Raw genomic sequence first — 110443 nt, forward strand, 5'->3', positions numbered from 1 at the left:
ATAAATAGGTTAACTAATTTCCCCGAGTGGGTATCGAACCCGTAACTATGGTGAAAAGGCCTTTACTTATAAAATAAGGCTTACGTTTTTCTTTTATTAAACCACGGCGGACTCTATATTGCGAATATATATTTTTAAAAGCTCAAGAGTTTTTTTTATTGAACACATAAATCTCACGCTAACACAATCAGAAATTCTGGTTCTTCAGGACTTCAGGTCTTCTCATGTGGCACCAAAAAAATCATTCCAATTATAATAAATAATTATAATAAATACGAACAGACGGAAATTAACTTATCAGTTTACCATATGGGAAAGTAACAGCGGCCTATTTTAAATATGGGTGATCTAGATTATAATATTAATAATACATTCTATTGGAATGTTGACAATTATAAACATATTAATCGACCTCCATTATATATTCCTATTGAAGTTCTAACGATACTATTAATTATTCTATATTCTATAGGTATATTAAAACTGTAAATCTCTTGTTATGCTGAGTGACTAATAATTGCGCGGCGTAGAACTCTGTAATTTGGTATGTGCATGTGGGCAGTGCATTGGCGTACCTAGCCTATATATTTTTTGCCTTTGACCTTACTTTCGAGTTTTTGTGTAACGTTGTTTTTCTTTTCAGGATAGCTAGATTTTTTCTTGGTAAAATTTCTAGGGTGGGCCAGACAATACTGAGGCTGGCATGGACTCTGCCCACACTATTCCTACGCCCATGAGGAAGAGAGAATCTAGAAAAAAGTCCCGAAATTTCAACGGGAACGGGAAAAAATGATGATATACACTAGGCATTTTATGACAAAAAATAATGAAAAATTATAAGGTGATAGGTATTTCATCAATTTTTATTTCAAATCTATATTGAAACTAAGGAACGAAAGTTTAAAGTGATTTAAGTAGTATGAATTATAAAGTAATACACTGAAGAAGAAAAAAATAATCTTTATTCTATTTCCATTAAAAATATTTTTTTTTGGAACTGATTGTTTTTTCATGGCAAAATAGAGCTCCTATTTTGTCATATCTATAGAGAACTAGGGATTGCACTTTAAAGTAACGCGGTGAAGTGATTGAGCCTGGAAAATACATATGTTTTTTTATATAATAAAACTCTTCTGTTACCGACAACCACTACTGTACTAAGTTGATTTTTTTTATTTTGGTTGGTCAGGGAGTGTAGAGGAACACTAAGAGACGATTTCCTGAAATTTCTATGGGAACGGAAATAAATGGGAGTTTTCACATTAAAAGCTCACTAAGAAACTTGCCGACGACGTCTAGTATTTGATATAATTTAAATAATCGAATACGTGACATCAATTCGAACATTATATAGAAGCTGGTGTCCAATCTTAAATTAAAAAAAAAACAAAAAAAAAAGTGAAAAAACGATAATCACAGGTTAATTACCTCGATAATGAATCCTAGATTTCCATTCTATTTCATTAAATCTAAATACAAGCAAAAACAAAGGAAGTTAGTTGTGTAGTGAAAGTGTTTACGGGCGCGGCCTTCAGTTTATCAATTATGTCTATTCTGTTACCCTTTTTAAGTATTTTGCTAGTTGATAAGCTAGTACGGCGTAGTTGAGATGCGCTTGAATGAACACGGTATTTTTTTATGCTTCACGCTGTATCCCGCACACAGCAGGGTAGACAGAGGAAATTTAGTGTTAAGATACACTGATCCCCCATTTTTCCAGAATTCAAGAATGAATATTACATATATTATTTCCTCAAGTTGGAATCGAACCCACAACCAGTCGAGCTTATAATCACACACTTGTACCCCTACGCCACGACTTGTCTCAACTTTTAGTTAGTAAAAGCTACTGGTTTTTTATTGAAAAAGCGGTAAAATATTCCGCCCCTTTCATGTCTGAATAAATAAAGATGGCGACAGTCTGTGTTGCAAGGCCACAGGAAATTTTAAGAAATACAAAATATCTATAACAACCTTGGCAATTCGAATTCAAATTGTTTTTATTCGATAATAATAAATTAGAAATAAAACTAGTCGGTCATTTCCTGTATTTTTTCAAAATATATATTAATTTTCAATGTCGTTCGATTTATCACTTGACACAATTAAGTACAATGCTATAAAAACAAATTTAGCACTAATAAATATAATAATAGTCAAATATTTATAAACAATTTTTAATTTTAAAATTCTTATTTATATTATTTTAAAGCTAACTAATATATATATATTTTGATATTTTTTTGTTATAATATATTTAATTCTAGACTTATAATATGAGAAGTTCAGATTTTTTACTAGAATACAAGTGAATGGACCTTATTCTTAATTCAATCGTATCCTTGACCTTGCTATCGTTATCTAAGGTCATGCCAATATTTTTTTTATTAGCACATAGCAGAGTAGGCATTACATTATTAATGATTCATTCCCCCGAGCGGAGATCGAACCCACAAACATCGCGGTACAGTCACACAAACATTCTTGCAAATTTCTATACTTAGACAGCTATAGTTCAGTCGTTAGTCTTCCCTTATTACGCGCGAATAGTAGCAGTGAGAGCCTACTGTTAGTGGTCTGTTAGAGCGGGTTCAAATCCTCGCAATATACAAAGATATAGTAAGATTGCGAAATTTTTCGTCTTATAAAAAAACGTAAATTTAATTATAGTATAGCTGTTTCTATTTTAGCTTCATCCTATATCCAGCATATAGCAAGGTAGGCTCATAACAAAGGGAACCTGGGAACCTAGTGTTAAAACCCTTCGTTCCCTATTCAGACAATTCCGTTCACCCCGTGCCCTATTCAGACAATTCCGTTCACCCCGTACCCTATTCAGACATCCCAGAGGACACTCGGAGGAATGAAATCGCTCTGGTAACAAGACAATGTGCGGCGTTGAAGTTTACCGACGAACGGCAATTTAAAATTCTTTTTAATGGAAAAACTCAAAACGAGAGCAGTCACGTCATCAAACTAGTATTTATTAAAATATTAAAAAAATATGTAAATACAAGACATCGTCCGTGGCATTTATTGAACTATCTAATAATAAAAAATTGTAAAATTACTACAAATTAATTTATAAATATCTACAATAATATAATTGAAGTTTTTATACAAATATGTTATAGATACATAAATTACATTTATTAGAACACCTTTAATGGCTAATTGGTGTAGGAAGTTGGTATTTCCGATTGTTATTAGAATGACCTTTTATAATTGACAAACAATCGCAATAAATATATGACAATGATCAGTCCACTTTAGGTTCCGGGTTCCGTTCCCGGTTGTGTGAAAGGTATCTATCTATCTATCTTTATTTACGCCATCGCGAAGGAGCGTTTGGCTATAAGCGTGGTAGTTGTTAGTTCTATTTCCCTTGAGGGAATATTTTACTTAAGCAAGGTAAACTGTGGCGTCGAGGTCATTCGCGGCGCATAGTGCACAAAGTGACTGTAAAATCGACTGATTGTGGGTCCGATTCCCAGTCGGAGATGAGATATTTATTAAAATATATATTTCCATTTCTAGGTCTCTGATGTCGAGGCTAAAGTACGGCGTTGAGTTCCGCCACTTAACACACAGTTTCGCCAAAATTCAGTAACTAAGTGGTAACTAAGTTCCCTCCTATCCTGCTGTGTGCAGGATAAAGCGTGAAGCTGATTGAAGTTATTTTTTTATTTTCACGGGATTTCAACTCGCTATTCCCTCAAGTTTTAAAAGACTGGGGGTCTTTCCATTTGCCACTAAAGCTTCTAAAATCCGGTAACAGGTATGTTACCTATGTAAGCTATTCTTGGTATTTTTATCATAGTAATTGATATATCCATAATAGAATTGAAATGACAGAACATGAAACAATTACAATTATATATCCTGAATGAAATTCTTTGTCGTTCAATGAATTGTAAACGCGATGGTTGTGGTTCGATTCCCAATCGGGGGATCTATTCTTTGGTCAGATAAAGAGACTAAACGAGGCCTGCTACGCAACGTGAAAATCAGGTAGAGAGTGAAGGAAGGTCTTAGCACGAAGTTTTCACTGCCTATCCTGCTATGTGCGGGATACAGCGGGTAACTAAAAAAAAATACTTATGTTCTCTTTATGAAGTTAGTGTTAATATTAAAGCAACAAAACAACAAAAATTTACAACAACATATATATATATTATGTTAACTTTGCAAGTTATAGAGTTATATTAGAGTAAGGAAAGTTCGTTAAAATTTTCCGTTCATAAAATATACGAAGAAACCGCAATTGGCCTTGATTTCAACGAATTGCACAATAATTTTTTTTAGCTTCACACTGCCATTTTCCACTTTTCACCTTTAAGTAGCGGAACTTAACGCCGCGCTCTCCCTTATTATTAGAGCGATGAAATAAAACTATTTAATAGAGTGGGAATCGATCCCAGAATCTGTCATGTTTACAATTGTGCTTGACACTTGCACTTCTGCGTCACGACGGCTAAGTTGAAGTTCGTTCACCATTTTTTGCTTAATAGTAAAACGATTAATTTCATACTTTTTGCTGGGCCAACGCTATAGAAATTATTAAACACACTATGAGAAAAATTTAACTTTTATGTTTTTTTAGTTCTTACAGTTAAAATTTTGTCAGCGGATTGAGCTTAAAAGTTTAAATCTTTTTTTAATTTTCCGCTTCGCTTAGAACGCCTAGTATCTATATAGGTAGATTAACGTGGATGTGGGTTCAATTCCCAGTCGTGTAAATGAAATATTTAATATTTTCATGTAATAACAGATTCAAACTAAATACGGCTTTGAGTTCTGTCACTCAACACGCAATGCCTCCGGTATTTGGTTAAGTGCGTTTTAATGAAAATGGAGAGTTCTAAAACTAGGTTCCCTCTGGCTAACTATGTGCGGGATACAGCGTGTGATAAAAAAAATTAAAAGTTATTTAGCAAATAAACATAAAAACTCTATCATCTATATATATAAAAGGACTTGTCCTCACTGACTGAGGTAAGACGCACGCACAGCCGTAACCGCTGGGTGTGGAAACGTGAAATTTGGACAGATGTTTACTTTCGTAATCTGGACATCCACTAAGAAAGGATTTTGAAAAATTTCAACCCTAAAGGGGCGAAATAGGGGTTGAAAGTTTGTATGGAAAAAAAATTAAATCAGCACCGATTTTTATAAAATTTGAAATTTAGATTTTTAAAAGTATTTAATTGAACACGTGTTTCATCGTTTTCTAGAATTCTCCCCCTAAGGGTGCAAATAAGGGGTTGAAAGTTTGTATATTTTTTTTTTAAATCGGCACCAATTTTTATAAAATTTGAAATTCAGACTCTTAAAAGTATTTAATTGAATACATGTTTCATAGTTTTCTAGAATTCTTCCCCTAAAGGTGCAAATAAAGGGTTGAAAGTATGTATGGAAAAATCTTTAAATCGCCACTGATTTTTATAAAATTTGAAATTTAGTCTCTTAAAAATATTTCAATGAACACGTTTCGTGGTTTATTAGAATTCACATCTAAATAAGTAAGCGAAGCTGCGCGCGTCCGCTAGTTAAACATAAATGACAGATAGATTGGAGGAACCTTTTTTCACAGTTTATAAGAAAAAAGGTTCCTTACAATATATATTTTTTTAATTTAGATGTATTCAATTCCTTTGAGAATTTACTAGTCGTGTAAATACGTGACAACCGACTACCGACTTCCGGGATACAGATTTTCTATACAATATAACAACAATAAATAAATCTATCTAGATATTTTGCGACGTAAATTAATTTATTTATTTAAGACTATCAAGAAGACTGTTTTTAGCCGACTTTGTCAGAAGGAGAGTAATGTTTTCGAGTGTATGTATGTATATTCATTTCGTTGAAACGTACAAATACCGTAAAACACTATGAAAAACAAAGTTCTGTTGGCGAAAAAATGTTGGTATTTTGGCTAGTTGTAGATAATTTACTACTCTCAATATATTATGTTCCTAATCTATGTTTGTTTCTACAGAACCCATCATGTGCGAGTCGGACTCACACTTGGCCACTTTTTTGTTTTACCTGCTCCTTTCTGTTTACCGAATATTAAAAAAATAATAGGTTCACAGAATTTTTTTCTACTATAGATTCCATTTTTATAAAAATAATAAGATTCGCGTGTCTAACAAACTAACTATCGATTATAGCGGCCGTCACCCACCAAGTACTTGGATATCTTGTTAATAACCCTATGAATAATTAAATAGCAATATAGAGGCAAATTACTATTATTAAGAAATAAAGTTAATAAAATATTTTTCTTTATTAGTTAAAGTTAAATATAATTTTGACATCAAATGAGGCTTTAGGTCATTTTTATTTACATTATTCCTAGTAGTTTTGGTACCTGACAAAGGTAGTAATTATAACGTAATTTAATATTATAATTATTTATTATTTTATATTTGATTTCAAGACAAAAGTAATAATTGTCGACAGTGCAAATAAAAAGTCGCCACCCTTCGTTCCCATGTTTCGAGGCATTGTGTGTTGAGTGGCGGAACTCAACGCCGCGAAATGAAAAAAGGCGTAGTGAAAAAATGAAAATATTAAGAAATAATAATTTCTTCCCACGAGTGGGGATAGGACCCACAACCGTGGCGTTACAGTCGCTCCCTTATGCCTGCGCCACTACGGCTTCAGGAATCTATCTTTTTTTTTACGGAAAAAGGACACGGCAAACGAGCATTCGGATCACCAGACGATGATCACCGCAGCCAACGACTCCGTGCAGCGCCAGAGGAGCTACAGGCTACTCCTATTTCACATTGTGGGCGGAAATGCATGTTATTCTTCTATATGTTTCTAGAACTTAGCGATACTTCCAAGTCGGAAAGCTAAAGCTATAAATAATATTAACTGCGTAGTTCTCAGCAAATTAAAATATATGAGCTAGCCTCGATCATTCATTTATTTCAATTTGTAATGGTGTAGAGTAAAATAATGGTTTATTTTAAAAACAAAAGTCTATGGTTGTGGCTTCGAATGTCTTCAGAATCCAGTGGAAATTGGAAAACGGAGTGTCGGAGACACTAGATTCTCTCTGCCTAACCTGCCGTGTGCTGAATACAGCGTAACGCTAAGAAAATAGTATAGTTTAATTATTTTATTAATAGTATAATTTTGAAAGTAAGTATAGCAACTATTTTTCTCGGGGCCAATATTATATACGTCATAGTAGTGGGATCGTCCCCTGCCGATAAAACAATAAAGTTTCATATAAATCCGTTCAGTAGTTTTGGCGTAACAGTGGTACAAACATCCATTTATAATACAAGTAGGATGTTACAAGTTCTATTCCAGATCTAGTATAATTTTCCATTACACATTTTTTTATAAACAATGTAATTTAAGCAACAATTACACTTCAATAGTTATTAATAAAGGTAGTTTGCTTCGTCATTGCAATCAATGGCGCATTTTTTCTAAGTCCAACCACTGGAAGGAAACGATATAAGCGAGTAATTTTAATTGTTATGTTGGTACTGGAATGTACCTACGTTTTCCACTTGTTTTGTAGATATAATTAAAACTGCATAAATCGGTTATAATTATAGGAAAAAAGCAGCTTCTTATTTCTTACCACATACCAGGTAAGGCAAAGGGAACCTAATAAATTTTCGAGATATTGCTGATTGAATGGAGGGATTCAATGCCCCGCTTCATCTACCAGAATGATAAAATGTTAATCAAGTAAATACGTATGGCATAGTGTTCAGAGCATTTCGACGGTTTTAAAGTGGGGCAAAGTGGGTTCAAATCCCGTTAAGTTATTTTTTATACGATTTCTAAATAAGTATTCTTTCTTTTCTAAGCGTGGAATAACACTTTAAAATGTTAAAAATATTTAATAAGTAGCATTCTCTCGTGCCAAACGATAATTCTAAGTTCAAATCAAAAATCAAATCTACAGAGATGCTTACAACATAAATAAGTTGCAACTTGTCAAGCTTGTCAAGCTACATCAACATTCTTACACCCCTACAAGCTAGTAGCTTGACAAGCTTGGGTTCGTTCTGAACCCAGTGTCAAACATTTCATTCTTCACTTTTCGCCAAATTTTTCGAGACATGGTGGTGGCTTTCTCCGCGCTTTGTTTTGTTTCTCGATAGATGAAACGAAACTACACTACACCCTCAACCTCAAAAGTATATATGTTCATAAATAACTATTAATTTATGCACATTTCTTGCACAATATTGAAATAAAAAAATATATAAAATATCTTTAAGTACATTTACTCGGACTTGAAGTACTGAAAACCTTCGTGGTATGTAAGATCTACATCACAGTTAGTAGCCGACGCGCAGCTACCACCGGCGCACGCGCAACCTAGTAAATTAAAATTTAGAGGTTGTTGAAACAATGTACTACTATTATTAGTTGAAATTTTAATAAGAATTTTAAGAAGATACGTATGACATTTGAATTTGCCGCGCTTTTTGGTAAAATTTAGTTGTCAAGTGTTTTTTTTTATTTGGTGTGTTGTGAATAGCAGTCTAAGGGTGAGTTTTATTATTAAGTTTATAATTAAGTTAATAATTATAGTTTTTATTTTTTATTTTCTATATGCAGTTATGGTTTTTCTTTGACATTAAAATGATTTTTTTTTTGATAACTGAACACCTACTTTTTAATTAAAAATGCGGATATTAAAATTTTACTTCATTTAAATCTGTCGTGGTGCAACGGCATATCGTCTGACTTCTTTACTCTGGATCCTAGAGGAACTCGTAGCGCGGCGTTGAGTTTCTCCATTCAACACATAAAGCCTCCAATAATTGGCGGAAAGTGGGGAACAACTACTAGGTTCCCTCTGCCTACCCTGCTGTGTGCGGGATACAGCGTGAAGCTGATTTATTTATTTGATTTTATTTAAGTATAAGCCTATTCATTACCTCAACCCTTTTCAACCTATTTTCTATATATTTTGTTACGGTACATATATTATTAGATGACAATGAAATTCTCTAAAAAAAAAAAATTAACTCGAAAGCTTTAAGTGCAAACAGCACAATTAATCAAATTTCGAGTGGGGATGGAACCCACAACCAGTCACGTTTACAATCAAACCGTGCCCTTGCGCTACTTTACTGGCATCAAACTTTTTAACTTTCATATGTACATTTTTCCAAAAGAAAGAAAAATACTTTTTTTTAAGACGTGAAATTTAAAGAATTATGGAAATCATTCAAGGGGCTTTCTAACACGTGTTGGGATCAAACCCCGCTACGACAAAATTTTTGTATGTTCTAAAAAGATAAATACATTACTGCTTTAGAAAGAATATTATTATAGTATTTTTTTTATCTAGAAACAAGTTAAAAGATTTAATCAAAAATTGAGCTTTTTTGGCCATATTAGCTTTTTATATGTTTTTTACGTATTAACACGAAAAAGCGAATTCTATCCTTTTTGTATAAATTTAATGTCGTATTAAAATTATTATTATTAATATGACATTAAATTTAAATTATATTTAATATATTAATATTATTATATTTAATATAACATTAGAAAATATTCTGCCACAGTAAGTGGACTCGATCCTCGATCACATTTCCTAGAATAGATTAAGTCCACAGTTTCTACCAAGAAATTTGATGGATCCATCACGTCAATTGCACCAGCTATCATTATTACAGTATAAAGAAATAACTATAATATGTGGTAATATATATTGTGACATAATTATAAGAAAAAACAAGGAAAATAGCGTTAACTAATCAATATTTAATAATTATTTTTTAAATTAATGAATAACTAATTAAAATAATTAAAGTTTTTATATTATAATTATATGTTGTATTAATATTAGTTTCTTTTTAAATTTATTTTTAATTTTCTGCTAACAACTATTTATGTTCCTAATCAAGTGCAGGTAATGCTAATATGACATAGTGGCTGTGGGTTCGTTACCCACTCTAGGGAATGAGTTATTTTCATTGAATGAAACATGTCGTTTGATTTACCCCTCTTTATTAAGACTCTAGGGGTGACTTTTGAACCCCTAAAAAGCTGAACTTAATTTATAATGCCTAGAATCGACCTGCATTCAAAACTGTTATTTTTTATTTTGTCGCTTAATTCGTGCTTACATAATATAATCTATTTCTCTCTCGTTTCGCTATTCAAAACTTAGTCTTGAATTCGGGCGGAAAGTGGAATGTTAAGACATTCCACTTTAACTTTTTCTCATTTTACCCAGAATACAGAATAATATCAGAACAAACACTCATACAATGTTTCAAATTAAAGATTTTATTGATTATTTTCATCGAAGCATACAAAATAGAATTCGTTACCATTTAGTTCTCGGTACTACCACTGAGCCATAATGGTGTTTATTGTATAGATATGGCCTTACTTGTAAACAAGTTGGATTCGTCAAGTCCTTGATTTTGTCATTGCACTGTCATCGTGAATTTGCCACTTCATTTTGTAATTGAAAATTTTATTACTAAAGTTAACCATTAATAGGTTTTTATATAGTCTTTTTATAGAGTATTAACTTACTTTATTTAAGTTCTTATATAACTATGTTTAAACGTAAGTACTATTATATTAATATTGTTGCTACATATTTGGGATTCTTTATGGGAATATTGAGTATAAAATGGCTGAACTCAGCACCGCTGTATAGGCTATTTATAAAATACTAGCGGCCTGCAGCCAGCCAGCCAGTTTTGCCAGCTTAAAGTTATTTTTTTATTGTAGCTATTTTTTGATAATAAAATAGTAACTGATCGATTTCTATACATGACAGATATGTATGTGCCTACATGAAAAAAAATGTTATTAGGGCCAATATCATAGATCCCAAAACAAAGATTTTTTTTATCTGTTTGTGTGTTAGTCTGTGGTTTGTGCACGCTAATCTCAGAAATAGCTTAACCGATTCAAATCCAGTAGTGAATATTGTGTCCTGGCAAGCTTATATAAACATTTATTGTCTGTATTATTTCAATCCGTTCATAAAAAAGTTATATCGACGTAAAGTATTTTGTTAATTACTGTAAAATAATTATTCTATTGAATTTTGAATTTGTATTCGCCTTGTGTAGTTCAAGCGGGTGAAGCCGCGAGGTAGGTTGTAAATGTTTCCATAATATATTTTCTATCACACGACTCAAGCAGAAATTATTCAGCCACATGTACAAGGGCATAAAACTTAAATTACTGCTGGCTGAACGGCGGTGAACATTTGCTTCAGTGGAGACTAAAAAAAAACAAAATCTAGTCATGTGTATAAAAAAGACCTTGGCGGTAAAAGTTGTTAAAAATAGGTTTTTTTTTAATATTTAAATTTTATTATTTTAAAGAATTCGAGATATTTTTTTATAATGATAATAGATTAATTCATTATACTTTTTTTTTCAATATAAACATTTCGTCGACGCCGTTGTCAGCCAAATTTTCGAAACAGCATGTTAAGTGGAGAAATTTAACACTACGTCTACCATGCGGGTAAATGAAGATAAATTAAGTATAACCATTCCCTGAATGGAGATGTCCCTGCGCCTACGCCCTCTTGAAAAATTCAGTCACTGTTTTAAAAACGTAACAATGACTGTCTGCTCTGTAATGATATTTTCGACCCTGAACTTCGATACTGGTCTTGCAAGTGAAAGGATTGGACAACATTATGCAATAAAGTAAAGAAATTTAAACTTTTAGAGTTTAACTTTTATTTTGTAAGGACATTTTGTATTTAGTGTTTTTCAACATTTGTAAGGACCTTTCCTTGTATTTAGTGTTTTTCAACACTGTCTTCTTCTCAACGCCGCGTTTTGCCTCGTTACCAAAGGGAGGTAATAAAGATACTAAATATGTCATTACCCCGAGTGGGTATCGAACCCAAGACGTACCATCACGTTAACAACTATATGCTTGTGCCTCTGCGCCTGTACACGACGGCCTATACAAAGATTAGATTTCTTAAAACCAATAGGATGTTCTAGAAGCTAAGCCGGGTAATGTTAAAATGATATAATTAATTAGTTATTTTATTTAATAATTATTTAATTTAATTTTAATTTAGTATTATGTATATTGCATATATCTATCCGGCAGTCTCAGTTTGTTACGGATATTGACCCGTACTGCACGTTGGGCAAACCACCTCTCACCTTTTCAATGTCATACATAATATTTATGAAGAAAAAACTAAAGCCAGCAGCTATTTCCGGTTTCTGAAGAAATTGGCATGGCTGGTTATTAGGGAAAAAAGGATATGGAGAATTAAAATTAAATTAAATCACCTTCACCAGAGCGAAGAAATGAAAATATAAATTTAAATAAATATTACAATGATGAAAATTAATATTGATAGATATATATCTTTTTTTTAAATTACTTTATTATTATAATATTGTTTACTTCTATTCTATTCTTATATTGCTAGCGAGGTAATTGCTCATTGTCGTAGCTTTTTTGCTCATTTTACTACTTTAATTATGATAAAATAAATTTAAAATTGTAATAAAATGATTTATTTTTAGTATGATTACGTTGGAATTAAAATAAAATCTGCATTTATATACAAAACCTCTCCGTAACTGAGTGACTGCCAGACAACTCACTAACTATACCGATATAGTTAAAATTAAAGACAAAGAAGTAGGTAAAAAAGTGTAGGGGAACCCTGAAACTACTTATTTATAAAAAAACAAATAAAAGTCGTAAAGAGGAAAAATATAGAGAGATCCTAGTTTCCGTTTTATAGTCGAATTTAAAAAAATCAATGTTTCTTAACAAAAGAAAGTAAGTAAAAATAATATTCTTTGTAATACTTATGCGAAGTATAAAATAATATATTATATGAATAAATAATATAATAAACCTTGTTTTAGTCAATTTGCAAATGCTAATTATAAACAGGAATATTGACCTTAAATTTACACGGAAATAGGTAATACTACGAGAAGTTGCTTATATTAACTAATAAAATATTTTAACTGACTTCTACAAAAGGAGGTTTATTGTTATATTAATTGAAACCTATATTGAAACAAATTGTTCATTTATAGCATTCATAGAAAAACAAAAATACAAACAAATTAATAAGCTAACTAAAATGAAAAATAACTTTACTTAAAGTAATATAGTGTGTTGCTTCCAGAATTCGGTGGAAAGTGGGGAATGGCGTTTTAACACTACTTCTCTGCCTACCCTGCTGTGTGCGAGATATAGCGTGAAGCTGATTTATTATGTATAATATTTGTTTCTCGCGTATCCCGTCCTTAATTGAGTTCACACGTTTATTTAGGCCTACACATACTAAAACCTAGGTGGTCGCGTGTTCTGTGTATTTTAAGAGATGTGTAATTAGTTGTTAAAACGCACGCGATATCGTCGATTCTTATATTCGTTAAAGATCAATCTAAAATATATTGTTAATTTGAGGCTAGTCGTGGCGTATAGGCAGAAGTGCGTGACTGTAAACACGACTGGTTGTGGGTTCGATTCCCACTCGAGGAAATGAATTCACATTTTCATGCATTGCATGTTGACTGGCGGAACTCAACGCCGCCGTTTACTTCAATACCAGAGCGAAGAAGGCCTCGATACATTATTTTTACATATAAGTTTCTGGAAAAATATGGTATAATTGAATGAAACCGACAAATCTGTAGCTCGAATATAGGAAATAATCTCATATGGTCCACGATCTTTGATTTTCACGTGAAGAAAACTACAGATCACCATGCATGTGGTCTATAGTTTTCTTCATTCGTACTCCCATGATAGCATGATAGGCAGGTAACGTCAAAACACTCTGTCCTTCATTATGCGACGTAAATCGAGACACTACGAGTTGACGGTCCTCATCGCTGTGCTTTGTCTCGCAAGAAGAAAAGGAAACAATTATAATATAATCGTTATTTTCGTTCTCTCTGACTGCCTCGTTATTCGATACAGCGTGAAGCTAGTTTAGTTTATAGTTTTATAATCATTATCTTAGAAAATTGTTATCATTAACTTAGAAAATTTATCATTACCTCAGAAAATAACTTTAATATAATCATTCTTCAATTAGACTTCGAACCGACAACCATCGTGTTAACAGCCGGACCCTCCTACTGTGCACTATATCCTTTTTTAATGCGGAATTAAAATAAATCTCGACATACTAATATGTGGGTAGATATATTAAAAGTTATTTATTTCAATAGAATTTGACTCGTGACTACTGCTTGCGGAAATTACGACAATTACAATGTCATTGTTAAGATCTTATTGATTGATAAGTAAGCCGTTTACACGTTTTCTAATGACAACTTTAATGGATTGCTCATGTTCTTTTCTGTAGGATAGTGGGTTGAAATCCTGAGGTAGTTCTTTGATATATTGTGCAGGGTATCATAGGTTTTGGGTTCGATCCCCACTCGAAGAAATGAAATATTTATTTAAATGATTCAATAATTTCTTCACGCTGGTGTCTAGGCAAAGCGCGGTGTTGAGTTCCACCACTCAACACTCAATGCCTCCAGAATTCGGCGGTACCTGGGGAACGGAGTGTCTTAACACTAGGTTCCCTCTGCCTACCCTGCTGTGTGCGGGATAAAGCGGGAAACTAAAAAAACATACAATAAATCTAGCATAAAATCAAACCTGTAACCTTCACTACAAATAACATAATACATACACTAGTTAATGGTCAATGTTAAGGGAGATGTGTAATCAGTATACTGCAGCAATCAGACACTGGGCGCGAAGGCTTGGAGACGACCTTGGCCCAGTTGGTGTCTAATATAATAACGGCTATTGTCTGTCTGTGCTACTAGATAATGCGTAAAAAATATTGTTCTGTAATTTCTATTTTTTATTTATTTATTTGTAAGTTCGAGTTCTACTTGTAACTTGTTAGCGCAGTGTTGTCGGCACAAACGTGCGACTGTTAACACCTCAGGTTGTGAGTTCAATTTCAACTCCTAGGGAAGGATTTAAGTCCAGGCTCTCTAGGCCTAGTCCAGCTTTGCTTAGATTTGTTTGCATGAACGTTTTTTTCAAGGTACATATTTACTCTAAAAAAAATTTTTGAGTTACACACATACACTTGCGAAAATTAATTTTTTCAATGTTTTCATTAAGAAACGGGAATATTAAATATAGTTTCCCCTAAATGGGAATCGAATTCACAATCGTCGTGCCTCGTACCCCTGCGCCAAGACGCGACGGCTTTAATCGGTAAAAGCTATTTATTTTATAATATAAATGCAAATAACACAATGCAACTTCCACTAAGAAAGTAGATATCTTAATAATCAAAAGTCCATTTTGAATTTTAAAAAGAGGCGGTGACAATGAGAGGTTGTATTTCATACAAAAATATATATTTGAATAATGCTATGTACTTTCTTTTCATTTAAGAAAATAATAATAATATTGAGGCACAGTTTGTGGCTTTAAGGGCGGAGGTTGTGGCTTCGATTCTCGTTTGGGGATTTTTTTTATTTATTTCGTCGTATTGGAAACGGGACAGAGTGCGGTGATGGCGATGCCGTTACTCGTCACACAATGATTCGAAAATTATACGATACAAAAATTTCACAAAAATAAACGAAGTAACTTTTAGCACTAACATATTTTGGTTTACAGAGCTAAATGTAGGACACGCGCAAAGATAAAAAAATCATAAAACGATATTTCAAAATATTGTTCTTTTACGCTATAACCTGGGTAGACGGAGGGAATAAAGTATTAATACACGCGTAAGGATCGCCCCACGCGTCGTTAATTTTTCTCTTTATTTTTTTTGTTTTTTTTGTTAGCTGTGCACATAACGGCGCAGGCAAAAGGTACCTGGGCACCTAATATTAAGAACCTTCCATCCACACTTTCCACCGAATTCTTGAGGCATTGAATATTGAGTGGCGGAATTCAACAAGGAAATGAAAATATAAAATTTCCCTGAGTGAGAATAGAACTAACAACCGCATTGACAGTCGCATACTTGTGCCCCAGCGCCAGGAGGGCCTCTTAACTAATTGTATTTTTCATATATTATATACTTTTGGTTTATAATCTACATTCTATAGATTCATAATTGTATTCAAATTCAGTTTAAATATATAACAAAGTAATACGTTCTCCTTGGACTTTGAAAGTATTGGTGACCTACTTTTAAAACAATTACCAATAAAGTCCTGCTGCGTTATATTTAAATACATTTCTATGTCCTGATAAAAAATGATTTTTGATTATAAATTGGTACCTAGTTGCGGTCAGTCGTGGTGCAGGGGTTTGTGATTGTAATCGTCACTAGTTGCGGGTTCGATCCCCACTTATTTAAATGATTTTTTTTCTGGCGTTGACTTCTGTCACTCAACACGCAATGCCTCAAAAAATTCGGCAGAAAGTGGGAACGAAGTGTCTTAACACTAGGTTTCCTCTGCCTACCCTGCTGCACGCGGAATGCAACGTGAAGATGATTAAAAAAAATATTAAAAAGAAAAAAGCGTAAAATGTCTCAAGAAACTTCAAAGTGTTTGTTGCAGAAAAACCAAATCAGTTCTTCATATCATTTTTAGCAAATAGCAAAATAGCTTGGCATCTTAATTAATCTAATGTAAAGACATTCCGAATTTTCGAGGCAATGCGTGTAGAGTAGCTGAACTCCACGCCGCTTTTGCCTTCTTGGTACCAGAGCGAAAAAATGAAAACAATAATGAATAATAATTCATTCCCGCGAGTGAGAATCGAACCTGCAACCGTCGCGTTACGGTCACACGCTTGTGACTGCGCTATGATAGCCTCCACTCTTTAGCATAGATAACTATAAGCCATTAATAATTTAACACGCGTCTCTTATTGTTCATAGATTGTCTACTTTCCACCTTATAAGGTCATTTAGGTATTATTGTGAAGCCTGAATATACAATACCTAGATGATAATTGTATTACGAAAGAAAGTTTTTTTTAGCATCGATTCATTCTTTCTCACAAAAAATCCCTGTATTTTAGGATTCCGTAACTTATATGAAAAAATGGAACTCTAATAGGATTACATAGTGGTTCGTGTGAAAAACTAAGTAAAACTGAATGTCTGAAGTGACAACTTAACAATAAAGGAAACAATTCGAAAAGTTATTTTTTTATTTTATTAAATATTTCAAAGAAAACAAATCATTACATATTTTTTAACATATAAGCATTTGCCCGTCTTTCCTGTTGACCTATAATCCTGAAATTGATACCTAGCCTAGGTGGGTGACTCCGACTCGCACTTAACTAGTTTTTAAATATAATAATACATTTTAAAGTGTTATTCCACACGAAACACAAAAAAAAATATCTTTAGAGAACGTATAAAAAATTGAATACAGTTGGACTAATGTCTCTTGGAACAGGAAGATCCAGAAAGTCCAGAATCATTTATTACATTTTTTTTTATTACAGCCCATTCACATTTAGTTCCAGTATTATGAATAAAGATATTTTAAATCATAAACTATATGGTAGAAAAACTCTACATTCTCTATATAATAGTTCATAATAAGGGCGATCAATACTGAGGGTTCCACGTCCAGGCATAAATAGATTGGCTGGGTCACACACGGGAAAGGGTTTTGTTTGAAATGGGACGTGTTTCCGATAACATGTACCTAGGCGAGTTAAAAAAAACATGTATAATTTTTTAGATATTTGTGACATGCAAATGCAAGAATTCTTGTGAAAAGTGGGAACGGAAGTGTTTACTTGGGAACGGAGTAGGCTCTGCTTATCCTGCTATATGCGGGATATAACGTGAAAATATATTTGAATAAAGAATGTTTTAAATTTAAGCCTACAAATACTCTACGCCAGTCGTAACCAAGCATGAGACTTAGAGTCTCATGCTTTTTTTAAGCTACAGGTTGTGGGTTCGATCCCCACTCGATTTATCATCTATATATATAAAATCGAAAGGTCACTCACTCATCACGAAATCTCAGAAACTACATGTGCTAGGAATCAGAAATTTTGCATAGGAGTTACTTATAGGACGTAGGTGCTCGCTAAGACGGGAATTCGCAATATTCGACTTCTAAGGGGGGTCATAATCAGAAAAAGTGTACTTTTTGTGTCTTTTCTTGTCCCGCTACTTTGAATGCGTTTTAAAAATACAATTTTAAAGATAATTTGAAATATTTTGCCATTTACGATAAATTTATTTATTAACTTAAAGATTTTTGTAATATTTTAAATGTATTATGGAAAATAATAGTATTTTTTGTTAGTTGCAAAAAATCTTTCAAAATGCTTCCATACAATTTTACGTGTCCCATTCACCACTTTACTTTTTAAAAATTGATTTGTTACGAATATTTATGGTTTTATTTGATTTCAGATATGTTTATATTACTTTACATTATGCATAATATCAAATAGAACTATTTTTATTGATACATAATTTAATAAATAATATATATTAGTTAAGTAAATTTGTCCCAAAATATTGTCTTTTTGTTACTCAGGGTTAATAACGTACAATTAAATAATGAATGCAATTTTGAATGGTGTTTAATATTATTTTTTGTTGTGGCACCATTATTGTAAAAGTCAATGCTGTCGTAGCTACAACAAGTAGTGTTCTCGCAGCAGTTGAGGGGTTCAAATGTTTTAGAGGGAATGCGTGAAATTATATCTCAGGGTTATAAACGGCTTTTATTTTGGTAATATTCTATAATTTCGTTTTCTTGTTTATGTTATTTGCCTCTTTTTACAAAATCTCAAAAAAGAACTTCAGTGCTTGCACATGCAACACGTGGCTTATGAGCAAATATTTAAAAAGGTTAGAATTTCTCAGATTTCATTCTCAATTTCGTTACATTTCGTTACGTAACGAAATTGAGAAAATATGAAGCCTAGTTCACAATTACGTTACCAATGTTTTCTTATATATGTTTATAATAAAATTGTAACGACCAGGTGCTTGTATATGGAAGATATGTATATAAGAAAAAAAATTGCTGGCATATGAAAAAAATTATTAGTGACTTTTCATAACGTAAAGTAACCAAAAATAATAATTTTTAAGTTTTTTGCTTGTTTGCTTGTTTGTCTATGTGTTTGTGCACGCTAATCTCAGAAACAGCTGAACCGATTTAGTTAAAAAATTTTTTTATTCTTCCTGAAATTAGTTGTAATTTTGTGATTATTATTTTTTGATATATATTTTTGTATTTCAGTAAGCGTCATGGCTCTTATGTCAAATGCTGAAACACATAAAATATATAGAGAACGTCTTAAAAAGACCAATCGTACAAAGAATTAAACTTAATTCCAATGATAACGACTCAAATTTTGATAAAGTGAATTTAATTTTATCATTAACTTTGTGATCTCTAACTAGAAATATAAGTTTATTACGTTACGAACTAACATTATTATATTGTTAATATTGTCACTTTGTTATGTTTTCTTCTTACATTTATAATCTGTTAATTCAACGATTTAATCTTTAAAATTTTGATCTGTGTCTCATTAAATAAAAAAAACAATAGTTTTATTCATATAATATCGTTATTTTGTTGTGTATAATGCCTTATGTCATCAGTTTCGTAACAAACATTATCAGTATTGTTACTTATCAGTTACGTTACGAATACGAAAATGTCTACTTTTCTGATTATGACCCAGGGGTTGTTTTTGGGGTTGAAAGTTTGTATGAAACTTCGTTACTACAAATGCTAGGAGTCTCAAATTTTGCATGGACGTCACTTTTAGGACGTAGTCCTACAACATAGCCCTACGCAGGCGAAGCCGCGGGCGGGCCGCTTGTATTTAATATTTTCATTTTCTCACTCGGCGGAAAATGGGGACTAGATGTCTTAATGGGAACGGAGTGTTTTAACACTAGCTTCCCGGGTTCCATCTGCCTACCCCGCGAAGTATGGGACACCTCGTGACGTTAAAAAATATCTTTACAATTACGTCATTACAGTTGATGAAAGTAATACAATTCTGTTTTATCAACATGTAAAAAGACAGTAAGGACGTTGGAGAATGTAGACACCGCCTTGAACTTCTCGCCTTGTGTCTGGAAATGTGATAGCGCTTTCAAACTTTACCTTAAAAAAAGTCACTTTTTATTATCTGGACTGCATTATTGTCGTGAATGCAACTGTTAAGCAGCTTATATTTCCCTTTTCTCTGCTTTCCATGGATTCATATCTCACCATGCCATATTACCTATATGATTCGGAGATAACTTTCTAAGGAGTTGTGTTGTGCTCCGCCAGAGTTTTGGAAGGTAGGGATCGGAAGTCTGCCTGCTCTGCAGAATACAATATAAAGAAGAAAAAGATGACTAACCGTAGGTTATGGGTGTCATTGAAGAGACTTACCCGATGTAACATAGCCTATATAGCATATATAGATATGTGTGTTTTTTTTTGTATGTTTAATTATAATAGTTGAAAAAAGTTTTTTTAAACTCCGAGCACAAAAAAAATATTCACCTTTGAAATATATTTTTATAAATACCTCAATATCTAAAACTCCAAACTCCAAACTGAATCAAAGTTTTACTAAAATCGGTTCAGCATTGTGGAGTGCACAATCGTGCGTAAACAACAACTTATATAATTTTATTGTAATATATTTTTTAAAAATATAGGATTAACAAAGACCCATGACCTCATTATATAATAATCTCTAGACTTAATATGATATTACTTCTTAGCACGAAGGTCCTAGTTGTATTGTTATGTAAGTTGATTGCGAAAATTGATCTGAAAAAAAATTTTCCTAAGACCGCCGTGGCACAGTGTAAACGCGACGAATGCGGGTTCGATTCCAACTCGAGAATTAATTATAGGTTTGATTTGACCATGCGAGAGAAGCAGCGGGTAAAGTATATAGTGATATCGTTATATAAAATTTTATAAGCTGCAATATTTTTTACGATCCACTTATACAAAAATTACTTTAGTTTACTTATTTAAAAGCAAGGCTAAGGTCAAAATACTGTCACGATTAAATATTTGTTATGTAACAAATTATATTATTAAAAAAAAACAAGATGGATTAACTTGATTCTATCATTTTCAATTACTTAAACATTGCTGTCGTTTATTTATAAAAATAGTTATTTGAGCTTTTCGTTGTATCCCGCTATAGTAAAGTTGGCATAGAAAAACTTTGAAGGACTCCTATGAGAAGACACTCCATCGCGTGTTGAGTGGCGTAACCCAACGACGTGCTTCGTCTTATTAGGGCGTGAAGTTTAAACAATTCTTTTCGCAGAGAGGTCCGTGCCCATCCAAAAATTTTCTGTGATTACCAGAATCCTGTACGGTGGTCAAGCTGTATTTTTACAAAAGAAAATTAAGATAATAATTAACAATAATAAATAATGACAATAATAAAAAAGTTAATTAAAATTTTTAAAAATGTAATTATTTTAATATTATCGCTCTTGTGTCGAGGCAAAGCGCGGTGTTAACTTCCACCACACACCCAATGCCTCCAAAATTCGACGGAAAATGGGGAACTGACTCTTAAAACTAGGTTCCCTCTGCCTACCCCGCTGTGTGCGGGATACAGCGTGAAGTTTATTTTTTTTTATTTTAAAATTACGGATACTAAATTAGGACATAACTTTGAACAATCTTCGCAGAGCTTATGCAAATGAACGATTATGGCGAAACTAACAACTTCCAAGGTTTATTCGTTTCCGTATTTGCTATATCTATATAGGCACATATCGATTTGGTCAGTATTTTTCTTTTTAATTTTATGATCTGTGCCTCATTAAAAAATTAAACAGACCTGTTCTTCATTATCTCTATTCACGAATGAAAACAAAATGAAAATTATTTTTTTAATTGTCAAATTGAAATTTAAAATGAAATATAAATAATTATTTTTAAAAAAGTCTCTAAAATAAAAAAAAATATAGAATCTATAATCAACTCGTACTTATTACTAAAGCCCATATTTACTGTAAAATAACAGCGTGAAAATCTCATTCAGAATTTCCAAATAGATCAAGAAGTACCATACCAGTATGTAGGTGGAAAACGAAGATACTATATAATATTATGATATAGGTTTAAAGGAAAATTCTTCTTTATTAAAGGAAAAGTGTATGAATAAGCAATACTAAAAAATTGCGCTAACAATATTTTAGTAGTAGTAATAGTAATAGTAGTAGTTATATATTAACTAAAAATTACAATTAAATATGTAATGTACCTTATTAAAATTCTAAGCTTAAGAAGATTTGAATTATAAATACTAAATACCCTTGAATATACCTATACTTAACTTAAGTATTCATTGACGCTAAATGTTAGAAACATGTGTTAAATTTAAATGGATTATTAAAATATTTTGAAATTAGTTTATATTTGGGAATTGCGTAATTGGATTTAGCTTGTATCTACGCGATATGGGTTTAGAGTATCGTAATACCCTACTTTAAACCCATGGCGTTGAGTCTGTTGTCGGTTCTTCTCCACATAACTTCCCTTTGAATTCGGATGGTGGTAGTATATCAGCTTCACGCTGTATCCCGCACACAGCAGGGTAGGCAGAGGGAATCTAGTGTTAGGACACTCCGTTTCCTACTTTCTGCCGAATTCTGAAGGCATTGAGTGTTGAGTGCCAGAACTCAAAGACATTCGCGCTCGACACTAGAGCGAAGAAATGGAAATATAAACGTAAATAAATATTTCAATTCCTCTGGGATCGAACCCACAACTGTCGCGGTACAGTGACACCCTTGTGCTGCTGCGCCACGAAATTTTTATAATTTAAAAATGTTTACAAGAGTGAATTTGAATAAAGAATTATTTTAATTTAAATGTTACATTACACACTTATAGTTAATTGGCATTAACACATAAAAAAAAACATATTTTTTGACAGAGACACCCCAACATAGGACTAACTTATAAGTAACATAAATTTCCAAATCACACTATACATTATTTATTAACCTAGTAAAAAGTCACTCTCAGATCTCCAATCAGGATATTAACACTTACAACACTAAAAAAACACTTACAACTACAGTATGTAAAGAGAAATAAAACAACGATATATATATATAGTTTAGTGTTATAATTTAAATCACGTCGATCATTTGTAGACCGGATCTACAAACGGACAAGACTTATTTAGAATAATATAAATATATCTATATATATTAAGGCACAGATATAATAGAGTGAGTAAGTAATATGTTAATATGAGAAAACTGAATATTTTCATGTATTAGTCATTTAGTTTTAAGGTTGTATATTCCGCACTCAACAGGGTAGGCAGAGAGAACTTAGTGTCAAGATACTCCGTTCTCGTTAGTAACTGTAAGTGCGACGGTTGTGGGGTCGATTCCCATTCGGGGAAATGAATTATTTTCTATTAACATTTTCACTTCTTTGCTCTGGCAATAAGGCAAAGCACTCACCACGTAATTCCTCGAAAATTTGGTGGAAAATGGTTCACGGAGTGTCTAAGCACTGGTTTCCTTCTTCCTATCCTGCTAAATGCGGCTAAAAAATATATTAGTTTACAGCTTAATATTGTTATATCAAATTTATGGCATCTCGTTCAAGATATGACACTGAAAATAACTCAAAGTCAAGGCCGACATTTTAACTCTACCAATAAACTTACGACGTTTTTGTAAACAAAAAATCTAATTCCATTTGAACCAGTGAAGCTTAAAATTCTTACTATTTATTTTTATAAATACTGGTAATCAATGTTGTATTTTTTTCATTCAGGTGTAAATAATAGGCAGAGCTATTTTTTTTAATCTGTATCATCTTTACATTATATAAAAGTAAATCGCTTATATCTTTTAAACTATTTAACAGATTTTAATGCGGTTTTCATTAATAGATAGAGTTATTAAAGGGCAATGTTTATGTGCGTGTTAAGTGACGGATCTCTTTACTAGAGCGAGGAAATTAAAATATTGAACCTTTCATTCCCTCCAAATAGAAATTGAACGCAGTACCCACAACCGTCGCGCTTACGGTTTCTTATATAGTTTTAATACTATAAAGACGACACTAACAATAACATTTTTTTCTTTATTAAAGGAAAATAACATTACATGATATGTAAAAATAAATATTTTTATACCAGTAGTGTTAGGCGTCATCTTTTTAATATTAATCAATTATAGCCATATTGAATATATTTTAAAGTAATTAGTTATATTATATATAATGAGGAAGTATATATTATTATATATTTTAATTGCGGTATATTAATCGTGGCCATTATAAGACGATTCATAGCAATAATTAAAAATCACGTTTTAAAATCGTGGCATATTTATATATTTTGTTTTACTTAAAGAAATGATTGTATGTTGAAGACCTACTGCCTCCAGGCATATATAAAGGAGCCAGACGTCCCAATTTAAGTTTTTTTTTTAATTAAGGTTCCCAACACGACAATCGTGGTCCCGCTGGTTAAATTAGCTTTGTAAGCGTTTATTTAATTTTCACATTGAACTATGTTTCATTAATGGCACAACATCTGACTGTTAAGGCGGCTGTTAGGGGTTCGATTCCCATACGTGGGAATTATTTATTTTCATTTTTCAAAAGTAGAGCCGAAGACAAACGGTACGGAGTGTCTTAACAATAAATTCAAATTCAAATTCAAAATATTCTTTATTCAAATAAAAGCACTTTTGAATCGTCGAATGTACATATGAACAAAAAGCTACCACCGGTTCGGAAGGCAGTTCTGCTGAGATGAGCCGGCAAGAAACTCAACAGTTGCTCTTTTCAAAGTCAATGGTATATTTTACTATTACATTAGCTGGCAGCTATCCTGCCTGACATTCAATAGACATTAATTCCATACATGTTTATCCTCTAAATATTCTTGAACAGTGTAATAAGCTTTACTTGTTAGAATTTTTTTTACAGATATTTTAAATTTTGGTAGTGGCAAACTAAGAATACACTGCGGAATTTTATTATATACACGTATACTCAGACCCATAAAAGATTTATTAACTTTTTGGAGGCGAAAACTTGGAGTAACAATCTTATCTTTATTTCTCGTTCCTATCTAATGACTGTCGCTATTTTTTCTATGACAATGTATATTTTGTCGGACAAAGAGAATATTATAGTATATAAATTGGGAAGCAACTGTAATAATACCTGCATCTTTGAAAACATCTCGCAGAGAATCTCGAGCTCTTAATAGGTTCCCTCTTCCTGCTCTGCTATATGCGGGAAAACGCGTGAATCGCATAACGCGTTTGTTAAATAACCTTAAAGAATAATATAAATTTTTGCTAACTAATATAGCTAGGTCCCCACAGCAGTGACAGAACAATGGCCGCGCGACGAAATGACAAACGATTATATTGTTTTTATTAGACGTGCGAGTTAACTTGTCCAAAATAAAGTTAGTATTAGAGGTCATTTTGAACAATACCTACAAAAAACGACAATATATATACTTTAATAAAATTTTGTAAGCTTTTTACCATAATATTTTTATCTAATATAATATTTAAGTAATATTTAATTAAAATATGGTAATTACGTATAAAGTTTAAATATATTTTTACATAGAATTACTTTACTTAGAATTACTGACGAAATCAATACAAAAGTTGAAATATTTTATCGTTTTACAGCGTAAAGTTACAAAACATTATCAATGAAATTCTAATAATTTCTAATACGGCTTCAAATCCTGCTAGGATAGTTTCACGGATTCGCTATGAAAGTCCTTCGTCCCGGAGCACTGCCTGGGACTTGGACACCAACTAGGCTTACGAAGCTCTAAAGCTCCAAAGCTTAAGCAATTTTAAGAGTAACTTAAATATATTTAATATATTTTTTTAGCTTCGCGCTATATCTCGTATATAGCTGAAAAGGCATAGGCACCTTAATGCTAAGAATAAGGACGGATTTTTTACTTGTTATCAGTTAACCTTACTAATATATATATTACAAATATGATAATATGTGAGGATATAAATATTTTATATAATTTAGCTATAATATAACAATAAATTCAAGCGGGCGAAGCCGCGTTTGGCTATCTAGTACAATAATTAAATGTATGAGTCATTCACATAATCTATTAAGGCCGTGAATGTATCAAGCTGTAAGCTCTATTACCGTGTAATTTACATCTGGTTACTTGAAGGCTGACCGCCTAAACTGAACTGGGCCTATTAATTTTATAACAATTTAAAGTTTAAATATTTCCTTTGAAAAGGCCCTGGAATGTAGTTAGATAGATATGTAATGAAGCAAGGCGCGGTGTTGAGTTGCGCCACTCAATACACAATGCCTTCAGAATATGGCAGTATCCCGCATATAGCAGGTTGCACAGATGCAAGCTGGGAGATGGTGTTAAAACACTCCGTTCCCATTAATAATTTCATTCTCCACTTACCTAATTCTGGAAGAATTACGTATTAAATAGTGGTATTTAACGCTGCGCTTTGCCTTGTTACCGGAGCTACGAAATGAAACTACATTTTTTTCGGTCCCTTGAACAGGAATCAAACCCACAATCTGTCGCGTTAATAGGACCTCTTGGAAATTGCGGAAGTACTTTAAAAAATAAAAAAAATCGGTTAGAGTAACGACCTATGGTTGTATTGTATTGTATTTCTCATACTAATATAACTTTTCTATTTCAGAATCAAACAAAATGTTCCACGGAGGCATTTGGAGTAAATTACAGAACTTCTACAAGTGGTACGTGCTGGGGCTGGTGTCGGTCGGCTACATCCTCGGAGAGTTGGGACACTATCTCATTGGTTAGTGACCTTTTATCTATTTAATAATAATGAGTGAAAAATATAAGAAAGTAATTTATCTGTAATATAAGGAACAACTTTGGACTTTTGTGTATTTTATAATTATTTATCATATAGAAATAAGCAAAAAATGTAAAATCTCATTTTTTATATATTTGCTTACACTAATCCTATTAACTATTAGAACTATATAGGTGTATAATTGAGGCTAGTCATGGCGCAGGGGCACTATGAACGCTACTGGTTGTCGGTTCGATTCCCACTCGAGGATATGTAAAATTAATTTAAATTCATATTTTCATTTCTTCGCTCTACTATCAAGGCAAATCTGAAACTAATCGTATTTTTAGGTTTATAATAATCATAATTATGTAGGTATATTCAATACATTTCAATATAATAAATCAACTTTGATTCAACCCCCATAGTACTTAAGTTGAATAGGTTACTCAAAAAAGGTAGCAGATTCTATAACATAATAGACAGAAAAGGGTCTCGATATTTTATTTACATACATATTCATGAAGATTCGAATACTAAATATAAAAATACCCCTTCGACCGTAAAGGTTTTCAAGATTAAGTAGAAACTTGTGTTAAAATATAATATTTATTTAGTAAGTAATATAAGCTTTCTAAGATCCTTGAGGGAGACCTATGTCCAGTGACGTAGCTATCGGAGGGCTATGAGGTCTAATCTCAGGACACTTCCGTTCCTCACTTCCCGCTTAATAACCTCAGGGGACCCTGGGAACTTAACCAACAAACTAGAAATAGTAGTAAATGTTATCCATATTCTAATATACATGTCAGTTCGGCTATAGAGCCTTAGTTTGTTATTTGCACCAGCACCTTTGGTTACTTACATACGAGTATGTCACTGTCTAAGTCCAGACGCGGTTGACGTAAGGCTGATGTGAAAGAATGAATTAATAAATTTAAGTTATTTTTAGCTTCACTTTGTATCCTGCACATTGCAGGGTTAGCAGAAGGAACCTGGGAACCCTATTGTTAAGATAGTCCGTTCCCCCATAAGACATTTCCATTGCCCACTTTCCACCAAATTCTTGCATTAGCAAAGGCATTTTGCTTCGTTACGAAAGCGAAGAAATGAAAATATTAAATATTTCGTTTCCTCAAGTGGGAATTGAACCAGACCAACCAACCAACCAACCACAACTGTCCAGTTTACAGTCGTAATAAATAATCGCTTGCGCTGTGTGCCAAGACGGCCTAAAATTAAGATTAGAGTTAGACTCAATAAAGTTTAATATTACAATTGAAAATTATTTCAAAAACTAAATATATTTAAGTCATTTTTTATTTATTACTTCTATTATTCTCTATTTAAACAAAACCGGGAACAAAATCATATATATTCCATATATATTCCATTGAGCTACTTCAATATCGTAATATACGAAAGTACTACCCCTATATCTTTTAAACCACAAAAAATCTTTCAAAAAATCCAATTTAATCCCGCAAGGACATCCAGCAAATCCTCAGTTTCGCAGTGTAACCTCGACCTCGACCTCGACCCAGTAAGCCGGGGGGTCGAATGCCACCGCCTAACGCGATTCGACTTCGTGACCAGCGAGTTAACTTGATGTCAGCTTAGATAACCCGTTGGGTCGTTCATGTTATGAATTATATCTAGTATTTTATATTTATTCTTAGACTTTATTTAAAAATATACTGTGAGGCCGACGCTGTATAATGTCTGTCTGTAGTGTAGACTCGGTAGGTTGTAAGTTCGATTTCTATTGGAATTTCATTATAGGGAATGAAATTTCATTTCGTCTGTTTTAATACTAGGTTACCTGCCTATCCAGCTTTAAACATGAAAGTAGTAAAGGTAGAATTACAGTTACATATTCGATTTCTACATGTGGTGTTAATTATTTTCACTTAAAATTGTGATAAGATATTATATAGCGCAGCGTTGAGTTCCTCCGTTCAACACGCAATTTCTCGAATTCAAAACACTATTTTAGAATTTTTTTATCTACCCTCTGTTGAGGTACTAAATACTGTTGTATTTTCTCTATGTTACGCGGGATAATGCGTGAAAGTAAAAAAAATATTTATTATAGGTAGTATTGAAGTTTAGTTAAGTAATATACGGGAGCAACAACAAAGGATTTCAGGAAATTCCCACAGGAACAGAAAAAAAAATGATAATTTCTTTTACATCTAAAAGTCCATCCAAACAAAATTGCGGGCAATGACTCGTAATCAGACACTATACTAAAAATTACACAAAAACTTAATAGATAAAACATCGATTATTATTAATTGCACGATATATCGATTTTTTTGCGATCCAATGAAATATAACGATATATCGATTTTTTCGCGATTCGATAAAAAATTAGTTCCGCATGTGACGTTGTAGTATAAAAACCCAGCGACACTTATTTGTACCTTGTATGTATGTATGTTATTATTATAATAATTTATAATGCGATTAATAGTTTCAAAGAACTATTTTATTTATCGGTGACTAAATATAATGTCATTATATAAAGGCTATAGGGAGACAGGAGTGCGACTGTAAGCGCGACAGGTTGTACGTTCGATTCCCAGTGGAGGAAATTCAATATTTAATGTTTTGTTTTCTTCCCTCTGGTAACGGGGCAAAGCGCGGCGGGCAAAGCTTCCCGAATTCGGTGGAAAGTAAAGAACGGAAGTGTTTTAACACTAGGTTCCTTCTACCTACCTTGCTATATGCCGCATAGAGCGTGAGCTGAAAAAAACAATAACTAAAAATTATGTTTTTATTTCATGAGACATGGCCATTGATCTACTTTAGATTGGAATTAACATTCTTACCTTAATGACTCGGCATACCATAAAATTAATTTAAAAACATACATCTAATGCCGTCAACATTTAATGGATATTTAAAATGTTTTAATAAAAAATTAACAATCATAAATTTTAAAAGGGAATTTATAATTTTGACAAAATATTTATGTCAGATGGTCACGTGCTACGTCAGAAGGCCAAAATTCCGATCGTAAAACCGAAGGCCGCGACGTCAAAATGTAAATATGTAATTACATATGTATATTCCTAAGGAAACTTATAATTAAACTATGATTTATTACATTTAATAGTAAATAAACAAAAATATATAATTGATGATCTACCATTTTGTATTATTGCTAATGATAGTGTACCGGACGGGCGGAACTCAAGCGAATGAGCCGCTGACGCCCTGTACACTATAGGTTCGGGTCGTGGGGACACGGAGTATGCTGAGACCCCAAGACGTTCTTGTCAGACGTTCTGATAAGAACGTTGAAACAGGAGGTTGGAGCAGGATATTGAAACACGATCTTGAATGCGGTATAACGGTCGGTGACTGTCGGCTTCTTCAACTGTTTCTTGTTTCCGATGTTCCTTGTTTCCTTGACTTGTTGCTGTGCTCGCTGTTGGTTGCCGACTGACTCTGTGCCGCCCGGCGCGCGCCTTTTATACCCGAGGCGGTCGGAGCGGATAACGGTAAAGAGAGCCGAGAGTCACCGAGCCGTTTTGACTTTATTTATCGAAAATTTTCACTATGATTTCGGTACATTTACATTTATATCTTTATAACTAAAACTCGGATGTTCTTACAATTTATACATATAGAAAGTATACAAGAATGTCTATTAAACGATATATAATACATTATACTATTAAATTATTAACTATTAGGAAACAACGAAAAACACGAAAAGTATGACGAAACTCACACAAGTAATCACGATAAAACATCTCTCATTAATTATTCACAAACATACGGTATATATAAATGTGTTATTAAGCTACAGAAAACTATGATAAACAATAATCAATAATAAAATTTACTATACGGAAGTTACTATTATATAAAAAGGCGATTATTGCGGCAAATCATAGTACAACTATACAAATACGATATAAAGTCGAAAATTATTATCTAAAACAGAACCCAAATCTATTTATAATCATTATTCAATGTAATTACTTATTTATATAGGAAAAAACATTATTAATTTAGAAAAAACACTAATAATAACATTTAAAACTATAAGAGTGGTATGACGTCACTTTTGCCGAACGAAACAGTCTCAAACATGTCGTGACGAGTCCACGGCCGATGATGCGCTTTCGCGTCGTTGCGTTGTCGCGAACATTTCTCCCGCCGTGCAGAATCAGGTCTCGATGTGATGCTGCATCTTTCCCGCGGTGAGCGACGACGTCTTCTTACTTTGGAAGCGGAACGAGTTTTTTTGTTGGCCTTTTCAATAGACCACCCTTAGTGCGTACTTCAACTATTCGCACTTGTCCATCTGCACCTGGATACACTTTTTCTATGCGTCCTCTTGGCCACGTATTTCTTGGAAGTTGTGAGTCGGCTATAAGTACTGGATCACCTATTTCGTAAGTAGGGCCTCGACCATGAGGCTCCCGCCGGTGTTGAAGTTCAGGGAGATATTCGCGAACCCAGCGTCTCCAAAACATGTCCGCTAATATCTGTGAGCGTCTCCACTGCTTTTTGCTATCAATGTCGTCCTCACTAAATGTGCCAGGTAGAGGTAGACGAGCTGAACCCCCAAGTAAAAAGTGATTGGGTGTTATAGATTCGTCGTCGTCATTGTTTACAGAAACATGTGTGAGGGGACGACTATTCACAGTATATTCTACTTCGCAGAGTAATGTAGCCAAAATTTCTTCTCGGGGATATCTCTCACGAAGAATCGTATGTAGAGCTGTTTTCACGCAGCGAACAAGACGTTCCCACGCGCCTCCCATGAATGGTGCAGATGGTGTTATGAAACGCCATGCGATGCCTCGACGACTGGCTTCTTCTTTGAATGCTTCTCGAAGTTCTTTGTCTGCTCCATGCATGTTTGTACCATTATCTGAGTAAATTTCGGAAGGACATCCTCGACGTGCAGCGAATCTTCGCAATGCAAGTATGGCAGAGTCTGCGCTTAAGCTGGCGGCAATTTCCAGGTGAACTGCTCTTGTGGTAAGACACGTGAAGAGTGCGACGTAACGTTTCACGTGTTGTCTGCCGACGACTACTGTGAGAGGGCCAAAATAATCTAAGCCGGTGTATGTAAATGGTCTTCGATGATGGGCGAGACGGGATTTGGGATGATCACCCGTAGAAGGCTGTGGCGGTTGTGCCTTGCGAATACGACACTTCAGGCACTGATGAACTATCCTTTTCACGGTGGGACGAAGACGAATTACCCAAAAATGTTGACGTACTTCATTTACTATTATTTCAGTGCTGCTGTGGTGAAGACAACGGTGGGTCCAATCAATATATAGCTGTGTGATGTAGTTATCTCCATCTAAGACTTGTGGTTTCTTTGTTTCGTCTTTTATTCCCTCGGCGGCGGCTATACGGCTGCGAAGAACGACAATGTCATCTCGGAGTTCTACGGGTAATGAATGAAGGCGACTTTGTTTGGCAATAGTCCGGTTGTATCTTAAGTCTGCGATATCTTCATTGAATGATTCCTCTTGAGAGGTTCGGATGAGAAGATTTTCTGCTTTTGTGATGTACTTCGAATCTAATATCAGAAAATTGTTGGAATCCATAGATTTCTTGCTATGTAGAGTAGTAGATTTCTTTGCCAATGTTTCTCTTCGTTTGTTCCACGTAGGATCAGATTCCATATTTCTACGTGTTCGCTTATAAAAGATCTTCTCTTTTTTATTTCTGCAGATATCTAAAAATTGCAAGACTCTAGCTGTGGCACGAAGTAGTCGCTCCCATTTTGAGAAGCGTTGTGGATCAGGAATTGCTTCGCGTAATTTTGTCTTCGGCTGGAGTTCTTTAACGGTAAAGGTATGTTCTTCACCAGTATTGTTTGACACGACCGGTTTTTCGATAGGCCAGGTACTCGGATTTTCTTTCAAGAAGGCAGGCCCGTGATACCATTCATGATCGGCTCCAAAATCAGATGGTACTTCTCTAGTGGCTATATCGGCGACATTGAGCTTAGAAGGTACCCAACGCCATTCTTCCACTTTGGTATATTCTTCAATGGCTGCTAGTCTATGTGCGACAAATGGCTTATAAGATCTGGCTCCATTTCTTATCCACGTCAGAACTGTCTTACTGTCTGTCCAAAAGATTTTGCATTCCGGCGCGATACGATGTTCTTTTATGACAGCTTCTGCTATGCGAACTCCCATGACGGCTGCTTGTAGTTCCAAACGAGGAATTGACATAACCTTGAGCGGGGCTACTTTTGCTTTAGCCATGATCATGTTGACTTGAACCTTTCCATCCGGAGCAACCACCCTCCAATATGCAGCTGCTGCGTAGGCCGTTTCACTGGCGTCGCTGAATATATGTAACTGTATAGATGTGGCGTTACTATAACCAGAGTAGCATCGAGGTAAGCTCACATTTTTCAGTTTCTGGAGATGCAGCATCCATTCTGCCCACTGCTTGGAGAGATCTTCGTCCAGATGTTGATCCCAATCTATTATTCTTCGCCATGATTCCTGGAGAATTTGCTTAGCCCGAATAGTAACCGGTGAGGCGAAACCAAGTGGGTCATAGAGCGACATAACTATCTTTAGAGCTTCTCTCTTCGTAGGGGTTGTTTTATCTAATAAACTAGGCGGTAATCTTGCCAGTTTTAAATTGAATCGTAATTCATCGGTTGACGGTCTCCACATTAAACCCAAAATCTTTTCTTCTTTGGTACCCAGGTTAATAACTTCTGTCATATTTGATTGTGATTCCAGTTCATTTTTTTTTTTCGGGATATTTGAAACCCACTTGCAGAGTTTGAAACAAGCTTCTCCGTGGATATGTTGGACCTTCTTGGAAGTCTCTATAGCTTCTTCTATACTTCGGAAACTGTCTAGGTAGTCATCCATATAGTGGTTGTGGATGATAGCTTCCACTGCTTCTGGATGCGTGTCGGTGTACCTTTTTGCGTTCCAATCTTTAGCGAATATCGCGGTGCATGGTGAACTCGCAGCTCCAAATATAAGCGACGTCATGCGATATTCCTCAGGAGTTCCCTCCCGCCGGTGTCCTCTCCACAGGTAGCGAAGGGCATCCCTATCTTGAGGCCTTACTTTGACTTGCATAAACATTTCGGCTATGTCGGCTGATACAGCGAAAGCATGACGGCGAAATCTCATCATGACTCCAGGAAGCGATTGAAGAAGGTCTGGTCCAGTCAGGAGGAAATCGTTTAGTGACATACCTTTGGTTTTGGCAGCGGCGTCGTGAACAATGCGAAGCTTCTCTGGTTTACCTGGGTTTTGCACGTCGAAGTGTGGCAGGTACCATGTTCTGCCTGGAGAGATACTTTTAGGCGCCACCTCAGCGTAGCCCTTCTGGACGAGTGATTCTATTTGTTCGGTGTATCTCCTTTTCAGTTCAGGATCACGATCAATTTTTCTCTCTATTGATATGAGCCTCTTCAGCGCCGACTCATAATTATTAACCATGATGCTGTTCTCTGCTTTCCATAAAAGTGCGGTCTCAATGTGTCCGTCTTGTAAACGGTGTATATTTTTCTTCAAAATATTTTCAGCCTTTATTTCAGGATCAGAGTCTGGCCGACGCGGATTAATTATAAGAGATTCTAAGGCAAAGTAATCTCTCAGTTGCTCATCCATTTTATCTTCGTAGGTAGTAACTCGATTGACGAAGTGGATTTTCTGACCCAATGTCCTATTGTGCGCACCATGGAGCACCCATCCGAGCGACGTGAGTGAAGCGATCGGTTGGTTTTTCGGTCCTATACGGACATCTTCGGCGAGTAATAAATTCCAGTTATCTTGGCCGATTAGAATTTTAGGCGTGGCTGAGTCGTAGGCGAGTTTGTTCTTCAAATCTATCAAATGGTCGCAGGCAGCTAAATCTTCTTTACGAATCGTTTGTGGGGAAAGATTAAGACACGGAACGGTGCGAGCTGTAAAGCTAATCTTCTTTTTCTGTGAATTAGCAAGTGTCACAGTAACACGCCTTGATCCCGGCGTTTCAATAACTATATCCCCGATTGCTTCCATCTTTAGAGGATCCAGCCGTCCCTCAGCACCGACTTCGTTTGCCAAAGCTTCATCTATGAGAGATACAGTTGATCCGTCGTCTAATAGAGCGTATGCAGAGGTTTCTCCCGCCGGTCCATGAACTCTGACTGGTATGATTTTAAGGTAAGCATGCGCCTTTGATGGTATCCATGCGTTGGCCACGGTTTCTTTTTCTTCTTGTTGATTACGATTTTCTGATTTCTCCTTTTTATCATAGTGTAGTAATCGATGATGAGTACCGATGCATCCCTTAGTATTGCACTTCTGTGGTTTACAAGAATGTCCCGATTGCCTGAACCGCAGGCATCTGAAGCACAGTCGGTGTTCTTTGGCGAGTTCCCATCTTTTATCTGAGTTGGCATCTTGAAATTTCTTGCAGCTAATACTGTGATGACCTTCTTTGTTACAAATTTTGCACGTACTTTTCACCATTCCGTGAAATCTATTAGTTTTCCTTTCTTCGGTAGTATTGTGCGTTCTATGTATCACACGACGAGTAGGCTCTGAGTGCGGGATCTCTGTTGAATAAGGTGTGCGACATGCTGCTTGTTTGGTGAGAAACTCGCTGAAGTGCGTCAGGTCTGGTTTGAATATAGATGCTTGTTCCTCGTACCACCTGGTACATAACGACGATGGTAGCTTTTCACGAAGGGCCCTCGTTATATCTGGTGCAGTAATAAAGTTGTGTAAATCGAGGGCGCGAAACAGATTGACACTGCTTCTTACTTTACTGGCGAATGCATGTATCTCCTTTGGATTGTCAGCACAACGAGGTAGAGATCGAAGCTTGTCATATTCACTATATGCGATTGCATCTGGACGACCGAAATTCATTTCAAGCTCTTCTACGATGGCATCCGGTTTTGAATGAGCTATGAGTTGTGTGTCGACGACTTCCAATGCTTTTCCAGTTAGGCTTCTTCGAATTCTGGCTGTATTTTCGACTTCATTGAAGTATCTCTTAGTGTTTTCATATATGGCTCTGTATGATAGCCATTCATTTAACATTCCACTATATGTAGGAAGATCCATGATGACTTTGGACGCGACGGGATAATTGTATGACAATGATGGAGGTAACATTGTAGGTTTAGGTACCTCTGTTTTCATACACAACGATGTAGGAGCGGTTTCGGCTTTTTCACATCTTTTCTTCAAATTTTCTATTTCTTTTTTTAGCTCCTCTATTTCCTTCGTTGAATCTCTCTGTATTGCTTGTTGATTTTCGGAATTGTTAACGATATTCGGAAGTTGAGGCATTATATATGATGGTATCGGTAGTGGTTGCCTCGGTACGTCTGCACATGGTGTTAGTGATTTTTGTACGATTTGTGCATTATCTTCAATCCAGGAGCTAACGTAGTCGGTTTTCGATATATTATCTTCCTGGGATTCTGAACTATCTGATTCAGCATCTTCCAGAGCTAATTGTGCGAGTTCAAGCTTGATGCGAAGTATTTCTTCACGAGCATTTCTTGCTTTACGTCTGGATTTCGTAGACTTCTTTGAGTTTGCACGTTTCGAAGTTGTTAACTTTATTTGTGTGCTTTCAAGTTGTTCCTCTTTGTTAATTGAAATAATTCTCGAGTCTTCCTTTTCGTCACTTGGTACTATTAAATTCTTTTCTATTACGGAATCCTCTTGTGTGTTTGTAGGCGGGTGTGTCACCTCTGTGTGACTAGATGAAGGTTCAGCTTCATATCTCAATCCCTCGGATCGACCTCTTGATCTTGTGATAGGCATCTTAGCAATTGACCGACGATAATTAGTAAAAACTCACCAAGATGCACGAAGATTCTCGGAGACGAACGACGACACTCGAAGGCGGACGCACAAACACTCACGACGACTCACGATAACGCTCGAAGACGGACGCACAAAACACTCACGACGACTCACGATAACGCTCGAAGGCGGATGCACGAAGATTCTCGGAGACGAACGATAACACTCGAAGGCGGATGCACAAAACACTCACGACGTGACTTATGGCGCGACGGAAATGTGACGTCAGCGCGGTAGCGAGTGCGACAGTCAATACGGATGCGCAACGCGACGGCGATTGCGAGCGCGGAAACACTGTACGGTGGAGCACTGCGCGATGGAGCACTACGCGATAGAGCACTATAACACTCGAAGGCGGATGCACAAAGTTCTCGGAGACGGACGATAACACTTGAAGATGGACGCACAAAACACTCGCGACTGACTTACGACGCGACGGAAGTTGTGACGTCAGCGCAGTAGCGAGCGCGACAGTCAATACGGATGCGCAACGCGACGGCGATTGCGAGCGCGGAAACACTGTACGGTGGAGCACTGCGCGATGGAGCACTATAACACTCGAAGGCGGATGCACAAAGTTCTCGGAGACGGACGATAACACTTGAAGACGGACGCACAAAACACTCGCGACTGACTTACGACGCGACGGAAGTTGTGACGTCAGCGCAGTAGCGAGCGCGACAGTCAATACGGATGCGAAAACGCGACGGTGATTGCGTTTGCGAGCGCGACGGAAAACACTTCGCGATAGAGCACTACGCGACGGGGCACTGCGCGACGGAGCACTGTGCGACGGAGCACTTCGCGATGGAGCACTGCGATGACTTGCACGATGACGGATGATGCTTCAGCTTCGGTGAGGAGTCCCCAGATCCGGTTCGAAGGACCAGCAAGATGTACCGGACGGGCGGAACTCAAGCGAATGAGCCGCTGACGCCCTGTACACTATAGGTTCGGGTCGTGGGGACACGGAGTATGCTGAGACCCCAAGACGTTCTTGTCAGACGTTCTGATAAGAACGTTGAAACAGGAGGTTGGAGCAGGATATTGAAACACGATCTTGAATGCGGTATAACGGTCGGTGACTGTCGGCTTCTTCAACTGTTTCTTGTTTCCGATGTTCCTTGTTTCCTTGACTTGTTGCTGTGCTCGCTGTTGGTTGCCGACTGACTCTGTGCCGCCCGGCGCGCGCCTTTTATACCCGAGGCGGTCGGAGCGGATAACGGTAAAGAGAGCCGAGAGTCACCGAGCCGTTTTGACTTTATTTATCGAAAATTTTCACTATGATTTCGGTACATTTACATTTATATCTTTATAACTAAAACTCGGATGTTCTTACAATTTATACATATAGAAAGTATACAAGAATGTCTATTAAACGATATATAATACATTATACTATTAAATTATTAACTATTAGGAAACAACGAAAAACACGAAAAGTATGACGAAACTCACACAAGTAATCACGATAAAACATCTCTCATTAATTATTCACAAACATACGGTATATATAAATGTGTTATTAAGCTACAGAAAACTATGATAAACAATAATCAATAATAAAATTTACTATACGGAAGTTACTATTATATAAAAAGGCGATTATTGCGGCAAATCATAGTACAACTATACAAATACGATATAAAGTCGAAAATTATTATCTAAAACAGAACCCAAATCTATTTATAATCATTATTCAATGTAATTACTTATTTATATAGGAAAAAACATTATTAATTTAGAAAAAACACTAATAATAACATTTAAAACTATAAGAGTGGTATGACGTCACTTTTGCCGAACGAAACAGTCTCAAACATGTCGTGACGAGTCCACGGCCGATGATGCGCTTTCGCGTCGTTGCGTTGTCGCGAACAGATAGAATATTACTAAATAATTAATATGTGTATAATATTACTAACCAAGGCAAATAACATTTAATATTTTCATTTCCTGACAAAGCTTGGCGGTGAGCTCCACCACTCCCCACGTAATGTCTGAAAAAGGGAGGAATGGTATATGTCGGGGTTCCTTCTGCCTACAATGTCATATGCGAGATACAAACTAAAGCTAAAAATACATTCATTTCTATCTTACACAGTCAGGGAAACTTTAGTTCAAAAACCTACCAGTTCCAAACCTACCACCCACCTTCGTGAGTAAGTAATACAGGAAATAGTGTCAAGACTCAAGAGTGATAATCTATACTTCTATACTTCTATACTAATATAATAAAGCGGAAGAGTTTGTTTGTTTGTTTGTTTGTTTGTTTGAACGCTAAGATCTCTGGATCTACTGGATCGATTTACTTTGTTTTTGTTTTGTATGAAAGCTGCATTCTTCAGAAGTGCTATAGGCTATATAACATTACATTACACATATGTACTAATAAATTAAAATACTTTCTAATTTGACATGCCTACCTATAGTATTTCTAATTTTATTCTGCCATGTTAATAACAACCGTCGTCGCTACGCGACCGCGTTCGTTACCGCGTCATTTTGATATTCATCCTTATGAAAATAAATATAATAGTCACTTTTAGCATTTCATCTAGATTGAAATTATATTTCTATAGAAATTATATTCTTATATTTGAAGCAGGCGTAGCCGCGTCCGGGTCCGCTAGTTATGATATAAAAAGGAACTAGAATATATCAGAAACGACCTGTTTGTGGCAAAACATTTTATATAATATTTCTATACATTTTGAATTTGTTACTCCACAGTAAGAATAGACTAATATTTCGAAAAACGTATTAAAAATTTACAAAACCATTACCAAAAGCTTATAAGATTTCCTAAGATTTTTCACCCTCCATGCAATGCGTTGTTATGTCTTCCCGCTAACTTTTATCCAGCTAAACTTTCACGCCGTATCCTGTACCACCTTCCAAGTTCCACCCAAACTTCCACACATTTCTTGTTGTGCTTATCAATCCCCTAGTTGGAACCGAACTCACAACCACCTTACTATTAAGATATAATAGATTATTAAATATATGTATGTTTTTGTTTACAGGAACTACCTCAAAAGTGACGGCCGAGGAACTGCACTACGGTGACAAGTCATGCATGCTGAACGCTACTCATCTGACTCTCAGTCAGTTACCGGTCGTGTGCGAGAAGGTCAATTCTAGTGATATGTAAGTTTTTATTTATTTTTTTAGGTTCCCGCAGTATCCCGCACATTGCAGGGTAAGCAGAGGGTATCTGAGAGTGTAGTGTTAAGATACTAAGTTCCTATTAAGACACTTCCATTTCCCTCTTTCCGCTGAATTCTAGAGCCGAGTTTTGACTCATTATTTCAATAGAGTGATTAAATATTTAATTTCCTCTAATGGGAATAGAACCCACAACACACACTTATGCTTGACATCATCACGACTGACCTTGGAACTAAATGAATGGAACTGAACTGCAATGCAATATTAATAATATATTTTAAAAATAATTATTTTATTAAAAAAAAATCTACTTCCCGCTGTCTTCCGCACACAGCAGAGTAGGCAGAGGGAACCTAGTGTTAAGACAATCCATCCATCCATCCATCTCCTACTTTCGGCCGAAATCTGGAGGCATTGCGTGTTGAGTGGCAGTACTTAACGCCGCGCTTTGCCTCGGCACCAGAGCGAAGAAATGGAAATATAAACGTAAATAAATATTCCACTTCCTCAAGTGGGGATGAGAATGGGGGGAGAGGTTCACCACAACGACTATAAAAAATTCCACTTATTATTAAAACAAATTGTGAAAAGTAACCATAATTTAAATACCTATTCAATTCTCACTTGTATATCCTTCAACAGTAGTATATAAAATGACCAATTAAATGACGTCATTATATTATACGAGACAACATTAATCTCTTTATCTGATCTATTATATCATCAAGGAATAATTTACTTAAACTTTATATATATAAATAAAGCGGCGTTGAATCCCGCCATAATATATGCAATTCGTAGAAACGGCGTTTAGTTCCAACAGTCAATGGGCAATGCCTCCGGAAAGTGGGGAGGTAACACTAGGCTCTCTCGGTCCACCCACTTGCATTGGATACATCGTGAAGCTGAAAAAATCACTTCTTCTAAATGTTTTTATTATAAAACTACTTATATATTAATTAAAACCGACGTTCACGCACTAATTATTTCACGTGTTTATATAGGACTTCATCTGTTTATTTTTATAATTTTTTTTTGATTCGTCACTTTAGTGAATTTAACCATTGTTTCTTACTTTTTTTTTTTCACTAGATGTTAATTGGATGATAAATTGTATATCGATTTTTTTGTAAATCGATATTAAATAAGGGAAATAAGACATTTTAAATTATTTAGAATAAAATATAATTTTACTTTTAAATATTTAATAATATTTTTACTAGAAACTTGTACAAAAAACCTCTAAATTGTCCACTTGCCATTTTGAACGTCGTTAATTTTTTTCATTACTCTATTAAATTATATATAATCTGTATTATTATATATCTAGTAATTCTGTACTAGTTTTATTTAAATATGTGCTGCGCAATTTAAAAAAAACACCAGTTCTTTTGCTTCCTGGTCATGAAAATGAATATTATTAATAATTTTATATTTATTTTATTTACCTATATAGATATCCTTATACTAATATTATAAATGTGAATGTAAGTTTATTTATTACGCTTTCACACCAAAATTACTCAACCGATCATCATGAAACTTTGTACTCATATTCTTAGAGGATACTTTTTATTTAAAAATATAAATTATAATAAATAGTATCTTTTAGTTACAATATATAAATAAATATAAACGAGTAAAGCCGCGTTTGAATCTCTATAGTAAATTAATTAACTTTATGCAAATACACAGCTTCGTCGTTATTTTCATTAGGTAGGAACATTATTTATTGTTATTCGTAGTTATAATGTCTTTATACAGGTATAAGTTAATTACATTGATATTTATAAAATTTTTACCTTTTACTCACGGCTTCGCCTGTCAAATGGAAATAGCTTTGACACATTTTTTAGCTTCAGGCTATATAGCAGGGAAGCAGTTCCAGAAGGGTTTCGTTTTTACCTTTTGAAGTACGGAACCCTAAAAATCGACAAAGATGAGTAGGTAAAAAGGTTTTCGTAGCGATTTTTCTTCAATTACATTTTAATTTAAATTAAGATACCGAGAATAGAATGGCTTGACAAGCCGTAAATTAGAAACAATGAACGACAATAAAACATTTGTATTAATTAACAATTGAGATAAAAATACTTTTAATTGTAATTAATGACAAAGTTATTTTATACTTCATAAAGATATTGAGGTCAGTCATGGCGGAGAGGACAAACGTACGACTGTAAGCACGACAAGTCATGGGTTCGATCTCCACTCGAGGAAGTGAGATATTTATTTACGTTTATATTTCCAATTCTTCGCTCTAGTGTCAAGGCAAAACGCGGCGTTGAACTCTGCCACTCAACACGCAATGCCTAGAATTCGACAGAAAGTAGGGGAATGAAGTGTCTTAACACTACGGTCCTAGCCTACCCTGCTATGTGCGGGATACAGCGTGACGCTAATAAAAAAAATATAAGATAATGAAATATTTAATATTTTCATTTCCTATACGACGAAAACTATGAGTTTTGTAAAAACCGAGTATAATTTAGCTTTAGATCTTATAATGTATACTTTTGTAGGGTACTATAAAAAGACCTAATTCGCAACGCTCGTGATGTTATTACTATAATGATAATATATATATATGCGAAATGTAATTTTGTCTGTATATTCATTCAGTGATTACACTTATTCTCTTTTATTAAGCTGTATACCGCACATAGGGTTAGCAGAGGGTATCTGGGAACCTAGTGTTATGTGTTAGACACTACCGTTCCCCTCTTTCTGCCAAATTTTGGAGGTGTTGCGTGTTGAGTAGCGGAATTCAACGCGAGGAAATAAAAGTATTAAATCAATCATTCCTTCGAATGGGAATTGAACCTACAATCTATCGCATTTACAGTCAAGTGTTTGTGTGGGATCCCACAGTCATCCAGCTATCTCGCTACGCCAAGACGGTCCCAAGCATGGGCTTAGTTTGTGTGAACGGAATGCTTTAACACTGGGATCCCTCCCTCTGCCTATCCTGCTGGGTGCGGGAAACAGCGTGAATCTGATTTATTTATTTCTTTAAAGTAATAAAATTAATGAGTATACTAATAGATAATTTTCGTTAAGATCAATAACCCAACTGTATCATTTGTAGTAAAAAAATTCTCCGCTCTCCGCCTTACTTTATTTTAGACGGCATAAAGAGAAAAATAATTATTATTTGAGATGTTTTGTCTTGTGCTACGAGTCATATCGTATTTATCGATTGACCTTCATACAATAAGCTTAGTCATATATTAAACATGAACCAATGTGAACTTGACCATGAAATGAAACTATTGAATTTTGCAATTAAATGAATAATCCTTTGATTACTCAGATACGACCGTCAAACTGGGCAGTTAAAATAAATGAGGTGGTGGGTTCGATTCCCATTCGAGGAAATGAAATACTAAATATTTTCATTTTCTCGTTTCGGTAAAGAGGTAAAGCGTGGCGTTAAGTTCCGCTAGTCAACGCGCAATGTTTTCAGAATTCGGTGGAAAGTGGGGAATGGAAATGTCTTCACACTAGATTCCTAGGTTTCTACTACTTATGCTATAAAAACCTGGACTAATTGATGGTAGACAGACGTATAGGAAAAGATTATCATTCATTTATATAACTCACACTTTGAAAAGTTTCAACAAGTGAGCTTTTAAGTTCCATTAACCCTAAGTTCTTAATAAATAATTAGAATAATTAGAATTAAACACCACAAAAAAATATATAAAATAAAGCTTTTTTATATGGTAGACTGAGAAAAACAGAGAGATTTAAATCTTATAATGGATTTTATTTTTAATTCTTCATTAGTATAAGAAACAAAATCAAAATAATGAAGTGATAATACTTCACTGATAAAGCATGTCTATTCTGGAATGTTGTCGCAAAAAATAACAATTTAGTTTACTTTTAGTTGATTCCTACAATATGGCGTACTTTTTGTTTGTTGTTGGAATTATTTACTTTGACTATTTTTATTTATATATAGGTTTATGTAATATGACAGAAAACTATACTGCACTGAAATGAACCTGTACCTACCTAGCTACGCATTAATTTTTACAATTTTTTACTTGTTTTGACAATACAATACTGTGGGTTGGTCTGATGATGGAGCCAGGATCGTGAATAGTGGAACTCTTCAGAAGTTACCAGAAATAAACCACTTGAATTTACACTCGTAACAATTAAATTTCTAATTTATAATGTACTAATGTAAGGTACTTTCTGAGTTTTCATTTTTAACTCCAGGAAGGAAGTTCCAAGATGAAGTATGTAATATTCAAAGCAATTTCAAAAGTTCCTACAAACTCAAATTGACTGAGAAAACTATTTATTAAAATCTTGTATTAAATTTAAATCAAGGCGCAGGTGCACAAGGGTGTGACTCTAAAGCGACGGTTGTGATTTCAATTTCTACTCGGGAGAGTGAATTATTTTCATTTTCTCGCTTCAGTACCAAGACAATGCAAAGAGTAGAGTTTTGTCTCTCAACACGAAATTTCTCGAACTTTGGGCGTAAGCGCGAAGTATCTTAATGAGAACGGAGTGTCTGTTAACATTAGGTTCCCAGGTTCCATCTGCTTACCTTGCTATGTACGTGAAAGCAAAAAAAATACAGTTGAAAATATGATTATAAAATAATTTCTACTATTTTTTCTCCAGATGCGAGTCCCTTACGCTAAATGGCACGAAATACTGCGAATGGGGCTATAATGGTTTGGGGATCGATTACCAAGTGCTGGCCGGGCCGGCCTTCATGGCTGTCTTCACTGTTGTCGGCGTTATATTGGGGGTAGCTGCTGATAAGTAAGTAAATTATTTTTTTCTCTTATTTTTTCAGTTTCACGCTGTATCCCGCATATAGCAGGGTAGACAGAGGGAACCTAACGACACTTCGTTCCCCAATTGATGGCAAGTAAGGAAAGGAAATATAGAACAGAGTAATTAATACTAGGTTCCCAGAGTCCCTCTGTGTACATAGCAGATGTAGGAACAGAATTAAGCTAAAAATACAAATACCTCACAAAGAAATATACTAAACAAAGATTTTTAATATGATCTTATATTAATTTTCTTATTACATTATTTAAATCAAAAAACGATACGAAGTTCAATTTAATAATGAAATTTAATTTAATAATAAAATTAATTAAGGCAAGACAGTATAATATGATTCGCTGTGCCTGTCATTGTACTCTGTTTTATTGTCATGGTAATATAATTTACTATTAAGATAGTCCGTTCGTTCGTGGGTGTTGACTTGCGGAAATTAACACCGCACTTTTGTCTACATGAGCTGTAAAATTAAAATAGATAGATAAATAATTCATATTTAGAATAGTGAAGTGTGTGCTGTAAACAGATTGTAGGTTCGATTTCCACTCGAGGAAATGACATTTAATACTTCCATTTCTTCGCGCTGGTGTTGTGCGATGTTGTGTTGTGTACTGATAAGCACAACACCGCACAAAGAAACAGATGTCATGCAACACTTTGACATTATAGACAATACTGCGGCGTTGAGTTCCGATGTACTCTAGATAATATTTCAGAACATCCAAAATATTAGATTTAAATTCACGACTTACGATGCAAGAATTAAATTTAATATTTTCTTTCCAGATATAACCGAGCAAAAATCCTGGGTGTCTGCACCTTAGTGTTCGTAGTTGCCATGTTGTTAATGGGTACAGTGAAGGAATACTGGCACCTAGTGTTACTAAGAATGATAATGGCAGCAGGCGAGTCCGGCTGCAACCCGCTAGCTACAGGTATCCTGACTGACCTGTTTCCAGAACATCAGAGGGCTTTGGTGCTGTCCATCTTCAATTGGGGTATCTATGGAGGGTACGGGATTGCGTTTCCGGTCGGAAGATATATACCTGCTTTAAATGCTTGGGGTTTGGTGAGTTTTGTATTGTCTTTTTTTTTATTCAGTGTGTATTAAAATGTTGTATAGTTTTCATAGATACATACTTCTAATATCTGTGTAATTCTAATGTCCCTATTTTAAATAAGCGACCTTTAGCAGGTTTGTCTCCAAAATTAATAAAAATATCAATATTGTAGAAATGAGAAATAATCTAAAGCTTCAAAAATTTCAAGCTTTTTAAAGGTATCATAACAATGTTATTTTTTTTTAAAATATTTAGGGTTTCCTATTAAAATGTATGCATGTCATAAATAAAAAAAAAAGATGTAGGTGGTAAAAAAAGTATTTTTTTATTAAATCAAACCTGTCTTGTAATTGCTAAAATAAATATAATAATTTTCAGAGCTGGAGAGTGTGCTACTACGGCGCTGGTATCATTGGTATAGTTATCATTATATTGACGTTCCTCACTCTTCGGGAACCTGAGAGGACTACTATTGGAGAAGAAGGTACTAGTTTTCTTAATATTTTTTAATTGTTTATTTTCTTTCATATTGTCTAGGGGAAAACTAGTGTTAAGACACTACGTTCCCGTTAAGACACTTCCGTGGCAAAACTCAACGCCGCACTTCACCTTGTTACCAGAGCGTGGAAACGAAAATATTTAATATTTCAATAACCCAAGTAGGAATACCTAGACACTCGGCCTCTATTGATACATTTTTATTAAGAGAACTTATTGCCCTGTCAATAAGATTCTGTTTTCTTTTTTTTTTTCACCAAATTGGATGAGAATCCAATAACTTGAGAGACTGATGGAACTCAAGGCTGTGTTTTGTCTCCAAGAGTGGATCGCGTTTCGTCCAGACGCTGTTCCACTCCAAACTGGCTGAACTCCAAATTATATTTATTTTCTTTAAATAAATGTTGAATTTAATAATATATAATATATTTTTAAATACAGATGCAGGAAACTCAAAAGCAGGAGATGCTGCACTCGAGGCCGGTAAGAAAATGCCTCAAGTTGCCATCTGGCATATAATCGGACAGCCGAGGATCCTTCTGCTGTGCTTGGCTGCCTCCATCAGACATTGCGGTGAGTATGTCTTAATATCTTAAAAGCAAATATTTATTTTTGTCTAAGCTTCATAAAATCTGAAAAAAAAAGAACATAAAATAACATTTTTTATTTTGTAGTTAGCTTCACGCTTCATCCCGCATATAGAGGGGAAGGCAGAGGGAACCTGGGAACCTATTATTAAAACTTTTCCGTTCTCTACTTTCTGCCGAATTCTAGAGGCATTGTGTGCTAAGTGGCGGAACTCAACACCGTCGTGTTTACAGTCACACGTTTCAGTATCTGCGCCACGGCGATTTCTATTGATATAATTTATTAACAAGACACTCTGTTTCTTTTCGCTGAATTAGAATTTCGAGTGGCGGAACTCAACACTGCCTGTTTTGTCTCCGATTATGGATCGGGTCACAATTACAACAAATATTCGATTCGATTTTTTAAAGTAATTTTGAAATTATTACTGTTAGTTGTTAATAACGAATATCAATTAATAATAATTATAGCATACCTCGCACTATTTATTACTTAATGGATATTTTATATGTAGATATAATTGTCTTTTTATTATAGCATTGTTAAAACAATATTAATTAACATAAAGTGCTTACGACTCGCGATATTATTCATTTACTCGTATTTCTTTCATAAAAACTGTTATTGAAGTTTTTTTATGAAAAAGAAGCTTTTTTAACATGTTTTCAATACAATGTTTTAATTATGAATATTAAAAAGTATTCGGGTATTCGCGATAGGGGTAGCTCCGTTCTACAAACGTGTATATTATATTCTCCAAAAAAATCAAAGAATGTCTTTAACTGGAGTCACTATATAGGTGATATAGCGAGACATATAAGTTATCTTCATTTTCTTACATACAATTTTTTACCATGGAACGACGAGAACAGGAAATACTGACGTTTTTGCTAACCCTGCTATGAAGGAAAAGCAATCCAATCCAATTTTTTTAAACCAGTCGTGGAGCCGAGGGCACAAAGTGTGGCTGTAAATGAGTCTGGTTGTAAGTTCGATTCTCAGTTAAGGAAATGGAATATTTAATTAAATGTATACATTCCTTTTCTTCACACTGGTGTAGATGCAAAGGGCGCCGTTGAGTTTCGAAACTCAACACGCAATGCCATAAGAAATCGACGGAAAGTGCGTAACGTAGTGTCTTAACACTAAGTGCCCTGCCTTCCCTTTTCTGTGCGGGATACAGCGTGAAGTTGATTTTTTTTTTTTTCTCTTTTCAGGTGGTATGACATTCGCCTATAACGCAGATTTGTACTACCGCGATTACTTCCCCGACGTGGACCTCGGCTGGTGGCTGTTCGCTGTCACTGTGGGCATTGGCTCCGTGGGCGTAGTGGTTGGTGGTGTTATTTCTGATAAGTGAGTTTTATAATATTGTTTTTACATATAAAAAAATCAGCTTAAGGATAGTGCTAAGAGATTCCGCTCCCCACTTTGGCATTTGATGATAAAAAATACTTATTCAATTGTATTTATAGCATTTTTAAACGTGTTTAGGAGCAGTATCCAAGAAGTGTGGGTTTAAATCCTGCAAAAAAAGTTATTTTTTTATACGTTTTCTAAAAAAGTAAATAACAAAATATACTTTTTCATTTAATCAAAATATATTTTTCCAGATTTGTATCAAAAATGGGAATCAGATCGAGAGTACTAGTACTTGCATTATCACAATTGATAGCAACTTTGCCAGCGTTCGGTTCCGTAGTGTTCGGACCGCTGTGGGCCATGATCACGCTTGCCTTCTCTTATTTCTTCGGTAAATATCTGTGACATACCCATATAGATATAGCTGGTGGAGAATGCTTTTTAGCTTTAAACCCGCTTTTTTATGTATATATATTTTAATTTATAAAAAATCTCACACACAACGTTAAAGGCAGAGGGAACTCGCAAATTTTCCCCGGAATTCTGTTGATATTGCGTGTTGAGTGGTTGAATTCTATGCTAAGTTTACTTATGCCTTGGTACCAGAGCGAAGAAATGAAAATATAAATTTAGATAAATATTTTATTTCCTCGAGTGGGGATCGAACCCACGACTAGTCGCATTAACAGTCCTACCCTGTGCCACTGCGCCACGACTGGCCTCTTGCTACTGGACTGTAATAAATAAATAAGTAAATACTAAAAGATTTATTTAAATTTCACAAGTCTTTAGGTACAATTTTTTAAACAACACGCCAAAGACATAGAAAAGTAATTATATTATATTGCGAGGAATCCCTTAGAAAAAATAAAAAAGACAAATCGTCCCGGAATCAATTATAGACTACAATAAAAACAATATTCGAAACTTTTCTTTTTCAGCTGAAATGTGGTTCGGAATAGTATTCGCTATCCTTGTGGAAATAGTGCCTGTCGCTGTCCGCTCGACCACCGTGGGTGTGTTCCTCTTCGTCATGAACAATGTTGGAGGCAACTTGCCCATTTTGGTGGACCCCGTGTCAAAGGCTATAGGATATAGGGAGGCTATTATGATATTCTACGCTGGTTTCTACGGTATTAGTAAGTATTTTCTTTTAATTACTTAAATTTATTTCTTATATATTTTTTAGCTGCTAGTTGTGGGATAACGCACATAGCAGAGTAGGCAGAAGGAAGATGGAAACCTAGTGTTAGCTTGTTAAAGCTCTTCCGTCCCCAGTTTCCGCCGAATTTTTGAGCCATTGCGTGTTGAGTGGCGGAACTTAACGCCGCGCTTTGCCTCGTTATCAGAGCAAAGAAATAAAAACATTAAATATTTCCGCGAGTAGGAATCGAATTCACAACCTGTGTATATTTTAACTAAAAGTAAACAATTATAAAAAAATATCCTAATACTTTTTTTTTATTTTCTACCACAGGTAGCATACTGTTCTTCTTAACAATGTTCTTAATGGACGGTCCAGTGGAAAATAAAGATAAAGAAGAGAGTGACAAACGCAGCGGTCTAGACAACAAAGCTTATTCACACGACGAGGTTGCAAGAAATAGAATAGATAATATTAGATTATAAATGCAAGTAAAATATTATTTTTTTTTTTCAGTAAACTTTTCAAAATCATGGTATTTTATTATAATTAATTTATGTAGTGCTGCTCTCTTGCGTTATACTAACTTTTTTCTATTTTATATATTATTTATTATCTTTATATATTTTGAATAGCCAAATACTCGCATGTATTATTATTTTATATTTTCAAAATATTTCTTATCTGTTTTTGTCAGTCTTTTAGTTTTCATGATTTTAGCTGTGCTTGCCTCCAAATAGTGTTATTGTTATATTTTTGCTTAGTAAAAAAACTTTTTATATGATCTGATTATTAGTTTATTTTTCGTTTTTTTTTCATGATATTTCATGACAATATTGACTTATCGATTAAGCTCTCTGAACTTTTTTAAAAAAAGTGCTCCATTTTTAAAAAAAATATATATAAATAAAAAAAAATAAAAGTAACTGTGTAGTCCATTGTTTTTGAACATGAATACCAAAGGCTCCGAATGTTTATCATTGAAGATATTTGTCGGAATGCTCAGAAATAATGTTTCCAATTTATTTTAATTCAATAAGTACAATTATTGTTAAAAATTTAGACTGACTTATTACAAATGTCCTAAAAGAAAAATATTTGGCACTGAAAAAAAAAATCCAATTGTTTATTTTATCTGTGTGATTTTTTAAAACAAAATTTAATTGCTTAAAAAATTAAAATGTCAAAATTTTCTACTAAGTCAGTCTTAAATACAAATACAAATCTACTCTTAGTACTGTTCCTTTAGTTTAAGAAGTAAGTTAATCGTTTTAATTTAAATAGTTATAAGTTTTTAGTTATTTATTTTATGTTACTATAATATTTTAAGTTGTTTCTTTTTCTTTTAACCTCAAAAACATGGCAATAAAAAAATAAGATGCGTCACTCATCATTCTCAAAAGCAGTTAATTGTGATAATGTAATTTGTACATAGTTAAAATGATTGTAAATAAAACAAATTGTTAATAATTATGAAATTTTATTGCTTACCAGCGGCCCGCCCGCGGCTTCGCCTGCGTGAATTACTTTATTATTAATTTCTCCATGAGTACCTACGGCCTATAAGTGACGTCCATGCAAAATTTGAGACTCCTGGCATTGGTAGTAACGAAGTTTCATACAAACTTTCATCGCCAAAACAACCCCTTAGAAGTCGAATATTACAAATTCCTACGCAAATTTTTTGAGATTTTGTGATAAGTGAGTGACCTTTCGATTTTATATATATAGTGTTAGAAATAATTAACATAGAGGTTATATAAGGACGACTCTAATTACTGGCTGGCACCTTTATGGGCTGTCAACAGCGACCGAAAGAAAAAGATCGCTAACGTCACTCTGCCCGATGAATTCTTTAGAACCGGATATTGTTATTAGACTGCTAGATAATTCCCTTGAGTTGTTTAATAATTATTTGAGGCCTTGTTTTAATTCATTACCTTTACCACTTTATTTAAAATTCCCTTAGTTTCTTACAATAGATTATACTCGATATAATTATAAATGGTTTCTAGGTTGAACCATTTTTTTTTAAATATTCAATTTTAATGAAACTTTATTTATATTATTTTTTTTTGTTCAGCTTGACGCTGTATCCCGCACACAGTAAGGTAGGCAGAGGGAACCTAGTGTATTATTTAGTAATTAATAAATATCACCAAAGTAATAGATTAAGGTAGTCGTTATTTTATTATTAAAGTACTGATACTGTTCATAAGTAATGACACCAAAAATGATCCACAGATAAGTGTAAAAATGAAACCATAGAGTAAATATGTCATTTCCTGTATTTCTAACATATTAGACTTTTATACACTACGTCATTATTTACATGAGCATTCGCTTCACAATATTAATAAAATTAAAATAATTTTTCTCTCTTAATTTAAAATATTTATACAATTTTCATACCTACTATTATTATTAGGCAAAGTGACGTCACTTCGAAGCTAAACAAAATCGTATAGTAATTACCCACTTTATACTGTTATGGAGTTTTTTTTTGGAGAATCTGTTGAATAACTCCAATATGTATTGAAAGAAATAATAATTATAAACTGTTTCAAGTTATTTATGTTTTAGAAAAATGTACAAAATTACGAAACTAGGTGTGACTATAACGTATTTGTGATACGTTACTTAGATTATGTGAGATATCAAAAAACCCTTATGTAATATGCGGTTCTGGTAGGAAAAATATATTCTTCTCATTTGTCTTTAAATAATCAATTTTTATTATCTATATTTTTTACATATTATGTAAATCATCGATTGTTATACTAATTTCACGTTTTCAACCAAATATTGCACTCACAACTGAAATCATAATTTTGGTGCAAACCAAAATGGACTATGACCCCTAAACACAAAGCTCATCAGGGGCCATAAATAAATTACGTCACACTTTAAGAGGGTCGAGGGTCAGTGATTTTGTGTGACAAGGTCCTAAATTTTATGATATTACCTTTCAAAATATAACACTCAAGCATAATTTTGACAATTTCTGCTATTTTAATTTAATGATTTCCAGATATTAAATTGTAAAATATTTAATTGTGAAAGCTCAAAAAAATCATGAAATTCGTGTGACACAATTTATGAATAGCCGCTTATAGATATTTTTCAACAATATATATACTGTATATGGGGCTATTGGCACATAATCACTTATTCATTTTTTATCTCTTTCTTATACACGGCGCATGCTAAGTGAGAAAGAGACAGACAGACCTAACAAGTGCACTGAAACAATTTAACAGCCGAGAGGTTTACTTACATTAATTTACAATAAGTTAGATCAGTCAAGCTAAATGAACTATAAAGTTCTAGAATATTCGATCTACAATTTACAAAGGTTACATACACATTTTGTACAAATATTTATTGCAAAAGAAATATTTGAAGTCAGGTTTTAGCTTGACCGAAAAGTCCCTTGTTTTTTTCCTTTTTACTACAGTACCAAACTCAGGCACATTAGGACGGCGTGGCCTCGGCGCCGGCGTTTATTTACGCACTCAGAAAGCATGTTACTTAACTACATAGTCTTTACATTACCAATAAGAAAATGTAACTTAAAATCATATAAATGGAGACAAGGTTCATCTTTAACATTTAATAGATTCAACAAAATGAATTTTAGACAAAATTTTCCCAACATTAACGAAAAAATGACGAAAATTTTACGAAATTACTTAAATATGAGCCATAAACCGAACAGCCGGTACGAAAAAAAATTACAAACCCTTTCTAAGTCTTTCTTTCTGGTACTTAAAGTCTCGTAACACTTAATAAGCCACATTATTAGAACATAAGTTTTTACCGCTGTATATTTAGTTATTATACACAGTATTCGAATTGACAACACCTAAAAGATTTCTTTGTACAGAGTTTCAAGTACTACAGTAGCTAACTGCACACATCACAGATATATAGAAAATATACGTTTTATTTTATTTTATTTTTTAATACAGTGGCAATACTCAATAAACTGAAATGCAAGAAAAAAAATAAAGCCAACGATAACTATAATTCATTTTAGAAAAAAAAATATAATTAAACATTAAGCAAACCACTGTATAAAAAAATAATTTTAGCCTAATACTAAGTATTCACAAAGTGTATAGAAAATGTTGACTCCAGCTGTAGCGTCTGTTAGTTAACAATCATTTTACATCAACGAGAAATCGAACCCGCGCTAACGTAGAAACAAACAGCCGCTACAGCCAAACGAGTTAAGATATCGCGGGGAACACAGCGTCCAATTGTTACACAAAATACATTTCAGTTACCGACATATAATTGCTCCCTATAATTACTGGCTCTAAATAAATAAATAATAATTAAATTACGCACGCCGCGTGCAAATCACATGGAATTTACGTTATTCTGTAGAAAAATATAAAGTGAACTGTACCTATACTAGAACGGTTTGGCCGGATATGAACACCGCACCATCGATCACAGTGTCTAACGCCGCGCTACGTCGCATGTCCAAAAGACACATTGCACATTTATGAGAAAAAGTAAAGATTACAAAAATTACTATCGCCTATTGGTCTACATTATATATAGACATATTGCTTTATCATATAACAATCTGTTCTGTAATCGAACGTAAAATATTATCATTTTTTGTATGTATTATCAATTAATCATCAATTCTTAGATGTAACCAAAATTTGGCCTGTACACTAAACAGCCCGTACAAATCGAAGAATGACAACACTCCTTAGACTCTCAATTGTAAATGAATTTTTATGCATTTCCATAAGAAAGAGTTCAAAGTATTTTTTAAAAAGTATTTACATATATTGACGCCCGTAGTTACACTTATTTATAAATAGTTACACAACTTAAAACATTGTTAAAATATTGAATTATAGACCGAGGGCCGACTGTGAAAAATGTCAAGTTTTTATTACATAAATGTGCAATGTACGTAGTTCTTATTCTATAAACCGCTTATACTACGCGTCTTATATTAAACCGGGTCATACAATATTATTGCTTGGTATTTAGGCAGTGATGACAACCGCAACTCGGACCAAAAAGGATATTATAAAATTATGTACATAATGTAATATATATGTATATATGTGGGTAGATGAGAAATTTAGACGTCATATTTTGAAGATATATGTCAGATTTAGTTATGCAGGAAGGAATTAAATTAGTTTATTTTTTTATTTTTAACAAAATTATATTCTTTTATTGTAACAAAATTAATAAAGAACTGATAATACGTAGGGAACCATTAAATACATTGCAAAATTGTTTCTTCCTAAATAAAATCATATGTTTTTAATACAGACTAAAAAGAAACTAAAATACAAAAAAAAAACAACGTACCACAAAGTTCACATCCTGTGCAGCAATATAACATAAATCCTACATAAACACACATTAATTCCATCCTACATAACCTCCAACATAAAACATAAACATATAATTGATATATTAATTAACGCGTAGTGGCCACGTGGCTCAGAGCGCGGGTCACGTGGGCGGCGCGCTCGACACCACTACTACAGGTTTCACTATAGTAGTGCTCACGTATTGCGCGCTGACGAGGGGCGTCACTCCTTTCACCATTTGGGTTTCTACCATCTGCAACAAAAAAGGGTTTTTTAAGTATTTTTTTGCCTTCACGCTGTATCCCGCATATCGAAATATAGTACTAAGATATGTGTCTAGTATGTTTTCATGTTTTATGACTGAACCTTACATAGACATAGTGTCTTGTTATCGAAATAAGGTAATGAAAATAACTCATTTACTTTTACCCCTTTGTATTTCTATTATCTATGGATTCATTTATTATATTTTTTATTTCAAATCATTATATTTCCTAGCGTTCGGCGCTCCATACTCCGCTAGGGATAAACCATGAAGCTAACTTAAGTTATCATTTAAATGTAGACTTTCACAGGAAGTTCAATTAACTTAATAATATTAGAGCACAAACAATGTAATCGGAATATGTGTGTTATGATTAAGAGTTTCGGGTTCGATTCCTAATCGAGAGAATGTTGACATTTACTTAAGAATCTGCTACGAAATTTAATAAAGATTGACCTTATGCGTAAGTGTGTGCGTTTGCAGTAAATGCGCGGCGGGCTGCGACACTACGAGCGGCGTTAAACCGCTAACTACCACGCTGCCTTCTGAAACCAAAACCAAATTTTTATTAAAATTTCTTTTCCCTTGTATTTTCATATTTTTCGGGTTCAAATTCATTAATATGTAATTTGCTTTTAAATAAAAAAAAAGCATATAAAAAACAAGAATATACCTGTAGAGGAGGGCGGAGGCGTCACGATACCGTTCTCTTTAGATATTTTATTGCTATCAGTTGTGATACCTGAAGGACCAAAACAAAAATGGTAACTTAATAAATCCACATCAACAATCCTGGATAAGTTATGACATTAATAAGTAGTTATTCGAACACAAATGACTTTATCCAAGAGATTTTTTAAATAATTTCATATAATCGTTACGGACGCGTGATACGAATCTTTCGTTAACATCTTCGAATTTATTTAACCTCACACTGTATCCTGCACATAGTCATAGGGAACCTGAAAAACTAATGCTAAGACACTCCGTTGCCCATTTTCCGCCGAATTTTGGAGGCATTAACTCACGACGGACTTTGCCTCGACACCAGAGCGAAAAAATGAAGATGTTAAATATTTTATTTTCTCGAATGAAAATCAAACCCACAACTTGTCGCGTTTACAATCACACGCTTGTGCCCCTGGGCAACAGCTGGCCTCAAATAAAACTAAAGCTGAACGAAACTTTGGAAAAGCTGCAAAAAGTGTACGGACCACGTGTCTATAGTGTTTAGTTAAAAAATTATAATCTCCTAATTAAATAAAAAATATTTTAATTTTCATAATTCAGTCATAATAACTTACCATTAGTATGAATAGACGGCGCTTGGAGCACTCGCAGGCCGCTGGTCGAGAGCAGCTGTAGCGCGGCGGGACTTACTACTAAACCACCGCTGCTCACCACCTGGACAGCATAAACAATATATGAATTTAAAACTAGTTAAATCAGCCTCACGCTGTATGCCGTATATACCAGGGTAGGCAGAGGAAACCTATTGTTAAGATGCTTCGTTCCTCACTTTAATAAAAAATAAAAAGTTATACTAACTTGTGACAAGGGAAGGTGAATTTGAGCCGGATGTACTAAATTACTCAATGTATTCATGCCATTTTCTTGACCGTTCTGAAAAAAAAAAAATAACATTAAACTAAAATCTTTAACGATATATACAATACACTAAATATATTAAAATTAAATTAAATCAGCTTCACGCTATATGCCGCATACAGCAGTGTAGGCAGGGGAACCTAGTGTCTAGACACTCCTTTCCCCATTTTCCGCCGGATTCTGGAGGCGTTACGAGTTGAGTAGTAGAACTCAACGCCGCACTTTGCCTTGACACCAGAGCCAAGAAATGTTAATATAAATTAATATATAAATATTTAATTTCCTCGAGTGTTTGGCGTTTAAGCCTCTACCATTAATATACTAAAATGAAAATATAAAATGTTTACCTGTGCAGCTGGTTCCGCGGGGGCAATGGTTGTAAGCGTTAACGTGTTATGCCTTGTGCCATATGACGTCCGCACGACCTGGGTACAAAGAAAAATAAACTATATTACAATTATAAACCATACAGGTTGTGGGTTCTATTCCCACTCGAGAAAACGAAATATTTAAGTCTAAATTAACGGTTAAAAAGCAGTTTGCTTGATACTAACAAATATCAAAATTACGTCTATATTTATTACGTCTACGTTATAATTATTATGTCTAGTTAGAAAAGCCAATATTTATAACTTGTTTACAATTAAAACGTTAACAAGTTAGCCTAGCTATTAAATAATTATCTACTAATGGTAATGATAAACAAAACATAATAATGACAAATGTAGAAGTTATAACTTTTTTATTTTTTATGTTGATTTGTTTTTTAGAAGACTTTTTTTTTTCTTTCCTATTTCCTAACGTTTATTCATTTTTACTAAACTGATAGATCAATTAACATATCAGTATTTTGACTAAATAAAAGGACCACCAACTACATATTATAATTTATAAAGTATTCCTTTTAAAAAGGCTAAAAAAAATATTTTCCTTCATTCATACTACTCAGATTTCCATAGAACTTAATTAAATACATAAACTTACTTAAGAAATAATATTACATAAAAAATAAAACCTAAATAAATACTTCCCCCCACAGAAAAAAATTTCAATCAATAGGAAAAAAAAAAAAACAATAACCAAAAACACAACCATCCACACCACAACTAAAAAAACAAAACAAAAAAAAACATTTCCTTCCCCATAATCTATCTTCATACAAATCTGAGATTAGCCGGAGATCTAATTTCTAACGTGTTACCAGGCGCCCATACCTGCGAGGTGGTGGGCGTTATCTGTATGGGCAGCGTGCGCAGCTTCGTGCTTAGATTTAGAGTGCGGGGCGGGGACTCCATTCTCACTTGCGGCCGTGGCGGCGAGGAGGTAATCTGGAAAATAAAGATATAACAAATATAGATTAACAACATAATTTATATTATTATTTTAAAAAAATGTATTGTAAAGTGCAAAAAGAAACTTACACTTATAGGTATTCCTAACACCTGCCCATTGACACTATCGTCCCTATCTTTCTCTTCAGAAACGGCATCTGAAATTTAAAGTCATTTATTTATTTCTTTTAAATATTACTTTCATTATCAATAGAAACAAAAATTAAAACAAAATAATAAATTACATAACAAACTCTAAAAACACGTATATCACCTAATTCCAAACAAGAAAAAAAACTACAGACAAAAGAAGACAAACATATATAAGTGTCTCGCTCTAATATTATAAAAAATCTAACAACAACAAAATAAAAACACGTTTGACTCAAAATGACGTCACACAATAATAATAATTAATTTAATTCGCAATCGCGGTGCCAAATATTAAATAAACTACGATACTAGTACCAGGAGAACATAACATAAGAGAAGCTTTACACGAAGAAACTACTAACTAGCGGGTGGCTACCGTAAGGTCACCTCTAAACAAATCACGACGCGTGGGATACGAGTACCAGGATCGTATAACCTTAGAGAAGGCTTACACAAACTCAACAAAGAGAAAGAGAACTAGCGAGAGGGTGGGTGTCGCGTCTCCTCTAAACAAACCACGACGCGTACAATACGGGTAACAGGAGAACATAACCTTAAAGAAGGCTTACACGAACGAACTCAACGACAAAGAGAAAGGAACAATAACAAGTGGTACCGTAAAGTCACCTCTAAACAAACCACGACGCGAGTACCAAGACCGCATGAGTTATCAAGAGCACTCACCCATGGTGCGAGGTCGCACCGCCGCCCGCACCGTCACCTCTCGCCTCAGAGTGGCGAGGCGCTGTTGAGCCGCTATCTTCTCGCGCGCGAGACGCTCCATTTCGTGCTCGCACTCGCGCTCCTTTCTGCGGAGCACCTGAGAACAATGTACCAGGGTCGCATGAGACGGGTGGAGTTGTTTGTTGGTTGGCACATAGCTGATACGCGGTATCGTGAGTCATGACATTGACATTGTATTATCGTTGTTGATGTCGAATTTTGTAAAAGTATTGGTTTTATGTAATATTTGTATTATTAAAAACGTCAATTTTTATGTCACCATCCAATTGCATAGATATATTAAGAACATATAGATTATATATGTATAGTGAGAACAATGACATATTAAAATTGGTTATTTTATATGATCTAGTAAAAATAAAAAAAATAGAAGCATGGTAATAAGATTATGTAAAAATATGAATCGTCCTCGGCAACTCCGTCCTAGTTTCTCAATATGCTAAAACACGGCAAAAGGGCTGGCTGGGCCGAATACATAAATAATTGCCCATGGCCATTGGCCGTACTTTAGAACATGGTACCATATAAATATTAGCATTATCCATATATGACAAAATAGAACAAAAGAAATGTGAAAACTCTATTCTCTTCTTTGTTTAGTGGCAAAACATTATTTTTTATTTAAGCTAGCAACAATCTAATGATTATGCCAATACAAATAATACTAATTACGTAGGATTATACAAATTTATAATCGGTAACTGTTACCAACATAGTAATATTACGTTACTATAAATGAATAAATAGTACGTTAACTTATATAATAATATACTACGATACAAAATATAATATTAGCAAAAGATCTCTTGTAACTATATGATGTCCTGGTCGGAATTTGCGAATTATGTAATTCGCGCGTCGACGCGACGGTCGGGCGACGTCACGTTTACAAACAATATGGCGATCGGGATGTTTTTTGCGTGGGTCGGATTTGGAAATGAATCAATTAATTGTACAGTGTATTTGTTGTATAATGAAATAAGATTTTAAATGAAATGTACGTTTTTAAGTTAAAATGTATACTTAACTTTAAATAAATAAAAATATAGTAGTAATTTTTTGTAATAAATAAAATTAATATCTTTAAGAATATAATAAACGATCTCGGGTAGACACTTTTATTATCCATCTATTGTTATTATTATTACTAATATTTATACTTTTTCATATGGCTTTACGGATATTTTTAATTTATATTAATTTTCTTTGTAAATACAAACACAATGAACCACATATTGACAATCTGAATAAGATTCTTATATAACCATCTATCCCAAAAAAATAATAATTACCTGAATATACCGTATTGCGGACCCAAGTATCGAAAGATTCGACGTCTTCTTATCATCAGGTGTGACTGGCAGCTGTCTTTTGAGGAGCTCGAAGCACTCTTTCAGATGAGCCCGACGGTTTTTCTCTAATTTATTGTGGACCTCACGAGTACCAGCTCGAGGGGCACTACCGCTACTGCCGCTACTACCGTTGCTGCTGACCGAAGGCGGTGATGGGATTTGGGGTGGTCTGGTGGAGGAAATATATATTATTAAATATTATAGATAGATAGATTGTTCTCTATTCTATTACGTATTATTTTAAAGGTTCCAGCACGAAATGTTAGTGTATAAATAGTTATTTTTCATACTTCATCTTATACTCGTACATATACTAAAAGTAACCCTATTCTTCGATTTGCCCCAGCCGATTGGAAAAAGAAAAATATGTCCCGAAATCGAAAAAGAACTAAAAGAGAATAGAATGCAAATTAAGCCAATACAACTCCCCCTTATCGAGACATCAACGATATAATTTTTTCATAAAGCACACAAAAAAATAGATTAAGTGCTAATCGTATAAGCACATAATTAATTTAAAAAATAGGGGCACGAATGTACCTAATATTAAAGATGCATACAATAAGTGTTGGCCCATCAGACTTTGAATACAAATAGACCAACATTCAATAAGCATAGTACGGGAGACTGGTACTGAGGACACAAGGATGACATTACAGATACGATTCTGACCCTATTACATTTATTGTTTATATATGTGGCCATTTTAGTTACGTTATGCCATGGATGTAGGTCGAATGGATAAGTCAAAGTCGTTGGTATAAAATATATTTACAGATTAGTAGTTATTACCAATGACCTAAATTCGTAAATAATATATAATCTTTCTTATTTTAACTTGAATTTGTGTTTCTTTTGAACTAGTGGAGGTAAGCAGAAAGTATCTAGTGTTAAATCACTCAATTTTATATCCATTTAGAGATATTGTAGGTTTTGTGGCTAATCAAAATTCGCCCTTGATTCCTCTCATAAGAATTGGGAACTGAAATCTCAGCTATACCGTTGAGTAAGCTATTCCTAAATATCTCACTGCGACAGCATTTCTTTTGGTAAATACTAATTATAAAATGTATTGTTTTCTTAATAAAACCTACACACATAGAAATCTCCATAAAAATTGCTCGAGTTAAGCCAAATTTAGAAAAATAAATAATAATACGTTATTTGCAAGCTGTGGAGAACAAAACATCTGTCAGAACTGTCATAAATAGCAAATAAAGAGGGCACAACAGAGATATAGGTAAAAAATGTCTGTGAATGAAGTTTCCTTTTTCGTTTCATTCGTTACGTACAAAGTGCCATTACAATATCCTACAATTTTTTTAAAATGAATTCGTTGTTTTGCTTATATAACCTTTTCTGTTTGTTGATTACTTAAAGTTAAATATCCATTTCTCTTTTTTAGCTTCACCTTGTATCCCGCACATAGCACATATAATGGAACCATTTCCATTCCTTATTTCCCGCCGCATTACTGAGGCATTACGTGTTGTGGTACGTCTGAGTGGCGAAACTCAACGCCGCGCTTTGCCTCGTTATTAGGGCAAGTAAATTAAAATATTAAATATTTCATTTCCTCGAGTGGAAATCGAACTTACAGCCTGTGGCGTTTACAGTGGCATGCGCGATAAAAACATAAAATTTTAATTACCTATTTATATTTTAAATAAGATGAAGTCCATTAACGAAATATGTACGAAAAGAACAGACTGACACCTGGCAAGAATCTAAATAAGCAAAATTTTTATATTTTACATTTTAAACCCATAATTTTCTTATAAACTGTTAATAAAATTTCAAAAATTAATTTTAATAATTTATTTGCATCTCCAATTTAGAATGCAATCACAAAAATCAATCACACCAACAACGCCCTCCACAACAAAAATAACTCGTTCCGTTCCGTTCTTGCAAAAACAAAAATAGCCAAACCAGCAAACAACAAAAAAAACAACGCAAGCACGTGCTAATCACTCCCAGCTGTTCGTAGCATCGCGAGTACCAGGCTAGCATAACTCACCCGTGGGTTGTACGCGGCCTGGAATGTTCTTGTATGAAGTCGACGGGCGCGGGGGCAGGGGCGAGGGTGAGCACGGGGGCGGGGGCCGGCTCCAGGAGTGGCGCGGGGGGCACCGGCACCGGCGACGTCGGCCGCACCACGCCGTTGCGCACGCCCGCCAAGCGCACCGACACCGGCGACACCGGAGACACCGACACCGCCGACACCGTCGACACCGCTGACACAGGCGAAACCGGCGACTTCGGCTCCTCCTCTGTAAACAAACAAAGTGTCGTGAGTGGTGTGACATCACTAGCGGTGTAGCCACTGGCCGTCAATTCCGTGTCAACCGCTCGTCGGTGGCTGCAATCTGTGGCGGTAAACTACCAGGCGAGCATGCCGACCGAGGAGGTGAACGCCCCGAACGAGCGTCGAGAGCGAGAGCTCGTTGCGAATAAACCGGCTGTTAGACAACAACATTACGAAGTTAAACTTTATAATCATATAATTAAAATACATTTTCCATTGAGCGCTAAATATGGCTGTGACTGCATTGGAACGAGATGCACTATACGACTTTACACGTGCGCGAAAGAGATCGATACAGAGGGCGTGACTTAGATGACGTCAACGAGAGTGCGAACAGCCGTGTTTGATGTTACCAGTTGCTACGCCAAAAATCAGCTGGTAGCCGCACAACGTAACAAACACGTAACGTAAAGTTTGCCTCGCTTTACAAAGGGATCTCACGTAGCGCACGTAAAATAACCTATGCAACGAGGCCATTGACATTTACTAATAAATTCTTAAATAAATATGTATTCATAATTATATTGACGCCACTCGTAGCGCAGTAGCACAAGCGTGTGACTGTTAACGTACAGGTTTTGGGTTCCCAATCGAGGAAATAAAATATTTATATTTTCATTAGATAGGTTCCATCTAGCCTAGCCTGCTGCGAGCGAAAAACAGCGTGAAAATTATATTTCCGATTCCAATTATAACTTTACTACGTGATTCATAATGAAAATTAATTTTAAATTAAAATTTATACATCAATAAATGTAGGCTGAATGAGTGTACACTTAGAGCTAAACCAATCCAGATAATAAAGAAATCACCCGCCGCCGCTCCGAATCAATATGGCGGCCGTTCACCATTCAATTGCGTCAGTGACAGGAAAAAAGGCGCAAAAACAATATAATCAAATTAATTCACCAAATGAAAAATAGCTGTTTCGCCGCCACCATTACCTTGATGACGTCACAAGCGAGCTCGTCCAAATCAAATGATATAGAATATAACACACCAGTATATAATTCCATTATATTTTGTAAATATCATTGTCACATGTTTATTTTTTCTTTCGTAATAAAAAGTTTCTCTTCATATCTTATCTAACTAACATTTTGCGTAATAGATAAAAAAAATGAAATGACTGCTTTTTTTACTTTCCGCCATATTTGGTATGGGTATGTCTAATGAATGATATATTCCTGAAGGATCTTACGACCATCACATTCAATTTTAACTATGCCAACTGAGCTTTAGCGTTGTTTTTATTTATAATCACAAGAAAAATAACAAATTTTAACTGTTTACAGAAATTCATTAAAGAAGAACTTAAGTTAACCTAAGCTGAAAAATGAGCACTCGTCTCTTCAAGATTTGAAGCCACTAGGGCCAGAAATAACTTTGCAACCGTATGTACCACACATATCCATAGTCTACATAATTAATGTTATTTACTAGATATACATTTGGTTAGTATTTAAAGATAAACGATGGTCGATATGATTTATTAAAGCTGGCCAACACTAGAGCAATTAAAGTATTGAACATAATAAAATTTTTTTTTTTTTTTCATAACAGGTAAGTGTTGCCATTATGGAAGATAGCTTAGTGAAAATAGTGTACAAATATTCTGATCGCATTTAGAATTATGCTTATATTTAAACTTTTTCAATTCATTACCAACACTAATACAATAAAAATAAAATGTAGAACGTAAAGTTATATCACTAAAATATCATTGTTATATTGAGTGCAATCGTGGCGCAGGAGCATAAGCGGAATATGGGTTCGATTCCTACTCGAAAAAACTCAACTCGCAATGCCTCAAGAATTCAGCGGAAACTGAGAAACGAAATTGTCTTAATGGGAACAGAGTGCCGAAACACCAGGTTCCCAGGTTCCCTCAGCTGTGACGCTACTTTCACAAATAAGAAAAACACAATAATCAGACGTCGCCATTACTTCGCAACACGTACAGAGGACGTTATGCGTCATGTTGGTTCTTCATGTAGGTCAAGGCGTGAGGGCTCTCAGTATTTATCATTATATTGACATAAACTGTTCGAGGAGTTGCGAGTGGAAGAAAATTGCATGGCAACTAATTAATTTTATTTTTCTATCTGAACATATGGTTGGAATACAGTTAATTTGCTAAGTATATTTGTGTATTTGTGTATATTAAATACAATAATATATGAGAATTATTAGATCGGTGATATAAGGTACAAATATTGTGGCCAGTCGTGGAGTGGCACTTAACACGCAATGTCTATTGCCTATTCTATGCCTACCGTGCTATGTGCGGGATAGAGCGTGAAGCTAAAAGAACAAGCTGATATAGCGTAACAGGTAAAAAATATATTGTAGTAAATAAGATAAACTAAAAAATATATGTATACCTACCCCAAGTATCTATATAGTATATAAGCAGATTTTTTTTTCTCAAAATCCGTTACTTACCACTTATAAAACCAACAAACAAACAAAAATCTTGAACATTAAACAAAAAAACATTAAACAATTTCCATTGCTACCACAACCACAGTACAAAATAAAAGTATTATTGAAATGAATGTAAATCCGAGTGCGCAACCGATAGAATATATTACCCTCCACCTAGAATAGGCGAATCAAAAAGTCAAAATATAAAATTTTAAATGAAACTCTTTAGTCGGATTAATCTATGGGTGGGTATATTTTACATTTATTAGGAGATCCGAAGTTTCAACTTCGCAGTATCCAAATATATTTTTTGGCTACTAAAAATGAATATGATTAAATGTGTGAAAATCAAGATCTTTTTATAGATTACTGTAGAGCATTGTAGGCAGAGGGAATCTAGTGATAAGACACTATGCTCCCTTCTTTCCGCCGAATTCTGAAGGCATTGCGTGTTGAGTGGCGGAACTCGCCGCGTTTTGCCTCGACTTGCCAGTGTGAAAGAATGAAAATATTAAATATTTAATTTCCTCAACTGGGGATGGAACCCATACGTTTGCGCCATGACTGGCCTGGCCTCAGGTCTTATTGTCAAAATATATGAATTTAGAAAGTGTGAATGTGCTGCATATATTTGTTTATTGACTACGATTAGACTTTGCCTTTGAAACATTTCTTTTGAATATTTTAATCTGTTTACTGAATAAATATGAACTAAGAAAGGTAGAAGGTGTTTTTCACAATTTAAGTGGGTAGTAAGAAAACACAAGATATTAACGGCATATTGTCCAACTAGAAACGCGATGGTCTTAAGTTCGAGTCCCCCTCGGTGGAATTAACAATTTTAATTTCATCGCTGTGGAGACAAGACCGAAAATACAGTGATAAGCACCGCCACTCAATACACAATGTCTTGAAAATAAGACGGAAAGAGGGGAACAAATTATCTTAACACTAGGTTCCTTCCGGGAACAGCATGGAGCTGGAAAAACAAATACAAACTTCACAACCCTAGCAACTAATTCGACTCACACTTGACCAGTTTTCAACTCAAACTAAACAATACAAAGATTTACCCATTGTCAAGAACCAAAGTGTTTCCAAGATTAATTTCTTCATTCAATACTATCAAAACTATAAGATCTAAGATCTATATATAATGAGAAACCATGGAACCTCGGTGACTGACCGTTATATTGAAAACGTTATACATAATACCCATTTGTATAGTTGGTTAAATCAAAGTAGGTACCCGCAAAGGTGATTGTGTCCTAGAGGCTGCCGAACTCTTGACTTTGAGAAACAACCTCCATTTTGATTTAGTTATTACAATTGTATGGAATCCTTTTGATATACATTCTATATTCTATCCTAGTGGCCAGTTTATATTTGGAATCGTTTTTAGGTTCTTTTTAGGGTAAAATGGAGTTAAAAGGAATATATTCTTGTTCGGGTTTTTTTTACTTAGAGATTTGAGAGTTCTTTGTCCAGTACTTAAAGTAGTTTGTTTTTAAGCTTCACGCTGTATCTTTTACATTACATATCAGGGTAGGCAGAGGGAACCTGGGAACCTAGCGTTAAGACACGCTATTCCCATTAAAAAACTTCCGTTCCGCCGTGGTGCGCCTCGTTACCATCTATGAAATGAAATATTGAATATTTTATTTCCTCGAGTGCGATCGACCCAGGCAGTGGGCCACGATTGGCCTCAACCACATAGTAAATTTTCAAAATAAATACCTATACGAACGTAAATAAAAACAACGTAAATTTTATTTAAATAATATATAAATAATATGTAAATGTAAAACATAAATAAAATAAATACAAGGAAAATTACATAACATATACATGTAAAAAAAAAACATAAAAAGATCTCAATAAAATGTTTTTTAGTGAAGAAATACAAACAAACCACTCGATCGAGTGCGCAATACCTACCAGCTTAAAATAACGCGTGTTGTTGATTTGCAATGGGACAAATTGGACATTTTACGTAACTTCAGATAAGTTCAGATTCACTTCAGATTCTTCATTCATGATGATTAACTTCAGATTATTTATTTTAAATTAAAATCAATTTCCTTCGTTAATAGAATACAATATATAAGTAGCGATTTTTTTTTAGCTTGAGACAGATGGAACCTATTGTTAAGACGCTCCGTTCCCCACGCACAGCCCTATTTTCGGGACATTGCTTGTTGAGTGGCGGAACTCAACGCCGCTTTCTCATGTTACCAGAACGAGGAAATTAAAATAATTCATTCTCCTAGTGAGAATCGAACTCACAACCGTCGCTTTAACAGTCAGATACCGAACCTCTGCGTCACGACGCCCACATATTAACAGATTCATTTCTCCACTTTTCACTCATATAAAGATACTATGATCTAGACTAGATGTCGTAACTAGACGCCGCTCTTCTATAAAACTAACAAGAAACCCATATATTGCCAAAATGCAGATCCCTCGCAAGAGATTTAAAATTGAAACCAGCTTGTTTAGCCAAATTCACCCTGAGCTAGTTATCTATAGGTTAACCCTACTATTGTTGTTAATATATATTTTTTTAGCTTCACGCTGTATATAGTATGTATATTCCACTGAATTCTGGAAGCATTGCGTGTTGATTGGCGGAATTCAACGCCGCAGTTGTTAATATTTAAATATAAATAAATATAAAAAAATGTACACTATACAATATAATTTACAAATAAATATTTACATATATAATATATACTACATAAAAAGTACGATACGTACGCTGTCTGTTACACCGGGGTGGAGGCGCTCGTGCGTCACAGTACCCACCACCACCACCACCTACTCCTAGCAAGCGGGTGGTCGGCGTCCCGCAAAAATGACTGACATTGGCATATCGGGACCTCCTGTTATATAGTAGCATCGTATAACTATAGAAAAACAATATTCTTTTTATTAAGAATACCTTCGCGCTGTATCCCGGGAAGATAGATAGATGGATAGATAAAAATCTTTATTGCACACTTAAAAAGATATAATACAATAAATTCTTAAAACAAAATGCACAAAGGCGGCCTTATCACTACAAGGGGAAGGTAGAGGAAGGTAGAGGGAACCTAGTGTTCAGGCGTTTCGTTTCACAAACACCGCCAAATTTGTCGAGACATTGTGTGTTGAGTTACGGAATTCAACGTTGCACGGTTTAGAATTAGTTTAGCTTCTACTCGTATATTTAGAATAAACACTCAAAATGCATTTTATCGTACCGATTTATATACTATCAATGCCATAACATTAACTTCGTGTTAATCGCCTAAATTTATTGTTATCATTAGTTTTTAATTAACAATAAATGTTATAAATAACCATAATAATGTAAATAACAGTAAAAAATTGTCATTACCTTACATTAACTACCTGTAATTAATTTTAGCTAAACTTAAATTAGTCATAGATTCATACATATAGGCACATATAGAAAGAAGTGTAGGCAGAGGGAGCCTAGTTTTAAGACAATATATTCCATACGCATGGCAATTTTCGAGACATTACGCGTTGATTGAAAACACAACGCCGTGCTATGCCTTGTTATCAGAGTGAGGAAACAAACATAATTTATTCCTTCGTGTAGAAATCGAATCCCCAACCATCGCGTCACTTCCAGCCACATTTATATCTATGTCTATGAGTATATAGCCTAGATTCAATACGATCTCCTCCACAACTCTGCACTCCTGGTACAACTTGCGCATGATGCCGCGCTAGGCGGCCGGTTTTGCTAACGCATTGCCCTCCCGCGGCGGCTCGAAGTGCCGTGACCCTTCTACTTTTTTTTTTATTAATTGTGTAAACACGTAGTGTTATTTTTACTATAAAAATAAGTATATTTTGTTTGGATTATTATAATAATTATTATTATTATTTTATTATTGTAATATAAAATGGAGAAAACATATTTTATATAACAATTGGCATAATAATCGTGATTGATGTTTATTTATTGTTATTTATTATTATTTTTTATTTAACCTTGGCTTACTAGCATTTATTCATTGTTTCAATTTCGATTTAAAAAAAACTCTAGTATCACTTTCTAAGCACAACGCCAATAACAACAAAAAAAAACAAAATAAAATAACTTTAGAAAGAACATCTTGAACGTCAAAATTCAAAAACAATGTATAGTAAGGTCGACCAGTAGTGGCCTCCCCGAAGTTTGCAGTAGACTTGATTTTAAGATTTTTTCTTACTTTATTCACTTTACGAGTGTACAATGCGCGAAAAAAAGTTCAAAAAAAGCTAACATCATAGCGGCCACGACTGATCAACCGTACTGTAACAAGTCTCCAACATCCAAAAACCTTGATAAAGCTTTCACATGTGGACGTTTGCGGGCGTTTTACAAATGGTATAAGTGCACGTCGCGCGGGTGAGAGAGGCGGGGAGGGCGGAGGGAAGAGGACGAGAGACGGGGAGGTAGCGAGGAAGAGGGGGAGAGGGCACGTGACAGACAGTTACGCGGCGCGCGGAGTGCGGGCACTCCCGGTGCATGCGAAATTGCAACTTTTTATTTTCAACGACCAAACTCGATATTCGACATGTTTTTTTTTACAAATACAGTTATTTAGTTATGGCAGATGATTTTTCACCCTACATTTTTTTTAAAAGTTCATGATATAATATGTATGTACCATACATACAAGCCCCGCCTTAAATCCTTATCTAGAATTGTAGACCAGATAACTTTCATAGAACACAAAGAGGCAAGCGCACTTGCCAATAATATTTTTATCGCAATGTCAATAACCTCGCGTTTCGCGCTCCACATTTAGTGACGTACTGGGCAACACGTGTAGGAATTATTTTTGCTATCTTCATATAATATGTATGTAGGTGTGTTGTGTTCGCCGTAGCTACTGACCTACCTATCGGGGAAGTCATATTATTTCGTGTAATTCTTACGAAATCAGAACAATTACACTTTGGAGTCTAGAAAATTTTATGTTTATAAAATATTTATAAAAAATAATTTAATTAAATCAGCTTCACGCAGTATCCTGCACACAGCGGGACACCCCATTGCGTCGAATTTTTCGAAACATTAAGCGGAACTCAACGACGGGCTTTTTGCCGCGGTGACACAGCAAAGAAATGAAAATATTCATGAATGATAAATCGAGTGGGGATCGAATCTACTGCCCCTGCGTCACGAAGGCCTCAGAAATATAATTCCTTATAATAATTCTTACGAAATCAGTTCAACACGTGACTATATTTATATACACTTTGACTCTACAATTTTTTTTTATCTATATACCTAGTAAGGCAAGTATAATAAAAATTCTGAATCGTTCAAAACAAAAACATCTCAATTGAAGCAAGCTTAGTTTGACTGACGCAATGTGTTATCAAATCAGATAACGGAACTATCTTTGTTATGGGTATTAATTAAGAGATTTGAAGATTATTATTTATTTTTAAAATTAATAAAAAAAATATATCTTAATTGTCAGAGGCCACTCGTGACGCAGACGCACAAAGTAAACTGTGTGTGACTGTAAACGCGACTGGTTCTGGGTTCCATCCCCATTCGAGGAATATTTATTTAAATTTATATTTCCATTTCTTCACTTTGGTGTCAATGCAAAGATAATTCGGCGGAAACTGGGCAAGGGAGTGTCATAACACTAGATTCCCTCTGCATACCCTACTATATTCGGGATAAAGCGTGAAGCTGATTTAAAAATAACTTAAATCTTAATTATTAAATTTGTAATTCCTGTTCGTGCAGTCAGTGCGTCTTACCCACTGACCTTATATGACATGATTCTTATAGTGACACACTTCCGACCCTGAACGCACTTCGTGTTAGGACCGACCCTGATACAATATTTCCCGGAAAACAACTTTTGTCGCGGTGTCAATAACAATACACGATAAGCTAAATAATTGGAAAATTACTAGCTATAGCAGATGTTTCCCTAAATCATAATTAACCTCATTCCCCTCATTAGAGGCAAGGCCAGGCATACACAATGCATCCAAAATTCGGGGAAAAGTCGCAAGTGGAGTGTATTAACACTACGCTCCCTCTGCCTACCCAGCTACAAGCGAAATAAAAAACCTCACAAAGTAATCAGTACAGCTTCAGAACGCATACGAAACATAATATAACATCAGAATTAATATTCAGTCTGTTCATTACACGGAGGTCGACAATAAAACGGGTTCTAGAAACGAAATGGATGGATAGCTTCGGTCTTGCCGACGATAATTCACGAACGCCCGTCGTCAGTTCACGTCGAATCTAATATCACCTCTAACACGCGTTGGTACGGTCCAAACTTGGACAATTGCTCATCAGGATAAGGTCTAATCGCTGGCAAGTGTAACAGAAGACCTTGATAAGATAGCAGCTATGAAAACAAACGTGATCGCGGTAACCGATATCCGTAAAGACATGTATTGTTGTTCTTCTAATTTCTGGAGTTAATTTTATCAGCTGATCTCCATCCTGGCTTACAATATTGGATGAGCAGGAAATACTCGTATATTATGTTTTGAAGACAAAAGATATAAATATGCAGTATATGTACGTGTAAATGGTAAAATTGAATGCTAATTATGAATGTATTCATCAAGAGGGTACGATTAAAGATAATTGTTTATATATAAGATTCGAGAGAACGACTAAGAAACCTCTCCATCAAGAACGTCATGTTTACGTACTTTTTATGTCGAAATAATGAAAATTTCGACAAACTTTAGCAAAAGCCTTGATTATTCGTACACCGTAGTGACGTAAATATAGGTACATCGAGTGCTCCCCAGTGGGTGGAACTCTTGAAGCCATTGTTGCGTAACTACAATCAGACACACTAGCGTCCATCTTTATTGGATTTCTACAAAGTATTAGCATCTGTGAGTTACGTAAAACAATATCATTTCACGTTATAAATGTCACAAGCAATACTGTCGTTGGGAAAACGTAAAAAAAAAAAACATTTTTATTATATACCTACATAAATTTCTTCCGCCCTTCGAATTGGATAATGAATACAGAATAAAATGGACACGACGGCTGCAAAGGTGCCAAGTGTTTTATAAACTAGTTGGTTAGGACTACCAGAACAATAAAATGATATAGTAAAATAACTAGCTCGTTATAATGGGCACAACGAAGCATTCCGTTGTATTCTTTACTCGCAAACAAAAACAGAAATGTAGTTGTATCGACCTTGTGCCCACTGCCTTGACGATTTCGGCCTTTGGTAGGCTATATCATAAAAACCCCTCAATTCATTTGAAGCAAAAAGGATGACAAAATATTCTTGTAAAATAATTTATTTAAACTATTCTTCAAGAAAATGGTATTCCATATATAATTAAAAATATTTTTTTATTATATCACCAATATTTTCGAAGATGATAACTAAAACTGCCGACCAGATCTAGAATAACGAATACCACGAAACAATTAACTGTATAACATAATTGTTAATTACGTTAATTACAATAATTCCTAACATATCTGAGTAGAAACAAAAAAATTGCACGCTTACGTAACAACGTCATTGCCAATAACTAAACTATACACAAACAGTAATATTATAGCGAGAGTGATAAACGGTTTATCTTCACTTCGTGAGTCACGTGCACGCAGCCATTAAATTTCTAATTTATAACGCAATGCCTTTGAATAACTGACTCATTGATTTTTGATAGCATTCCTATCATCGACTGGAACTTACCCAAATACTCCTTGATCCATTTCTTTTTGGGCGGTCTCGCGATCTTTTGGGTCTCCTTCTTCTCTTCTTTGACGATTTGTGCGGACGCGACAGGTTTTTCGGGGGTGACGGTGACAGGAGTCGAGGGGGCGATCACCGGCGCATACCCGAAGCCGTTAAGCGTGTGTCCGTTCGTGTGGAACTGTTGATACGGCACTTTCAGCATGATCGGTATCGGCTCGACGAGACTGCCAAACTCTGTCTCCCTCGTGTTAATCGCAATGGTGTGAAGCGTGTCCGTGTAGAACGCCTCGGGCGCGCTCATCGTGCCGAATAGTGCCGGCTCACCACGTCTCCGGTAACTGGGAGTGACCAAATTGACTTTGGTGGTTTCCGTGAATATACCCATTCTATGTTTGGGCACAGTTTTTGTTAACTTCGCACTTCACTAGTCCTCATTATCATAATATTTATAGTTTTACACATAATAGTTAATGTTTTTAAATATTTTATTATAGCACACTTGTTTTTTTTTCTTATAACATTTCTAGACACAAAACAAACAATTATTTAATACCGTGCGTCCGCGACAGCCAAAGTCATATAATGGATAGTTTAAATCCAAAAAGGTATCTAAATAGATGAGACGGAATAGCCAACTGAAAGCGACATGTAAAATCGTTAGTTAAAATGATCTACACGTAGGGTTTCCTCAATGAAACGATACGTGACTCAAGTAGTTTACGTAACCTGTACAACTAAAAATTGGCAAACTTCTTACAAAGTCGCTTCTTTGTGAAGTTTTCTTTGCTTCGAATAAAATATCGTGGACAAGGAAGAACAACAGGAAAAAAGCAATGACATAAAACTGCGCAGTATGTTGTCATTAGAGAAGTTGAAATTTTGAATTTTCATATATCTACTTTAAGAGGCTTCCCGTTAAGAGATAATATAATGACAACAGAATATAGTACGACAAATTAATAGTCACTATTGTAATCTAGAATAATATGAAAAACATATTTTGCAACAACTGAAGACTCTACATGATCCAAATTCCATCACCAACCAAACTAATAAAATCCATATTGGATTGTCAAGAGAAAATAGACAATTAAGCTATTAGAACGAAAAAGAGACCTCGACGACACCTCGTAAGCATCTCAACGACAGTCTCAAACATTCAGGCAATCATCATTAGCAACGACAACGTGCCAGAACTGCCAGAGCCCCAGAGCCAAGAACAAACAGCACACAGCCATTGTCAGAAATCGAATCGATACCTACCATTACGTATAACATCATTTAACGTAAAACTGGCAGAGCGAGATGGATACACCTCGTATTAGAATGGGCGAAGGCCAGCGGCACAGTGCGTCGCGTCGCTCAACAAGTGCGGGGGGAAGGGCAGTGGGGGGAGGCTATGGGAGGCGAGAGGGAGGGGGGGAGTGTCGGCATGCACGGTGGCATGGCTGCGGGCACGTGCACTGCCTCCCCCCGCCCCCGCCTGTCCCGCCCCTCCCCCCTCCGTCGTCCGGTATCTGACAGTTATCTCTACCTCCTACGCGGACATGTTGGCCTGGTACGCGGAGCAACCAAATTGGCAGACATTTTCATTTTCGCTGACTGATTTAACGACGTCGTCGACGACGACGACGACGACGACTTTAGTAGTTTTTGTTGCAATGAATAAATAATTATTATATTGTTTTTTGTTTTACTTTGTTAAAGAAATTTATGCAAATAGAATAATTGAGATATTTTATTATATATTGTGCAATTTTATTGAACATAATTGTTTTTAATTTCCCACATAAATTGTATATAGAGTACATATTGTAACAATACAAATTACATTAAAAAAATATATATGTACAAATGTTTAACATCTTTATTAAAGTATTAACATTAATATTTTATTTTCTATAATTTAAATTACATATTTAAATTAATAAATAATATTTTCTAAAATAAATATATAAGTATAAAAAATAACAAAGAGAATTCTCGACGAACCTCTCGAGAGGCCACCGCTTATCCCTCGACTGTTGGATAAAGAACCGGAATGAAGGAGGCAATATTACTTGAACTAGTCTGGAGTTTTAATCACCGTCTTTCATTTTTTATATTTATTTTTATATTTCATACTAAAAAAATATGTAGGTAAGTCTGTACTAACACTATGAAGCTGACGAGTTTGTTTTATTGAACGCTCTAATCTCGGGAACTATTGATTTTTCGAATTGAAAACAACTTTTTATTATTTTCATATGACAAAGCGAGCGAAGCCGCATGTAAGAATAGGTACTAATATATAAAAGCTTATATATTATAATATAATGTCTGAGTAAACAAATAATATACGTCATAATGTTATAAACTGTTTTGCTTCCACAATAAACAGGAAAACGGGAATCGCTAGTAAATAAAAGGAAAAATATTCGTAATACGAAAGAAAAATAATATGTCAATTAAAAAGTAGAATAGAAAACAATAAGAAGAATAGAATAGAAATAAATATTTTAAATTTAGCTTAAAAATCAATATACATATGTATTTTTTTAAAGGCATTGCATGTGGAGTGGAGGAACTCAACGCCACGCTGTTCCTCCTTACAAGAGCGAGGAAATAAAAAATATGAAATATATCCTTTTCCCAAGTGAGAATCGAGCCTACAGCAGGCCTATCGCCTTTACAGTGGCACGCTTGTACCCCTGCACCACGACTGGTCTGTACATAAATTACCAGACTAGCACAGCATCTTTCAATTCCAAGCAATAGTTCCTGAGATTAGCGCGTTCAACCAAACAACTTCAGCTTTATAAAATTAGTATAGAAATGTAGATTTCAAATGTATATCCTTAAAAGCCTACATATTATATAAATAATTATACTGACTCTAAATTGACACAAGGTCAACTATTTTCAAAGTTTTCAATCAAAAAAATAAAGAATAGACCTATTTTCCATAACAAACTAGCTTAGCTTTACATAATAGAATGTTATCGTTTAGATTACGCACGTGCCGATATTGAAGTATAACAAAAGTGTTATACTACCTAGGTAGGTAGAGTAGAGACTCTACTTACCTAGGTATACGTGGCGGGTGGTGCAAAGTTTTGTAGATTAAACACACAAAGACGTACATACAGTATATATATAAATAGATTTGTTTCGACGTGTATTAAGTAAAGTAAGAACTTTATAATGCCTACTCTAACAAATATATAAAAACGATTCGAATTTTGAATTAAAAAAAAAACGTGTTATTACTTCATTTTTATTTATCTGTCGCACTTTTAGAAACAGTGAGGACTCTTTTTGTTTTAACGTTTAAAAACTAAATATAAATATTCCTACACCAATATTTATTGCAAAATGTCTTAAATTAAAAAAGTTTTTCCGTTACGATACGCTTTATCTTGTTACCAGAGGAACTAATATGAAAATAATTCATTATCCCGAGTAAGAATCGAACCCAGAACCGTCGCGTTACTCCCACACTTTTGCGCCTGCGCCTCGACCGCCTCTATATGAATATATGTATTGTATGAATGTATGTATGTATGTATAATAATATTCTCATAAGAATCATGTAACCAAAGCTAGACACGTGTTGTTTATATGTTACGTAAGACCGAGCAACTGGTCTGTTTCTGCTGGTTGAAGTTGTGAAAAATTGTATTTATTCATTGTTGTATATAGAATAGTATTTGAAAGATTGTTTGGTTGAAGCCGCTAATCTCAGGAAGTATTAACTTTTTGAAATATCTAAGATTTGTATATGATATCTTCTAAATGGCACTAGCCGTAGGTACAGTACATGCATATTGAAACGATTAATAAAGTGCCAAGCCTGAAGGAGCCAAGTCTCCAGAATTCGGCGAAGAGTGGGGTGCGGAGTCCCTAAACACTAGGTTCCCTCTGCCTACCCTGCTGTGTGCGGGATACAGCGTGAAGCTGATTTTATTTGATCTATATTATTATGAATCTATGATAGAAAATAAAACAAAACTAATAATTAATAGTAAAATGTCATAAACTAGCAAAACCACTCTAATTATATGTTTATAATCTTATATAATATAATAAATACTATTAATTATTAAATAGCATAATATAATACGTAGTTGTGACGTGCTACGAACTGACTGACGTAGACGATAGTGTAGGTTCAAATCTATATAAATGTACTATATACTTAAAAGAATCCAATCTATTAATAAAAGTTATCAATTTTGACTTAAGGTTATTTGAAGTAAAAACTCTATTAATTATAAGAAATCTACAAAATACTTACAACTTTATTTTAATAAATTAGTTCCTTATGTAACTTTGAGCTATTTTTTATAATTTTACAATGTCAAATTGATAATATATACCTACATAAAATAAAATTGTCGATATTATTCTTACTTATCGATTACTAGTTTTATGTGCAACTTTGCTTGCGTGGTCAAATGGAAATTAATAAGACGATTTTTTTAGCTTCACGCTGTATCCCGCATATAGAAGGGTCCCAGGGAACCTGGGAGTCTAATGTTGAGAAATTCCGTTTCCCATTAAGATACTTCCGTTCTCTATTTTCCGCTATCAAAAGTCGAAGTCAAATCAATTAGTTCGTGAGATTAGCGCGATCAACCAAACAAACTTCACCATTATACCATTAAAATAAAAAAAATAATAATAAAAACATTTCAATATCTATATTAGGCGTAAAAGAATCAAAAACCAGCTTTAAATAAGAGTTAAATACTAATTTATTCGCACATTGAAAGTAGCACGATACCAACATGGCTCTATAGAGGAAACAATGCTTCACAATCTTTGACCTTGCATGCATATGTACCCACTCTATTTTAAACAAAACTAAACGTTCCTAGAGCCTTAGCTTCTCGCTGTATCCCGCATTTAACAGGATGGGCCTAGTGTTAAGACACTCCACTCCCCTATTTACACCGAATTCTGGAAGCATTTTGTGTTGAGACACCAGAGCGAAGAAATGAAAATATTAAATATTTCATTTCCTCGAGTGATAATCGAGCGGGAAAGAGCGTGAAGTTTCAATTTTAAGGGTAGATGTGTCGTTTTCGTGTTACCATCATTCTCAATAAGTATATTATGTGTTTTATAAATACACGCGTCTTTCTGTCGTAACAATTAGATCACTCGATTCTCGAGGTTACAGCATAATTAGAAAAATTATCGTACAGTGGATGTTAGTTGGCCGCTCTAGAAATCTAGATTCTAGAATATTCCTTACATTTGGTCGTGTAAATTTAATTTCATTTTATATTTATTCATCTTATATTTATTTGAACGTTGTTTTAAGTTTTTGTATTAATTTAAAAATTGTTTAAATTTGACGTAAATTTAATCATAAAAAACATGTTTTTTTTTCTTTATATTCCTTTAGGTATATTACGTGAAAACATTTAAGTCGCTTTAGATTAACAAACATTACAATTACCATTAGAAACGTCTAGATAGTTAGAGGTCACTTATTATTTTTAACCGACTTCAAAAGTGTGTTATCATCATCCTCAATAAAAAAATCTGTTATATCAAGTAAGAATCGAACCCACACCTAAAGATTCTAACAAAACAAAATATTGTGCAAACGTCACACTTGGAACTTGCGCAATATAAATAACAATTAGTTAGTTCAGATTTTATGCTGAAACAAGGCTGAAACCGATCAACAGTATCAATTATCCGCATCAAATTTCAATTTATCCTCGTTTTCATCTATATTCTAAATAATATATATAGGCATTTATACGAATTAATTTATTAAAAAAAACGAATAATAATACAGGATATCACGTTTCTATTGAAATCAGAAATGTTTATTTTCACAAATTAGGTGGAAACTGGAGAACGTGGTGTTTTCTTTTATCGGGAAAAAGAAATATAAGAAAAAAATTAGCGAAGATTTCTTTTTGCCTCATAAACTATTTTGGGTAAGGAGGTAAAGTAGAAAACATATTTTTTATTTATCTAATGTACTCCTTTTGAGTAGTTTATTGTAGATTATTATATGCCTATAAGAATTTCATCTTTTTTCCTATCTGTATCAACTAATACTGTGAGTAGCTCTTAATCTTATTGTTATGAATTAAATAAAAAAATATATATACAACTCCTGTTGTAATAGTGATTGTTGATTTTTTTTTTAAATAGTATATAGATCTTTAAAAACATGACGAATTATAATAATAAATATATCATGTGAAAAACCTTTATCTCATAAATATGTGAAGAAACGAACGATTTTTTACCAAATTTAAACCAAATGAAAATATGTTTTGAAAAATATCAGAACAACTTGCTACGTATAATTTAATAACGAAAATAATAAAGAGAAAGGACGATTTTTTTATCACCTCATAGGTATTTAATTTAAATAAAAAAAGATTAAAACTGTTTTCTCATATTTAAATACTTAAATATAACAACACAAAAACCTATTTCATGCTTTAGTACGCTAATATTGCCTCCAAACACGATTTACACATTAAATTTAATTATTGTTTCTATACTAGTTCAAGTAAAACCGACATCACAAAAAAATATAGTTGCGTAACGTTTCACTATAAAATAATAGTAAGATATTTCGGTCAGAACAAGACAAGAGTTAATAAAATAAATCAGCTTCACGCTGTATCCCGCACACAGAAGGGAAGGCAGAGGGAACCTTGTGTTAAAACACTCCGTTCCCCACTTTCCACCAACTTTTTCGAGGCATTGCGTGTTGAGTGGCGGAATTCAACGCAACGAAGAAATGGAAATATAAATTTAAATAAATATTCCATTCGAATTTACAAAGAGAAGCGTTATCTATATATATAAAATCGAAAGGTCACTCACTCATCACGAAATCTCAGTAACTACAAGTGCTAGGAATCTCAAATTTTGCATAGGAGTTACTTATAAGACGTAGGTGCTCGCTAAGACGGGAATTTACAATATTCGACTTCTAAGGGGTTGTTTTTGGGGTTGAAAGCTTGTATGAAACTTCATTACTACAAATGGAAGTAGTCTCAAATTTTGCATGGACGTCACTTATAGGACGTAGGTACTCATAGAGACAGATAATAGCGTAGTTCACGCAGGCGAAGCCGCGAGCGGGCCGCTAGTTATTATTTATAAGAAACATTATCTGAACGAAGTCGAACAGCTGAGCGATCTTTGCAAAACGACTATCAGAGCTCAAACAAACAAAGAAATAACGAAAAATGATAATATTGGACTAAAATGTTGAATTAAGATAACAACTTATATCTTATGAAAGATATCAAAAAATTATATTTCGAAAAAAAATATTTAGAATTTTCGAGGAATAACATAACTCTCCAAAAGTTCAGACTGGACCAAGAATTTGACGACACCTATAAAATATATTTACGACAAATTATATCATCCATACATGGCTGTAACTAAATCGTCTTTTGTTTTCAATTTTGCGAATCCTATTCGAGCAATTCAAATTGGCCATTCCGTCTCACGCATCGAACACCTCGATATACCTGATCAAAAACCCGACTTAAAACACCAATGTGGCCAAGACCACCAAGTGGTGAAAACGTTAAGCCGTTCTAGAACGTGCAAAGTCCAGAGCAGACCAGACACTGGTGGTGGGGGCTGCAGCGGAGGCGCACGTGGGGCGAGGCGCGCAGGTGCCGGCGACCTCGCGCTATCTCGTCCCGCCGCGAGGTCGCTGCCGTGATAACGGCCGCTATTTCAGTCCGCAGCGGCGGTCGTGACGGTCACTCCCGAAATGGCAGCGCTCGCTCGCTCGCACACAGCACCGACAACGCCGGCGCCGCGACCCGACCGGTGCCGACGAACTGCGCTCGACGACTGGCGGGCCTGGCCGGAGTGCGGGTCTGCGGGAGCGAGGGCCGAGGAGTGAGGAGTGCCGGCGGAGGGAGGGGAGAGGGGGGGAGGACGCGCACGCGGTCGAGCGCGACGCCGGCCGCTGCACCGTCTCTCCGTCTCAGCGCTTTACATAACTCTACACGCGACGACACGCGCACAACGAGGTCGCTAGCGGAGGAGGTGCGGGGGAGATGCGGGGAGGTGATGAGGAGGTGCGGGGGAGGCGCCGGCGTCGCGGAGGAGTCAGTCGGTCACCGGCGGAGCGGCGGAGTCACTGAACCTCGACACTCGACGGCCGACGCCGCGAATAAGGTGAATGGAACGTTGCAACCGAATCGGGCCTTGTTGGCGATTCGACTCCACTCCTTATGCACGTCTAACTTTCTAATGAGAGACGCTCGGGCGGCGGTGGACGGTAGGACGGTGACGCGCGGTACCACCGTCCGAAAAGGTCCGACGGCGGCGCTGGTGACGGTGCCTCAGCTCGAAAGTGGCGAAGCGACACGTAGCACGCACGCGACTTGCAAATAAACTAATTTAACTAGTACAGAACAACTCTTAGTCTGACTAATAGGATTTCTGTAATGCCTTGTCCGTGGCTTACATATACTATACGAACGTACGCTCGAATTTTGCCTCCTACGTGTTATTTTACTACAATAGTACTGCACAAAAATATCTACTGCTTAAATAAATCATTTCAATTCCTTCCTCCATTTTCCTGAGGTAATTGGCCGATAACAAAGCATCCTGCACGCGGAACCCTGGACTATTTGCGGAAGCGGACAAGTTGTACATTCAATCCTCACCATAACGTTCACTCCTAAGCAGTAGCTTGAAAGTGAGCATAAAATGAAAAGTACCTACATAATATGAAATATTCCGACACGAGACTCTACCGTCACGTAGCCACATAAGCGAGGATACAAAAGGAGGGAAAGAGTGAAATACGGAGTGCAAGTCACAGGAGCATACAGCGGCGGGAGGCGCGGGGAGGTCCGGGGGGGCGCATGCGTGCGGCGGCTGACCTTGGCGCGGTGCAGCGTGCAGCGCCCGCCCCCCGGACTAGCACCCCCTGCTCCGCCGACCACACCTGCCGGTTTAGCAGGTTGCGATCCGACCTAGCGTCATGTCTAGATTCTATTTTCGGAATACTCGCTCTCGTAAAATTCGCTCAATTTCCCTCCGCCGGCTCGTACCTACCTACTACTGGGATGCTAGTTAAAATTCAATTCAAATCATTGTTACAACGCGGTTGGCAAGCGTGTAAAGCGTGCATCAGTACTTGGTTTTCGGGCGTCACGTCATGTGTTATATTTTTCCCGACAGCGTGACAATCGATATAAAACATTTAACGACAGCAAAAGCCGAAGTGGCAACACCGTGAAGGGGGGAACCCACCCACCGGATGTCGAGATAACGACAGCGTATCGTGCGAAACGCGAAAGCTCACTGATTCATGTACCCTTTTCTGATTAACTTGATGATATTTTACAAAATTACCAACGTTTTCGTCTAAAATCACGTTCCAAAGAGTAGAGGCTCTACTTTGTTGTATTTTCATGCTTATCAAGATTACTCCTCCTCAATCCTCGTTACTAAAATAAGAGATTCTTTAAATTCTGGATTCCATTTTAAGACTTTCACATCCAATTGCAATTTTCTTGCCAAAGTATTCGAGAATTATGTTGTAAGAAAATTATATCAACATTTATTACCTTTTTGGATTTTATTTCAAGGATTCAACTTGTTGAATTATTTTTTCTCCAGCTTAATGCTGTGTCCCGCATAAAGCAGAGAAATTTGATTTTGAAATGATAATATCAAATTCCCATTCCCATTTCTAAAACCTCCTGTAAAACAATTATACTGTGAATTTTCGACAAAAAAGGGAAGAGACAAGAAGAGTCATTACTAGTAGAAAATACATGTGCATTATGGAAAAATACAGTGACCGACAGACTACACGAACCATTCCACTCCTCTTTGATTATAAAATGACATACGTTTCGCGTAACAAGCGTCATACAGCTAACTAACCTAACATTTTGCCACAATACTAGACAGCACTATATAATTATTTTTTCCTTTTATACACACAATACATTCAAAATATCTGTTTTTTTTTTTTTTTATAATTTTTTATTATTATTATCTATTGCTATTTTCATTATTTATATAGGCTAGTCGTTGAACAAGCTTGTTATCATTAGTCATAGATTGTAGTTTCGATCTGGACTGTGGTGACGAAGAAAAGGGCGGCGTAGAGGTCCGCCACTTAACACGCTATGTCTCGAAAAATTTGTCGGAAACTGGGTAACAGAGTGTCTTAACACTAGGTTCCCTCTCTGTCTATGTCTGCCTCTACCGATATGTGCGGTACAGCTATAGATAACAAGAAATAAATAATTAAAATCCATCAATGGTATTAAAATATATGTAATTTAAACAACTAACGGAACATTCACCGGGGCCGATGTTAAATTAAACAAAACGTGAATAAAACATAATATCTCTATGCTAAAATCTACCTAGCACTGTTCATATTGTCAAATTTGAAATTTTAATGATTATTTTTCGATAACACTCTCGGGCGAGAGGACAAAAGTAGTGACAAAATTGAATATTTCAACATTAGTTAAGCTTTCGAAGCGTTATATTAAAATGTATGGTCTTATATTAAAATATACATCACTACCAAAATCACGTGTTTCTGGCTTCCGCTTACTAAATGTTTGGCTCGTGTATATTTATGTTGGGTAAAGTCAAGAATATGTTAGAACTTTTACTACTACATTATTACTATTAAAAAATTTTAGAGAATTTTAGAGAATAAAGATTTTTTATTACTTTTTTTAGTAATTTATAGCAAAATCGAAAGTTACAAGTTTTTGAGCTAGATTCTAAAGATGCGATATTTACCTTTGTATATAGAATTAATGTACCCAAAAGCTACCTGAGTAGAAACTGATGGGCCGGGTAAGCAGTGCCCACCATAAAATAGTATTGTGCCCATCCCAGAAATTTTATTAACAAATTAAATATTTAATCTTTTTATTTCCTCGCTCTAGTAACAAGGCAAAGATCAGCGTTGGGTTCCACCACTCAACAAGCAATACCTCGAGAATTAAGCGGATATTGGGGAACGGAAGTGTCTTAATGGGAACGGAGTGTCTTAAAACTAGGCTCCCAGAATCCCTCTGCCTACTCTGCTATGTGAGAAATACAGCGTGAAACAGAAAAAAACGTGTACCTACTCGAACATATCTGTTTAAAGCTAAAGTTCAGGGTCCCCCCCCCATATATGTGTGTATATATCTACATACGCCCCTGCACCTAGCGTATAGTAAAAATATATAATTATAAATGTATTGCAAATTGCATTTTAGTTGCAAATTGGCGTCAAAACAGGATTTCGGCTTTCGGACCTCGTGTAAACAACAAAGGGCTTCCTTTGAATTTGCACAATATAAAACCCGCACAGTCTATATTATGTGCTTCTGCTTACTGACAATATTTTTTAAATAAAAGAAATAAACAATAAAAAAATACTTGTTGTGCTTGTGTTTTTATAGATTTAGTTATATCTAATCGTATGCCTAAATTAATTAAACTATTTGAATATAAACGTATCCTTGATATAATTAAAAAAAAATTAACGCTCAACGAGCAAAACTTGGACACGGAGTGATTTATCACTAAGCTTTTTTAGTTGTTGTAACAGTAGTAAGTTATTGCAGCTGTATTCCAGCATATTTTGATAAGTGATAAGAAAGCCTATGCATACTAAAGTTAGTATATTTGTATAATTTGTGTTATTTTCTTCACACGTATTTGTTTTCTATAAAATAACATTTTCCACTTATTTGTAAATTAGTTTGATTTATATATGTAACTAGTGGCCCGCCCGCGGCTTCGCCTGCGTGAACTATGTTATTATTAATTTCTGTCTCCATGAGTAGTAGTAGTAGTAGTAGTTTCTGAGATTTCGTGATGAGTGAGTGACCTTTCGATTTTATATATATAGATGTAATAATAACTAAGATATATATGAAGAAGATAAAGCCTATCAAACAAAATATTCACATTGACAATGTAACAGTAATTCGATACGATCGACAGTGGGTGACGGTTGAAGAAGCCGTACTATATCACGTTACATAGTAAGAATCGAGGTTTGTTTATGTTTAATTTGGTCAAAACAACCTATAGTGTTGAGCTTAGCGCAACATTTGTAAATCGCTCTCAAGTCTGAGATCGATCTTGAGATGTCGTTTTTATTCATAGATATGTAATTTATGAAAGAAAACGTCATCTCGAGATCGTTCTCAGACATTAGCGCGGTTTACAAATACGAGACTAAGAGCTTTAGTCATGTTAGTGCAATACTGATTTTATTTAGGCTTAAATTATACTAGTTAGTAGAAATATTAGGTGCTGAGGCCAGTCGTTTACAGTTACACGCTTATACCCCTGCCACGACGCCACGACTGGCCTCGAAATAAGTAGATAATAATAAAAAAAATCAGCAATAACAAAAAGACATAAAATATTCATTAAAAACCGCTCCATCAATGGCAGTGCACAGACAAAATAAAAAAAAAAAAACAAAGCAACAAACAAAATTAACCACAGGTTATAACAATCAGGGCTCTGTCTGAACAAACAATAGCCTCGTGTGAAATAACTTAGACATTGTCAGAAATCTTTAACCCCACAATTCAATGCTAAAAATATCTCTACTAAAAATTCAGCGGAAAGTGGGAAACGGAGTGTTTTAGCACTAGGTTCCCTCTGCCTACCCTGATATACGCAGGTTACAGCGTGAAACTTAAAAAAAATAAGGAACAATAAAGTAAGCTGTTTAGATGTATATAGTTTACTAAGGCTTGTACACATGCACTCACATCTTCACTTTCTTCGCCTTATTGACATTGCGTAACTCAACGCCATGTCTTAACAGGATTATGTTAATAAAATAATTTATGCATAAACATTTCCCAACCATCGTATTTAAAGCAAGATACTGTCCTATTACACACCAACACCAATGGCCTTAATCAATTCCAATCAATCAACACACGACGCGTAACCCAACGCCACGTTCCAAAAACACAAAATCCAGTGCATACAAAAACAATGGTCGATGGGAAGTCAGTTGGATGCTAGCGTCCGTCAACAGATCATTCCGGTACGTATGACGATGACGAGGCCAGTCCCTTTCACCGTTTGGATTGTACCTATTCGTGGCCTCAGTGGAGCCTTGCGATAAGATTCACAAAAGTGCGGCGTTTGATTTTAATTTAATATCTTTATATCTTTATATGTTGCAAATACAATAAGGGCGGTCGTGGTGCTGTGCCAGAAGTGTTGGACTGTAAACGACAGGTTGTGGGTTCGATTGCCACTTGAGGAAATGAAATATTTCAAGAGGCAAATCACGGCGTTTTTAGAATTCGGCGGAAGGTGGGGAACGGAAGTATCCTAACAGGAACGGCGTCTCTTACACCAGATTTTCATGTTTCCTCTGGCTATCCTGCTACGTGCGAGGCACGGCAAAAAAATACAATAACTAACCAAGAGTTTCTATATTCACGCATTTATCCTGCATGTAGGAGGGTAGCGCTTCAGACATTGCTTGTTGAGTGGAATAACTCAACGCCCCACCACGCAGCCACTTGCAATGAAAATATTCAATATTTAATTTCCTCAAGTATGAATAGAACCCACAAACACTATCACCGCGCCACACCCATCCCAATAAATTAACTAGCAGTTAATTTACAATCTAGTTAACTAACTTATTCAATAAATAATTAACAGTGAATACCCATCGCGTGCTGTGGTGCTTTTTCAATAAATGACATAATTAATTTAATTGTTTGTACTATTAAGTATTATTATATATATTTATATGTATTTTTATAGTTATGTATATATATTTTACACTATGGCTCGATGTTCTAAAATAATATGTGGAATCTGATATTTTGCTGTCATTTATAATAATAAATTGGAGATAATTGTGAGAAAAATTAATTATATCTAAGTTTGTACTCCCAATATACCTATATAGTTCTACCCAAGGTGGTCGAGGCGCAGGAGTGCGCTTTGGTAATTAAAGCGCGGGGTCGAGTTCCGCCACTGAACACGCAATGCCTCCAGATTTTGCGAGAAATGGACGTATCTGCAAATGGAGTGTATTAACACTAGGTTCCCTGGTTCTCTCTGCCTACATAGCTGATGTATGGGATAGAGCGTGAAGGTAAAAAAAGATAAAGAGAAAAAAAAATGTAATATAAATGTTGCATAATCACAAAATAATATCCATACCTATATTATAAATTCGAAAGTAACTCTGTCTGTCTGTCTGTCTGTCTGTCTGTCTTTTACGCAATCAGGGCCAAACCGCTAATTTAATTGTGATAAAATACTCATATAGAGATACTTGAGGGTCCCGGGATGAACATAGGGTACTTTTTTCTCATATTTGTAATATTTTCGATATATACCAATATATTAAAATAATTAATTTGACATGCAATTTATTCCGCCATGTTAATAACAATCGTCACTACGCGTTGCTAAGCAACGGCTTGCAGAGTTTGTTGTTTTAAGAAAACGTCACCCAAAGTGAGTTTGCTTAATGCATACATGGCGCGCGCCGATATAGATTTGTATACATTAACGAAAATTAGATGATTTCTATAATTTGATATTCATTCTTATGAAAATAAATATAATAGTCACTTTTAGCATTTCATCTTGATGGAAATTATAGTTTACTGTATAACATTCTAATAAATAATTAAGATGTCACTGATTCCAAATGACCTACGAGTGGTATAGTATGACCGACGCGAACGGGCAGATGACGTTGATGAGTTTGTAAATTTTTATATATTTTCGAATTACTATTATTTTTTATGTAATTATTTGCTGCTTATAATTAATTTATCTCAGTTCGGTTATCTATACCGATGTTATACACTTAAAATATCATAATTTTAATCATTTGGGATTTTATTTAGTATTGTTCGCAAAAATTAATAATTATTTAATATAGAAAAATGTTTAAAATATTTTTAAATCAAATCAAATATTTTTTCTAATAATAAATCTCCACTTATTATTATTTTTTTACTTATTTTAATTATTTAGGCTTATATTTTCGCGGGCGTAGCCGCGTCCGGGCCCACTAGTGTTTTTATATAAATTTGAAAGTAAGCGATATGTGTAGCATGTTTTCATTTGGAGTTAAGTTTGTATGTTTTATATGCTCGAGTGCTCGAGTGGGGATCGAACCCACAACAGTCACGCATTACAGTCACACCTTTGTGCCGCTGCCCCATGACAACCTAGATTAATATTTTATTTTTATACTAGTGACCCTCTTGCGGCTTCGCCCGCTTTTACTACTGGATTATTCATATAATGTATGTTTGTAAAGCACTTAAGATAATGTGAAAATTAATTAAACTCTAATGCAACCCGCATTTTCGTAGTTTCAATAAGGATTTTCCAATTGTTTTACACAGCAAGGATTGTTTAGTAGGTACCGTAATTTTAAATCTGTGCTACTAATCTTTTCAAGTACTTATTAAAATATATTTATATGACTATTTTCAGATAGTTAAATGACTATTTTTAAACGGAAGAAATTATAAACAAAAACCTACCTACTAATAACTACTACAAAAAATATGAAACCAAATATATCGCGCGGAAATAATACCCCTAAACTTTCAACCCCTAATTTGCACTCTTAGGGGGAGAATTCTAGAAAACGATGAAACACGTATTCAATTAAATACTTTTAAAAATCTAAATTTAAAATTTTATAAAAATCGGTGCCGATTTAAAATTTTTTCCATACAAACTTTGAACCCCTATTTCACCCCTTTAGGGTTAAAATTTTTCAAAATCCCTTCTTAGTGGATGTCCAGATTACGAAAGTAAACTTTTGTCCAAATTTAACGTTTCTACACACAGCGGTTAAGGCTGTGCGTGCGTCTTACCTCAGTCAGTGAGGACAAGTCCTTTTATATATATAGATAAGTACTTGAAAAGATTAGTAGCACAGATTTAAAATTACGGTACCTACTAAAAAATCCTTGCTGTATAAAACAATTGGAAAATCCTTATTGAAACTACGAAAATGCGGGTTGCAATAGAGTTTAATTAATTTTCACATTATCTTAAGTGCTTTGCAAACATACATTATATGAATAATCCAGTAGTAAAAGCGGGCGAAGCCGCAAGAGGGTCGCTAGTAAAATATAAAAACCTCCTTTATATGTAAGATAATTATATTTCTATTTTGAAAAAGCTAAAACGTATCTATAAGGACGCTTCACGCCATATCCTGCATGCAGAAGGGTAGGCAGTAGGAGCATAGTGCTAAGACACTTCGTTCTGCAGGTATTACATATTAAGTGATGGAACTCAACGCCGCGCCTCGACACCAGAGAGAAGAAACGAAAATATGAAATATTTCATTTCCTCGAGTCAGAATCGAATCCACAAACTGTCGCGCTTACAGTCACACGCTCGTGCCCCGGCGCCACGCCTGGCCTCATTAGTTAATGACTGTATTATAATCAGGTACTTGTACATCCTAATAAAGGCATTAGTTCCTAGATTCTACTTTCATATTCTACTTCCTATTCATCAGCGCTCTGAAGGTTATATTGATGTCACTATAGCAACTAATATAAACTGAGACTTTTCATATTGAAATTTAAGTTGAAGTTAGATTATTATTTTCTTATTTTCTCATAGCAAAAATAAATATAAAAAAATATATTTAAAAAATGCACAAAATATATACAAAAAAAACCAAATAAACGTTCACACACATAATAATGTTAATCTAACTATATATTTTAACACATAAAAGAGACATCTAATAAATATTTGTATTGGGTGAGAATCGAACTGATGATTCGTAGCTTATCAGAATTATATAACCATAAATTATATCCATTAAATCCATCTTAATCTACTTTAATGACACTTTAATATTACTTTACTGTTAAAATGTTATTTTTGTTCCAAATATTTACAAATATATCTCTTTAAGCCTATTTATACAGTATTTTATAAAGGGCACTGCGCAAAAAAACTAAGTAAATACATAAATTATTAATACATAAAATATAAGGTACTTGGAACTTTTAATAATCTATACTGATATAAAAAAAATAAGTTTGTTAAAAAAAAAGGTTCTAGTTCGATTTTTTTTGTATTTTATAATCTGTATATCGAGGAAGGCTATATAAACTATGATATATTACATTAATCGTTTCGATCAACATAATATACCAACTGGACCTGAAGTTAGAGTTACTTGGACATTTCGAAGGTATCAGTTGCAAATATAGATATTTCCAAAGCTAGTAAATTATAAAACTTAAATGATAATTCAGCCAATTTTACCCAAAGTATAACAATCTTGAGGCCAGCAAGTGTGCTGCAAAATCGACTGGTTGTGGGTTCGATCCCCACTCGAGGAAAGGAAATATATATTTTTTTTTCTTTCGCTCTGGTGCCGAGGCAAAAGTGCGGCGTTGAGTTTCGCCACTCAAAACGGCGGAAAGTGGGGAACGCAATGTCTTGTGGGCTGATTTTTTTTGTATAACAAACAATCTATGAAAATAATACCTATATTATTACAGTCTATATATAAATTATTCTTTCCCTTCATTGTAGAGCTACACGTACTAACAAGTGTATGCAGATTTTGATCAAATATAGATTAGATTCTGATTAAATTTATATAGAACTATCTCGAACGATTGCTATTTCTGATAACAGTAAAATTTTATAAAATACATTTATTAATCTATATGTTTTATAATAAATTTACCCATTTTGTATCCGACATATATTATTATATAGAAGGCAGAGGGAACCTAGTGTTAAAACACTCCGTTCTCTAGTTTCCGCTGAAATCTCGAAGCATTACGTATTTATGCAGATATAAGTATTACCTATCAACTGTACAAGGTTATTGTAGGTTTCTAATACAAAAATTATTTAAAAATAAACTACCATCGTTTGTATGCAGATTAGATGACAATACAATATTATGGTACCATCGACTCTGGCCTGTTAATGGATTTTGGAAGATAGCTGATCGAACCTTGGACGGCTTGTTAAAACATGAGTTAGTGCTTATTACATTCCTCTTATTAATAAGCAAGTGTGTTTTTAGTTTTTTAAACTATTAATTATTATTAGTACAGATAATTAAAGACATAAAGTAAATTAAAGTAGAAAATAAAATAATATATTATTAGAAATTTCACATTATATAGAATCAACATAAATTTCTAAGAGTGTCGGTTGTAGTAATCATTGATTTATTATAAAAAGATCTGCAAGGTCGCCAACGATGCATTTCAGAATGGTCCTCGAAATCTTCAAAGGCATATTTTAAGATTTCTGTTTTAAATAGAAAGATATAACCTCAATACTTAAATAACTTTTTTTTTAGGATATTTTTTTTAGGTTTTCATGCTATCACTACTTTTAATCTTAGACACAAAAGTCAGTGATATATTTTTTCATTTCTGTATATATTTAGCTAGTTTTCAAGAGCGATTTTATTTATTGTAATATATTTATAGTTATTTATTGTAATACTTCATAAAATGTTTTCCCAATGTTTGTTGTTTACGAATAATAACAATAACATTGTAATATAAGCATGTTGCAAATTTATAGAAAAAAACATGTTTATTACTATGAGACATAGATAACGAAAATATTATTCATTTTATTGTAAACTAGCTTTTACTCGCACCTTCACCCCCGTGGTCAATGAAAATAACTTCTTTATTTAGCTTCATATTGTATTCCGCACATAGCATTGTCAGCTTAGGGAACCTGGGAACCTTCTGTTAAGACACCTTCGTTCCCTTAAAAACACTCTAACGCAAGCTCTCTGGCTCCCGCGTGTTTGGAATATTTTTCATTGTCTTTTAGTGCCTGAGGCTCCAAACTATTTAATTATAAGTAAATTTTATAATATTTAATTAAAACTCAATAATTTTTAAGTAAACTTTTTTAAGAACCAAGTCAAGCTTCAATCAAGATTTTTTTATTTACCAAAATAAAATAAGAATAAACCTATCATGATTTACAAATTCATTAACATATTTACTTCTCATATACATTTTGTAGAGCAAGTAAATTTTAAATATACATATTAAATTTTAAGCTTTTCTCTACATTTTCCACTTTAATAATTCATGATCCTATAATCCTTCTGATTATTTAATAGTTAAATCTTAACCCTACATGGTTAATCCACGCTTTAAACTTAAACTGATAACCAAAAAACCACTTCCTTTTCAAAAGAAAGAAAAAAAAACTCGAAATCGCAAACTCGTTCTACACACAAAATAAACCTCAAATAAAAACAACCTCAGGGACTCAGTTTAAATGTTAAAGCTACCAGGGTAGCATGTGATGGTAGGAGCCAAACCACCTGGCTCTGGTACACGTGTAAAAATGCAAGATAACGTCAGCCCCGGCAGATACGACCTTGCCTAGTTAGTGGGTTTTTTTGTGAGATAGTTTAGGTTTTTTTTAATGTTTTGCTAATGTTTTCTCTGTAATCGAAAATATAATATTTACTAAGGTTATTTCAAAACTGCTTTTTCCGTATAGCAAAAACAATTGCATTAGTTCTCACACAGCCACATTAGAATGGTTACAACGTTAATAACACGTTAATAACGCTTTACACGATGTTAACGTCTAACACAACACAAAAGAGTCATTGTTCGCAATCACGACCGATAAAAGAATCGGGGTGTCCTATGTACGCTGGTGTACGCTGGTGTACGCCGCTCGGCCTTATCGGGGCCGATAGTGCAGCCAGCGACTAGCGAGAGCGCGAGTTCATCGCCTAACGGTAGGCACTGTGCGGGCACAACCGTTACGCAACCTATCATACCTTGTGCCAGATTTTGTCAAGTTTTTACGTTTTAAAACCTACGTGCACCGCGGGCAGGTCGCGATGGGGGCAGTCGCGGGATGCGCGTGCACATCGCCGCCGCCCGCCCTCCCCGCGCCGCGCGCCCCCTGATCAGCTGACCGCGGGCGAGCGGGACCACTGCGTCACGCCGCGCCGCCCCGCGCGCTCGCCGCGCTACGTGCGCAGCGGTGGACGCCGCACAGCGCGCTCGATGCGCAAATATAGCGTAGGTGTGCGTGTCGGGCACCGGCCACGAGTCACTACTACACGCGCGCCGTGCTGGCGGAGAAAACTATCAGCGCCGCGTGCGGACGGTGCCGACCCGGCACGCTCGCATTGCCCGCTGCGGGCACAGAGGAGGATTCGACGACTAGCTCACATAATCACAGCGTGGCACAACACAGACAGGGCGAGAGATGTTCGTAACCGGCAAATTTCGGGCTTCCTTTGTTTACGTGGGGCGGGGCGCGTGGCGCTCAAGGTCAAGAGCGGCGGCGGGTGGTGCTGGCGGAGGGCGGCGGTGCACAGGGCGACGGTGGTGACGGGGCGGCGGCCTGCACTTACCGGCTTGGAGGCGCCTCTCCTGCAGCTCGATGAAGCGCGCCGCCTCGAGCAGCGTGTCGAGGAGGCTCATGTCGGGAGCGCGGGCGGCGCGCGCGGTACGACGCGCCCGCTGTCACGCCGCGACTGCCACGCGCCCGCCGCCGCACGCCGCCGCTCACGTGGCCGCCGCCGGCCCGCCAATGGGAGCGCGGCGCGCGCGTCACGTGGCGCCCGCGGCCGGCCAATCAGCGAGCGGCACTCACGATCGATGTCGCGCCAGTGCGAGCGACGGCGCGGCGGCGGCCGACACTCTACACACCAGCTCTACCTCTACGGAGTGACAGCCATGTCCCACGAGCTGAGAATGTTTCGATAAGTAGCATATTTAGATGTACCCGCCAGCGTTGATCGCCGCGACGTGCCACCGGCGACGGCGGTGCGCGGTGAGTTGGCAGCGCTTTGTTTACGGCGCGTCCCGGCGGGGGCACGGGGCGGGGCGCTGGGGGGGGGGCGAGAGGGGCAGCACGTGCCGGGGCACTCGAGCCGACTTTCACTGCACCGCGTTGCGCGCGGAATAAAAAGTTGTAGAGTCTAATTTTCACTTGGCATCACCGCTGACGCATAGCTACTGAAATACTTATTTAATTTTTAAACTTATTGCAGCAATATCTGCATACCACATTAAAAGAAAAGCAATGCAAAAGTTAATTTAATTTAGATAAATTTGCTAATGAGAAGCACGGCCCTCATAGAAACAGATACTAATTTTGACTCTATTTTTTTTCTACAATTTTAAAGCGAGAATTGGTCACTTCTTTCAATAGTACAAGCTAAAAAAATCGATATTCATATTAAAACAAAAAAAAATCGCATCCACTTAGAATCAATAGTATGATAGCATAATTACAGTGACCTTGTAATGGCGAGGGGACGGTCGCCCTCGAGCAATGAAGGAGCGCGAACTATATGCAAAATATATCATTTATACTATAAATGTAGCAGAGTGACACATTATATTATTATTTTTATGCTATATTTCTGTGAATTTTACATATTATTTTTTTTAAACTTCACACTGTATCCCATATATAGTAGGATAGGAATAAGAGGCCTGGGAACCTATTGCGAAAACACTCCGTTCCCCACTTGCCACCGAATTCTGGAAGCATAGTGCGTTGAAAGGCGTTAGTCAACACCACTTTTATGCCTCTCTGCCAGAAGAAGACATTTTTAATCATTTCCTCGAGTCGGTGTCGAACCCGACCCAACTGACCACCCTGATATCAAAGTGGTATACTATATGACTTTATATATTAATAAACAACGAAGAGTTACACTCTACGACTCTACCAAATATGCAATTTATGCATAATCAAATAAGAAAAAGTTATACATACCATAATTAAAATAATAAAATGTTTTTTTATTTTATTTTACCTGACTATGATATTTTAAGGAGTAAAAAGGAAATATATGTGTGGAAAAGCGACTAGCCAGCCAGTCAGCCAGCCAGCCAGCCAGCCAGGAACCTTCTTCCTTTCACATCCCAATTCACATAACAGTCAACATGACTCTATCAATATGTCCTACCTGTATATAAAACTCTTCCTTTAAAACCACGCAGTATAAAAAGATGAAATTTGGCATGTACAGTCGTCGGGGTGTATAGGGGAGCACTAAGAAAGGACTTCCCGAGAATTCTACGGTAACGGAAAAAACGTGATATTATATTTTGTAGCTCACGGAAACTAAATTCTATTAAAAGTAGAGTCGAAGTGACATAACATGCTAAAATATCCACATTGTTGTAGAAAAGAGTGAAGATGAAAATTGGTCAATCAAACAATCCGAAATTGTTCCTTTTGGTGACAATTTACCTAAATTATGTTCGGCCACACCTTTTTTTAATTCTTCATAATAACATTAATTGGATCGAGGAAAGGTAGAGTGGTAGCCTACTAAATACACTAGAATAATCAAATTTTAATTTGCTTATTTACAAAAAAATATATATTATTTTATGCTATACAACTACAAATATACCAATATAAAATTTTAATTTTAATCTATCAATATATCCACTAATTCATCAACCAACATAACTAGAGACTACAAACCTTTCAAAGATTTTATGGCAACAACCCATATTATATAAAAAATTTCAAATCATACTGACCTTGTAATATAAATATAAACTAATGACTTTCTTTTCTTTCAATTTCACTTTTTATCCCGCATGTAACGCAGTGTCGACCAAAACACCGAATTCTCTCTCATTCGTTGCTTAATGATATAATTATTCAGTTTCTTCACTAAGAAAAAATTAAATAATTTTAAAATTTATCAATTTTTTTAGAAATATCTAAAATGTTACTGAAGAAAATTATTAATATTGGTGTTGAAAAGAAACCACGCCATTCAAAATACAGATTTATATTTATTTTACTATAAAATAAAACAATTCAACAAACTAGCAAACATGGATGAGAATAACTATATATATATAAAAATGAGAAACTGTAAAGCTGTCATCGATTTTCATCTAAGGATTTCCAATAGAAATAGACAACATTATAAATAATTGTATAAAACATACATTTATAAGTAAATATTTAATATTTGTGTATTCATCGAGACTCAATAAATGGCCAAATAAAATCGATATAAAACTTTAAAATCGATACTCTATTCGATTTGTAAGGAAACATCGATATTGCTTTCGGAGACGATCATGAGCATTTTTTAATAAATAAATATGTATGTATGTTAAATACACAATCACAAAATTTCAGTCATAATAATTATAAATTTAAATAATAATTATATGGGACGTTACACTCAAGTTGTTCTAACTAACGTAAATAATATTTTTGCTGTAATTGTGAACAATTGCATTTTTAATATATTTTTAGTGTTGACCTATATTATACTTCTTTTTTTCCTACTTAACGTTGAATCCCGCACGTGGCAGGATAGGCAGACGACACTCCATCCCCACTTTCCGCCGAATTCTCCGCCCAAACTCAACCGAAATCGAAAATTATCTAGAGTGGGAATTGAACCCACAACCTGTCGCGTTTACTCACACGCTTGTGCACAGCGCAGGACTGGCCTCATGGGACTCATAGGACTTCGGCTAGCTGGGTTTATTAAAAAAAAAGTCAGTAGTATTGTGAATGCTATGCAATAAAAGTCTAAAAATGAGTTTAAATTGAAAATATTTAAAATATATTTATACGTATAATATAATTTTATTTGATTTATTATAAAATAAAATAATTTATATTCTATGATATAAGTAATAATATACTTATATATGATATTTTTATGATTTGAAAATATTGAACCTACCATTGGACCAGTAGTTAAAATTCTCATATATTGTGTAAAAAATAATAGTATTTTAACATATAAAAAAAAATATAACTTTACATACTTATAGGTTATAAGATTATATAAATTATATAAATGTATACAAAAAAATATAATAAATTTGCACCAAATTATACAAAAAATAAAAAAAGATTAATAAAATGAATTAAACATTTTAGACCTTATATAAATACTAAAAAATTATATATAATAATATATTGATATGCAATTTAACACAATAATTCCTAAGAAATATTATAGTTTACATACATTCATTTATACTTGTACATACTAACATTAATTACGAAACTAAAAAACAAGATTTATTACATATAAATCAGGTAAATCAAATCTACATTAGGTACTAAATACTATGAATTCACTAAGGAATAATTTAAAACACACTTTTTGCTTAAAAAAAACTGAATTTTCATACAAAATATTAATTATTGCATTTATTGCTAGATATCTCCAATTGGTGTTAACAAATCAATTAATCAGGTATCCCGCACATAGCAGGATAGGCGTACTTAGTGTTAAAACACTCCGTTACCCACGCACCACCCTAATTTCGAGACATTACGTGTTAAGTGGCGGTTTTGTATATCAGAGCGAGGAAACAAAAAAACCACTCCCCGAACGGGACTCGAACCCATAACCGTCGCCTTTTACATTAAACGGTCTCATAGTGTTGACAAATGTACTAAAAGATAAACTATTGAGGACATTACATAAACAAGGCTAATACTACAACTAACCTACAATCACGTTTCGTCATATCTTCGGTGTTGCTGCTGCCCTGGTACATCTGTGGACGCGTTACCGTTATTTTACAAACAATATAAAATATAAAAAATATAGAAGCTAAGCTATATTGAAGCTTTATATGTACACCCCCACATATAGCAGGAAAAAGACTTAGTGTCAAGACACTACTCTCTCCACTTTTAGTTTAAAATTAAGTGTAATAAAAAAATTACGGATATATATATATATATATTATCACTCTGTCCTCCACTTCCCGATTGCTAAGGAAGGGTTCTGTTTTTTTATATGTTATTTTTAATAAATGTATTTATTTCCTTAGAAGAACTTAAGAAAAAAAAAAACATTTTATTACAATTTTATAAATATATAAAACGAACAAAACAGTTTTTATATAAAAAACAAATAGTAACAAACATTTTAATAAAAAATACAGAATATATAAAAATTCTAATTTGTTTTATATATTTTATATACAATAAATATAATATATATTTAAATTTTATATAATATATTACCAGGAGAAAATAAACTAAGCGAAGGTTTATTTATTCGTCATTTATATTTCGCCTTTTATAAACTGGATTGTACAATGTACATACATACAATGAATTTCGTTTGCAAATTTAATTTAGTACAAAAAAAGAAACTTATATGCACTAGATTACCAAGACATCAGAAGTGTAAAGGAGTTTGTAGACTACTTTTATTATATTACTAATTATAATATACGACTAAATATAAAATGTAATAAAAAATATATACATATATAAAGTAATAAATAAATTATCATTATTACTTTTGGACGTAGAAGTCTATATAGTGCCTACCATGCTGTGGCGCTGGGGCACAAGTGCGTCTGTAAAAGCGACGGTTCTGGGTTCTATTCCCACTTGGGGAATGAAATATTTAATATTTTAATTTTCTCGCTGTAATATGAAGGTCATAAAAATGACATTTTAAAAAAATCTTTAGCATTACTTATTTATTTACCATTGTTTCCATTGCCTCATTTCATGATAATACTTTTTAAAATATACTTTACTTATAAGAAAATAAATATATTAAAAAATCGTCTCTTTCGTTCTTAAATAAACAGAAAGAGATGGAGACAAATAAAGTTGCGGTTTAATTTATCTATCGAATAAAATTAACCACAACTTTACAATTATTACAATTTACCCTTGCCAAGTGCACAACAGACTCACCAACGTACCAGGAGAGCAGATACGGCGAGGAGATAGCCATTTACTAAAAATTCTATGACTATCGACTCAAATTGCTCAAATACAAGCTTTTCAATTCGGTTTTGGGCATGTTCTCGAACAGTGCCGCTCGGTTCTGGCCTTCACCCTTCTTGACCCAGTGGCCGTACACTCGGAATGCACATCCGTCTATCACCTGTTCAAAGACATGTATTTTTATTAGCAGTTTCACGTTTTTTCCATATAGCAGGTTCGCATATTCCTACCAGGTTAGGCAGAAAGAACATAGTTAAAACATTTAACCCACGCTCCACCCGCAATTTATGAGACAGTGCGTGTTGAGTAGAGGAATTAAACTCCGTGCATTGTTTGCTAGAGCGAGGAAATGAAAATAATTGAAATATAATTAATCTACAATGAATATTTTTTTTCATATTTACACAGCTTTTCTCCAATATATTGGATTAATATAAACTACCTAATGAAACAAAAAAACCCCTTAGCCTTCTATGGATTTGAACCTGGACTGGACTTATGATACAATTGTAGGCATTAAAGGGCCTTTTAAAAAAATATATATTTGTTTTAATTAGCTTCAGGCTATATTCTGCATTTAAGAGGGTACGTAGAGGGAACCCAGTGTTAATATACTCCGTTCCCCAAGCACCGCTCAAATTCCAAAATATTACGTTAATTGAGGAAGCCGACACCACCAACACCACGATTGACTTTCCCTCGAATGGGAATCGAACTCACAACTTCAACCGTCATTCAAACTATCCAAATCCACTCACTTTCCGCAAGGCTCGCATGGTGTAGGGGTCCACGATGGCATCGCACAGCGGTATGGCGCGCGTGGAGGTGTGGGGTAGGTGACGCAGGCGCACCGCTGCGCGTACCGTCACCAGGGCCAGACGCAACTTGGCGCGCGCGTTGAAACCACCAGATTTTATTGCCTGGGATTTTTTATTTATATGTTGTAGTTTAAAAAAAAGTGATTACAGTATCAAAAGCTGGGTATGATTTTTCTGCTAAATACAACTTTTGTATTTTTTCCTGTATATTATTATTAAAATAAACTATTCACGTTCATTCGGTAAGAAAATAATCAAAAGTAAGAGATATTCAAAAATATAAGTCAGCCGCGGCCTCCTATAGCAAAACTTAAAAACGGACACATCTCTTCGACCGTACTGTAATTCTATAATTTACAGGTATACAGGAAAAATAAGATAACTGAATTTAGTATAAAAATTGTAGATAACTTAGTTCCGTATTGAAATCTTTTATTGCATATAAATGTATATTTTGTAGTTATTACCACTTTAGTAATAAAGAAACAAAGGTAAAATAATCTATATAAAAAATTCGTTCATTACTAAAGGGGTAAAAAAGTCATTCAATAAAAACAACTTTCACGCTTTTTCCTGTATGTATAAAAAGTGAAAAGAATACAGTGTCAGGACAGTTCCTTCTCAATTTTACGCTGGAATACGAAACATTATTTTTATTTTTTTCATCTTGGGGCACCGACGAATTTTGGAAGCATTGCGTGTTGAGTGGCGGAACTCAACACAACCAGAGCGAAAAAATTAAAATATTTAATATTTCATTAGCTCAAGTGGGAATTGAATCCACAACCTGTCGCGTTTACAATCACACGCTTGTGCTCCTACACCACGATTGGCTTCTAGAATTAGAATTCTGTTAATCAATTTAAATATACATATATATAATGTATTCTAATACTAACATGCGGATGCAACACTCATTCTATGCAACTACAGCTGAAAGGCAAAAATCAACCCTTAATTGCTCTATTTTATTAAAAAAAAAATAGATTGTTTAATAAATCGATAATTTATAAAAATCGATTTGCATTCAATATATGCATTTAAGGGTTAAATTAATAATAAGTTAACATTAGTGTATTGTGTAGTGTGCATTGGAAATAAAAAATATATATTAAGTATCATTTTGATTATTTGTGAATAAAATTTAGGTAACAGGAAAAAAATATATACACTGAGTAAGTTTTAATACAATCACTATTTAGCCATATTTTGATTTTTTATGGGAAAAAGAAGATCGATTTTGCTCTAAACATTATATTAGTCTAAGGAAAGATTCTAAAACCAAGAACAAGTTACCGTTTAGTATAGATTAGACGCTATACTAGTTTAATATTAAAAAACTTTTAATACTTTACATATCAATGAAACAATAACTAAAATTAATTTCTCAATTAAATATATGTATTAGTGTATATTAAAAGAGTTAAATAAACATTACCAAAGCCAGTTGATCGATTCTGGACATTTTGCGACTGGTGCCGGAAAACGACTTCTTGATCGGAGTCATGTCTTGATCCCATAACTAACGAAAATTGTATAAAAGTACAACGTGCTATCAAAGCGAAAATAAAATATTATAATATCAATAAATTAATATTAAAACCTTTTCGATTTAATTTGTAAGAAAAAAGTAAATGACACAGTTTTTTTTAAATTATACAGAAATCCCAAATAGACAATGATTTTAATCATACAGTCATACTGAAATGTAAAACCAAATATTTTCGCTTTAACGTTACATGCTTAAAGAAAAAGATATATTAATTTAATAAAAATACACGTTTTATTGATTTATACTTATAAATCAATAAAAAAAAAGTAAAAGCGTAAGCTCTACATTTATACACATTTATAGTGTATAATATATTATTGACATAAGCGTATGTGCGTAACAGTTTCATCTTTGAAGCGAAAACAGAAAAAAGAATAAAAAATAGGTTTTTACGTCATGTCGGAAATGACGTAAAATAGGTTTCATGAAAAAAAGAATTAAAAAAGTATTGAAATAAAAAAATATATAAAAAGGAAATGTAAGTATTGCCAGCTCGAAAGTAGAACAGCTTACGAATATAAACTATTAAAATCTTAACATTAAGTATTTTAAATAGAAGCCTTAGTCCACTTTCAACTAACAATTTAGTAATAAAAAAAGAAAATAAAATAAAAGAAAAGAAAGAAACTAATATAGAAAGAAAAGAAAAATAAGTTAAGAATAAAAAAGTATTTCTTATACATTTTGTTTTAAGCGTAACAAATAATATAAGTAAATTCGCGCAAAACTACCAGGGCATCATCAGGAGATCACTCACCACTGTATTGAAGAATGGGTGTAGCAGTGCATGTTCCAATTCAATCCTATCATTGGGATCGACGACTAGCAGCCGCCTTATTAGATCTTTGGGATCCTCTGTAAAAATGTATTTAATTTTTAGAGTATTTATTAATATTTAATTTATCAGCTTTACGCTGTATCCCGCACAGAGCAGAGCAGGCAGAGGGCACTTAGTGTCAAGACACGCCGTTCCCAATTTTCCCCCGAATTTTGGAGGCATTGCTGGTTGTGTCACACTTTGTGCCCCGGCGCGACGTCTGGCCTCAAAATAAAATTAATCTTTATTTTATTTATAAATTTAAAATGCATTTATTATTACAAAAGTCTAACGTCATCTATGAACAAAGAATATATTATTACAACAATTTCGACCTTACTAGACCGCAGCAACGAAAATAAAAAAAAATAAAAAAAACTGAAAATGCTACAACGGCCTACGAAATAAAATTTCATTAAAAAAAAGTAATTACCTGATATATCAGCCCATTCTGGACTAGTAAAAGAGTATTTTCCTTCCATAATATTTCTCAACATCACCATTTGTTTGCGATGCCAAAATGGCGGGCACCCAACCAGTCTATAGAATAGAAACAAACCGAATTAAAACAAAAAAACACAAAACAATAAAGTATCTATATCTAATATGATCTATATTTACAAATTGACATCCTCAGACATTTTAAATAATTAAAAAATCACTAATTCAGTCACATTTTAAATAATATAAACATCTTCAATCTATGCATGTTTACAACTATTATAATATATGAGCTATATAAAATTCAGTTATATATATGTATTTATAACTAAATAACATATTTGATACTAAGCATTAATTAAACAACACTCATTTAATAAGAATTGTTGAACTGATTTCACATTTTCTGCAATAGTATCTAATTATAAAATAATGTAGGAGCCAATTAACTAAATTTCAGTAACGAACGAAGATAATTGTATAAATAATTTAAGAGTTATTAAGCAACATAAAATTTACCAGCATTATGTTTTTGCTTTACGAAAATTCTTTTTTATATATCGATATTACATATTTATACTGATATATGCTGCTGAAGAGTTCGTTCGGTAGAACGCGCTAATCTCAGGAACTTAATTTATTTTGTAAACACATAGTGTTAAGACACTCTGTACTTTTATTTTTCGACGAATTCTGGAGACATTGCATGTTAAGTGGCAGAGTTCAACGCTGCGCTTTAACCTCGACACTAGAGCCGTAGAGCGAAGAAATGAAAATATTCATCATTCCATTTCCTCGAGTGGGAATTGGACCCAAAACCTAAAGTTTAAAGATAATCACGGCTCACCCGGCTCCCCTTCTTCTTACGTGAGGCTAAAATAAAAGGAAAATATACTATATAAATACTACTTACAAAGTGAACATGATAACGCCACACGCCCATCTATAAAGCAAATTAAAACTTTTTTAACCTAGTAATACAATTTAACAAGATTACAGAATAGCAAATATATTTATTACTTTATGTAATAAGACCATTTTTTTTATATTGCAAGACTTATAAATTATGCATTATAAATTATTTCGATTGGCAACACCAACCAAAAAGATTCTAAACAAATATGATACTTTTAAAAATATATTTTTTTTAGAAAAATTCTAGTTATATATACTTACATGTCAACTTCCTTCCCGTACCCGGGTGCGTCCTCAAACATATTCGCCTTAAGCGTTTCCGGCGCCAAGTAGCCCGGTGTTCCGCACAGTTCTGGAATAAATTTTAATTAATATTAATTAACCTAGTATGATTAATTGTAAATATTATGTATATGGCAACATTGAAATGCTCAATAGAGATAGATATTAATCATAAAACACTAAATCATATAATCATTAAAGAAATTAACAAATTCTTATTCCCTAATAGCACACTAGGTTCCCTCTGCCTACCCTGCTGTATGCGGGTGCGACTGCGTGAAGCTGATTTATTTTATTTTCATTGTATATTTTTAACATGCAAAATTACTAAAAACAAAAACAACAATACCAAACAACTTGTCGTCGTCATCTTTGAGCACCTTGGCAAAACCAAAGTCCGTTATCTTCACATTGAGCTGATCGTCCAAAAGGATGTTTTCCGGCTTCAAATCACGATGCACTATGTTCTTACTGTGGATGTACCTCACGCCTTCTAAAACTTGTCTGTGAAATAACATATTTTTAATTTATATATTAAGTATCTCTAAAAATTAAGGAATGGCGGAAAGTAGAGTGTTGTAGCACTAGGTGTTCTCTATTAACAACCTATAAGTGGGTAGAAACGCGACATTTTTAATCATTTATCTAATTTTACCTTGAACCTCTTCCTTCACCTTGTAAATATAGGAAATTTCTATATATTTTTTTTATTTTACATCATCTGTATTGTAAAGAATTAATAATATAAATCTGTATTTAAGCAACAGTTCTGTTCCTTGTGAAATTAATTATTATTACAGTACAGTTATGCATAATAACACTATTTTATTTTTTATTATTATTCAAAAAACAAAGTAATAAAACAATCATTACTTTATAAAATTATAAACACTCTCCAAACGTTCTTCGTTAATACGTGCCCAATTCTCTACATTCCGATTACAAAACACGCACACGGCCATTTTATATACTTATTGCAAAAAAAAAACAAACACTTTAAAATTGCAGTTAAAACAAATCGAGATCAAAAATCGGGATGAGCACATAAGCGATTAAGACGAAAGACGCTTGCGACAGATATTTACTATGGCTAGTTGAAAACCTGTAAATCTTGATATAACAAACCATTGTTCGTGTTAACCTAGTGTTACAATACGTGAAGTATTCATTCTTTTGAATAAAAGAAACCTTTAACATTTCAGTGAACGTAGTTCCTTTTCTTTTCAGCTTCTCACTACATCCTACGTAGGTATATACAGCAGGGTTGGCAGAGAAAACACTGTTTCCCTATTTCTTACCACTCTATTTTAAGGCGTTGCGTGATGAATCCCGGAACCCAATGGCTGGTTTAATTTTGTTACGAGAGCGAGGAATTAAAAATAATTTATTTCCCCGAGTGGGAATTGAAGCCGTCGCGATCACATGCAAACGTTGTACCACTGCGCCATAACGGCCTTTTCATGCATAGATTTTGTATCATTTTAGTATAATAATAAGTGTAAGCGAGTTAGGGTCGTTAGTAATAAATAAACATAATACAATGACGCACAAACAGATAATATTCATTTTATCAGGGAAACAACGAGAACATTTGGGAGGTCAACGTTTACTACAGGATTGATTCGAGGAACTAATCTTATTTTAGGCAATAAATATTTACGTAATACCTAGATAATATATAATGAAACATTGTTAGTTCGAGTTAAAATAGTTTTTTGGGGATTATTTATTAAATCAAACTAAATGTATTTTTATTTAATTGAAAAATAGGCAAAAGTATACTCATACTTTTAAAAAGTGATTTCGAAACTTATATAGCCTTAAAATATTATTATTTATCTACGTAATAATCATAAAAAAAGCAAAATGGATTCATAATATTAAAAAAATGTCTGAATAAAGACAAAGAGTAAACATGACGGTTGTGGGTTCCATTCACTCTTGAATATTCATTTATCTTTTTTTATGATAACAAAACAAAGCACGGCGTTGAATTCCGCTAATCAATGTCTCAATTCGGGTAGGAAGAATAGTGTCTTAACATATAGAACATAACGCGTATAACAAGCCTTATGTGATAATATATACATTCTTAGAGTAATATATATTAAATATACAAGTATCAACATATCGGCTAACACAATGGGTGATCCATACTCACATACATAATATAAATTACATAACTCTAAGTAGAACACTCATTGAATATAAGATAAGCAAACTTCCATTTGCTATATCATAATTGCTAATTCATATGGACATGTTCTTATTATCATAAACTATATAATATTTCAAAATATACCTCAGAAAAAAAATGTTATAAACAAAATAAAATGACTTTATAACCTAATTCAAGACACTCCATTCTCTGCTTGTCAAATGTTGGAATTGAATTCTATGTTTTGACTTGCCAGAGCAGGGAAAAATATGTAGTTAAATAGTCTATCTACCAATATAAATTATTTTTATAATAAATGGTCTGCAAAAAATAACACAATGCTAGATAAGGAAGCTGATTTGCCAATTAAAGTATTAATATAAGAAAAGAAAAGTTACTAATATCTAAACATAAATTGTAACATTTCTAATATTAGAATTATATTTTGAAAAAAAATAAGAATCTAATATTAGAATTATGTTTAATTATATATAAAAAATTGAGTTTAATAAATATAAAATTTGTGTTAACTAAACAATAATTAAATAGAAACTTTACCTCATTATATATCTTGTTTTCTTTTCTGATAGCGTCACAACAGAAGTAAGATAGTCAAAAAGTTCTCCATTCTTGCACAACTCAAACACCAAGAATATGAATGTTTCCGACTCAAATACATCTTGCAGTTCAACTGAAAAATGTACAAGGTTAAGCTAAAACAATTTTTATAGATTTTATAGTTGTACACTGTAAAGCTGTTTACTGTTTCACTGCTGTTGCACTGCCAAATTTCGAGATATTGAATGGTGGGTGACCAGAGTGAGGAAATAAAAATAATTCTGTCACTTGAATCAGAATTGAACCAACCATCCCTTTTAAATTCTCCCTTCCCTTTAAAATTGCCTCTGTACTACAAAGGTGTAAATGTTAAACTAATTATTTTTATGTATATAAATTATATTTTTATGTATATAATATAAAGTATGCTTTCTTGTAGAAATATAAAAAAATAAAAATCATTAATTTAAGGTCATTGTAGTGTTTTCCACTAAGTTCCTGCTTGCTTACAAGTCAAATTCCATTAAGGTGAAAATCTATTTTATACAAAAAAAATAGAATATAGCAGTAGTAGATTTAAAATATTTCCTGCATAGTAGAAGAAAATAAGCAAATAGTAATACTTAATGAACTTAGGCAGTTAAATTGACATGAAAATAATATTTTAAAGAGATAGATAAATTAAAGCTTCATTTATGTTTATAAATCAATACAAATCTCACAATAATCAATTAAAAGTGAAGGACATAAAAAAATACTATAATAATTCAGAAAGATATTTGTTAATTATAAATTTTATTTGCTTTGTAAATTTATAATAACTCACTCACTAATATATGGATGGCCAGCAACTATCCGCAATATGTTGATCTCTTGTCGAGTAGCGTCTCTCATTATATGAGTGTCAACACCATCTTGTGACTCCTGACTGAGATCTATGATTTTTGCTGCATATTCTTTACCTGTCTCCTTTTCCACACATCTTCTTACAGTTGAACTTATCCCTCTGAAAATATAAAAAATGTGCAAAAACAATTTTGCAAAATATAAACAAAAAACCTTGAGAATAATATGCATACAGTTCACGAAATATTAAAGTTCCGCATAGTTTGTATTTTTTTAATACTTATGCCAAGCGACATCATTTGTTTGCTGTACTATCGATCGTGTAAATCTATTTAAACGCGCCAAGGTCACTAAACATTTATATTAAATGACTACCTCCTTGTTAAACCTAAAAATCTTAGAATACACTACCTAAATAATTAAATTGGCAACAGTACAAAATTCATACAATTACTTCGTAATAAGCCCTAGATTTATAAATATCAACATCCTGTCTACATACCTCCCAATAATTTCTTTCGGCTCGTATTTGGCGTAAAACTCCTTCGCTGCGTCTTTATCTGGCAAATTATCATCATCCTCTTCCTTTGCCATATTTATTTTGTCGGAATTTATAATACTTTTAACTACGAACCGCGATCATTAGCGACTAATTTTTCACAATGACGAAAGGTTATAGAGCTTAGATGAGCTTAGAAAAGTTTATTTGTATATTTTAGCACTATATATTTTTTACTATCTATATATTTACTTGAGGTAGTTGAATACTACAAAAGTACTTATATGCTAATAGCTAATAAAATTATTGCTGTTATTTAAAGGCTACGATTTAATTAAATCTATAGTACTTTATAACAACTATGATGGTTGTATTTGACAATTGACATATGATATAAGTGACTATAAATATAAAATACCTAAATTACTTATTGTCTATGATTTATATATATTTAAATATGTATTAAAGAGATTTAACCTATATTTATTTTAATATTTTATTTTGATTGAATATGTTTTGAGAATGCCATTAAAATAATGTTTTTAAACATTTTAATTATGTACATTGAAGTAGTTCAATGTACATAAATTACTATGGAGCTACTTTTATTAATAGTCAAGTTATAAATATTTTTCTCTCTTTAACTATTTTTTTTTAAATTAAACGATATAGAAATCATCAAACATTAATGTGCCCTTATTTTTATTGAGAGCAAGTGTTATTCAATCAATCATATCAACATCGTTATTTAAAATATATGAATTCTTATAAATCTTTATCCTATATATCTTTAAATTTTTTTGATATAATTATATATGTATTTTATTATACGATTTTCTTCCTTTTACCAGATATAAATAAAAATACTAATATTACGATATATATTATTCAGCATTTACTCAGTTCATGTCAACAGCTGATTTTGTCTATGCTTTACCTGTCAATTGTCTTCTATCTCTTTCACTCGTACCACACGACGATCGTTTGTTTCATGTAGGTTTTGTGGTGTGTTTTCTCTTGTTGTTCCGTCCGATGGTGTTAGTTTTTTGGTGATAAGAAAATTACATGTAGTTTATTTCGGTGATTATTTAGCACTATATCAAACTTTGATATTTGAATATAAGTGCTGAGTGGTTCGCCTGATCGACAAAATCCAGGTAAGAACTTATTGCGCATTCTTAATTTTATATAGTGACAGTAGTTGTTACTAATTGAAACATCTTATCAACCTTGAGCTACGAAAAACAACATAAGCGTGGTTTCTTTCTTTTCACAAAACATCTGGAAATAACCAAAATTACATATGGAACGACAAATTTTAATTATAATAAGAATCTTATTGCAATCTTATAATAAAAAATTGATTATTTAAGAACAACTGGCCTTTTCTGAGCATAGGTCAAGTACAAAGCCTTCTTCTTATATAAATAGAACAAATTAATATTCTAGCTATTTAAAACCATATTGTACTTTAGACCCTCTTTTGTTAATTAATGGAGGTAAATTCAAAAATATAAATTGTTCCATATTGATTCTATTATACTTATAGTGTTAAAATTTATGCATACCCTCTAAAATACACTTTATTTTTTATAGAATCGAGTTATCCTATAGATTAAATTATATGTGTTTCTCACCAAGCATTAGAAAAAATATATTTTAAGAAAAAACATGTATCTTTATTTTTTACAAATAGTTTACATTAACATGTTTGTACAGTGAATTATTAATGGATCCTAACACATGTTTGAAATATGCAAAAAATTCTAAGAGTTACATAATAAACAAAGTTAGAAATATAGAGTAAGAAGAGTTATTTATAATAGAAGTAGAAGTAGTTAGTTATAATAGAATAAAAGAGTAAAAAATAGAATTAGTTCAATGTTTTAATTTGTATTACTAACTAGCTTGTATAACAGTGTCAACATTGTCAGGTGCATGGAAACAATTATGTTAAAGCCTCCATTGGCCTATAGCCTCCATCACTATCCAATATAAATATATATATAAATATTTTTTCTATTCCAACCAGTAGTTCGAGAGATTAGAGCATTCTACTAAACTAAATAATATTGTCAGCTGCATAATATTATTCTAGACATGCTATAGAGATTTTTTGTTTATTTTATTTTATACAGCTACATGCTGTATCCCGCATACGACAGGGTAGGCAGAGGGAACCCCAAACCCCGTTCCTCACTTTCTGCCGTGTTAATTATTTACATTCCCCCTTTCTGGTAGACAAAATACAGCATTGAGTTTTTGTTGATAATTTTAATTTATAGGAAAAACCAAATTCAATCTGGTGTATTTAACAATTTAATTGTAAGAAAAATATATGTAATTTGTTTACTTATATGTATACATATATTTATTAATAATCATCAATATTAGATTGATAAAACAACTTTATGTAATAATTGTTTTATAGTCCGATATATAATTATGTTATGGTCCTATTTTTAAAAAATATATTTCTCCAATTACAATTTTATTTTCCATTATTCCAATTAAAAATATAAAAAAAAGTTTGAAGCTTATAAGAGGCTTCTACATTATATAATTTTGTAATTTATATCACTAAGAGTAATTTAATATTGAAGACAACCTGACTTTTTCATTGGATTTTCATAAATAATATAATATATTAACAATTATTATTATCTGTTGACAATGAGATCATTTTGTTACATAATATGTGGTATATAAATTACTGAATAACCAATTAACCACATGTGAACATGAAACCATGTCTGATATTGATAACAAATGAAGTACCTTCTAGATAACTTAAAATCATATTAAAAAAAAGGGAAGTCTAGTGTTACATTACTTTCTTTTCACATTCTGCCTCTATAAATAAGGCCGGCAACGCACCTGTAGCTCCTCTGGTGCTGCACGGGGTCGTGGGCGGCGGTGATCATCGTCAGGTGACCCGAACGCTCGTTTGCCTTGTCCTTTTTCCATAAAATAATAATAATAATAATAATATAGTTGCACTCCATATTCTGCAAATAAAAGGCAAAGGGAACCTGGTGTTAAGAGAGTTCGTTTCCTACTTTCTGTTCAATTTTCGAAAAATTTAAGGCAAGTGGAAATCGAATTCACAACCGTCGCGCTTACAGCCATACACTACGCCACGACAGCCTCAGATGGTCTTGTAAATAAACAAAAATATTCTTTAAGTAATATTTGAACCTATAGCCATCGCGTGCAGTGTTGCCCAAAGTACCAACACATTTCCCCAAAAAAAAAAACACAAAA

General features: G+C 34.2%; 4 protein-coding genes across 7 annotated transcripts; 2 read left to right on the forward strand and 2 right to left on the reverse strand.

Annotated features, from left to right (window-relative positions):
* Positions 1-8402: 8402 nt before the first annotated feature.
* LOC146540289 (uncharacterized) lies at positions 8403-50724 on the forward strand. The gene is made up of 11 exons (XM_085198589.1): positions 8403-8537; positions 26660-26779; positions 39639-39762; positions 44428-44571; positions 45388-45670; positions 46041-46146; positions 46602-46733; positions 47966-48104; positions 48362-48501; positions 49052-49249; positions 49588-50724. Exons 2-11 carry the CDS (start codon positions 26671-26673, stop codon positions 49737-49739), a joined length of 1527 nt encoding a protein of 508 aa, XP_085054715.1. The 5' UTR covers positions 8403-8537; positions 26660-26670; the 3' UTR covers positions 49740-50724.
* An 800-nt stretch (positions 50725-51524) lies between these two features.
* Positions 51525-73046, reverse strand: LOC146540290 (uncharacterized). Of its 2 annotated transcripts, none has more exons than XM_085198578.1 (12): positions 72527-73046; positions 62082-62334; positions 60002-60230; positions 58650-58785; positions 57903-57970; positions 57696-57809; positions 56829-56906; positions 56422-56496; positions 56178-56277; positions 55547-55615; positions 55330-55418; positions 51525-54861 (listed from the first exon to the last, which is right to left on the reverse strand). In XM_085198578.1, the coding sequence occupies exons 1-12, from the start codon at positions 72912-72914 to the stop codon at positions 54751-54753; spliced, it is 1710 nt and encodes a 569-aa protein (XP_085054704.1). In that variant the 5' UTR covers positions 72915-73046; the 3' UTR covers positions 51525-54750. The 2 variants fall into 2 exon arrangements, with proteins under 2 accessions (XP_085054704.1, XP_085054708.1); XM_085198582.1 differs by having other exon boundaries at positions 54601-54861; positions 55330-55415.
* A 19096-nt stretch (positions 73047-92142) lies between these two features.
* LOC146540291 (uncharacterized) lies at positions 92143-93415 on the forward strand. The gene is made up of 2 exons (XM_085204890.1): positions 92143-92216; positions 92409-93415. The coding sequence occupies exons 1-2, from the start codon at positions 92143-92145 to the stop codon at positions 93289-93291; spliced, it is 957 nt and encodes a 318-aa protein (XP_085061016.1). The 3' UTR covers positions 93292-93415.
* Positions 93416-95332: 1917 nt separating this feature from the next.
* PhKgamma (phosphorylase kinase gamma) lies at positions 95333-107420 on the reverse strand. 3 transcript variants are annotated; one of them, XM_085198597.1, is made up of 12 exons: positions 107183-107420; positions 106665-106840; positions 105835-105967; positions 103468-103622; positions 103098-103188; positions 102835-102864; positions 101914-102020; positions 101421-101518; positions 100550-100633; positions 99052-99213; positions 98269-98453; positions 95333-97095 (listed from the first exon to the last, which is right to left on the reverse strand). In XM_085198597.1, the coding sequence occupies exons 1-11, from the start codon at positions 107272-107274 to the stop codon at positions 98319-98321; spliced, it is 1263 nt and encodes a 420-aa protein (XP_085054723.1). In that variant the 5' UTR covers positions 107275-107420; the 3' UTR covers positions 95333-97095; positions 98269-98318. The 3 variants fall into 3 exon arrangements, with proteins under 3 accessions (XP_085054723.1, XP_085054721.1, XP_085054728.1); XM_085198595.1 differs by having other exon boundaries at positions 98261-98453; XM_085198602.1 differs by lacking the exon at positions 100550-100633 and having other exon boundaries at positions 98261-98453.
* Between the last annotated feature and the right edge of the window lie 3023 nt (positions 107421-110443).

This window comes from Heliconius melpomene, chromosome 2, assembly GCF_056956725.1.
Source record: "Heliconius melpomene rosina isolate 202511_hmr_F chromosome 2, ASM5695672v1, whole genome shotgun sequence".
Taxonomy (NCBI): domain Eukaryota; kingdom Metazoa; phylum Arthropoda; class Insecta; order Lepidoptera; family Nymphalidae; genus Heliconius; species Heliconius melpomene.

Coding starts and splice junctions, on each gene's coding strand:
- LOC146540289 (XM_085198589.1), top strand. CDS start 26,671: ATGTTCCACGGAGGCATTTGGAGTAAATTACAGAACTTCTACAAGTGG. Junction 45,671..46,040: donor CTTTAAATGCTTGGGGTTTG/GTGAGTTTTGTA, acceptor AATAATTTTCAG/AGCTGGAGAGTGTGCTACTA. Junction 46,734..47,965: donor TGCCTCCATCAGACATTGCG/GTGAGTATGTCT, acceptor TTCTCTTTTCAG/GTGGTATGACATTCGCCTAT.
- LOC146540290 (XM_085198578.1), bottom strand. CDS start 72,914: ATGGGTATATTCACGGAAACCACCAAAGTCAATTTGGTCACTCCCAGT. Junction 57,810..57,902: donor TGTTAGGAATACCTATAAGT/GTAAGTTTCTTT, acceptor TTTATTTTCCAG/ATTACCTCCTCGCCGCCACG. Junction 56,278..56,421: donor TTCACCTTCCCTTGTCACAA/GTTAGTATAACT, acceptor TATGCTGTCCAG/GTGGTGAGCAGCGGTGGTTT.
- LOC146540291 (XM_085204890.1), top strand. CDS start 92,143: ATGTTAACGTCTAACACAACACAAAAGAGTCATTGTTCGCAATCACGA. Junction 92,217..92,408: donor AAAGAATCGGGGTGTCCTAT/GTACGCTGGTGT, acceptor CACCGCGGGCAG/GTCGCGATGGGGGCAGTCGC.
- PhKgamma (XM_085198597.1), bottom strand. CDS start 107,274: ATGGCAAAGGAAGAGGATGATGATAATTTGCCAGATAAAGACGCAGCG. Junction 105,968..106,664: donor TGCTGGCCATCCATATATTA/GTGAGTGAGTTA, acceptor TACATTTTTCAG/TTGAACTGCAAGATGTATTT. Junction 103,189..103,467: donor TGACGACGACAAGTTGTTTG/GTATTGTTGTTT, acceptor AATTTATTCCAG/AACTGTGCGGAACACCGGGC.